The following is a 122,382-nucleotide window of genomic DNA, read 5'->3' on the forward strand; positions in this document are numbered from 1 at the left end:
GGCACAAAAGAGTTCATACTGTGTGATTCCACTTAGTAAAGTACAAAACAGGCACAACTGGTCTGTGCTGTTAGAAGTCAGGATAGGGAACCCCACCCCCAGGGTGGGGGGAACAGTGCTTGGAAGAGGCTATGGGCGGGACTCCTGGGGTTCACTCATGCTTCTTGACCTGTGAGTTTGTTTCAGATGTGTGTTCACTTTGGAAAAACTCACTGGGCTGGATGCATGTGATATATACACTTTTCTTTACGTTAATTATTCTTCATTAAAAAGTTTTTTAAAAATTATTAAAAAAAAGCCCTTCCCTCTATTCTGTGTATTATGTGGCCAAACTCCTTTTGGTGCCAGCAAAATGGGGAAGGATTATTATCTGAATTCAAAGAAAGAGGGAAAGGAAGCTGAATCGGGGGAAAGGAGGGGGTCTGGAAAAGCAGGGCCCAGGGGAGAAAGCTAAAGGGCACCCCTGGTTTGGGACCTGCTGCATTAAGGAGGGGTTTCCTTCAGCATGAGGCAGATAACGAGGTCCAGCATATTCCCATGAGAGGTGATCCTGGCTGGCCTTTGTGGAGCCAGTGCCCACCATGGCTCCTCCTCTCCTTCCTCCTCGTCCTTGCAGCCCCACTTTGGCAAGTGGGGCTGGGATCCAGTGTACCAGCCCAGGAGTTACAAAGGCCAGCCAGGCAGCACCCCCAAACCAGAAGCACCAGTGAGGAGCACAGCTAGCCCACACCGTGCTCCCGGGAGCCTCACGCTGGTTCTTCCTGGGGGATTGGAGGGAACATTTGTAGCTTCTGTAGGTGCTCCTGTTGTGACTTTCACTATGGGCTCTTGCGGCCTGGCAGCAATAAGCAGCCCAAGGGCCACTCTGAAGGAGGCAGCAGTGTGCTGATGGTGGAAGAAGTTGGGGGCTGGCTGGGCCAGGTGTGGTATTGGAAGGAGAGGTGTTTGGATTTCAGGAGGCAAGGAGTGCATGAGCTGCAGCCTGGAGGGGAGCAGGAATAGGGATCCCAGGGTGGGCCAGGGAAGAGCAGGGACGGAGGTCCTCTGGAGGGCTGATCTGGGGAGCAGGCTGAGGCCGGAATGATTGCCACCCCTAAGAATGAGCAGAGGGCTCAGTGGAGTACTGCTGGCTTACTATGGGCTCAGTGGAGTACTGCTGCCTGAAGTGTGTGGTGCTTTTATCCCCAAGTGCTTTTGTTTTTTTAAAATTTTGTTTAAATTATGAAATACATACATACTCACACGTAGTATTATAGCCAACCAGAGAGACCTTTCCTATTTGCCACATTGGATTTAAAACTCTTTGCCTCTCGCTTTGGAGAAATAAAACAGTATGGCTAAGTCAAAGCCCTACCACCCCCTTCCTCTCTCCCCAGGAGTGCCCACTCTCCAGAACTCAGTGCTCATCCTTTTTGTGCTTGGTTTCGGCCATTCCCTGCACCCTCTGCTGGGACTCTGATGGGTATGTCTGTAATCAGAGTCCTTGACGCTGCAGAGACTGTGATGGTTTGGATTCACGGGGACAGAGGCAGGAACTTCTGCGAAGGAGAGGTTGCTCAGGACCAGAAAGCTGTGGGAAGCTCCAAGTGCCTGGGGAAATGAGGAGGAAGCAAAGGGGTCCTAAGGGCAGGCGCTGGGTTGGGTGAGGGCTGCAGGAGAGCTGCAGGTGGTGGGTCTGCCAGGGCAGGTTTTCCCAGGGAAGTGCTGTGAGCTGTGTGGTTGACCATGCCTTGTGACCCCATAGCCGTCAGAAAAATGGCAAAGAGAGTGACATGCTGTGTGTGTTCAATTTCTCGTGGAACTCAGTGGGCTCTGCAGTGTGCATATGCTGGCTGGTGTGGTGGTGCAAGGGGAGGTGGGAAGGGTCACCGCTGGCTTCTGGTTACTTCCAAAATGCTGGTTTGAGCACAGGAATGTGTGCATCTGGCCGCTCTCCCTCCTTTTCTGTTTTTCAAAAATGCTGGGTCTGAAATATAGAGGGGCAGAGGCTTGCACGTGTCTGGAATCATTAGACAGTTAGCTAATTATTCCATTTCCTCCATCCAACTACACCCACCCAACTCTGTATCAGGCCCTGGGGGAAGTGTGCAGAGATTACCCGGGCCACGTTCCTCGCTCCTAGGGGCTCACAGGCCTGTGTAACAGGCAGTGAGAGGCCCGCTATGGGAAAAGGACCCTGGCCAGCACTGAAGGACTGCAAATTTGCAATGGGTTTCCGAGGATGGGGCAGGGAAGAGCTTTGCAAAGGAGAGGCACTGAGAGTGGAGAGGACATCTCCGGGAGTTGGCAGGAGTTGGGGCAGGAGGGGTGAGGTGCATGTGGAGGAAGGCGCAGGGAGAGGTGAGCTGGATGGGCAGAGAGCTTGAAGAGCATGTGAAGACCTGTGGATGTTCCCTGTGGGCAGCGGGAGACACAGCATTTCCGAAGCGATGTTTCAGTGCAGTTCAAGAAGAAAATCAAGACTGGATGGAGTGGAGTGAAGAAGGTCAACTGCATGAGCAATGGGACAAGACCACTGGTGGTTATCCAGAGCAGCACCTGGCCACTTTGCATGTTCACCGAGGGCTCCCCGTGTACCAGACATGGTGCTGAGTCCTTTACTCACACCCCCTCATTTGCTCCTCTGCAGAATGGGCTGCTATTCTAGCCATGTCTTAGATGAGGAAACAGACTTGCAGAGGTGTAGTGACCTGCCTGAGGAGCCAGATGGTAAGCAGCAGAACCAGAATTCAGTCAGGGCTGTCTGACCTCACATCCTGCTCTCAACCTCTCTGCCACTCTGATCAGATGTCCTGAGAGACAGCCCGGCCAAGACCAAAGGGGAGTATTCCCCAGTCTCCTAAATGGTTGACAGGGTCATACATGCCCAGCATTCAGGATCTCTTTGTGGAGTGTATGCTCCCTCAAATCACAAGGCCTTTGGTCACCGTCATGGGAAAATGCCATCCATGTGTCCAGGACAAGGTGGAGGCTGAGGCAGGGCTGGGAATGGCTTGGTGAGGGGTAGGAGGGTGGACGTTTGGGGAAACTGCTCTGTGAGTGTTCCTTGCTGACTCGCAAGGGGAGAGCCTGTACATGGGAAACACTGACAGGTGTGCCTTGTCACTGAAAAGCACCATGAGCAGGTGAGGGGACAGGGCTGGGGAGGCATCAGCCACCCCTGGGGGAGCCTGTCTGGTGTTAGGGCTGGGAGGGAGCAGCTTTGGTGACAGTGATGATGGCCTGCCTCTCCTCTGTGCCCCCCACTCAGAGGGGCCTCTCCAGGCTTTCTCATGGCAGCATGGTGGGGGGCAACTCCAGGCCTCAGTAGCCTGAGAAACCCATGGGGGCCCATGCATGGGAATGCCTGGATTTCATCACCTTATTAGCCTTCCCCAGCTAGCCCACAGGGTCATAGCAACTCTGTCATGGTTCCCTCTTCCCTTAAGGATTTCTGAGCATTTGGGGGTTATCTGATGTTGACTCCAGGCCTCTGCTGCTCCAAAAAGAGGATCCTTTTGCTATTTTCCTTCCCTTTTCACTGATCCCCAGTTTGCTCTATGAGCTGGAATGCCAATTGTGTACATTGTCAAAGTATTTTCTTGTAAAGCTCTTCAGTGCCATATATATTAGGGGATAAACTAGATGCTCAAGACATTTCACCTAACACTACACATGAGAGAGGTCCAAATCTGAGTGTTTTCCCAGCTGGAACTCCTGATTTAGGAAGGAAGGGAAGGAGGGTGGGCAGGATACAACATTTGTTGAGCGCCCGCTATAATGGCAGGACTCTCCTGGGCATCTTAGGCATCTCACCTCATTTCATTCCACTCTTGAGGTAAACATTCCTGTCCTCATTTTTTAGATGGGGAAACTGTGGCTCAGAGGTTTCTATGATGCAGCAAGGTTTGCAGAACTGGCCAGGTCTATCTGGCCTAGAAGCTCCTTTCATCACATCCCTTTTTTCTGTCCTCCTCCACATGTTGTAGAGAAGAAAGTACTGCCAGGAATGTGGTCACATGCAGTTTCTGAGCCAAGAACGTATTTGGGGGAACTCTCTACCAGGAGACCTTAGTTGTCACAACTCTCTGCATCCCATCTCTGGGGCTCAGGTCTCTCCTCTGTAAAGTGGGAGGGTTGCTATGCTCAACTCTGAGGTTCTCCTGGTGGTGACAGCTTGACATCCCAGCCCCACAAAAGGGGCAAGGACAAAGAAGCTTGCTGGACCTGTTCCTCCTTGGGACTGTGAGACCTGATTTGTGGGCTCTGAAGTCCCTTGCCCTCATCAGGGATGGTCAGAGACTCTAGAAAGATGCCATTCACACCCTGCAGTGCTGTGTGCCTTGCACAAGCAGCTGGACACTGGACGGGCTTCCCAGGTGGACCTGGGCTGCTTCCCTAGAAAGAGCACCTGGCAGCTGTGGCTGGAGAGTTTGGTCTTATTTTATGTTTAAAGGATAGGCATGTTTTCTTCTCTTCATTTTATACATATCCAGCCTTACAGTGGGAAGGAAACAAGCAAATAGCCGAGATAAATATATATGATGTAATTCCGGTTGGCTGCCGGAATTGGCTGCCCCTGACCTGCTGTGAGACTGTGGACAAGTTACTTCATCTGTCTGGGCCTCAACTTCCTTGTTTGTTCAGGAGGGGCCTGGATTAGGTAGTGTGAGGTCTGGCAGCCCTTGGCTCTATGAATGGAATTAGGTAAAGTTGAGTGAACAGCAGGGCCAGCTTCATGAGCATGTGACCTGTGTAGTCACACAGGGTCCTGTGCTTAGAAGGACCCATGCCTGGTTTAATACTCTGCTGTCACTCTCTTGAAAGTCATAATATTTTTGAGCAAAGGGCATCACATTTTAATTTTGTATCAGGCCCTGCAGATGATGTAGCCACTCCTGGTTGGCAGCGCCGGTCCTCGGCTCTTAGGGACTGGAGGCTGAGTGAATGCCAGCCCTCGGCCAAGCTGTGAGGTGGGGACATTTGCCCTTGACCCCTTCGTCCAGCCTTTCTGAGTCCTCTTCTGTTGTGTTGCAACTATGGCTTCCTGCAGACACTGGGTGCATCTCTGGGGCTTGCCACACGCCCTCCTGTGTATGCCTACGGCTCCGCCCACCTAGCACCAACACTTTTCCAGATCCTTTCAGTGAACCCAGCTCTCGGCTTGCCAGTGGTAGGACCTTCGTGAACATCTGTTGACTAAGTGGTTGACTAAATATGTGATTGACTCGTGCCTGAGTGAAAGCAGCTTAGCAGAATATCCCAGCGGGAGGGGCACTGGTCTAGGAATTAGATCTGGGCTCTGCTCACTTTGTTCTCTGAGCCTTCTTTTTCCAAGCAGCAGGAGATGGGCATGGGGAGATAATTGGGGCTCTCTCCTAGCCCTGCCACCCTGAGACAGGTCTTTCCGACACCTCTAAAGTAATGTCCACGTGGCACATGGACCTGTCCTGAAGGAATTTGTACCCTCAACTGGACAAGTAACCAGAGGCTACACGTGTTCTCCTTTGGTAGACTTCTGGGGACCCACACTTCAGAGGGGGAGCAGGGATATAATGTAGGGCCTGAGGAGGGGGATTAGGGAGGAGATAAAGGTGGTGTAGAGATGAAAGCAAGTCCCTAAATTCCATTTTGAGGTCAATTTGCGAAAGCAGAGACTTGGAGAATACCTACCCTCCCCCCCCCCAAAGAAACACCTAGCTTGTGAGAGACAGGAAATGTGTATCTAGAATTCCATTTTGCAAAAATGGGATCTGGAAGGTAATAGCCTGGCCGCTGGCCTCTACTTTCAGGGGCTGGAAGCTGAGTGGATGTTCCTCAGTGGCACCAAGCAGGCTGGGCAGGCACGATTTTGATTGGTTGTTTACTTTTAATATCAATCACTTTACTGTTGAGGTTTTAAAGTGAAGTCAGAAAGCAGTTACTAGCAAAACCATCTCCTTTATTCCGAAGGGATTTTTTTTATGGAAATTGTTGCTTTTAAGAATATTGACAATAATAGGACCTTAGCCATGGCTTGCCCCTGGCAGGGGTGGGGGGGCGGGGTATCAATTCCTTTAGTTTCCTTTGCTTGTGAAAAAGCCCTTCCAAACTTCCAGTCATCTCCCCTGACCTCTGGGGAAAACGTGGTCTGCTTCCTAGAGTTTGGATTGAGAAGTGGCTACACTGGGGGAAGCAGAACTGTTTCTGGGCTCCCTCTGGGTTAAGGCTATAGACATTTGAAAGTCAAGGCAGAGCTATCATAAGAAGGAGTGGACTGTCTACCACGAGACCCGCAGAAAGGCGTTGCCATGGTGAATTGACCATCATCCAAATTTTGATTTCTGCCTTGCAGGCTTGGACATACGTCCTCCTCGTTGTCTCAGCACCAACCAGTCCACTCGGGCTAACAGGGTTTGCAACAGATAGACTCCAAGCCTGAATGTCAGTGTGCTGATTGAAAATAAGAAATTGTAATTGCCAGATGGACTGCACATTCAGGCATTTTCTCTGTGTAATGAGGCACACAGAAAGGCAAATGAGAACCAAAATGTCTCTTGATGAGCATGAGCAGGGAGAAAGCAGAGTTAGTTATAGAATGTGGGTTTCATTTAATGGCACCAGATTCTAATAGCCCTACACACCCATTTCCCCAGGAGGGAAGAGTCCTGCCAAGGGAAACAGAGCTTGTGAGGCTCTGAGAGGCTCCTTCTCCCAGCATAGTGGGTGAGCTCTGCCAGTGATGACCTCTATGGGGCTTCCATGGCTGATCAGCTTCCCTCTGAGTGACAAGGTCTTTCTTAAAGTATGCTGATGCCTCCGATCTAGTTTGAATGGTTACCAGTTTCCCTGAGCTCTCTGTTGCAGATCAGGTTCTCTGGAAAGTAGACTCTGAGACAGAGATTTGTGTGCTGGAGAGTGCACTGGGGATCGACCTTATGGTGGAGGGAAGGATTTGACAGGAAGTTGGGTTGTGATGCAGATGTGACAAAGGTCTCAGCCAATCCCATTGGGGGCTCTGGAACTGGGATGATCTTTCCAAGTTGTTCTGTATCAAGCTAAGGGGCGCCGGCTTTGTTCCCCACCTCCATCATTGGGAAGAGGTCATGACTTTGGATGAGGCAGCTCTCTTCAGCGGAGAGAGAGAGTCATGGAGGAAAACTCCTCTGAGCCATCAGCTGCCAGCACTCCTGCAGCCATCAATAAGTAATCGATACGTCATTCCTTCCACTTACACCGGTTTGGTCCTCACTGTGACTTGTGAACATGAGCCTTGCTCCCAGAGCCTGATTAACAATGACTGCTATTCCCCATGCAGCTCCAGCCTTATCAGTGCAGTGGCATGTGAAATGAGAGTCAGAAGTGGCTGCCTGGGATTTCATTCATCTGAAATCTTATTATTAGTTTTATTGCCTTAGGAGACCTCAGGGACAATAAATCCACGTGGTGGGGATGAACATATGGCCATCACATCCAGTGATACATTTAGAATCTGGGTCATTGTCAGGCTAGCCAGGTACTTTCTCTCCGGCCATGCAGGACTGCCGTCCCTGACCCTTACACTTGTCCCTTCCTCTGTGCCTTTCCGCCTACAGCTCCCTTTGCCCGGGATGCTGTCTGCCTCACCTTCCCCCACCTCAAGTTGATAGACTGGATTCTTCAGGGAGCAGCGTGAATGTGACCTTCCCTTGGAAAACCTCCCCAGCCTGCTCCCCACTACCCAGCGGAATCGCTCACACCCTTTCTTGGCCCAGAGTGCCTCTTATCCCAACCCCCGGGCCGCTCTCTCCACACTTGTGCCTCTGTCTGTCTTCCTCCTGCTGAGATCCTAAAGGCCAGGACTGGACCTCACCCCACCTGTGTCTCTGAGTGCAGAGCCACACAGACTCTATGGATGAGCTGATGGGTGAAGAAGGGAACTCAGAAGACTTTTGGGTCAGGAGTGCAGGAGAGAAGTCAGGCTGAAGAGGAGGCGTGGTGGGCCGAACTGGAAAGAGTTGATGTCAGGAAGCCCATCAAGGAAGCTATTCATCCTTCTTGACCTGAACTACTCAGTTTTTACCTGAAACCTTCTGCAAATATGTTTTTTCCTGGGTCCAAGTGGAAGTGCTCACATCTCTTTACCTCATGCCCGGGCCCAGTGCTGCATGTACCGGCGGTCACTGCCCAGTCAAATGCACTCAATAAATAAAAGAATCCAGAATTCAGGGATAAAGGCCATGACTGGGTTGTGGAAATAGGAAGGAAAGGATTAATTTAAAAAATTTTTTGAAAGCAGGAATAATCGACCTGAATGATAAGCTGTCATACCTGGAGAAGGAGCATAGTATTCAGATGCTGGATACAAATATTTAAGTCCACAAAATAGCACTCTGGTTAAGAGAAGATGTGAAAATAATACTAGAAAGCAGAAGAGCATGGCACAGATCAGGTGAGAGCGTTTTAGTAGTGATGCTTCACTCCAAATACTCCCAGCAGTTTTTTAGGACCTTTCCAATATGACGTTTCTAATCAGAAACGACAATTGTGGGTCAGTCTGCCAGGGGCTGTCCCATGGAGTCAACATGTGGTTAGGGGCTTCGCACACCAACTCCTAGTCGTCTCTGCTGTGTCCCATTTAGAAATGTCCACCAGGTGGCGACAGAGACTCACTTGCCTCCCTCCAGAGGGCCTGCTTTTTGAGATGCAAAATGAGCTTCACAGTCTAGCTCTAGGAAAACAGATCAAAACTTCATTAAATGAGACGGTGGAAATTTTGCCAAAGATATATCTAAAGACATATCTAAAAACCACTGAGGAAAAAAATATACAAACAAATCTAAGGATCTTTTTTCTCTAGCCAGGCTATATCCAGCCTGACTTCCTTTATGAATTCATAACTCAAGGGCGCTTTTCAGAGTCCTGTGGGTCTCAGCTTCTCTCCTGTGATTTTGTGGAGTTTATTTCTGCTTTTTCCTGAGGTTTGAAAGAAACTGCACTATCTGTTTCTTTCCTCCTACATAGATTTTTACAAAAAGCAGGGCCAAAGCTTTGCTCTACGGGTTACTTAATGATTAATCATTTGAAGATGGACAGATAAGGCTTTTTAAGCAGCATGAACAGAAGCATTAACTCTGCAGAGCTTGGGCCAGCCATCAAAACTGTCTGATCTCAGCTTTCTCACCTAAAATGAGGGTTATCATAAAATCTCCTTCCTGGGGCTGTTTCAAGATTGGATGAGAAGAGGACATGAGACACTCTGAAAATTGCAAATCACTGTACCAGTGTTGTAGATCAATAGATCTCTTTTTAAAATACACAGCTCCTGAAGAGGAACCATTTGGTTAATTTTTAAAAGCATGCCAACTTTGGAGGATTCTTTCAATAGAGCTGACAGCGGTGGAACTGCAGTGTGGAGGATATACCCCTCTGCTTTTCTGGAGTCTAGAACCTGGGCTCAACTGCCATTCTGTGAGAAGCCAGGGCAGTGCCCCACGTGCAGCCTAGCCCAAATGATGTGGCCAATGACAGCTTCACTGGAAGGAGGCCATGAGGAAACCGGCGGTTTCCTGGAGCTGGTCATCACCGTGATTAACGTTAAGATTCAGAAGTAAATTTCCACTTCTGTGTCTGGTGCAAAGTAGGCTATTAATCATCCTCTCATCAAACTGGGGTGGTAACACTCCCCTCTAGAGTCCAGAGCTGGCCTTTGTCACTGCTGTGTCTGCCACCCAGCCTGGAGGTACAGGAGGAAGGGTCGGAGCAGGAAGGAACTCATGCTGGTTGGCCCAAGGGCCCAGGTTATGTCTGGCCTGCACTCTGTTTTTTTGTTTTGTTTTTAATTTTATTTAATATGTTATGTTAATCTGTTTTTTTTTTTTTTTTAATTTAAGACAGCATTTAACAATGGGGAACTTTCATATGTTACATATGGACTTCTGGCTTCTCTCAAAGATTGGAAGATATATACAGCAACATGGATCTTACTTACCACATGGAAGCCTCTCCTCGGTTCTGAGGGGCGGTGGGGCAGGAGGTAGGCAGTTTGCCCCAGTCCCCACCCTTCCCTATTTCCTTATCCTCAGGTCAGCTGCCCTCATTTATGTCACCTGCCTGACCTTTTTTGGCACATGAGTTTGTAACCTCTGAATTAGATGAATTAGATGATGAAACATTCTGGGAATGATGCATACTCATGTTAAATTTTTTTTTTCCTATAAGGGCAGTGTGGTGACTGCAAAGCCCACACCCTAAGTGGATGTGTGGTTATGACTTTTGAGAAACACTGCAAAATCTCCTGTATTTCACTCCTTAGTCCCTTTCTCACTATCTCTTCACTTGTATTAACTGGGGCTGATAGAGTTAAGGGAAGCTGAGCATTTTTTTGTTTTTTTGTTTGTAAAGGATTTATTTATTGAATGAGTATCCATCCACACACACATTCAATGTATATAAATTATAAATATATGTAAATGCCCTGCAATAAACAGGTAGTCCAAAAGCCAGTATGCTGAATGTTCTATTTCATTCTATCAAGACGAAAAGAAAGAACCGCCTAAAGTTGCCTTGGTATATAGCTCTAGTTTCATTTGCTACCATTATGGGTTGGTGATTGATATAGAATGCAATACAATCCTCTTCCTCCCATTAAGTTATATAAACTTAGAGACCTTATGAATTATTTAACTATTTGTAAACATTTAATTATTTGTAAGCAGCAATCAGAAGACATGTTGGGAAAAAAAGAATCCATTTGCAATAATGACAAAACAGATAAAATACCCCCCAAATAAATTTAACCATACGAATAGATTTATATGAAAAACACCTTTAAAATGCTATTTTAAGCCACATAAGAAAGGGGGACACAAAGAAGGCTAAAACAAGTTCTGCTATGTTTGAGTTTCCATACTTGTGAAGACTCAGGACTATAAGATGTCAGGTCTCCCTAATCAAGAAATATATTACTTTCCTGATAGAAACCAGGAAATGCATATAAGCTGAATCTAATGTTTACATGAAAAGTAGATTAGCGTATTCTTGGAGAGAAAAAATTGTGGGAAAAAAAGCAGTAATGAAGAGATACTAATCCTACCAGATGCTAAAACATTATAAACCTACAATAATTAAAACAACATCATAAAAACACATAACTAGATTGATATTATGAACTAGAAAGTCAAATGAAATAAACAGGGTTATTTAGCCTATGATAAAAGTTCCTTTGGTAAGGAAAAGGAAATTGTTCATTTAATGGTGTTGAGACAACTAGATCATTATATGAGAAAAAAAGTTGGATCTCTAACTCACTTCTTACACCAAATTAAATTCCAGATTATCAAATATACAAAGATAAAAAATTAAATCATAAAGTAGTACGTACAAATATGAGAGATTTAACTAATAATACCAGAATGGGGGAGGCTCTTCTAAGAAACACACACACACACAATCGGTAAATTCCACTACATAGAAAAAATAAAAAGTTAGGCACAAAAAAGAATACTCAAAAAAATTAAAAGAGAAAGGGCAAACATAAAACTGGGAAAGATGCCTCCAACTTGTATAACTATAAAGGGCTGTCTTCTATAATATTTTTTCCTCACAATTATTTTACAATATATAAAAACTGCAAGTAAATAGGAAATGGACAAATAATAAGAACAAAGTTATCAAAAAAGGAAATACAAATGATTCAAACATGAAAAGATGCTCAACTTCAGTCTGTAATAATAGAAATGCAATTAAAGGTATGATGAGTTACTTTTTTTTCCCTAACCTATCAGATTAGCAAAGATGATCAAGATAGGAAACAAGGCATACTTTCAAAGGTGAATGCTTGTGAGCCAAACGAATGGATTCTATACTTCCAAGACTTACTCTGTTTGGACTTCGGACTTTTTGAAGAAATGGAGATGTCTGTGAAGTCAACTGGCATTTTAAAAAAGAATTTGCAACATTACCACAATAGTAATTATTGCAAGCAAAAAAAAATCATCAGTGGATGTTAAAAGTTGTGGACAAAAGAAAGCATGATTGAGAGATAGGGTATTTATGAAGCCTCAAACTATGTCCCTATAAGTTACTTATTAATTACAAAGTGAGAAGAAGTAACTTCACAGCAGTGAGTTGGGGCAGCCACCATCCTGTAAGGAAGCCCAAGCTAGCCACATGGAGAGGATCCGAGGCTCCCGGGGACAGAACATCAGCTGCAGGTGTGTGAGTAAAGGAGCCTTTGGATGATTCCCTCCTTCAGCCTTCACGTTTCCCAGCTGAGGCCCCCAAAAGCATGGAGAGGAGACAAGCTGTCCCTGATGTTCCATGTCCAACTTCCTAACCCCCGAATCCATGAGCATAATACATGATGGTTTAACGGTGCTGAGTTTGGGGGTGATTTGTTATGTAGCCATAGTAACTGGAAAAATAGAGTCTGCCAAATTTCTGCACCATAAAGATACTATTTTCCCTTGGTAAGTAATAAAGTTACCACTCCCCCTTTGTTCATAGAGAAGTACCTTTGAGAAGATGTAAATATTCTGCTCCTTATCAAACTTTCACCCTTGTCAAACTCATTTTAGCATCCATTGACGATTTTCTAATTCCATCATTCCTTCTATATTTATTGGGTAGTATTTTTCTATAAGGAAGAGCTTTATCTTTCCCCCTACTTGTGTACGTATGCATGTATTTATAACAGTGTGGTCTCATGGATTTTTATTTTATTTAGTGGAATATAATGTGTGATGCTCAAATATCCCCAGATTTGGCCAGTGGAATTTCTTTCAAGGTGGTCCTGCGTACTTCTGGATTTTCCCACTACTGATTGAGTGTCTCCTTTGTTTCTGGTGTAATAAGATGTCCCAGGTTCATCTTGTACTTTTCATGCTCCAGTCCTGGCATACAAGACTTTTCTCCAGGGAGCCCTAGTTCATTTTAGTGGAGAATCAGAGAATTATTTAGAACCTAAGATGTGAGTGCTAGATGTGCTCACTGCTGTCAGGGTGTCATTGCTTTTAGGGGACAGAGCTAAGACATACATTTATCTATCTACTGAAAAGCATGAGTGCATACCAATACCTCCAATTCTAAAGCTTTTTTTTTTAAAGATTTTATGTATTTATCTGACAGAGAGAGATGCAGTGAGAGAGGGAACACAAGCAGGGGGAGTGAGAGAGAGAGAAACAGGCTTCGCACTGAGCAGGGAGTCCAATGCAGGGCTCGCTCCCAGGATCCTGGGATCATGATCTGGGCCAAAGGCAGACGCTTAACAACTGAGCCACCCAGGTGGCCCTCGATTCCTCCAATTCTAATCCATAACCTTAGAGAACATCTGATCTTCCCCCTTTTCCATATTTGTAACTCTTCTCTGACAGTGGAAACCTGGCTCTGATTCCCCTAAATATATTTACTCATTTAGGGGAATCATTTAGGATGCACAGAAAGCAGTTTCAAAATTGCTAACTCATGCTACTGAAAAAAAGCAAGCCTACTAATTATAGAGTTCAGCATTTGTTTTCAGTTATTTTTAAGGTAAAATTTATACAGAGTGAAATGCACAAATCGTAAGTGTACAGCTTGATATATTTTGACAAATGAACACTCGTCCCCCCCACACTCCTATGACAGCATAGAACCTTTCCATCACCCCAGAAAGTTCTCTCATGTCCCTTCTTAGTCAGTCCTCCCAGAGCCAAACATTTTTCTGATTTTTTTCACTATAGATAATTTTGTCTTTTGTAGAACTTCACATAAATAAATTCATACAATATCTACTCTTTCATGACTGGCTTCTTTTGCTTAGCATAATGCCTATGACATTCATCCAGCATATTATCAGTAGTTTGTTACTATTTGTTATTCTGTAGCATTCTGTCTTAGAAATATACCACAGTTCATTTACTGGAAGTGGAAATTTGGTTTGTCTTTTGTTTTTAACCGTTATGAATAATGGTTAAAAAGCTGCTATGAATATTTTTGTACAAGTCTTCCAGTGGATATACATTTTCCTTTCTCTTGGGTAAACACCTAGGTATAAAAGTGCAGTAGGTGCGTGTTCAACTGCATAAGGAACTAACCTTTCCAAAGTTGTACCATTATACACTACCACCAGCAATGTATGAGAGTTTTGGTTGCTTCACTTGCTCATCAACTTTTGGTGTTTTTAGTCTTTTCAATTTCAGCCATTCTAGGAGTTTTAATTTTTATTTCTTTGATTACCAATGACTTTGAGCACCCTTCCCCCATTTTTTTAAGCATTGATATCTTCAAGACTTGGGTTTGGGTTCATTCTCCACTCCTCTCTCTTGAGTTGGATTTAGTTCAGGGAGTGGGAGTAGTTGTATGGTTCTTAAGACTTCACAATCAAGCTTGAAGAAATGGATCAAAAAGTTCAAGGATGCTCTTTACATTCTTAATTCAGATTTACATAAGCTTTTGTTAATGAGACAAAAATTTTGTAATTAATCACGTGCATATAATTTACTTGGGTTTGTTCTGTTTTGTAAAGCTGATTTCAATTATAGATATTTATAAAGAAAATGAGTATCTGGCATTGTTTACATGCTAACACTTCCAGAGTTTTTATGAAAATTACACAAGTAGAAAGATGAATTCTCATAAAATTTTCTTAGCAGCCTTTTTTTTATTTTTAGAAAGTAATACAAACTGTTCAAGGCTAGCATCAACATATTGCCAGACTGATAATTGCACTGGGTGTTTTCATAATACTTTTCTTTGTGCATGCATTCAGTATGCCCACCACATCCCCATATGGTATTATCTGCATTTTACAGGTAAAGAAATGGGGGCCTCAGAGAGGTTAAGCAACTTGCCTAAGGTCTCCACAGTTGGTAACAGACCAGGAGTTAAAGTGAATGAGTCTGTGTTGTGGCTCATGCTGATTCCATTAGGAGCCGCTGGGCCTCCCAGTGAGCCCAATGTGTTCCTTGGCCCTAAAGCAACGTATTTGTTTGCTTCAGACAGCACCATGGAACAGCTCAGGGAGCCAGACTCAGCCAGGGAGAGGCAAAGTCTGTATTCAGTTGGGGGGAGAGTATAGTGGACTCCAGAACTTTCAGGAAGGATCATATGTCTCCTCTGGCTTCCCATAGAGAAGGACACATCTTCAGCTGAGCCTTGGTGGGAAACAGCACCTCTCTGGCCTTCCCTGCAGAAACAGTTGCAGGATGGGGGCCTGAAGGAGGTCCTTTTGTATTCCCATGTCTTGGGAATCTGTCAGGATGGCCAGCATCTGGGTTGGAATGTCCAAGTGCCTGAGCCCACCCTTTGCTCCTGGATTCAGCATCAGCAACGTCTCAACCTTCTCCTTCGTGGTTCTGTGGCCAGAGAATCTCAGTTTATATCAAGGCAGCCTCTACCCTATTTCCTCTTTGGGGACCCTTTGCCTGGGTCCACATCCCAATGCCAACATCCTTATCCAACTTTTTCATTCCTTGTTCTTTTTTTTTAAAGATTTTATTTACTTATTTGACAGAGAGAGACACAGTGAGAGAGGGAACACAAGCAGAGGGAATAGGAGAGGGAGAAGCAGGCTTCGCACTGAGCAGGGAGCCCAATGCAGGGCTCGATCCCAGGACCCTGGGACCATGACCTGAGCCAAAGGCAGACACCTAATAACTGAGCCACCCAGGTGCCCTCATTCCTTGTTCTTAATTAAGGGTTAGGGGCATGACAGCTCAGGCAATATCCTTCAGTAGCAATCTGCAAGATGTTTGCCCAAAGAAAAGTCTCAACGTAAATGTTGATGTGTTTAATGATATACCTGGCTGGTGCAGATGTTTCTCAGACTATGGAACAACTTTGACTGGGGTTATAGCACAAGGATACAAAATAATTTGTAAGGAAAAAAATCTAGAAAGTATTTCAAAGAGATGCGCCTGTATGCTGAGTCTTATGTCATTTTTTAATTATAGATTTTCATAAAACAGGAATATTTATAGTTAAATCTAAAGATAGGCTACTTGGGTGTCTATTAAAATACTGTATCATTTGATGATACAGATTACTCTGGACTTCTAGGCAGGAGGCCTAAGAGTATTTATGTTAAGATACCTAAGAAATTATTGTCAAATGAGAATTTGGCTACAAATTGAGGATAAAAACGAAAACACTTAAAACAAAATCGGTGTGTTAGCAATGGAATCTTACTTTGCACAGTCAAATCCCAACTGTATGACAGATATATCCCTGAAAAACATTATACTTGAAAAATATTGGCAGACACATGAAGTCTATGGAAAATCAGGAAATGGAAATATGATTTGATGACTTTTATGTGTTACAAGTCTGAAGAGTGGTTAATGGAGCCAATAGTCTTACTGACATCTCTGGTAAATGAGAAAGGGAGTCTCAGGCAGTGGGAGGTAATAGTCTTAGAGACCAGATAGAAATAAGGACCAAGGAATGAGGTTTGAACCTGAGAAGTCTAGGGGGATGGGGTGCAGCAGAATCTCAGACCAGGGGTTTTGCTGGGGAGAGGGAAGGAGTAGAGCTATGTGGATGGTGGTACTCTGGGGCAGACAGGCCCAGGGACAGCACTATAGCACAGCATGTGGGACCCTGGGGCTCAGGGGCCAGAGAAGGATGCTAGGAGACAGGAGCTGATATAGGAAGCAGAGAGGGCTCCTGAAGCCCCTTCCTTTTCCTTCCTTGTTTACTTGCTCCTCTGGTGCTGGTGGTTTAAGCATCTCAGGGAAGTTTGCACAGCCTGATGGGTTTTCCTTGCAAGGGCTACAGTGTACAGACACTGCTCCATTACCTGGAGGCTATTTCTTGTTACAGAACATGGCTTTGTACAAATGGCAATTATGATTTAAAGGGGAAGAGCTTTTTTTTAAAACTTTTTTAATTAACGTATTGTTTCAGGGTTACAGGTCTGTGATTCATCAGTCTTACACAATTCATAGCACTCACCTTAGTACATACCCTCCCCAATGTCCATCACCCAGCCACCCCATCCCTTCTACCCCCCTCCATTCCAGCAACCTCAGTTTGTTTCCTGAGATTAAGAGTCTCTTATGGTCTGTCTCCCTCTCTGGTTTTGTCTTGTTTCATTTTTTCCCTCCCTTTGCCTATGATCCTCTGTCTTGTTTCTCAAATTCCACATATCAGTAAGATCACGTGATACTTGTCTTTCTCTGATTGATTTATTTTGCTTAGCATAATACCCTCTAGTTCCATCCATGTTGTTGCAAATGCAAGATTTCATTTTTTGATGGCTGCATAATATTCCTTTGTATGTATATACCACATCTTCATTATCCATTCATCTGTTGGTGGACATCTTGGCTCTTTCCATAGTTTGGCTATTGTGGACATTGCTACTATAAACATTGGGGTGCCCCTTCTGATCCCTACATTTGTATCTTTGGGGTAAATACCAGTAGTGCAATTGCTGGGTCGTAGGGTAGCTCTATTTTCAACTTTTTGAGGAACCTCCGTACTGTTTTCCAGAGTGGCTTCGCCAGCTTGCATTCCCACCAACAGTGTAGGAAGGTTCCCCTTTCTCCACATCCTCACCAACACCTGTCATTTCCTGACTTGTTAATTTTAGCCATTCTGACTGGTGTGAGGTGGTATCTCATTGAGGTTTTGATTTTTATTTCCCTGATGCCAAGTGATGTTGAACACTTTTTCATGTGTCTGTTGGCCATTTGGATGTCTTCTTTGCAGAAGTGTTAGTTCATGTCTTCTGCCCATTTCTTGTTTGAATTGTTCTTTAGGTTTTGAGTTTGATAAGTTCTTTATAGATTTTTGATACTAGCCCTTTATCTGATATGTCATTTGCAAATATCTTCTCCCATTCTGTCGGTTGTCTTTTGGTTTTGTTGACTGTTTCTAAAGGGGAAGAGCTTTTAAAGGAAACCCATCACACAGGTTGTCCTCTTCTGGGCAGTATCTGGGTCGGATTTATCTCTATGACCCTAGAGTAAGTACTGGGAATGTGTCATCCGAAATGAATGGATCTGACCTACCTAGCAGGATTATAATGAATCCACTTGGGGTTGTTTGTTTCCCTCTTCTCTCCATGATAATCTGCTGAGGGTTCAGGAGGTCAGATTTACCAGAGGGTGTGGACCCTGGTGGGCAGAACTAATGGCTCTTATGATAGATAACTCTTATCCTGGTCTATTCAGAACACCACTACTCCCACCCATGGCTGTCACTCCACAATCATGTAGTACTCATGGGGCACCAACATAGGACCTGTCTCTCCCCTGTACCCCAGCCCAAGAGATTTGGTCTAGAATGCATACAGAGTCTTTGCTAAAGCCAGAGGAGATGAGCCTTGCAATAGACATCTTCTCAAATATGGCCCTAAACATTTGGTAAGATCCATAGATCACATTGGTAGTCAGAGATCTAATGGGGTTTACAAATTTTAATGTTCTTTTTTTCCCCTTAGTTTCTCAGCCACGACTGATAACCAGGGGAGGTCAAATTCTGCTAAAATAAGAAAATAGGTGGCAGAGAGGGAATTTTTAACTGCCTTAGAATACTGAAGATTTAGCAAAGTCCAGGAATTAAACAGCTGCGAGAAGGTCAGGTTTAGAATATAGTGAGAGTCGTTATACTCATCTGGCCTCTGAAGGGACAGGATTAGAGAGTGTTAGTGGAGGCAGTGGGTAAAGGCCAAGAGAGGTTTACAGAAAATACATGGAACATGGTTAACCTCCTTCAATCTCTATTCTTCCTTCCCTCCCACCTCCCTTTGGGGGAAGGGATTAAAAGTTGGCAGCAAGGCTGTATATATTTCTGTACTCAGTGAGTACTTTATTATACACACGTGCTGGTTTTCTTTTTTTATTATTGAATTTTAATTGATGTACAACACTACATGTGCTGGTTTTCTATAAATAAAAACATAATGCTATAACAGTAAGATTCAGTGTGCTGATAGCTTTTCTTAAATACTGGCCAAAACAATGCTGGAAAGTAATTTGGCAACATGTTTCAAGAGCCTTAAAACATGCATTCCCCCTTACTACAGTCTACTTTTAGGAATTTAAATAAGGATATAATCATTGCAGAATTTGTGGTTTTTTTAAAGATTTATTTATTTATTTGAGAGAGGGAGAGCACAGGGAGGGGCAGAGGGAGAGAGACTCTCAAGCAGACTCTGTGCTGAACATAGAACCCAACGTGGGGCTCAATCTCATGACCCTGAGATCACAACCTGAGCCGAAATCAAGAGTCAGACCCTTAACTGCCTGTGCCACACAGGCACCCCCAGAATTTTTAAAAAAGATTTTATTTATTTTTTTAGAGAGGGAGAGAGAGAGCAGGGGGAGGGGCAGAGGGAGAGAGAGAATCTCAAGGAGACTCCACTGAGCACAGAGTCTGACGTGGGGCTCAATCTCACGACCCCGAGATCATGATCGGAGCTGAAATCAAGAGTCAGAACCTTAACTGACTGAGCCACCCAGACACCCCAGATTTGGGTTTTTTTTAAGATTTTATTTATTTATTTGAGAGAGAGAGAATGAGAGATAGAAAGCACGAGAGGGAAGAGGGTCAGAGGGAGAAGCAGACTCCCTGCCGAGCAGGGAGCCCGATGTGGGACTTGATCCCGGGACTCCAGGATCATGACCTGAGCCGAAGGCAGTCACTCAACCAACTGAGCCACCCAGGTGCCCCCAGATTTGTTTTTTAATAGGGAAAATTGAAAACATCTTCCTATATCCAATAACAGGGGAATCTTTGAAATTAGATTAGATACCAAAATGTTAACATTGCTGTTCTCTGAGTGTGGTAAACGGCCACAACCCCTAATTTAAAACCTTTAAGGTCAGATGGTGTTATGGACTGAATTTCTATGTCCCCTCCAAAATTCTTATGTTGAAGCCCATATGGTATTTGGAGCTAAGGCCTTTGGGAGGTAATTCGGTTTCTATGAGGTGATGAGGGTGGAGCTCCATGATAGGATGGGTATCCTTATAGGAGGAGGAAGAGACCGCAGAGCTTCCTCTCTCCACCATGTGAGGACACAGTGAGAAGGCAGTCATCTGCAAGCCAGGAAGAAGGCCCTCACCAAGAACCAAATCTGCTGGCACCTTGTTCAGGGGCTTCCCAGTATCTAGAACTGTGAGAAAATGTCTGTTGTTTAAGCCACTCAGTGCAGGTCAAGTTTCATCACAAAATTTTTGGTTTCCTGAGTTCTTGCATTTCCCACTTCTGTGTGGAAAGTGCATGCAGGAAAGGCCTCTCCGTTCAAGAGGCAGGGTATCTGAGCCCCTGCCTGGCTCCTGGTCCCTGTGAGCCCCTGTAAGTGTGCTCTGACTCAGTGCTGCAGTCCTTGCCTCTTAGGTTTGGGGAAATGGTGTGGGGGAAGGGTAGACAGCTTCATTTTATTTCACACTTAGAATTTTCTCTTATGTAGACGGTTCTCCTAGCAGAGAATCCCAGAGGGGAGGATCTGGGCATACATCCTAAACTCTCAACAAACCCCCTCAGTTAATACTTTATCAAGGCACATTTTGGGTACTTGCCCAATATCCTTTGTTAGTCTTTTCATCAGATCACTATCTGAAAATGCCAGGTCTTTTTTGTTTCTTCTCTCTCTCTCTCTCTCTCTCTCTTTTTTTTTTTTTTTTTTTGCTTACATATTGGCACTATCATCCCTGTTATTATCTCTCTTTTTTGCCCTTTATTCGCCAGTTCACATTGCCTTGGACTGCTCCCCTGCCACTGTACACACATCGTGTCTAAAGCTAATTTAACGTACCTATGACATCATGGCTCCCCTCTTGCTGCTCTCCTCCCCCTACTTGGAGCCCAGTATACTGATTCAACTCCATAAGTTCAGTTAGCTGACTACGGTTTGGTTGTGACTTGGCAAGGAGATCACCCTTCAGAACCTTCCATGGCTTGGCTGCTAAACCTTAGAACCTGGGAGCCAGAACTTATGTCACTTAAACCTCATGACATCCCCATGTGGTGGGTACCATTATCCTCTTTCTCCAAATAAGGAAGGGGACCCACAGCTGGGTAAGCATGAGCCAAGGCTTGAACCTGGTCCTTTCCTGCTCCAGAACAAGTGTTCTTTCCACAATGGCAGGTCCACGGACTGGGAAGTTCATTTCAGGTGGGGTATGTGGCAGTAACAAGGAGGCAGTCATAAGCAGTCTGTAAAGGGTGTGGGTTTGCTTGGATGGAGTGGAACGAATGTGTTAACTAGACTTAAGATGGTTTATTCTCCCAGGATAGAATGGATTTATAAAGATTTTCTCTTGTGCTTTTTTAAAGGGAAATGTGCTAGTCAGACCTGATTGTGCCACAGATTCAAGATTTTATTTATTTACTTGACAGAGAGAGACACAGCGAGAGAGGGAACACAAGCAGGGGGAGTGGGAGAGGGAGAAGCAGGCTCTCTGCTGAGCAGGGAGCCCGATGCGGGGCTTGATCCCAGGACCCTGGGATCATGACCTGAGCCGAAGGCAGACACTTAACCGACTGAGCCAACCAGGCGCCCCTGTGCCATAGATTCATGGAACAAAGGCAGAGGCTCATGAAATGTACTGAAAACTCTCCATGATGATGTGCTCATGATGGGTGCAGTTATTAGATGCAGGATGCAGCCCTGCTCTTGTCTGACGGTGGCTTCTGGGCAGAAGCCAGCACTGCATTATGTAACAAGATGTGGGATTTGCTGTGTGTGTTGTGTGCCTGCAGGATGGAGGAGAAGGTGTTGGGGTTGGAGAGAAGTGAAGTTATATCTCTGGGAGAAATGAATGCAAAATTAATTTAAAAATTTTTTTATTTGACTAAGATAAATGAACTATATGTGGATTGGAAATGGTTCCTGGCCTCCAGTCATTCATGGCAGCATCTTTCCTACCTCCTGTCATTCTCTCTGGTAGCCTAGGTCCTTCTCTGGGTACTTCTCAACTCCCTGGGGGGTGGGGTATACATCGAAATATACTTGGGTGGGGGAGATTTTTCAAAAATTTTTTCACACTCCCCCCAATTTGATACTCTTCAGAGGTCACTGCCATTCACTGTGTTATGAAAAATTCCCCAGGCAGGATTCTGATACCTAGTAATTCTCTGACACCAGCTGGGTATCCTACAATTTAATTCAATTCTGACACTATCTACCTGGAGATAGCATCAGATCCCACAGGTTAAGGGCTCAGTCCTACAGGGTGCTCCCTGCCCCGGCAAGTCCAGGCTTTCACTTGTGCTTCTGACCGACTGGCTATCAAGAAACATTTTATTTACTGGATTATTGGTTTATTATAAAAGGATATAATTCAGGAACAGCCAGATGAAAGAGATACATAGGGTAAGGTATAGGGTAAGGGCACAGGCTCCCATGCCCTCTTCAAGAGTGCCATTTTCCCCAAATCTCCATGTGTTCACCAACCCGGCAGCTCTCTGAACCTTGTCCTTTTGGGTTTTTATGGAGGCTTCATTACATAGGCATGATTGACTAAATCATTGGCCATTGGCCATTGAACTCAATCTTCAGCCCTTTGCTCCTCCTCTGAGGTTGGGGGTAGGACTGAGGGTTCCAACCCTTTAATCACATGGTTGGTTCTCCTGACAACCAGCCCCAAACTTAGGTGCTTTCCAAAAGTCACCTCATTAACATAAACTCAGGTGTGGTTGAAAGGGGTTTGTTATAAATATCGAGACACCTGTATTCCTCTTATCATTTAGGAAATTTCAAGTGTCTTAGGAGCTCTGTATCAGAAATAGGATGATGAATAGGTATGTTTCTTATTATAAATCACAATATCACACCAGGGTATTCTGCTGTTCGTCTCTTCACACATCATGTACAGCCCCACCAACATCTCTATTTTACCCCTTTTCCTCAAATATCTACCCCATTTCTAGGATTTTTTCCCTGTTGGTATTTTTCTGCCATGCATGGTCATTCTGTGTGTCTGGAAATGTTGGAAAGGAAAGTGCTTGGTATTTCCCAGTAAGTTTCAGATTCATGCTTTAGAAACAGAAGTTGTGATGGAGGAGGACTTGAGATCAGTCTCCAGGGGGCATGCCACATGGCTGAGCTCAAGGAGACCTGGCTTGGCAGCGTGCACGTATGAAGCAGACGGCTTTGCCCATGGTCTTCAACTTCTTTTCTCCTCAGAGAGCCTGGGTCTCTATAAAGTCTCTTTCTCATGACTTCGTGCTTAGTGAAACCTGCATGTGCCTGTTCTGCTTTACGGCTCACAGAGTTCTATCTCTCTGAGCCTGCCTTTTCCTTCGGCTCCTTCGTCCTTGTCAGGCCAAATGAGCTGTTCCCTCGGGAGGCCCTCTTAATGGCAGCTGGACCTTCTGATAACTTTCCACACACTCTCCAGCTGTCCTAACCATCCACCCGGGGCCCACCATGCCATTCTTTCCATAATGTGATGGGTTTCTTAATGTGAAATCCCAGTCGGGTTCTCCAATAATCATCGCTGCTTGAAGATCCACAGTTGTAATCACGTTAACTGCCCCTAAAAATGACAATTGTGGAAACAGCTGTTATTAGCCTGTACTTGCTCACAGCATTAAAAACAACAGCCAGTTTCCCACAATAGTAACGGGAGCTGCCATTTATAGAGAGCTCATGATGCGTTAGTCACTAGTGTTTTTTATTCTTTTAATCTTCAAGTTAACTATCAGGTAGGAGCCACTATTTACAGATAGAGAAATCGAGGGTCAGAGAGGTTAAATAAATTACTGAGTGTCACACAGCTGATAAATGGTGTGGCGGGACTATCTAACTGCAAAGCCAATATATTCCCTCCCACTGCCGGAGCCACCATGCGCCATAGTCCTGGGCAGATGGAGGCATGCCCCAGACACATTGCATTCAGCATGGCTGTGCATGAGAGGGTGAGAGTCTAGTTAAGATCAGTCCAGGGAAAATTAATGTCAAGACTCTTCACAGGACCCAGAACACCAGTCCTGACTAGAGCATCTTTTCACACCACCATCTTTCCTCTCCTGTGTTGGCCATTGGGACAACGAAACGCAAGGAAGAAGCAATGACCCGGGCCTACTTGTGAACGAAAGTTGGCCTTTCTGCCACCCTTACATATTTGGTGCAGTTTTTCAACCCCTAGTGTAGGCAAAATTGTGTTGTGTTTGGTGGTGGGGTGAAAGAGGGATTTCTCAAAGAGGCAGGAGATAATGTGAGCCTTATCCTCAGAAGCAGCCACCATCTCTCTTGCTTTCCTATCAGTCTGGCTTTGCAGCCAGGCTGCAGCTAAAGGTGTTGCTCAGGCTCTTGAGAATAAGGCTTGTCCAAATAAGACATGGGCCAACTGCAAGGCATATTTCAAAAAAGAGTTGCCTGTACTTTGTAATTCAATAAATATGGTAATCCAGGTGACTGTTCTTCTGTCTTTACTAGAGGGAGGGAGAAGGAAGGTTTGTCAAACTTTCTCAAGAAGGGAATTGTAACATGGAATTCTATTGACCTGTGTTCCATTCTCTCTCAAAAATTCTAGGTTGTCAAAAGCAGATAGCTTTTCCAACACAGCTGCATTATCCACAACAGCAGGACACCAACTCCTACTGGCCTGTCTCTATTGCTTGGGGGATTTTTTTGTGTGTGAATGTTTTTTATTCCATTTTTCCATCTGGTGACTTTTGTTTTCTTCTAAATGGCGCTGTTTAAATGCTTTCCACAAACGCAATCTTGAAAATAAACACATTGAATGGATAAGAACAAAAGAGGATCCATTCTCGATGCTGATCACTGCTCAGAGGTTCCCTCAGCTGCAGGGAGTTGGGGGCCGAGTGGATGGGTGGATTGTCAGTGTAAAATGCCACCCAGGAGTGCTGCCAAGATTGGAAGCTAATCAGAACCACTTTAACAGTGTCCTGACACCTCCACATAGACTAGGCCTAACCAACGGGGCACTCACAATCAACCAGTGGGCGTCGAAAACTTAAGAGGCTCATCTCCCAGTTGACAATTCTCTAAAGCCTTGGTTTTATGTGTCCAGCACTTCCTAATAGAGAGGAGACTGTGGCTAAGATGGTTACTTCATCCCTCAGGGACTTCCCTGTGCAACTCCTTCCCCCCATTCCCTGAGCACTCCTCTGTGATCACTGCCTTACTTTGGGCTCTCCCCGCCCCAGAAGCAGATGCTGAGACAAAGATTTGGGCACAGGTAATTGTTTGGGAGGGACTGAGAACTCCAGTCAGAAAGTGATTCAGGGGAGGAAGGCAGTCAACAAGGGGTGCATTGACCAGAGCTCAGTCCTGTGGAAAGCAGTGTCCCACACACACTTCAGAATGCTTGCGCCCAGGGTGAGAGAGCTAGGGCATTTGGACACCAGTTTCCAGAGCATAGGTTGAAGACTGCTCCCTGGGTGTTGATTCTGGGCACTAACGGAACTTCCTTGCATGTGAACTGAGGGGCTTCCCACAGTTTTGAAAAAGACCCCAGGGCACAGGTGTACAAGACTGGCAGTTTGAAGTTGGCTGGAATGCACTGGAAGGTCCAAGGGATGTGTCTGGGGCACTTATAGCACCTGCTCTCATCACATATACAGCTTAAGGCAAGTAATTCTTTTAGAGTCAGTGGCAGAGACACATCTAAAGGGTTTTTAGGGTGTTTTTTGTTTGTCCCTTTCAAGTTACCCACGTCAGAACTACTCTGTATTCCCCCACCTGTCCCCGGGAGTAAGTTCTTAATAACTGTAAAGAATTGATTCCTTGCCTTTATGGATGAAGGTGCCAATCATGTGGCCCAGAGACTCATGGCCTAAATGGGTGCAGGACACCAGGCCCCAGCTGGTCTGGGAGGCAGCAGCTATTTGCTGGATGCAGAATTCCAGTTGTCATTGGCAATGACTGCAGCCCCTGCTCCCTTCCCAGGAGTGTGCAGAGGAGTGGCAGATTAGGAGATCTGTATCAGTGATGCTGTCTTTAGCAGCAACAACAGAGAACCTCAGTTCAAACTGGTTTAAGTAATACAGAAAATCAATTTTATTTCACTGAACAGAAAGTTTGAGATAGACCGTTCCAGATAAATTCAGTGATTCAGGTTCTTTCTGTCTCTGCTTTGCCATCTTCAGTGTGTTGACTTCATTCTGGGGTATGTCCCTTCCATACAAAGAGGCCGTGGTGGGTCTAGATCTCATGCACGCATATACACACTGTTGTAACCCACCACCACAATGTGGAAGCCTAAACCATGCCACTGCAGGGAGAGGCCATGGGTAGATGTTCTAGCCAACAGCCAGCTGAGGTCCCAACCAACAAGCAGGCAGAATGTGAGTGAGGACACTTGCAGATGATTCTCTTTCCCTCAGCTATTGAGTTTTCCCAGTCGAAGGCCCAAGCATAATGGGACAGAGATCAGCCATCGTCATGTTGTCCTGTCTGAGTTACTGATCCACATAATCCGAGAGCGTAATATTGTTTTGTATCATTAAGTTGTGTTTTTTTTTTTTTTTTTTTTTTTATACAGCAACAAGAACTGAAACAGTCTTCCTAGGGGCATTTGCCTTGATCCCGAGAGAAATCTGAGGGAAGTGGAGGGGCTTTGGAGGCTCATTACCTGCTGTTCTCCACATCGCAGAGAGGAGCCCAGAACCCACAGGGGGCAGAATTAAGCTGGAAGCTGGCACAATGCCCTGACACCTGGCAAAGGTCAGGGAAGCTTCTTTCTATGGCTGATGTGTTCTGTTATCTTGGAAGCACCAAGAGAGTGCTTTCCAAAAAGTTTACTGGGATTGGGGCCCACATTGGGATGTCCCTTAAAGGATAGTGCCAAAGGTTTCTGAAAGTCCCAAATCCTTTTGGCTTTACCCTCAAAATGTGTCCAGAACCTGACTATATTTTACCATATCCAGTTACCACCCTGTTCCAACCTACCATCATGTCTTTGAATTGCTGCAATTGGCTCCTAGGTGATCGCCCTGCTTCTCCCCTGCCTCATTACATTTCATGCCCACAAAGCAGGCAGAGTGGGTCTTACAAGAGAGAAGTCAAGTCATGTCATTGGTCTGCTCAGAACTACCTCCCTCAGTGTAGAAGGCCCTATTTGATCTGTACTTTCCAGCTTCATCTCTGACATGCTTGTCCTTCTCCACTCTTGTCTAGCCACAATGGCCTCCTGTTGTTTCCCAGGCTTGCCAAGTACCCTCTCACCTTACATTCTGAATGCTCTTCCCCAAGTTAGCTCCAGGTTTTACACAAATGCGCCCCAGCTGAGGCCTTCCCTGAGCACACTAAGGAAATCTCTAATAATAATAAGCTGTAAATAAGCTGTACCCACCACCCCACCCCTGGCTCTCCAAATTCTTTTTCTCTTTTTGAGTTTTCTCTACAGAACTTATTTCTATCTAACATACTATTATATGTTGCTTATGTTTAGCATCCAGTCACTCCCACTGGAATTTCAGCTCAATGAGAGCAGGGCTTTTTACCTGTTATATTCATCCTAGAACAGTGCCTGACATGGAACAGTCCTCAATAAATATTTGTTGAATGGATAAAATAGCTGACCTCTCCTTAGCATCCGTCTTCTGGCGCTGGACAGCGCCACCTGGAGATCTTGCCAGTACCTGAGAGTATTCATTTAGATGCACATCCTCACATCCTAGGATTTAGGATCAGGCCTTCCAGGGTGCTCTGTACACAGTAGGGCTGATTGTCTTAGTTGGGTTTAAATCCCAGTTCCACTTTACTTCCCAACCAGAAAGGGGGAGGTAACATTTCCCACTTCATGAGGTTGTCACAAAGAGTGAAAATGCTAAGTCCTAGGTATGTCTGGCAGAGAGCAAATATTCAATAAATGCCAGGCAATAGTATTCCCACCCCTAGCTACTTTTTCTCTTGGAAATCCTGTATTCACCTTCATTCATGTGGTTAAGAACTGTAGAGTATTTACTTCTCGCTTTGGTAAACTAACAAGAACTTGACTTGTTTTTAGATTGGGTTTTATTTCACCTAGTGTGGGTTACAATGCCTCTTTATGTCAAGGCAAAATAATTGTAATAATAGTGTTCCTTTGGTCCAAAAACCCAAAAGCTGTGAGCATTTCCTCACTGTATCCTCCACCAGGAGCTGCAGAGTCAATGGACAATGGACAATGACATTGAAAATAGTTGCCATTGGTCCCATGCTAAGGGCAGAGATGGTGCGAAAGTTTTAATATATATCACCTTGCTTCATTTGCATAATCCCTCTCGCCACAAGAAGGGTGGATACTGTGGTATTAGCCATATTTTAAGCAGGAAGAAATGAAACAGGGAATTTAAATAATTTGTCAAGGTCACAGATCTAGGAAACGGTCAGAGAAAGACTTAAACCCCTAATTCTTCAGGATTTATGCCTCCCAGTCAGACCCCTTTTTTCTTCTTTTTTGCAGGCCCCTGAGTCACTAGGCAGCTTGAGAGGGTGCCCTGGCTTTGCCAGAATCCATCCCCTCTCACTGTTAATTGCTTTCGGTTTGGCCAGAGTTCATTCCAAGGTACAGCCAGCCTTCCGCTCTCCTTGCCAGCCCTGTCCAGGAAGCAGAGCACAAGGCCAAACCTGGGGCCCTGGCCTCACACCTGCCCATTGAGGGTCACCTTGCCTCCTGCTGGCAAATTTCAGTAGAGCAAAGAGTGGATGGATCTTCCTCAGGAAATCCTGGGGCCACAAATCTGAACCTCTTTCCCACAGGTTAGAGAATGAAAAAAAAAAAAAAGGAAAATCATGATTCTCATGCAAACGTGAAGTGACCACATGTCAAAGATTTCATTTAAGTCATTAACTGAATGAGGGAACTGGTTAGATATTGTAATTGGTTCAAAGGAGAAGTCAAAAGAATGCTTGATTTGTAAGGGATTAAGGAATGTTGAAGTAACTTTATATGTGGACTTGAAACTTGCTTTATTATGTTTTGCGGAGAGGTTGCAGAGTTTATTTCCATGTCTTTAGACAAGAAATCTTTGCACTGCTATCCCCTGTATGCAATTTTCAGAGTTGTAAAATAACTCAATAGCATCAGATAATTTGCAAAGGCTCCAGCATCCCGCTGAAAGGCTCTCCAGTAATCTCCTTTGCTTATTCCAAAGTCTTACATTTTTCCTTGCATTTGAATGATTGTCCTTGGGTTATCTTCCCTATTTGTGGTTTCTGGGGGAGAGTTTTCCTTCTCTTTCTTGGGAAGCCTTACACTGTGGGCTTTGGAACCAGGCAGAACTCAGGTTCCAATCCCCGTTTTGCGTTTACGAGGCATGTGGCCCCATTGAAATCACTTAATCCTGGAGTTTCCCTCACATGGTAGGTGTGAGGGTCAAAGTGCTTGGCATGTTTCCAAATTTAACCTACTCAACTTATCATCACCTCTATGGTATAGATATGGAAACTGAGGCACTGGGTGTTTAAGGCACTGACCTAAGGTCAGACTATTGGGTGGTGCAGTGGAGCTGGCATTCAAACCCGGGCAGTTTGGCTCTGCTGGCACACTCAGGCAGCACTCATGGGATGGCAAGCGCCATGGCACTGCTTAGCTTCTCCAGGGCAACCAGGCCGGGATCTCTGGGTGAGTTGGGTGACGACCCTAAGAAGCCAGCTGCTGGGGTGGTGGCCACTCCTCACTCCCTGGTCACCTTCTACACCTGTTTGGCACCAAGATGGGGTGCCATTGGGGCTACTACTCTCCTTGGGACCTGCTGTGTCAAGACCCCAGGATCTGCTTGTGTTGTTGATTGTTTTGATATTTTATTGAGATCTAATATACTTATAGAAAAATGCACAGCTCCATGAATTTTCAGAGGGAACGCCTATGCGTGTAAGCATGTAAGGACATGGCCAGCCCCCCAGAAACGAACTCATGCCCCCTTCCAGTCACTGCCCTCAAGGGGAGGCACTGTCCTATCACCACAGTTTTACCTGTCTTGGATCTTTATGTAAAGATATTTGGGTCTGGCTTTTTCTGTTCAACATTCTGCTGATGAGGTTCATCCATTTTGTTGTATGTAGCTGTGGTTTATTCATTCTTGTTGCTCTGTGACAATACAACTCATTTTATCCATTCTATAATCGATAGACATTTTGATAGTTTCCAATTTATGGCTTCTGCACATACCTTTTGGCCCACAGAGATACAAATTTTTGTGGGGTCTGCTTAGTTTATAAAAGTCACATTGTGAGTTGGTTGGTCCTGACATTTCTTTAACAGATGGGCCAGTCTGCTTCTCCTTTGCCACAGTCATCGATTTGGCTTTTGTGCCTTTTCTTCCTTCAGGTCAAGTGTGCTGGCCCACCTGCAGGCCTCTTCGACATGTGCTGAGCAAGGCCAATGGCAGCCCTGCTGTATTTTGAACATATGGGACAGCTAGCTCCTCATATACATCCTGGTTCGTGGGAGGTGGGGAGGGAGGGGTGGATGGGTGGGGGGCTCCTGGGACATCAGTGATCTGAGGCCAGCTCACAATCACAAGGGGACCTGGTGACTCAGCCGTGGAACTGGCTGACCCCAGGAACTTCTCCCCTCAGGTGCCTAACTGTTTCTGCAGGGATGGTGATGTCTACTCCCCCCTTTTTATTTCTTGATGAGAAACCTATTGCTATTTGTCTTCCCTCCCCCTCACCCCTGAAATGCATACAAAGGAACTCCTCACCTAACCTGTGCTTTTTAGCACACGCACACCTCCAGTGGCCTTCTCTTCTTCCTGTTCTCTGACTCATTGGGAGGTGGCCCTGGGCCATGTGTATTTTCACCCACTTTTCTTTCTTCCTTCGGAGGAGCCCAGACCCTGTCTTTCTCAGCGGTGTTTTGACTATTGCTGTTTCTGCTTCCTCCCTTTTCCCTCACGCCTCATTAGCCACTTCCTTACCTGTAAATAAGGTTTTTTTGGGGGGGGTTGGCGCCCTCCTTTCCCCAAAGTGCTCTAATCTTTGACCAGTGCTTCCTGTCAGCAGTACAGCAAGCCCACACCCCTGGATGGAGCAGGCCAGGTCAAAGATTTATATGGTGACTCAGTAAAATATGAGTATAAATAGAATATGAGAAACAACCAAAAAGAAAAACACAAATCTGCTGGCCACTGTGGACAAAACAGCAGATTGACCATCAGATCTGGTACTGAGCTTCCTTATAACAAGAACAGTAAAAGAAATCAGAGATTATAGAATTACTGTTAAGATAATAGAAAAAAGATAACAATAGAAAAAAGACAGTAATTGTGATGTTTTTGAAGAAGTTTCTTATTCATTATTCTATTTCCTAAACACCTGGCCTAGGGCTTCATGCATAGTACATGCTCAGTAAGTATTTAAGACATAAGCTAATAAAGTAAAACCACTATTAAGTGCTGGCTGATACACCTGAGTCCTTACTATGTGGCAGGCAAATTCTCATCTGTGCTAGTCAACAACCTCAATAGGTGGGCACTGTGGTTCCCTTCATTTCCTTTTTTTTTTTTCTCCTTTCTTTCTTTTTCTTCCCCCTTCATTTTCTTTTTTTTTAATTTTTTATTGTTATGTTAATCACCATATATTACATCATTAGTTTTTGAACCCCCTTCATTTTCAAATGTGGAAGCCAAGTGTCCAGAGTTACTCCCCAAGGTCACAGCTCTTCTATGGTCTGGTGATGATTTAAAATCAAGTGCCCTGTCTGGAGCCAGCCAGCGTAAGCACTGAAGAATCTGAAATGACAGAGCAAATGAACATTTATGAATGTTTTCATTTTACTAGACAGTAAAACCAATCATACTGGTTTTTTACTGCCGGTCGCTGGCTGGGAGCCCAATTTGGTGAGAGACCCTGCTGGAAACCAAGGCAGGCCGCCCTCCCCTCTGCGGGAAGCTGCCAAACTTCAAAGCTGACAAATCTTTTCCATGTCTGCCCCCTGCTGGCAGATGTGAGGACCATAGGGCATTCCCCCAGCCGATTGCGGGAGGTCTTTTATCAAAGTGAGGCCCTGGGCCCTCTGAGTGGCCCTCCTGCCGGTTTGTTGGGGAGGGGGCGTACTACCCAAACCTCAAACTGGGACCTGTGTTCTGACAAATGAAATGTCTTTCTGTAGGCTGTTTAAAAATGGTTGCTGTCCTGGCAAGTCTAGTCAGCCTGGTCTCTTGACACAGGGTGGAGGTGGCATGGAGGAGATAAAGGTCAATTTTAAAAGTGTTAGATCAAGAGTCAGGAGACCTGAGTTCTAGTCCCAGGAGGGCCCACGCACCAGAGTGGCATGTGTCCTCTCTGGAGCTGTTCCCTCATTTGCAAAATGAGACATTATTTTATATGACTTGAATGGGCCTTCAGTCTAAACCTTGACCTTTAAACTAAGTCTTTTAAAGATCTCCCTCAGTTGGGTCTCCTTGGACTTCACCTCCTCACCCTAAATTCCTTCCCCAAACTGTATTCCCCCTCTCGGGCCTGCTGACCTACATCCCTCTGTGGCCGGCTAACTTGCTTCTCCCTAGATGCCCCACATTTCTCCCCACCCTAAGCTAGGTCTTGGCACCTTTGTTTGGGGTCTCCAGGCTCACACTAACTGAAAATGGGAATCTTACGGTTTAGAAAGTAAACTGGGCTGTACTTCTTGGCATTTGGGCCAGTTTGACTCCACCCATTGGCAAGACCAAACTCAGGATGTAGAGAGAGAAGCAGCTGAAACCAGCAGCTTATATGGGATTTTCTTGGGCACTAAAGATGGAGTCTGAGGTAATAACAAACCTTTGCACAGTGTGATAATGTACAAAGCATCCTGTGAGTCACAGAACAACTCTGTGAGGAAGGCATTTCTATCACCCACATATGTATGAGGGAATTGAGCCCAGAGATCCACAAGGTCCACAGTCACTTAGCCAGCATGTGGCTGGGCTGGGACCCAGGGTCAGGTCCACATCAGGGTCAGGACTTTTCCATCAGAAATGAGTTCCAGCACTGGTCATTCATTCCAGAAGAAGGTAGTGTCAGGCAAGACAAGCCCTCTCATCCCTTCTTTCTGATGGGAGCATCTCTTCTTCGGGAACAGTTCTGCCCCTGGATTTCTTACATATGGCTGGATGTCCCTTGCTCAGGCTTCTGGTATAGATCCTAGTCGAAGATAGCACTGGCTTGTTCTGCACTGACCAGACTGTACCCATGTGTGGTGTATTTGGACACTCTTATCTTCCCTGAACCCCAGTTTCCTTGACTATAAGATGGGGATGGTAATACCCACCACAGAGGTATAGCAAAGAATAAAAACAGGATGTGTGAGAATCGCCAAGCATTAGCACTTGTGGGGGAGGGAGGTAGAAGAATTTACCTGCCATCTCCCTTCTGTCTCCTGTTTGGCCCCTGTACTTCCAGGTTGGGTCACTGATCCTTTCCAGCAGCTTCTGGGGAAGCCAGACCCCAGACCTTAAGCACAGTGCTTCCAAGGATCCAGAAGCAGTGAAAGGGGCCAGAGCCCCCTGGGTCAGGTTGGATGGGACCTGGGTGCATGGCTGTTGAGGCTCCAGCTATGGCAGGCATGGTTTGGGGAGAAGCTAAGACAGCCAGGGGGTATCAAGAGATGAGGGGTTGATGACTGCTGGCACTTTCCGTTTGAGCAAATGGTTGAGGTTCTGGGAAAAGCTGGGGCCAAGGAAATCTAGAGAGACACATAAAGTTGTTGTGGTCCAGTGGTGGCTACCTTAGGAGCCCAGAGATCTGTGAGAGAAATGTGGGGGCTGGAGTTCCGTGGGGCAGGGCTAGGAGTTAGAACCAGGCAGATGTGGCTATTGCTATGAATATGACCTCATGTTCAACCCTGGTGGTATCTGGAGGGAAATAAGAGTTTCCAAAGGATTTTTGTTATTTACTTTGGAGCAGACATAATATACACATTTATTCAACCCCAGATAGGGTCTAAAGCAGAGCTTCTGTGGCGAAGGACAAATTATTTTTCTTGATTTTCAGCCCATCATGGACTGACACCTAAAATATTCAATAAAATAAAATACTAGAAAATGGGGGCACCTGGGTGGCTCAGTCAGTTGGGTGTCTGCCTTCGGCTCGGGTCATGATCCCAGGGTCCTGAGATCGAGCCCCGCATCGGGCTCCCTGCTCAGCTGGGAGCCTGCTTCTCCCTCTCCCACTCCCCCTGCTTCTGTTCTCTCTCTCTCTGTGTGTCAAATAAGTAAATAAGATCTTAAAAAAAAAAAGAAAATGAAATGAAAAATACCTAAACCAGCCCCTACTCTCTTCAGTGAGATGAGTCTTCTGATCACGTACTTGAATGATGTGACTGTGTCACATTGCTATGAAATTTCTAAATGCTGACTCTCCATATCTGCATTTATCTCACCATGAGCCCCAGTTTGTGAATTCTGATTTTTGGATTCTCTGGAGATGAAATCAATCTTCATAATTACAATAGAGATAGTACATTTTAATAAATGGACAGTTTCCACAAGGAGCCAAAAGGAAAATTCATAGCACTTAATTTGTCACCATCACATTTTTTACCCAAAGACAGTCACATTAAAGAGACATTTATGTATGCCAGTGGCCCTGTGCTCTGATTCCTGGTGTTGTTTCTCAGCATCACCAGAAGTATTGCTTTCCTACTTTAAACTTGAACATATTTACAATACCAGATACTAAGAAGTAGAGGAACAATAGCACATTACTACATTTTAATAAAACTCTACCACACTTAGCGTAAAACCAAATCCTTATTGTGGCATTGAGAAAAACATGTCCAGAAATGGGAACAAGCAGGGGCTGGCCCTCCTGGGACAGGACAGGACTGGACAGTGACAAACTCTGTGCCTATCTTTTCTGGTTTTCTGGTTATTTTCAGCTTTAGATCTTAGTAACTGAATTTAACGTGTTTCTATTTTGATTTCAGCTACTAAGCTAATGACACTTTGTTCGATTGAAAAATAAAAGTTAGGTACACTAGTAATCTGGTTTCAAAATTATCCTCTTGTTAGGAAATATCCTGAAAATATTAAAAAAATAGACAGTACTAAGCCCCTAAGGGAGATATAATTTACAGGAATGATGCTGTTTCTCAATAGACATTTGGAACTTCTATATTCAGCTTGGGGATCATACTGTTGTTCTAATGATGCTGTTACTGCTCAGAACATTTTTAGAATGACTTTTTTAGAACTGTGTTCAGAGGACAATACCCTTGGTATTGACTATACTTTAATAAATTTTTCATTATGATGTCTAATAACTTGAGATTTAGGAAATAATTCAAATGGAATCTTCTAGAAACATAAGCTAACAATAGAATTTTAGGGTCACCCTCAGCTTATGTCCATTCAGGTATAGATAAGAGAACCTGTGGAAAATTGTGTGGAACAAATAATTAGAAAAACATATAATTTTCAAAATCTATCCAAGACCTCTGAGGATAACCGTGTTTTCAAATAATGTAATTTTTACTCTTTTATGCTTGGGCAGCACTATTGTTTCGGGTGTAGCTTCCACATGCTTGTCTGTGTCTTGCAGACGGCTCAGAGATCTAGAAGTCCAAGCTCGCCTGCCAAGCCTGAGGTATACACTGCTTCCAAGGGTCCCAGGGTTAATCTATGTTTGCCAGCACTTTTTTTTTTTTAATCGCTCCTTTGCCCCATCACACAAACTACTTCCGTCCTCCCATCTGCTTCCCTGTATGCAGAGTGTCTTGTACGTTCTTCATCCCCTACCTTCCAGTTTCACTGAGCTAATTTCCCAACCATGGTCATGCCACATCTGATGCCGAGGCAAAGGTTCAAATCAGATAGGTAAACCTCTTGCTATTGAAGAAGAAGCTGATGTTTGTGTTTGTTTTACTGGAATTCCATAGACCAGATACCAACACCCATCAACAGATGAATGGATAAACAAGATGTGATATATATCCGTGCAATGGAGTATTGAATATTCAGCCTTAAAAAGGAAAGAAATTTTGACACATGCTACAGCATGGATGAATCTTGAGGTCCTTATGCTAGGTGAAAGAAGCCAGTCACAAAAGGACAAATACTGTAGGATTCCATTTATATGAGGTACCTAGAATAGTCCAATGCATAGAGACAGAAAGTAGAATGTTGGTTGCTGGGGGCTGTGGAGCTCAGGACATGGGAAGTTATTGTGAAATCTGTACAGGGTTTCAGTTTTGCAAGATGAAAGGGTTCTGGAGATGGATGGTGGTGATGGTTGCATAACAATGTGAATACACTTAATACCACTGAGCTCTACACTCAAAGATGATTCAGATGGTAAATCTTGTGTTATGTGTATTTTATGATGATAGTATTTTTTAAAAAGGAAAAAGAGAAAAAGAAAAGGAGGTTTTCAGTTCGTGTCTCCCCCATCTGTGCATCTCATGACTGTTTTTACTACAAGCTTGATGCCAGGCCCTTAGAAACGCAGAATGACTTGAAAACTTCGAGTGCCAATTCATTTCCTCCAATTTTCCCCATAATGAATAGAACTATAGTTCATGGCAAAAAGAAAAGCGACTTGAATATGGGCCAAGTAGACCAAGTCTGGCTCACATCCAGACCTTGGTGGAATGAAGTGTTGAAGCACTCAGCTGCATTCATCAATGGGAAAAAAATGTCTTTTGCCATTTCTGTGTCACTGTTCACAGCCAGGCGAAGGCACAGTCTCCTTTATGCTTCAGGGAGACAGGGCCAGGGCCAGGCTGGGAGCAGAGGACAGGCAGGCCCCTGCACCAGGAGGTGGACTTGAAAGCTGAATGAAATTTAGATCCCATCCTTGGATGGCAGTACCATTGCAGAGGTGATGAATAGCCTTCCCTGCTAGGCAGAGGGTAACCTGAGCCTTCTTGAAGGGACAATGAGAGTTTCATAAGCATGCAGTGGACCGAAAATTGGGAGACTGAGCTGCTTTCTCATCTTGCTGCCCAGGAGCTGTGAGGCCTTAGGCAGAGTTCGTCACCTCTAGGCCTTGAGGATTTATAGATGGTGGATTGTGTCTTCCCCAAAAATGACATTCCATGAATCTATGAAAACAGTAAAAATCATATAACGAATTTCTCCTGAAACCCCGAGATATGATTAATTCCTAAGAAAATATGCAAGTGTTTCATCCTAACGAACTTGTCACTTTTATTTCCATAATCTATAATTGCAAGATCTTTCGAAAGAAGTAGTAGATTAACTTGTGTGTGTGTGTGTGTGTGTGTGTGTGTGTGTGTTTATGTGTGATTAAAAGAGGGAAGCTGGGACGCCTGGGTGGCTCAGACAGTTGGGTGTCTGCCTTCGGCTCAGGTCATGATCCCAGGGTCCTGGGATCGAGCCCTGTATTGGGCTCCCTGCTTGGTGGGGAACCTGCTTCTCCCTCTCCCTCTGCCTGCTTCTTCCCCTGCTTGCACACTCTCTCTCCCTCAAAAATAAATAAAATCTTTAAAAAAAAATAAAAGAGGGAAGCTTCTTTGATTGCCCTTATGGCCCCTTTTAAATTATCTGTATTCGTGTCATAAATAACAAGAAGCTATGAGAAGTTATCAGCATTGAGTGTACATTTTCTTAAAGCTGAGTAAAAAGCAGGTTGTTCCCTGAGAACTGTTTTTTTTTTTTAAGATTTTATTTATTTATTTGAGAGAGAGAGAGAGCACAAGCAGGGGAGGAGGGGCACTCTGTGAAAGCTGTTTCTTGATCTGCTCTCCTTAAATGCTCCTAACCCAAGTGGCCTTACAGGGAACATGCTCATAAAGGTTGCAGAGGGTGCCGAGCAGGATGTGTGTCATCTGGAAACATGAATAGCAACCTAGAAAATTAAAAATATACTAACAGATTGTGGAGAGTGGAGTTTATGAGCTGAAGCAACATTGGACTTCAAAAAAATTAAGATGACCCTATTTGGAGATAAGTGGACCACCACTTCTCTTGGAAATGTCCCTTCTCTGCTCTTGTAGACTAAGTCACAGGTGATCAGCCATGGAGGCAAACCACACCAAGAGGATCAGGGCAGCCGAAGTTCAACCTTAGTGGACTCCACAGTAGACACAAGTCATAATAGTCCTAAGTTCTGATTGTTTAGTGATTTGCAGTTTGTAAAAATGTCCTGCCATTGCCATTTGTTCCTGGCCTCCACTGAAGTAAGAATGGCAGGACAGTCTTCTGTGTTCACTAGTGCTCAGCCTTTCCGTGTAGTAGACACAATACTGGACAAGGAGCCAGTGGCCATCTGTGCTCTTCCCCTGCCAACTCTCTGTACATCCATGAGCAAGCCATGAAGCTCCGGGCCTCAGTTTTCTACATTGAGCAGAGTGGGGTTGGAGCAAGGGCTCAGCCAGATGGTCTTACAGGTCCTTTAGCTCTGAGAGTCTTTGAGACTCTGATCCACTTTTGGGGGGTCTCAACTGTGAAGCCTGATACTGATGGTTATTTTGAGTGAAGAGGAGAGCTGGTTTGCTGATTGAAAGTTCAGGAAATCAGGCCTGGGAGCAAAAAGTTAAAAGGGCAGGGTGGTCTGGGTTGAGGGAGAAGAGCCTTGATTTATAGAATTAGCCAATTTCCATGGTGTAAATACTCCCAGTGAGGCCAATCTCAAGCCACCAACTTGGTGTTTACTGGCTCACACAATTTCTGAAAACTCAGCATTGACCTTTGTGAGCTGCAGTGAGCCAGACCCAGCATACCTCTGCTCAATCCCAGCTTTTTACTGTGGTCCCTGTGGTCTAGCTTGGTCTGCTGTCTTAGTCTGCTCAATCTGCCGTAACAAAATACTATAGACTGGATGACATAAGCAACATAAATCCATCTTCTCCCAGTTCTGGAGGCTAGCAGTCCCCGATCAAGGTCTGGTCAAGTCAGTCCCTGGTGAAGACTCTTTTCTTGGCTTGTGGATGGCTGTCTCCTCACTGTGGCCTCATGTGCTGGCAAGACTCTCACTCATCCTATTGTGTTAGAGCCCTAACCTGATGGCTTCATTTAACTTAATTACTTCTGTAAAGGTTCTACTTCCAAATACAGTTACATTGGGGTTAGGGCTTCAGTACACGGATTTGGGGCCATGGCATCTGCCTACCTCATCAACCCTGTTTCATGCTCTCTCTGATTATGACATTGCAGCAGCACTGCTTGTGAGCCCTCAAGTTCTCCAACCTTCATCCCACCCAAAGGCCTTCTCAATGGCTATTCCTTCTATCTAGAGCTTTCTTTTCCAAATCTTGACAAGTTACTCGTTGTCAATCTCGTCTTAACATCAGTATCTCAGAGAGGCCTCACCTGACCATCTAACACTAAAATAGAGCCCTTCCCCCATCCTATCTCATCACTCAGTTTATTTCCTTCACTGTCCTTACCATCATCTGAAATGATCTTTTTTTTTTAAAGATTTTATTTATGTATTTGACACAGAAAGCCACAACGAGAGAGGGAACATAAACAGGGGGAGTGGGGGAGGGGGAAGCAGGCTTCCCTCGGAGCAGAGAGCCCGACGTGGGGCTCTATCCCAGGACCCTGGGACCATGACCTACGCCGAAAGCAGACCATTAAAGACTGAACCACCCAGGCGCCCCCTGAAATGATCTTGCTTATTATCTGTCAACTTATTTATTTTCTCTTCCAACATATAAGCTGCAAGGGAACAGGCACTTAGGGCAGGGCCTGGCATTGAGCATGTTTGTTGAAGAAAGAAATTAAGAATAGGGCAAGAATAAATTGTTTTTGTTGCAAGATGAAGATGATAAGCATTAGGGAAAAACTTAACTCTGGAGGTTTCTAACATCAGTTTCAGAGTTGTGTTTGTTTTTTTTTTTTAAGTTGGCATTGTTTTATTTTGATGTGGAGACAAACGTAGATAGACCTCTTAGGACAAGATTGGGACCAGTCTTTTCTTCAAAATGATTTGAGGGGCGCCTAGGTGGCTCAGTTGGTTAAGTTTCTGACTCTTGATTTTGGCTCAGGTCAGACTCTCAGGCTTGTGAGATCAAGCCCCGGCACGGGCTCCGCGCTTAGTGGGGAGTCTGCTTGAGACTCTCTCCCTCTCCTTCTGCCCCTCGCCCCCACAATCTCTCTCTCTGTCAAATAATAAACAAATAAATCTTTAAAAAAATAAAGTGAACTATTTGAAAGACCACTGAGCCAGGAAGAGGGAGAAGGAGGAAGAAAAAGGAAAGACACAGTTGACCTGTTCATTTCCTAAGGGCTGTGGAAAGATGACCACCACAGGAAGAGTGAAGGAAGGAACCAACACTCTCTGAGCACCTTTGCTGAGCCTTATAGACGCGATTCTACTACTACGCAGGGTGTATCTAAGCGAAGGATCCCACGGGCATGTGTTATACCCACCTTTACCAACAGGTCACACTAGGCTCTGGGAAGTTAGGCAGCTGGTCCCAGGACACACAGCTCGTAAATTGCAGAGCCAGAACTTAATTCGAGTTTGGTGGAGTTCAGCCTTTGCCTGACTGGACACCTCCCGTGGAGGCATTAAGCTGAAGGGTGGATCTTTTTCAGGGAAAACTCCCTAACCAAAGAAACCACACAAGTGATGATGGCAGATGCCTAATACAAGATTTTGTTGTGTGTGACATATTTGCATAGTTTTACTCCTTGGAAGTAAGGAGTTTGCTGTGGGCATCAGAAGAGTGGAGAAAGCACATTTAACTGATCCCTGTATCAGGAACAAAGTTCCCTGGAGGAGTTTTGTAGTGATTTCTCTGGGCAGGGCAAGAGCCTGTTTGGTGGTTTCCGTGGGCATCACAACTGTGGTGGTGTATAGGAATCATATAGCATACATAGTCTTGGGACAGATGGCTGCCTGGCTTGGGGCTTAGGGTGGGGCACTTTGTGCAATAGAATTAAGTGCAAGGGAAGGCAGGGTTAATTTCCTTCCAGGGGCTTCCCCACAGGGGCTCAAGGGAGTTACAGCCAGGCAGCGAACTCCCGAAGACCTGCCCTTCCAGGGCTGAAGACTCCACAGGCACAGGTACGGAGTGGCAGGAGGGAGGTTGGGTGTAGTGCAGGAGGATAAAAACCTTGTGTGATTGGTGCTTCTCAAACTTCAACATGCAACCAGATCCCCAATATTGCAGCTTGGGGATCTAGCTATAATGCAGATTCGGACTCAGCAGGTCTGAGTGGGGCCTGAAGGGTCTCCCTCCTACCAGGCTCATGGGTGCTGTTGCTGCTGACGCTCCTACACGCTTTGCTCGTCTTGGACCACCTATCTGGGCATCAGAGTGACCTGGGAGAAATGTAGAATCTTAGGCCCTGCCCAGGCCGGTGTAGTCAGGATCCACAGTGTAACAAAATCCCCAGGTCACTCAGATGTAAATTCAAGTTTAGGAAACACTGCTCTAGAAAGTATAAACTGCCGGTCATGTCCTGAGAGACTATATGGATTGAATGATGACCACCCCCCCACAAAAAAAAAAAAAATGTTCACATCCAAATCCCTGGAACTTGTAAATGTGACCTTATTTGGGGGTGAGGAGAAGGGCGTTTGCAGGTGTAATTAAGGATCTTGAGATGAGATCATCCTGGACTACCTGGTGTGCTCTCATCACATGATGTGTCCTTACGAGAGAGGCAGAGGGAGACTTGAGACAGACTGAAGAGGACGAGGCAATGTGACCACAGAGACAGAGATTAGAGTGATGAGGCCACAAGCCAAAGAAGCCAAGAAGAAACTGGAGAGGCACAGAAGGAGTCTCTCTTAGAGCATCCAAAGGAGCATGGCCCAGCTGACACCTTAATTTCAGCCTCTGGCCTTCAGAAGCATGAGAGGATTTATTTCTGATGTTTTAAGCCACCCAGCTTTGGGTAGTTATGGCCCTCCTAGGAAACTGGCTCAGTGAGGATGGGCGGCCCCTCACCGAGGCAAGAGCCTGAGGTGTAAATGGGGAGTAGGCAACTCATCTTCCCCAGTGCTGAATAAAAGGGTCCATGAAGCTGCTGAACCTGTGACCTGTGCCCAGAGTAATTTGGGAAGGTGACGGGGGACTGTAAGAGAAAGAAAAGAGATAACAGAGGTTCGGAAAGCACAAAGGAGTGTGGAAGGAGGATCTGCAGAGGAAGAAGAAAGAGAAGGACGAAAAGCAAATACACACCAGATTCGCTGGAAGAGAACAGCAGGCCCGGTCCGGGGCGTCCCTGAGCACAGTCCTCGGTGCCGGGCCTGACACAGGTGGCGGGGCAGTGAAGGGACTACCAGGGGGATTTGTGTGGAAGGCCCTGCAAAAGATCTATGAGAAGCTGGGATGCCGGCTACTGAATTAGAGACTGGAATGAGACCTAAGAAGGAGAACAGGGAATAATCGTGTTGAAATATGATGAGATGTGCTTTTTTGGATTTATTTGGAAATGAGTTAGGCTTGTAAATATGCACAGTGCTAACTCTTCTGATAACCAGTGGGCATCACATGTGATGATTAAGCACAAAAATACCATATATTCATGATCCTTATGAATTTGGACTGATTATGGAGCTGAGAGGTTCTTCTGAAAGATCACCTCTTTGAGGCTGTGTGTTCCAGGGGGCCAGCTTTTTGGCTTCCATTAGAAAATGTTCAACTCTATACCAACTCACAGACTTGTGGAATCTCAAATTGCAAGAGGGATGTCAAGGTTCATCTAATCCAACTCCGTAATGAGCAGGAATTCTCTTCCCATAAGCCCTGACCAAGAAGTATACCACGCCCCCGTTTGGCCATGTTTTTCTTGTATTTTTTTTTTAATTAATTAATTAATTAATTAATTTATTTATTTATTTATTTATTTATTTGAGGGAGGGAGAGAGAGAGAGCACCAGCAGGGAGGAGGAGCAGAAAGAGAGAGAGAGGCAGACTCCCCGCTGAGCAGGAAGCCTGATGCGGGGCTGGATCCCAGGACCCTGGGATCATGACCTGAGCCAAAGGCAGAGGCTTAACTGACTGAGCCACCCAGGTGCACCGTTTTTCTTGTTTTAAATGTGTAGCCAGTTCATTCACTGTCTCAGGCTGGTTCAGTGGCCCATTTTAGATATGATACCAATTATTTTTATGAATCTAGTAGAACTTGATTCTCTTAGTGGCTCAAATGTTCTTCCACCAATGTTCTATCCACCAAAAATGTGTAGAGTTCATGCTATGTGCCAGACACTAAGATGATTAAAACATGGATGGCTAGAGAAAATATATTGGTCAATATACTTTGACGCCTTCATATAGCCAAATGAATATAACTGGTTTGACCCATCACTGGCCAGTGGTTGGAGAGACGGTACAGAGTGACTGTTTTTGGACTTATTCCCATGGTGATCTGGCTGGTCTGAGCTCAGGTAGGGGCAAAGATAGGGGCAAAGATTCATCAGTTTTCTAAGGACATGATTTTCTGTCACCCCATCCCCCAGTTTTAATACCTATACCAATGAAAACTTATAGGCATTATATTTATATTTATATTTGATTTTACAAAGGACCAAATCCCACTTTTAGTCAGTGTAGCATACAGGAAAAAAAATCATAGATTTTGGGATAAGTCGGATGGTTCAAATTTCTAGGTAAGAGAGCGTGGGTAAATTACTCTTTGAGAATCGGTTTTATCACCTGCAAAATGGGGAATAATTTCTTGCATGATTGTTGTGATGTTTAAATGAGACAAGCTGGACATGGCAGGCCCTATAATGTTTCTTTCCTCTTCACACTTGCCTCAAGAACCACACGCACAAATGTGTCAGGCACTCCTGTATTATCATGGGCAGAGAGTTCATTTCTCTTTGCATGTTTTTGATTGTTTCTAGAGCTATATGAACAGTGAAAGCAACAAGCTGCACTTGGGGAGGGTGGTAGGCATGCCAGAGAGAGCATTAATTTCAGGAGGGAAGAGAGGTACTATTGACCGTAGTGATCCATTAGTTTGAGTATGAAACCAAGGCCACGCAGAAAAAAGGATTTGTTTCATTAAATGTATTGGTTTGCCTGCAAGTTCAAATAGGGCATAAAGTGATTATTTGTGAGTGAAATTTGGTCCATGAACACATGTTTCATGCCCCTGCAGCAGTAAGTTAGGGCAACATACAGACATATTAGTGTTTGGGGGCTTGTATTCTGTAGTTGATGTGCGGTGAATGCCCGATGGTCCCTTCAGCAGCCAAATTGCAAGTGAAATTGCCTTATTCCCTCAGTTTATTAGAGCCTAGATATAAAGGGGGAGATGGTGTTCTGTTTATGAAGCAAAATAACAAGTTAGAATGAAAGCACTGAAAATGACTAGAAGTCCTCTGGTGTAATCCGCATTTACAGATGGTCCACCGAGGTTCAGATTGGTGAGAGGACACCACAGTCATCTTCAGAAGATGGCCAGCTATGAAGGGAAGTTGGGCTGGGTGAAGTCAGACTTGGAGCTGGGATTCTTGGGGGGAATCCTAGATGTGGTCTTTACTGTGTGACATTGGACAAACCCCTTGACCTCCCTGTGCTTCAGTTTCCTCATTAGTGAAATGAAGACTTCTTGTTTGCCTCACAGAGTGGTTAGATGGGAAGGGGGTACCAAAAAGTGAAAGGGATTGATGTTAGAGATCTTAAGCCATCGGCCCAAGCCAGCCCAAGGATGACTGGTCTGGCTGGCACTGTGTTTTAAGAACATTGAACTTGAATGCCTTTAGGTGAGAATGCTCCTTTTTTCACACAAGCTCTACTTAACAGCTGGCCTGATTGTCTGATTTATGTTACCTGCCTGGCTCCTTAAGACATTCTGATTTGAGGGCACCTGGGTGGCTCAGTTGGTTAAGCGACTGCCTTTGGCTCAGATCATGATCCTGGAGTCCCGGGATCGAGGCCTGCATCGGGCTCCCTGCTCAGCGGGGAGTCTGCTCCTCCCTCTGACCCTCTTCCCTCTCGTGCTCTCTGTCTCTCATTCTCTCTTTCTCAAATAAATAAATAAAATCTTAAAAAAAAAAAGAAAATTAAAAAAAAAAAGACATTCTGATTTGGGACCCCTAACAACCTAGACACTACTGTGTAGGTAGAACCAGCTTCCTGTGTGGGTGAAGTAGGTGCTATCATTTTAAGGGGTTCTCAAAGGCACTACCTCCTTTTCCCTCCTCTCTTTCCACAAGCCCAGCTTGCTGATGCCTATAAAGCTTTTGAGAAATCCTCTGGACAAAAAAAACCTATGTTGGAAGGGAGGATAACATTTCAAGCCTTAGCTTTGCTTTATCATTTATAACTTAGGTAGATCTAAAAAGCAGATTAGAGGGGTGCCTGGTTGGCTCAGGTGGGTGGGAGTATGCAACTTTTGATCTTGGGGTTGTGAGTTCAAATCCCACGTTAGGTGTAGTGATTACTTAAAAATAAAATCTTAAAAGAAAAGCAGATTGGATAAAAGCAGACTTAAAAATTTTTTTGAGAGCAGGTTTTGATAAGAGAACCTGAGACACTGACCATGTGTGTTGGGGTATGTGTGGGTATCAGAGAGAAACTCTAGCAAGCAGGTTGCAAAAGAATATAAATGGATGGATTGGGGAATTTTTCTGGAAATGGGGATAGTACCTGCTTCATAGTATTGTTGGGAGAATTAAATGAGAAAGTAAAGAACTTAATAGAATAAGAAAGTAAATGCAGGCATTATTGTTTTCTTGGTCTCAAAGAAGAAACACACTTTCACAATAACCTGGAGTGGAAAGGAGGCAAAAAGATGATGTGCTCAGCTTCTTACCCATCCAAGCTTAACTAGGCTAGCAGCGGAAGCCTGTATGCACTGTGTCTGTTTGCGTCTCCTCCAGGCCAAACCCCTGACTATTTGGAAATAATGAGATGAGGGACTGAATAGTCCATTCATATCTGGAATCCTTACCAAATGAAGAAATTGCTTAACAGCTGTTCATCATAGTGGGCTTCTTAGCATTTTCCAATTTGGCCAAAAGAGAGGTGATTTTATGGCCATCATAAGTTGCAGTTTGCCCACCGTGTGTTTATAGTAAATTACTATTTTTTCCTCCACTCTCCTTTTTTTCACAGTGCGCATCTGAAATGAAGTGAAATTGTGCAAAACTAGAAATGTTCCTAGTGGTTAGGGAATAGCCTAATGGCATCTGATAATTTCCTATTGAGGCAGATGTTGGCATCCACACGTTAGATCCCCCACCTTATACTAAGAGAATTTTTATAGCGCTTTCCCATGGACTATCTTTTTTTGTTTTGTTTTGAGAAAGATTCTCCAAATATACCTGTATGTGGGGTGGGTAAGGCAGAATCATCTAGATTTTATGGATGGAGAAACTCATCTATTTCCTGTGTCAGATTCCTTGGGTAAGGAAGCAAGGAATGACAAGTCTCTAAAGGGGTTTACCTAGCATCACAAGGTGGGAGAGCTGGGAAACCGGGACTGACCTCCTCAGTCTTCCAGCAGTGAGTCCTGTTGCAAAGAAGCAGCTTGATGAAGGGGCCAAGAGCTTTGGAAGGAGAGGTGGACTTGAGGGCAAGTGTCCCAAACTCCCTGGGTCTCAGTTCTCATGGATACAGTGTGGGGCTTCCTGGGGCAGTCATACTAATGTGAGAGTTGACATGAAGCTTAAAATGAGAAAATGGCTGTAGAAGTATCTGACACATCTTCTGCCCTCTCTACTGCATTGAGGGTGTCATGAGTCAATGTAACGACTGAGCATCATCATTATGCCTATGCCTTTTGAGAGGTTGCCCTGTACCAGACACTGTTCTAAGAGCTTCACATGAATCATCCCTTATAATCCTCACAACAACCTTCTGAAGTAATTATTATCCCCATTGGATTGATGAGAAAACTGAGGTATGGAAAGACTGAACAGTTTGCCCCAACTATGCATTTAAGAAAAGGCTGAGGCTAGATTTGGCCTCAGTGCCTCCTTATTTATGGAGTAATAGAGCTGAAAGGAACTTAAAAAAACCACTGGGCCACAGGCTCAACCTCCAAGTCTTGTAATTTCAGATCTTCGTCCCAAGAAATATTTTACTAATACAGTAGTCCAACTCATCTATGGGGGATACATTCCAAGACCCACAGTGGATGCCTGAAACCGCAGATAGTACTAAACCCTATACATACTGTTTTCTTCCTGTACAGACATCCCTATGCTAAAGTTTAATTTATAAATTAAGCACAGTAAGAGATTAACAACAACAGCTAGTAATAAAATAGAACAATTGTAACAATAGACTTTAATAAGTTATGTGAAAGTGGTCTCACTCTCAAAAGATCTTACTGTACTGAACTAACCCTTCTTCTTGTGATGATGTGAGATGATAAAATGTCTACATGGTGAGCAGAAGTGAGGTGAGTGATGCAGGCACTGTGACATGGTGTTAGGCTACTGCTGACCTTCTGATAGTACATCTGAAGGATCATCCTCTCCCTGACCATGGGTCACTGAAACTGCACGGAGTGAAACCTTGGATAAAGGGGGACTACTTTAAATTAAAATACTGAAGTTTGTGAAACATTTGCATTTGGTTATAATTAGAGTGGATTCAAGATTATTCTTATAATTTTTATAATTATATTCTTATACTGATTCCCATTTGTTTTATGCTTTAAAATGCTTTCTTGATAGAAGAGGAAGGGCAGAGTATACCTAATGGGCTGGGCTTGGTGACCAGGTTGACTTGTGTGAATGCATTATGTTTGTTTGGTTGACCTGGTGGAAACAAGGTATGGCCATTGGCTTCCTAGATATAGGCCAACATCTGCAAAAAGCTGCAGAAAAGAAATGAGGGAATTCACCAGGGCAGGCCCTATCTGTTGAGCCCTGGAGAGTTCAGCCTTTGACTTTGCTTTTTGTGAGCTAAGTCCAACTAAAGTACCACAAATTCCATGTCACTCATTACTTTGACAGAATTTAATTTAGCAAATCCTTCTTCGAGTATGGGTGAGAGATTCAGTCACAGAGCCCAGCTGATACAGGAGATTGAGGGTCCAGCTAGTAGTATTCTTTCTAGTGGGGCAATGCCACACACTTATGGGAATATTAGCATCATGAGTGACTAAAGGTGCTATTTAGAAATAAAAGTGACAACTTTCAACTGACATTTCTCAATATGTGGGACATTCTGCATGGGATTATTTTCTACTTGGAAGAAGAAAGAGTGGGATGTCAAAGAAGGCAGAGGGGGGTGTCCAGTAGGCCTAAAGATAGGAGGGCACAATTGTCCTCATGATTTCACAATAATAGAGCCCTTATAATGCATGCATTTCACTGACAATTTCTTTGAAAACTGGTGAAAACCGAATCCACTGGCACATTCAAGATGATAATTAAGTACATAACAGTGAGGCAAAATTCTGAAAACAGGATTTTCAAATATATGTTGATCAGCCTAATGAAAAGTCAATGATATTCCAAATTCTTTAGGCAAAGCCTGTACAAACCTATGGGGTTTGTCAGTACAGACCAAGCAAGGTGAAAAGTTGAATGACTGCCCAGATAATTTGATTCCAGGAGTTTGCTTGGATCATTCAAACCAGTATTTCCCCTCTTCCTATCCTTCCCTGCCTCCCACCCCCATCCCTAGCTTTTCCCCAGCATATTTTTATATCTACAATGTCTCTATATAACTATATAAACCTTCCATTTCACTTTGACTGTGTAGACATAGGCCTCAGCTACATATGTACATACAAAATACAGTAGAATTTCCAAGGGAACTGGTTGGGTGAAGTATACTGATCTGAAACTGTTTTCCTCTACTGTGCAGCTCCAGCCAGAGGCAAAGTAAAGTGTGTGAATTAACTTGGATACATTACATCTAAAATCCTGGCCCTTCTTTCCAGGGTCTGAATTATTTGGATGATTGTCCAGACCTGACTATGGATATCTAGGTACACAGGCATATTTCTGTGTATGTTTAGGCCATATAAATGATCTATATAGTGCCAAGTTCAAATATTTCCTTCTTTACTAATACTTATCCTTGAAATCTTAGAATACCTGCCTCCCTTTTACTTGGATTCTGGGATGAGTTAGATTATCTATGAGCAAGAGTGTTTGTTCAGAGCTATCCTTCCTCCAGAGTAAATATAGGGAGTCAGAATGGGGATTGGGATGGATTACAAAAGAAAGAAAAGAGCTCCTGCTCTCAAGGTGCTTACACTCTCATTTTATACTCAGCTGTTGTCCTATTACCAAACAGTAGGATGAAAAGAATATTCAAATGTTGAGATGGCAGTTGACTCAACAGCCAGCATTTACTTACTTGTAAATGAGTTTTTCAATTTTTAAATGGCATTCAGTAGATACAATCATATTGGCTATATAACACAAGTGGAGTGGTATTTGGAAAATTAACTCATCTACTTGATTCTCTTTTTTTAAAAATTTTTATTATTTATTTATTTATTTTAGAGAGAAAGCACACGAGAGTGGGGTGGGGGGCACAGGGAGAGGGAGGGAGAGAATCTTAAGCAGGCTCCACACCCAGCACAACGGAGCCCAACATGGGGCTCAATCTCACGACCCTGAGATCATGACCTGAGCCAAAACCGAGAGTCAGATGCTTAACTGACTGGGTCACCCAGGTGTCCCATACTTGATTCTCTTTAAAGAACTAATTTACAAGGTATGCATTTTATCCATGGCTATGTATAATGATTCAATAAACTCAATAGCTGTTAAATCTCTAAGGTAACTATTAAATCCGAGGTAGGATAAAAGATGATTGCAGAGCCTCTACCCTGACCATGTTCTCTACTGATCTGTTGCTGTTGACTTTGGCATCACGGAAAGAAAGAGAGGGAGAAACTGTTGAGAAAGAAGATGGAATGGGTTTGAACCTGCTGGGTTGTGGAATTAGATGTAGATGTAGAGGAGTTGTCCTCTCTCAAACCATTGGGGCCATTGTAAGAGTTAATAGATGTCATTATTTAAAGTTATCTCTTGGTTAGCACTAGTGGAGCTAAGCAATGATGCGAACATGAAGAAAAGAATTTTTATTTGAATTTGAAATGCATTGTGTGATTTTTTTTTTCCTACAGCAGATGTGTGGTCCTGATAATATTTTACTCAGGCTATTACTAAGTTACTTTATGTTACCCGAATCTATGTCTACTGTAGTGGAGGTGAGTGACTGAAGCATAAATTGAGAGACTGGGAAAGGAGAGTCCCCTATTTAACTTTTGCCACAGGCAAGTCACCTGTGGATAATCAAGAGTTAATTGCATAATTCATAGGAAAAGTCAATGTTGAATTTGTAAGCACTTCTCCAAAGAATATGAATGTTGGGGAGCCTACCACTGAAAACTAAATCAAAACACTTTTATTCACATTAGCAGGTATGTTTGGCCCTAAGTACCCAAGCATCAGGCTGACCTTTCCAAAGGACTTGAGTGCTTCTGCCCCAGACATTAAAATGCTCTTGGAGCAGGGCAGTGGAGATTTTGTGGGAAGGAGGACCTAAGTTTTGCTGGTGGCCTTTTTCAAAGCATGTTTTGTGGGATTGACCATTTCCCCCTGCAAACTCTTGGCCTCTGTTTTCTCTGGAAGTCCGGTTTGGACAAGAACAGATGACCCATGTCTCCTGACTTGCTGACAGTCCATACGAGTCGTGCCTATAAAATGGCACAGGCCACCGAATGTTCACCATGAGGGTGAACGGGTGATTTCCATGTGAACTCCTGATGAGAAATGCTCCAGAGTAGGTACTGATCAGCCTTCTTTAGTGTTCGAGGCACTTTTCTGAATTTCTTGGGATAAAAACCATTTCCAGCAAGTTGCTAGTCTCCTCTGGGTGTAAGGACAAGCCATATTTTTTCCGTAAACTTTCAACACACTCTCCTCGCAATGTCTGCACGTGGAATCGTCTCAGTAGTGTAACCAGGACGACTTTCATCATCACCATGGCGATGTACTTTCCTGCACAGCTGCGGGGCCCAAAACCGAAAGGCTGAAAATACCTGTAAGGAACCTATGAAAACGATCAGACAGTTAGCCAGAGTCATGCAGTCTCTGTTTGATTCACCCTGAAACCACTGATGGGTCAGAATGCTGTGACAGGGTCCAAACCATACTGTCCCCTCACTGAGATGAGTGACTGTAACTTCTTCATCCAATGTGATTCACCCCCTGTGATATATGCCCAGTTTGGACAGTCCCCACTTTTGCTTTTCACATAAATTTGCTGGGGTAAAGCAACGCACATCATCTTATTACAGCCAGTGTTAGCATACTCAACTAGGTCTGTGGGATGGGCCACAGCTTTACTACACTTCTGCATGTCACCAAGGCAAAAATTGTTTCTGTGCAAAGATGTTGACTCTTGGCCTATTAGCACCAAGCATCCAGATATTTTTAGTTCTGCAAAAAATTAATGGGGACCACATCTGTCTGTCTTGTTACCATTTGTGCTTACATAGTACCTGGCACATAGTAGATGCTCAATAAGTTTTTGTTGACCAGTTGTCAGTATAGCATGGGTTGCTCACACAGAAACGGAATGAATTAGAGAACTGGATTAATTAAGATTGTGTTTCTACATTAGATGCAAATGGAAAAAGAGGACAGTGAGGGAAATATCTGGAAAATTTTGGTTAATTAACATCATTGCCTAAAATTTGACATAATTGAAGCAGAATCTACGGTATATTTCAATGATAGAAAAAGCTAAAGCTCTTCTGATTACTGAATTCTATTTAGAATGGGAACTAGTGTTCATGGGGCCATTTGGTGAACCAAAGGCAGACTGCGAAAACAATCTTTTGGTCTCGTTTGATTTCCATCTGAAACACAACTGGATTTTCCTTTACTTAGATGGTGCTAGAGCTGAGTCTATGTGATTACAAAGTGACAAGTTGAAATGGAAAAGTAGGTTGGTTGGGTTAAACAACATTTGCCTCATGGTAGCCAAATTAAGGGCCTGGACTTTTCACATTTTGACCCATTGTGTGGCCACTATGTGGATAATTCTCAGAGCTGGAGACCCAGCATCCATGGCTTGAGGATGAATATGGTAGTCATGTTCTGAGCCAGAGGAAACATGTTCTTCTGGGGAGGCCATGGAGGGGAAGAAGTAAATAGAATGAAATGTACATGGTGCAAACACAGAACCAGAGAGGGTTTAACAGTTGACATTTTTAAGAGTGGTGCACTTGGTTTTAAGGAAGGGCTCTTACATTCTTTGCAAAGTTTTCAAGAGTAAATTCATTGGGCTTGGGGAAAAACTCTAGTCTATGCATTCTTCCAATATTTAGGATAATGTTAGTCCCCTTTTTCACTGGGTAGCCATCGATGACATCATCCTGTAAGGCTTTGCGCATGACCAAGTTCACAACAGGCTGGTACCGCATGCTCTCGTAGATAAAGTTTTCCACCACTTTTAATTTTTGCATATCATCAATTCTTACATCTCTTTCACCTGCAGGAACAGATAAACAGGACAAGGAGGTAATGACAGTTTCATTATGTGATGGGCATTAAAACTCCCATCATTTCCATAGAACAGCCTGCTCCTGGCTGGAAAAAAAAAATTTTTTTTCCCTAGAATTCTAATGCAAACCAGTAACCAAGGCCAAATATGTCATTTGGTTCACAGCGTGTTTTGTAAAAATTCAGATTTGAAGCCAATTACTATAAAACCTAGGAGATTTCATGGAAAAGCCTGGATTTCTGGAAAAGTCAGAAAACCTGGTGATATTGGACCCACATCCCTACATGGCAATGACAGGCTGAACTTGAGTGGCCGATGAGCCCTTTAGAGGGACATCCCCCTGCAGTTATATGTATACCTACACAGTCTGCTTCAAACATTTATCTGCCTGGCCTCTGAGGTCTTTGAGTTTTGTCTCCTCCTCTAAATTCTAGGGGACATTCATTCCTTCTCTAGTCAAAATGAAATGGTGAATTAAATCCCTTTCAATGACATTTTCTCCTCTGGTTGCCTGTGCAGTCATCTGTCTGGAACGCATCACTGATAGTCCCTCCTTCCATCTCATCAAGAACAACCTATTGCGGTAAAGTGGCAAGAACCTCTCTCCCTACCACAGCAAAATAGGTGCCTCAGCTAAACTTTGGGTGTCCTGGAGATTGACAGATACTCCCACTGTTTCAGATTGGCCTGACACTGGTCACAGAGGCTTGGATTACTCTCAGAATTGACAAAGTTTCAGAACATCCTTGAATGGGTTACCACTTTCGCAGAATCAAAATCAGCCCAGGGTCCTGAGGCAGCTCTGTCTCCTGTACAACTACACCATTCAGAAAGGATCTCATTTGGTCAGAGAACTCTAACAGCCCTGCCCCTTGCATACTGCTCTCTGTACACTCAGGGTCTAATGGGGTACATTTACCTGGGGTGAGGGGGTAGAAGGGAAGACGATAGAGAAGGTAACCAGAGGCATTCCCTAGGAAGTAATTAATATGTATGTGTATCTAGAGGGAGCACGAACACAAGTACAAATTGTTCAGCTGTTTTCCATCTTTGCAGAGGTTTATTTTTATTGTTATGTTAATCACCATACATTACATCATTAGTTTGTGATGTAGTGTTCCATGATTCATTGTTGGGGCACAAACACTTTTCATCTCTCAAGGAAATTGTATTAAAGGCTCATGGTTTCAAGAGCATTTTCCCATTGTTGCCTGAACTGCATCATTCTATGACTCTTCACTCCACTGGGTTTGCTTGTTAAGTTCTCTTTCTCCTGCCAGCCTGTGAGCCCCATAAGTATAGGAATAGCTCTGGCTTAGTCACTGATGTGCCCCTGCACCTGACCCAGAACCCATAACCTGACAGGGGGCACATGAGAAACCATTCTGGAATTTGGAGCTTGGATGTTATTCTGGCTTCCTGCTATCTATCTTCCCAGGCGATTTCCCATTTACAGCAACACATCTGTAGACCCTTTCTCTCACGTATTTAACTCTTCTGTGAAATTTCCCCTTACTATCAACTGTTTCAAGTAGCACTCAAATGGCTTTATTTTTTTTTTTTAAGATTTTATTTATTTATTTGAGAGAAAGACACAGAGAGAGAGGGAACACAAGCAGGGGGAGTGGGAGAGGGAGAAGAAGGCTTCCCGCGGAGCAGGGAGCCCAATGCGTAGCTCTATCCCAGGACCCTGGGATCATGACCTGAGCCGAAGACAGATGCTTAATGACTGAGCCACCCAGGTGCCCCTCAGATGGCTTTAAAAAATGGTGCCACTCTACAACCAAATAAGTCATTTCACAGGGATTTTGTATAAGGTCAAGAGAGAAAAGTCGATGTCATTACTGATATCTCTTCACATGTCAGAAATGTGTTCCTAAAAAGACTATCCATGTAGGGCCACCTGGGTGGCTCAGTCGGTTAAGCTTCTGACTCTTGATTTCCGCTCAGGTTGTGATCTCAGGGCTGTGAGATCAAGCCCTGCCTCAGGCTCCAGGCTGTCTCTCTCCCTCTCCCTCTGCCCCTTCCCAACAACCCCACCCACCCCATGTGCATGATACCTGCACGCACTCTCTCTTGCCCTCTCTCTCTCTCTTAAAAAAAAAAAAAAATTATCCATGTGAAGGACATTTCAAATAAGGAATTCTGTTTTTTCCCCCAGAATGCAATTGTGATTTCTTCCGAATGTGGCAGCATCAGGAGCAGTGAGCAGAATGATGCTCAGGGAAAGGCAGAGCAGGGAAAATGTAGTGTCGGGAAGAGCTGAGCAGGGATCTGGTGGAGGAGGAGAGGGCAGGGGGAAGAAGGGTCCAGCATCACTGGATTTGGGGGAGAGGGAAACTGATCACTCTCCTGCCTTTGCCATTTTCCTCCCCTTGTCCTTCTGCCACTGACTGGAAGTTCACTTGTGGACAGACAGCTTAAAACCCAGAAACACTGCTGGAGATGATAGTCAGTTCCCTGGGTGGACCCACAAAAGCATTTGGCCCTGGTAACGTAGGCAGAACATTTACATGCACATTAAGAAAGACCTTGAAGAATATACAGCAAAGTATTAACAGTGGTTCCCCCTGGGGAATGCAAATGAGGCTGGGGAGGAGAGTGGAAGGGGTAGGGAATGTCACTTTCTGCTTTATACATCTCTGTGTTATTTAATTTTTTTTAATGAGCATGCATTGTTTTTATAATAAAAAAAAAACACAGTAAGAATGGAACTAACTTTGCAACCTATTGGCATAACCAAGTGTGGCAAAGTGACTACCTTTATTGTTCTCTGGGTGGATTATAATAAAGATTTTGTTTGAAATCAGATTCTTAGGACATAAAAAGCTGATGTTCAGAGGGAATTGTTTTCTAAAGCTCTATTATTATTTGATCAGTTCTTACCAATAACAGTCTGGATCTCCTTCATTATTGCCTCTTCAACCTTAGGGTGCTTTGCAATGAGAAACAGCATAAAGAACACAGAGACAGACATGGTATCTGGTGCTGCAATCAGCATTTCCAGTATGCACTGGTTCACATTCTCTCTTGTCAAGTCACCACGTTTCTGAACAATTGGAAAAAGGGAGAAAAATTGGAAAAGTGAATCAAAGCTTCCAAAAAGAAGGGAAAGGGACAGTCAGGATCAAAAACATCAATGAAATGAAGTCATAAATATTAAATCTCTGTAATTGACTATGGACATTTTTCATAGTAGTCTTCGGCTGAAAGCGGAGAAATTTAACCAATTATCTATGCATTTACTGTCTCTGGGCTCTCTCATTTTCATATTTTGTATTGTCCAGACACAGTAGTTTCAATCTTAAAGGTTAGTTTTACCAGAATGTCTAATGAGTGTGCTCTTTGGGTTGTCATTATATAAGTACTAGAGCAGATACTTAAAAGCAGAAGTATGAAACAATTACAAGAGGGGATCTTTACATAACCTATACACAGTCAAGTACATATATTGTGTGGGAATTATGGTTAATCCAGGTCAGTACCTCAGCAAAAATCAACTCGGTGGCAAAATCCATATAGTCTTCCAGTTTCTCTGCTGTGGAAATTCTGTGTCTTTTTTCTTCTATCAGAATTTCCATGGCATCTTTCAAATCCTTGCTAAAAAAAAAAGTGAAAATATAATCTATCTGTAGTCAGTTAAGACATCTAGAAAAATGAATTCATTTGCCATTTGTTTAAATAAAATTATCTGCTTTAATTGAAGCCATTAGCACTCATGAATAACTGAATTTAAACTTAATTCTTCATAAAGATTAAAATAAAAATAAAAAATAAAAATAAAAAATAAAAAGATAAAAATTAAATTACATATTCATTATACTTCATGTTAAGGAACCAAATTTAGCTAAGATTTCTAGGTACTGGTAGCAAAATGAAGGCTGTAACCTCTAGTTAAAGGTTAAAAGCTGGTACCAAAACGGTAAATCCAGTCGTGTTTTCTGATTTTTGATGTGTCCAGTACAGTGTCTAAATTGAAAAACAAAACCAAAAACCAGTGGCAAGCACTCTCCAATTTGCCCCAGGCACCTTCACTTCTGTTGACTCCTAACCACCCAGCCCGTTTTCCTTTGCCCAGCTCTGGAAACAATTGAGTTTGAGATTTCCTACTCTAGAAAGTGAACACAAGGGATCAAGTATGATTCTTGATATTTATTCTTGTACCTTGCAGTTTCTGCCACATAGTAAACATGAAGTAGATATATACTGACTGACTAGCCGCATGAGTAGGTATAGTGTATGCATTTTGACAGTGTGGTAGAGGGAAGAGCACCTTGGAAAGAGAGTCAGGTTCTAGTTTGGATTGTTCTCTTCCTATGTAACCTACTTTACATCTCTGAAGGGCTCAGACTCCGTGAACAATAAGTTCATCTTAAGATCTAGGTTCTGCTATTCTTGCCTTTGTCTTAAAGTGTATGCCTCCATGTGTAAGTGTATTGTCCCCCAATCTCAGGGAATGGTATTCTGCATTACATTAAATGTACAATAAATCTTTCTTTGAAATTTTTGTTGACATGGTCACCTGTACACCCTGTTGATGATGTTGACATAAATAGCCTCTATGTTTACTCCAGTGCAGCTGGAAAAGTAAGGGAAGATTCTTTAAGATTCCTCCCACTTTTTAAAGTTTCTTTTGGGCATCTCAAAAAGGCATTTATTTTTTTTTAAGATTTTATTTATTCATTTCTCGTGGTGGGGGAGAGAGAACAAGCAGGGGGAGCGGCAGGCAGAGGGAGAAGCAGGGTCCCCACTGAGCAAGGAGCCTGACGCAGGACTTGATCCCAGGACACTGGGATCATGACCTGAGTTGCAGGCAGACGTTTAACTGACTGAGCCACCCAGGTGTCCCTCAAGGAAGGTGTTTAAACATTTGAAGAGGTATTCTTCAGGCTAGTATAGTAATTGTGTCACTCAAAATGAGGGTGCCATCTATTGTGTATCTCTGTAAGTGTGCCTACAGATACATACATACCTCCAGGAATACACCAAGGAATATTCACATTCATTCATTCATCTACCAGTCTATTTATTCAGCAAATATTTGTTGAAACTCTTACATAGAAGGGACAGATATTCACTCAGTTGGTGGGCTGTGTGTGAATGCTCATAGCATTCCTACCTGAGCAAGGGCCCCTAAATGGTCTAGGAGTTGTTGAAATGCCCTAAGACTATAAATTCATGGAGAATTCCTTGATGGAACTACAGCCACCTCTGAACATCTATTTCCTCCCTGAGCCAGACTTGGGGGCCTGTGAATGCCCATTGGGATCCTCCTTATTCAGGTTAATGTATGCATCTGAATTTATATGCCCTTAAAAACTGGGAGAATTGAGTTCAGTGACAGTCTTCAGGGAACAGGAAATCTCTGACTTACAAACATGTATTATAAGAATATATCTGTGAGTCTGTGTTTTGGAACTCTGAGCGTATTTTTCACCCAAACAGGGGTGGCTAGGTTATCAGTCCAGGCCATAAATACCTATTTAAGGTATTCTGCAGCTAAAAAGCCTTAAACTTGCCAGAATAAAAAGTAGAAAACAATACTGCTGTAATATTGGGAATTAAGACAGGCAGAAGTATAAAATCGAATAAATAGGGATGGGAGTAGATGTCCCAGAATCCTTTCCATCAGTATATTTCTAAAAAGTATTGGCACGACAGAGAAAGACAACTAGTATATGATCTCATTTATATGTGGAATCTTAAAACAAAACAAACTCTAGCTCATAGATACAGAGAACAGATTGGTGGCTGCCAGAGGTGGGGGTGGGGGGTAAGGCTGGGCAAAATGGCTGAAAGGAGTCAAAAGGTACAAACTTCTAGTTATAAAATAAATAACTCATAGAGACATGATGCACAACATGGTGACTATAGTTAACAATACTGTATTGCAGATTTGAAAATTGCTAAGAGAATAGATCTTAAAAGTTTTCACCATAAGAAAAAAGTTTTGTAACTAGATATAATGGTGATCATTTCACAATATATACAAATACTGAGTCATGATGTTGTTTGTATACCTGAAAGTAATATAACATTTTATGTCAATTATACCTCATTTAAAAAAAACAAAACAAAACATTGACATTATTGCAATGGGCATGGGATGGGAGAGGAGATTAAAAGATTTCTCGAAGTCTTTACTGCTCTAGGATATAGGAGATATAGATTAATGTACTGACCATTGGCAAATATTATATACAGAGGGAGAGTTGCGGAGCTAATTTCTATAGAAACCTAAGAGAAACCATTATACAATTTCATGCAATAAGTTTCAGTGGGCTGGCTGGCCAAAACCAAAGCCATACTAATGACCAGGAACTATAAAATGAGACAGACCACTGCCAAATTTGAACATAGGGAAGAGAGGAATCCTTTATCTCATTGATTCAAGTCACAATAAGCTCTGGTGGAAACTAGATGAAATGTATAAAGACCCAAGTGTCCAAATCACCCACCTAACACTCACCAACCACATGAGAATATATAAAGCAACATCAAGTTGGCTTCCTTCCTGGAGACTAATATTATTAAATTTCAAAATACACAAACAGGATAAAGTTGGGTCTTCAAACAAGTTGGGAACTTTTAGAGATGGAGAATTTAAGATCATCAGGGCCATCCAGGAAAAGATATGAACAGAGGGAAGGAGAAAACTAACATCTTTAGTGCCTTCTATGTGCCATCCTTTGTCTTAATTGCCCTATGTATAGGATCTCATTAATCTATATCTCTATTCTGGAATGTAGGTTATATTTTACTTTAAATAACTTCCCAAAGCCATTTAGTTACTATGCGGTAGAGACAGGATATAAACCAGGTCTGTCTGTCTCTAAATCCTATAGGCTTTTCACTAGTGGTTAGAGGGGGCAGTGTTTAGTGGCTGGCTACTTAAACTCTAGAAACCTATTTTTTAGCCTATAGGCCATTGGGCATTTGTCCAATTTTTGTCTAGACTCATCTGTAACCAAAGCAAAGTCATTAATGACAGTTTCAGGATTCCCCAAAGACTAATATCTATGACTAAAAAAAAGGATATCACACATTTTATTGAAGTCCATTATATTCATCGTGAAAAAATTCTTTTGAGACTGCTGTTAATTCCTACAAGTTGAATTATATTAAATTCATTCAGAAGCAACATGACTATAAAATGATTTTGTGTTTCCATTTTCCAGATATGAAAAGAGAATTTTTACAGATAATAATGATAGGTTCAGCCAACCCTTCTCTTCAACTCAAACTACACTGCGATGTCCTAATTCCAGACATGGGGCTCACAGACCACCCACTTGGCCCCCTTGCTGAAAAGTTGCCTGGGCCCAACGCCTCCCTTACTCTTGGGTCTGGCCACCGCGTGCAGCCAAATTGCTGTACAGTGTTTCATCAGCAACATAATCCACAGCTCCCCTGTGGGTTCTGAAGAGGAGAACACTAGCTGAAGAGGCCAACAACAGCAAAGAAACAACCCAAAGTCAATCCAATCTCACTGATAAGTTTTCCCAACTTGTGTTACTTACACAGACTTTTCATACTTTTTGTATAGCCAAGAAATCTTAAAGAAGATGTCTGGTTTGAGAAGGAGAGCTTGCCATGCATCAAAATAACCCTGGATTTTAACCACGATGGCACTTTCTGGAAAAACAAAACAAACAAAAGAGCAGAGTAGTTGAGCAAAAATGTGAGCCCGAGAAGGGTATTCTGAGAAGAGAAGATCCCCTGTATAGAGTTTCTTACCAGCCTGGGCTTCAGTGGGTGTTTCAGCCATATGAATGCCACTAGACAAACCAACATTAATTTATTCTGCTTGACATCTAAATTAACCAAGTTAACCAGACATGTGCCACTTTTCAAGTTTGTGTTAGAGACAAAGCTTAGAATCTCACATGCCCCTCTTGGATTGAGTGTCCAACTCCTTCCTGTTTTTTTGGACGATGGGAAATAAGAGGGACACCAGGAATTATGGCTCTTATTGGCCTCAATTCTGGCACCTGCTAGGGCAAAAAGCCATGCCACTTTTCTGGTTGCATTTTGGTCCAGAGTATAGAATTCATCTTAGTATCCCTAATATCTTGTCCTGAGCCTCATCACTGTTAGCTCCTAACGAACGTCCTTAAATTGCATGTTTGGGGAAACAAAACCCCTGCTTTTTTCAAACTGTACAAAAAGGAAGGGAACAGACATTTCTTTTCAACTGCTAAGTACCAGTCACCATGCAAAACGCTTTACAGAAGAGACCTCATTTAATCCTTACGGTCTTGCTAGGGGAGTGATATAGTGTCATCACTTTTTCAGATGAAGAAACTGCGGTTCATAGAAACTGGGAAGCTTGCCTAACACCATACAGACAGTGTGGTAGGTAGGCCCTTAGGCTGGAGCCCAGCCCTATCTGACCTCAGAGCAATGTTCTTTCCTCTTGTTGCACTGGCTCCCTTAGGCAAATTGAGAGTTTAACCAGGACAGGGTGTGGAGAAGAGGAATCAAGGTAACTCTGCATGGGTTATGCAGGTTCTTAGCATCACAGCCGGCATCCCTAAATTAACAGAGAGGTTTACAATTCTGTTTACTTCATCCTTCCTAAGAACTGAGGCGAGCCGGGGACCATGAAGCAAAGACTAATAAAATACGGACTTGCCTGACCTTCAGAGAGCTGCATGTAGGACAGGCCAGCTGGGATTAGAGTTCCTGTCTGAAGGGGATGAGGCAAGGGGTGTGACTAAAAATACTCAGAGTTGAATGGGGCTCCCATTCAAATGGCAGTCAGATGAGGTTTCTGTGACTCTTGTAAAAAGCCGGGGACATGAGGTAAGCAGAGCTAGAGGAGAAAAGGAGGGCTTATAGCTTGTCCGTTCTTCCAAATGTGGCCAATGAGGCCCTGTTCCCTCCCTCAAACCCGGATGTGGCTCCCGGTCTCATTTCATTTAGGCTGATGTCCAGGTGTCCTCCCTGTGCAGGCCTTTCCTGACAACCCTCTCTGGGATAGCCACCCACTCTCCCTCCTTCACTTCCTATCCCCTTGCCCTGCTTCGTTTATTCTTCAGGGCACTTAGTATTGCCTGATGTGTTATTAGCTATTTACTTGTTTGTTGTTTATATTGCCACTGGGATGTGACCTCCTTGAAGGCAAGGACTTTACCTGTCTTGTTCACTGCTCGATCCCCCGAACCTAGAACAGTGCCTAGCATAAAATAGGCAATTAGCAAATATTTTTTGAATGAATGCATGAGTCAGTGAACATGCTAGAATTCAGGGAAAATTGCATTAAGCTGGACAATAGCAGCATGGAATTAACCCAACTGATTATTTATTTTTTAATGGTGATAGAGTTGCATGTATATGTTTTAATATTTGTTTCTGGAGTATAGTGAAGGGAGTAGCTCTTTTGAGTGGGACATTCTTGCCAGAGTTGTGATAATGCTAAATGACAAACTCTATGTAAAGCTACTCTTTTATAGTAGATTCTAAATTAATGGTAGCTATTTTCATCATTGCCAACAGCACCAGCACCAGCACCATTATCATTGTATAGACAGAGTCCAAGTTTTCATGCTTAGTAGCTTTGAGGGAGGAGGGTACATGTATATTTATGTACATATGTATGTATATCTCTGCGTGTGCGTGTGTGTGTGTGTGCCTGTGCCCACAAGAATGGTTGGAATTGGTTAAATTTATCAGTTTGATTGGTAGTAGGGTATATTCATGGCCAAATGAACTGATCACATTTGTCAAGTTTTGACTGTGGATAGAATCATATTTCCCAGAGCAATGAGGAGAGATACAAAAGAGGAGATGGCCCCTACTTACAGAAACTTCTGTCTTATAAATGAACAAGGCAGACACACTAGGAAAAAAGAATCATAAGAATACTTAGAGATGTTTGAACAAGAGCAATGTACAAAAACAGCATTATCTTTCCTTGAGTCTCTTATCCCCTTCATCCCCTTGTTCAATAAAGGGCAGAATGTCAATTCTCAAGTACCGTCCAAGGGGATCCCCAGGAAGAGAATGTTAGAGGTGTCCAGCATGATGCGCCGCATGAGGGTCAACACATCGATGTAACCCAATTCGTTGCTGACCTCCTCCAACCTGTCCAGATGTGTGATGATGGATCCAACACAAATTGTCACCATGCGCACAAGGCCGGGGCCAGACAAAGCTGAGGGTAACACATCAGAGAGTGAGTCACATGAACTCAGGGGCATACACAATCAGGTTATTTTGGCCTTTTCTGTTTGGAGTTTAACTATACGTGATTTTTTATTCAGTAACTTGGCAGAAAATCATGTTCTTTTTTATACTCTTCTGCATTCTCCTAATTTTCTACAAACATGCACCACCTTTATGGGCAAAGGGAATGAATGAATGAATGAATGAATGAATAAAAATCTTATTTTAAACAAAATATTCAAAATTAAACTCTTCTTCATGTTATGGAAAATCATTTGTGAGCCTGCAAATGAAACATTTAGTACTTGTGGTCATGAATCACACATCAGTGGTTTTCCATATTTACTGTATATATATATATATATATATATATATATATATATATATATATATATTTCTCTAAAGAAGGTTTGGATTTGGCAAGGGAGATATTTATGTTTCAACCGGTGGCAGGGTATTGCTATTCAACTACTCAAACTGGACCTTAACTATTTGATCTAAAGTGCTTCCTGTTTAATTGTGGTTTATGTGGTTCAAAATGCTAGTCTTACAACTTATCAAAAGGGTTCTTAATTTTGGTTTCTCTTCACACTACTTCTAGATTTGTTTTACTCAACCAATGAGTAAAGGTCATGACAACTAAGCAATTTTTTTGTTTGTGTACTAGTCTTCCCAACTGGTTGGGAATTCTTGAAGGGCAGTGACAACCAACCTCCTATTAGCACTGTCCTTCAAGTCCACAGTACATGGTGGCCTTCAAATCATATTTGTCATAAGTAGAGACAGGTAGAGTGAATTGGCTCTGCTCTAGATCATCTGGGTAGCTAGTGGTTCGTGGTGGTAGGTGATCTATCTAGAGTTTAACTCTTAAAGCCCTCCTTTCTCTCTCTGTTCTATTTTATTTAAGCTTTCTTTAAGAGTTATCTCTCCTATTTATGTCTTTTATTATTCAGACTTACTGTTAAAGTCAGTTCTTGAAACGCAATGAAAAATCCTGGGGAAATTTGTAGTCATAATTCTTTCTTAAAAAAAAAAAAACAATTATCAGTTGCACAACAGAAGCCCATGAAGGCAGGCTTTGCAAATAAGAAAGGAAGCCTGGTGAGCGGTTCTAGATTCTTAAGATTTCTCCTTATATGTAAAAAGGAAGGTTGTGTTGGTAGCATACTTTCTGACTGTAGGAAATACCTGGCCGATATGAAAGGCCAGGCTGTTGTTTCCTGGGTGACTATCACATTCACAGGTGGGACACATGATTCCTTAATGACTCAGCACTTTTTGCGGAAGGGTTGGCTTCGAATATCACTGGTGGTTTCCTCCCAGACTGATGTATGACTTGCCTCTACGTCCTAGAACTGGAAGCCATGTTTCAAACGTATAAGCAAAATGTAGTATCATTGCTTATAGGCAGGGGCATGATGTGGATATAATTTTAATTTTTAAAATGTGTGAAAAAGTACCGAATCTTATCCAGGTTAAAAAAAGTGAGCAAGTAATCAGCATAATTCCTTCACTATGGACAACTCTCTTGGCAGTTTCAGAAACAGAGGCTATTTCTTGTCCCTCCACCTTCATTTCTCCAGGATGGGCCATTTGCCTAGGCTGCACATCACTATTTCTCCATAGATACACCCAGGCAATCAATGCTTTCATTAATGTTACTACTTTAGATACCAAAACATACCCTCAATTTTCTACTATATCAGGAAAACTAATGAGAAACATAACTCTAAAAGGAGATTCAAGAAATGCTTGGGGGGGCTCCTGGGTGGCTCAGTCAGTTAAGTGTCTGCCTTCAGCTCAGGTCATGATCTCAGGGTCCTGGGATCGAGCCCCGCATCGGGCTCCCTGCTCAGCGGGGAGTCTGCTTCTCCCTCTGCCTCCACCTCTCACTCATGTTCTCTCTCTCTCAAATAAATAAATAAAATTTAAAAAAAGAGAAATGCTTGGGACTCATTGATTACTAAAAATGTCAGACACAACAGGGAACTTTGAATAAGCAATCAGACTTCTATTATTTTTTTTAGACATCTATTTTTGGCATTTAATCTGGGTAGTTTTGTAATGTTTTTATTAGAAAATCTGATCTATATATATAGGGCTTATCTTAAAAAAGGATTTTTTAAATTGATTCCAAGTGCTGTAGATTCTACTCTTTTTTTTTAAAAAAAAGATTTATTTATTTATTTTAGAGAGAGGGAGTGAGGGGTAGCAGAGAGGGACAGAGGGAGAGGGAAAGAGAATCTTAAGCAGACTCCGTGCTGAGCGCTGAGCCTGACTCGGGGCTCAATATAATGACCTGAGATCATGACCCTGAGATCACAACCTGAGCCGAAACCAAGAGTCAGACACTTAACTGACTGCACCACCCAGGTGCCCCAGATTCTACTCTTTTAAGATCTCTTACACTGATGACTTCCCTTCCATCCACCCTGTATCACTGCAGTAGCTCCTAATTGTTCTCACTTCTTACAGTCGTGCCTTCTGTCAATGAATCATTCATTCTGCTACCAGAGGAATTTTTCTAAAACTCAAATATGTTCATGTCATTCTGCTTAAAATTTTGAATGATTTACTGTAGCTTTTGAGATAAACTCAGTTCAGTGCCTTCCCCTTGGCCTATGCCTACATGTATCCATGCCAGGCCTGAGAGCCTACTTACAGTTAGTTCCCTGGACATACAGTGCTGATCTACCCTTCTCTGTTTTGGAGTATCCTGTTCTTTCCTTCTGTGGAATGCATCCTTGTCAAACTCTCTTAATGTAGGTGGCTTTTACCTTCTTTCCAGACTTATCGTAAGCATCCACTCCTCAGAAAGCTTCCCATGACCCCTCAGGATACTTTAGATGGCCCATTTTTTCTGTGCCCTGTAGCACTCTGCACACACCTCTAGCATAACACATCACCTAGGATGATATTTGGTGATGTATTGATCTGCCACCCTGCCCCTCCCCCTATTATAAATTCCTTGAGGGCAGGGACCATGTCTTGACTATCATTGTATTTTAGGTACCTAGTTCAATGATAAGAACACAGTAGTTTGTTAAACAAATGGATGAGTTTAGAAAATTCTATTAATCTAAAAAGTTTAAAAATTCTATTAATTTTTACATGGCAAGGTAGAGGATGTTGGTATGTGAGAGTTAATTGCTCCTAAATACTAGTTCACATGTTCCTAATGTGCCTGGGCCAAACTGCAAAGAAAAAAAACTTACATTTCAAATCTTGTCATTTGCAACAATATGGATGAACCTAGAGGGTATGATGCTAAGTGAAATAAGTCAGACAGAAAAAGACAAATGCCACATGACTTCACTTATATGTGGAATCTAAAGAACGAAACAAATGAACAAACAAATGAAAAGAAATAGACTCAAATGCAAAGAACAAACTGGTCGTTGCTAGAAGGGAAAGGGTGTGGGGATGGGTGAAATAGGTAAAGGTGATAAAGAGCTACAAACTTCCAGTTATAAAATAAATAAGTCATGGGGATATAATGTACAACATAGGAAATATAGTCAATAATATTGTCACATTTTTGTATTGTGACAGATGGTGACTACACTTATCGTGGGGAGCATTTCATAACATGTATAATTGTTGAATCACTAAGTTGTACACCTAAAACTAATATAATACTGTATGTCAACTCTACTTCAACAAAAACAAACAAAAAACCACATTTCTTTAGGATCTTACAGCATTATTTCATTTATTCTTCATAATAACCCTAGAGTTAATGTTCTATTGTCTTTATCACCTTTTGTGGAGAAGGAAACTGAAGCTCGGAGAGGAGTGCCTTGTCCAAGGTCATATAGCCAGTGAAGTGACAGAACTAGGACTTGAACCCCAAACCTATAATCCTGAGGCCTGTACCCTTTTCGTTAACCCAGTCTGCAGTTTTCTAAGGCATGAGAGAGGATTGATCTGCCCCAACATGAGTGGTAGGCAGAATAATAGCCCCCAAACCTGTCCAGGTCCTAGTCCCTGGAACCTATTAATATGTTACTTTACATGGAAAAAAGGACTTGACACATATGATTCAAGTTAAGGGCCTTGAGATGGGGAGATTACTGTGGATTATCTGGGTGGGCCCAACCTAATTACATGAGTCCTCAAAAACAAAGAACCTTTCCCAGCTGACGTCAGAGTCAGAAAGTGATGTGACGACAGAAGGATGGTCTGAGAGACATGATAGAAAAATGACTCGACCCACTGTTGCTAGCTTTGAAGGCAGAGGAAGGGGCTGTAGGCCTAGGGATGCCGGTGGCTTCTGAGGCTGGAAAAGACAAAGAAACTGATTCTACTCTGGAGCCTCCAGCAAGAAACACAGCCCAGCCAACACCTTGGTGTCAGCCCATTGAGACCCATGTCAAATTTTTGACCTACAGAACGATAAGATAATCGATGTATTGTTTTAAGTCACTAAGTTTCTGGCAATTTGTTACAGCAGCAATAAGAGACAAATACAGTGGAGTCTACAATAGAGTTGTATGAATCTTGGTAATGGGCAACTCTGTAGAGAGAATCAGTGCTCAGCTGGGACAGACATAGCTTCTCAGTAGCCACGTGGGAGGCATCCAGGTTCACTACAGAGGCTGGCTTAGAGGGAAGAATATTGCACTGTCAGACCTAAGATCCATCTAGCCCCAGATTCTATCACTGACAGTGTTTCCAGGACATGATTATCTTCTTTGATGTTGATGTCAAAGACTGGTCATGTATATTCCCCAACTGCTTCATTTCCAACAAAATACAGTAAAGGGGGAAATCACTAGTCAAGGAGCCTTGGGATTGGATCTCTGCTCATCTATTATTTGTTATGTTGTCTGAGCAAAAATCACAACCTCTCTAGGTCTGCATTTCCCCAACTATAAAATTCAGAGACTGGACGAGATGACATATATAGTCCTTCCTAGTTCTAAAATCTCTAATTTTATTTGCAAACTGCTTTCTGTTAAAACACCTGTGATGTCAGTCAGTGATTCAGCAAACACATTGTTTGGCTATGTTTAAATCAAACATGTGACTGACACACTAAATTCTTAATTGAAATGATCCTAAGTACAGAGCTCTATCTCTTCTTCATGCCCATGGAATTGCTTTGTGCATCAACAGGAAGAACAGAGTTTGTGGTGATTAAAAATGTAGGCACTGGCGTTGTCTTCTGGGCCATAATTTACTAATTTGGGGACCTTGGGTAAGTTACTTAACCTATTTACTTAAGCTTCAGTTTTCTTATGTGTAAAATATAAGTGACAAGAATATTTACCACATGGGGTTGCTGTGGGATTAAAATATCAAGTACTTAGAACAGTGCCTACCATGTCTTATTATTTCAAAATAAGTGAAGCAGCAGAATCTAAATTCCAGAAAAGGGGGCACACATTTATTGACAAAAGAGCAGAATGTCACCAGCACCTGATTACCTTTTGTAAAGAAAGGTCGAATGGCTTTCCAGAGGGTTGGATTATTATTAAATATGATGCCGTTTTCATGCATGCCGATGCACTGCAGTCCAAGTTTGCTGCCGAATCGGGAGCTGTAGTGACTGTGCTTCATTATGTGGAACATACTTGAGGACCTGCAGAGATAGCAAACTTTGGTGTTAATTTTTTAAGGGTCAGGAGAACTCATGGTGATGATTTTGACTACCAGGTGGCTTTCTTAGCAAATGCATGTTGATCTAAATGCAAGGCATTCGAGGGGGTGCCAGTTGGTTAAGCGTCCAACTCTTGGCTTTGGCTCAGGTCATGATCTTGAGGTCCTGAGATTAAGCCCCATAGTGGGCTCCATGCTCAGTGGGGAGTCTGCTGGAGATTCTCTCGCCCTCTCCCCCTACCCCTCCCCCCAACTCACACTCTCTCTCCCTCTCTCTAAAAATAAATAAATCTTTAAAAAAAATAAATGCAAGGTATTCTAGTATTTATATTAAGTGTTTGTTAGCATAAAGAACATCCCTCTCCAGTTGAAATATTCCTACCTACTGACTCCCTGCTTGAGCATCACCAAAGATAGAACACACACACCATTCCTTATTTCCCTTTTTTGTTTCTAACTCTATGTCACCAAAATACTACCCACTACTGGGGTCAGAGCTGCAAGGCTTTGAGGAGCTGAGCCCTCCACACCACCAGAGGGTCCTGAAAGCCTCCAGCCCCACTCCAGACAGTGCCACCCCTGCTGGAGTGAGTCTCAGAATTCTGAGTTCCTGGAATTGCTGAAGTCTTCTTCTGTTTGGAACCAACAGTCCTGCCTCAGACCACCCAACCTCAGAATCTCTCATCAGGCCTGGCCCCTCCAGTGGGTATCATTCTGGGCTTGAAGGACATCTCCTGGGCACTACTGGCTCTGGGCTTAGCTGGCTGGGCTGGGCCTGGAAGGCTCTCTGTGGTGGTGACAGCAGCTATCTCGAGACTCTGCATTCCATCCTGACTCATCAGGGTCTCCTGGGTCACAGAGTTCTCTCAGGATATAGTAAGCATAAGCAGATTTACTTCTCTCCATATATATATTTTTAGCAACTTCAAAAAATTTCCACTCAAGTGTATCCAAATGGATCACCATTTTTCTTGGAGATAGGGAGAAAAAGGGAGCAGGGTTTGGGAATTAAAAAGAGGGGCAGAGTGGTTAGCAGAGGAGGTGTAGAGGTTTTTGGCATGCAACTGTGGGAGGTGTGAAGGAAGGGGAGACAGGGTAAACTCAGGAGTCTGACTTTTGGCTATGTTAACAGTGCCAGAGCCAGGCTGTGTATAAATGTTGCCTACCTATGTATGCTCTGAGGGGATTGTAGGCAGACCTCAAGTGACATAACCCTTGACCCTGGGGCTTGAGAACTAAACTGCTCAGGTCTGCCAGGTAAGTTAAAATAGATCCCCCCCTGAAAAACAAACTGAGGGTTCTAAGAGGGGAGGGGGGTGGGGGGATGGGTTAGCCTGGTGATGGGTATTAAAGAGGGCACGTTCTGCGTGGAGCACTGGGTTTTATGCACAAACAATGAATCATGGATCACTACATCAAAAACTAATGATGTAATGTATGGTGATTAACATAACAATAAAAAATAAAAAAAATAGATCCCCCAAAGCTTTTTTTCACCTGAGGATTATAAATTACTCCATGTCTCTGAGATCAGAGTGGAGTTCAGAAGCAGAGATCATAAAATTAGAAAGGAACTAAATATTTGAGCAGAGGAATAGGAAGAAAATAGGCACATTATTGCAAGAAAGCAAAGTATATTTATAAACATCTCTTTGATACTGCAAAGGAGGGAGAACCTGGGCATTTTTCTGGTTTGGGAGGGGTAGAAGGAAAAAAAAGTAACAGCATGGTGCCTTAAATGTGCAAATTCAAAAAAAATATCCGTGTTACATTTTAGATGCTGTTGTTATTTTTTTTTAATTTTGGTGAACTTAATATTTATACAAGTTTTCACATGTTCATTGTGACTTTGGTTCTTCCTCTCCACTTCTCCACTGAAATTTTGTTGCTTGGCTGCAAATTCTCCTACTATGGGGCGTTTCTGAACACATAACCCTTAGAGATGGGGAGTGGCCATTATATAGAATGGCCACCCACATATATAGGTCTATGCACCTGGTTCTTACATTGGTCTGGAGGGGCCATCTTACCACTTGCTCTTCCCTCTTAAAGTTGATACTTGGTACCTAAAAGGATGACTTTGCCTTAATGAGGTTGTTCAGTTAATGCCTGTGAAAACACATTCCCAAAGAAGACACTGGGCCAAAGGAGCTGTGCTCTAGCTGAGTAGATTAGGCAGTGGGCTAAGTATTAGCCAAACCCTCACATTTATGATGGTTCCATAGTCCCATTTAAATTTTAAAAGAAAGACCCTGGAATAATGGCAGTGTCAAGAAATGAAAGCAGAATTATTATATGAATAAATTATGTACTAGATCATTTCTTTCAGGAAAAAATATCTTATTTTCAAATCAAAACACTCTCTATTAAGTCAGATATTCTCTTGACTTGATTCCAAATGATACTCATCAAATGATCGCTGAGTTTTGGACAAGTTTTTTTCTCTCCCTAGCAACAAAAATAAAAACAAAAATCCAGATGCTTCTGTTTGTATTCCAGGGAATTAATTTGACTGACAAACAGCTGAAATTTTGCCCTGTATAGAAAAATCATGCTATAAGAGGACTGAAAAGCTTATTAATAGATTTCAGGACTTTAGCTTCTCTTACCTTCCCCTACTTTAGTCTGTAATGACAGCAGAAATTAAGTAATTTGTACATTCTTTATTCACAAATTCATGTCTAAAAATTTTAAGTGCTCGGAGGTAAAACAGAACACTAATTTTTTCTGTTCTGACCCCTAGAGCTTTTATATACTGCATTTAACCACATTAGCCTGTCCATTTAATTTGAAGAATTCCTAATCAATTTTAAAAAGAGAACAAGAGACCCCAGACTTTAACCCAACTAAACGTGTATTAGTTAAGAGCTAACTTCAAACATAAATGTGTTCTTTAGGGGGCGCCAACATCTCAGTGATTTTTGAGTCGGAGGCTCGGACTTGGCAAGGGACAAAGACGGAAGTGATACACCTTGCAGGAGAAGAGTGACCGGCTGCAGGTGAGCAATTTAAAACCAAGTCTTTGATCAAAAGGAGGCTGGCTTTATCTAACCAGAGTAAATCGAGAAAGTGAAAAAAGAAAGTTGGTGAAGAACTTTCTTCACCACGGACTCCAGCCCAGAGCTCTCAGGGCATTCAGGAAAACAGTAGAGACCTTGCTGCAGCCTTGGGGGCCAGCCTGTAACACCAGTTAAGGGAGATGTTATACTGACTGGGAGAGTAAAGATTTCTTACCACTCAAGAGAGACCAAGGCAGTCCCAAGCCCAGAAAGGATAGTGGGTAATGTAAATTGTATGGTAACTGGGGCCATTCTTTTTCTTTCTTCTCTTTCTTTCTTTCTTTCTTTCTCTTTCTTTCTTTCTTTCTTTCTTTCTTTCTTTCTTTCTTTCTTTCTTTCTTTCTTTCTTTCTTTCTTCCTTCCTTCCTTCCTTCCTTCCTTCCTTCCTTCCTTCCTTCCTTCCTTCCTTCCTTCCTTCCTTCCTTCCTTCCTTCCTTCCTTCCTTTCTTCCTTCCTTTCTTTCTTTCTTTCTTTCTTCTCTTCCTTCCTTCCTTCTTATTTGAATATAGTTGACACAGTGTTACATTAGTTTCAGGAATACAACATGGGCATTCAACCAGTTTATACATTATGCTGCGCTCACCACAAGTATAGCTGCCATCTGTCACTATACAGTGCTATTACAGTACCAGTCACTGTATTCCCTATCCTATACCTTTCATCCTTGTGACTTATTCACTTCATAACTGGAAGCCTGTATCCCCCATTACCCTTCATTATTCTTCTTTAAACGTGACTGAAGTCAAAAGACATTGCCAAAGATGGCAAACCTATTATCTATTCAAAATGAAAAGTAGCCAGAGTAAGTTCTTAAGTAGTGAGGAGGAAGCCACCTTCAGTTCTGAATTTAAAGGACTCACACAGGGGCACCTGGCTGGCTCAGTTGGTGGAATATAGGACTCCTGATCTTGGGGTTGTGAGTTTGAGATCCATGTTGGGTGTAGAGGTTACTTAAAAATAAAATCTTCAAAAGAATAAAAAATTAAAAAATACAATCTTCAAAAAAGAAAAAAAGGACTCACACATCTGTGGCTGGGTTCAAGAGTGATAAGTACTAGAAATATGGAGGAGAAACTAATGGAATAATTGGTACCAAACATTTAAAAGCACTTGCCTGTGTAGACCTATTTTGTGCCTGAGACTTATGGTCCATCGCTTCCATTGCCTTTCTCCTGTCCTTTGTCCCTAACAGCCTCACTTACCCAGCTTAAATACTGGAGTCACTGCAAAGAAAAACAATCTTTATAACAGATCTGCCTGTAACTACCTTACCCAATGATCACATTTAACATCCCTAATGGAGGGACAACTTTTCCTTGTCTCTTGATGTGATGCAATATGAAGTGCCCAGTACTACCAAGGAAGTATCATTACAAAAGTGTTTAACCTGAATGAAACTGAGCTTTAAGACATAATTTTCAGTTTATAAGAAATACAGGGAATAGAGTAATATGTTAACTAACACCATAATATAATGAGAGAAATTCGGAAATATGGAACATCCTATAAGACAATTGACCTGGTCTCTTCCAAAGATCAATGTCATGTGGGGTAGGGAATGGGAGGACTGCTCTTTCAACTTTCCTGTTCATTTGAACATTTTCTTAATAGAAAGTTGGAAGAAAACATTTTATTGTTAATCATTAAAATCACTCTCTTCCCATGCATTCTCAACTCCCTTGACTCTCTCCTTACTTTGTCATAGTTGCCTGGTAAAACCTCACCCCTGGCTAAATCCAACTTTTAGCTTACTCTGTGCTTGCCCCTGGCAGCTGAATGTGGCTGGGAAAAAAAACCACACATGCACATGTTCACACACACACACACACACACACACACACACACACACACACACACAGGTCCCAGTTAAATTCAAGGGGGTCCTTAGTGCAGCTGGCCATTCTACAGTTCCCCAAGTCTGTTCACTCTCACTGTTCTAGATGACTATTATATCCTGCCTTCTCTCTCCTCAAATATTCTACTTCCTCAGTCTCAGCTAAGGACTTTATTTCCTATTTTACTGAGGAAAAAGAAGTAACTAGAATCTCTGTAAGCTCCAACTATTAGGATACATGCTCATATATTCAAACTTCCCAAACTTACTGTGGATGAACTCCCATGTCCCTATTTCATGACCAACTCCACTTGTCACTTGGACCCCCTTTACATCATACCTAGCATACCCCTTTCTCTTCCATCAACAGTTTTGCTCTGTAATCCATCATTGTCATCTCAACACACATTTTGTAATTTCTCCTATCTTAACAGAGACTCCTTGGACCATACATCCCTTTCTATTTCGTTGTTCCATTTCTCTGCTGCCTTTATGACAAACTTCTTGCAACAGTTATTTACACCTGCTGCCTACAATTCTTTCCCCTCATTCTATACTATAATCAGACTTTTGCCCTCACCACTCCATTGAAACTGCTCTTTTCAAGGTCACCCATGACCTCCCTGTTGCTAAGTGCAACGCTCAAATCTCCCGTTCACCAGGCACTCTCTGGCATGGTTGACAATTCCATCCTCCCTGATATGCACTCATCACCTGGCTTTCAGACCACCACACTCTTCTGGTTTTCCCTTCTTTGGCTATCCTTCTCAGCCTCCTTTTCTAGTTTCTGACTATGGTGGTGGTGGGGGGGTGGTCTAAAGACTCAGACCGTCCTTCACAACATCCCACTCAGCTGTCTACTGGGCATGTCAAGTCAAAATATCCAAATGGAATCTTGATTTCTCCCCATCCCAAACTTGCTCCACTTATCTGAGGTAATGATACCTTCATTTTTCTAGGTACTCAAGGCAAAAACTATGCTATCACCTTGATTCTTACACCCAACATCCAATCTCCTAGCATCTTACTGGCTTTGCCCTCAAAATATGCCTAGAATTTCACCTCTCATCACCTCTACCACGCTCATGTGGACCAGCCATCATCTATTGCCTAACTGTTCTCTGGGCATTCATGCTTGTTCCTTGTTCCTTGCACCTATTCTCAAAGAATGTAGGTAGAATGGGGGTAGAATGTGGCTAGAGAAGCCAGTAATGTGCTGAAACATAAATGAGTCAGATATGTCACTCTTCTCAAACTCTTCAAAGGATTCCCATCTCATGCAGGGTAAAATTCAGAGTTGTTACAATGGCCAACAAGGCTCAACATGATTGGGTATCCTAATACCTCTCTAATGCCATCTCCACTATTCTTCCTGTAGCCACACTGGTATCCTTGGTGTTCCTTGAACCTTTCAGACGGGCTCCCACCTCAGTGCCTTTGCACTTGCTCTTCCTTTTGTCCAGAATGCTTTTCCTCTACATCTCTGCCTGACTCACTCCCTCACTTCCTTTAGGTCTTTATTCAAATGCTATCTTCTCAGTGAGGGCTGCCTCGACTGCCTATTTATAGTTGTACTTCCATCCCTGCAACTGGCCCTCCCCACTTTAGTTTCCTATACAGCTCATATCTACCTGATGATAGTGTGAGCAACCATCTTGGTTTGCTTGGGAATGTCCCAGTTTTAGCATTAAAAGTCCCACATCCTAGGAAACCCCCTAGTCCCAGGCATACCAAGATAGCTGTCACTCTACTCCTATACTATATGTTTTACTCGTCTTTTCTTGGTATATTAACAATACAACAATATATTTCTCCATGAGGGTAGGGATATTTAGCTGATTTGCTCATGATACCCAGTGTCCATAGGTAAGTCCTCAATAAATGTTTATTTAATGGATAAATGGGGAGCCAATAATGATTATATGTTAGGATCATCCAGTGCTTAGTATATATAGTAAATTCTCAACAAGTGTATGTTGTAAGAATACATGAATGCATTCCCTATAAATGTACACATGATTAAAACAGATATACAAATATAATCCTAATTAGTATGTTAATTACTAAGAGGTTTGCAAAAATAACCCTAATTAGCATGTTAATTGCTAACTTCCCTTAATGGATGCTACCCATATTCTTTTTTTTTTCTTGTATTCATTACAAAAACTAATATATACACACAACATGCACAACATCTGTAGACCCTCATTAACTTAGAGCTTACCCGCCTGGGGAACTGTGCCTACTTTATCTACCGATGATGAGATAAACTTTTCCCCAAAACTCCGAGCTGCTCAGGCAACACCCTGGCCGCACTGACTCTCCCCATGAAGTTCTGCAGCCCCCACCACTTCGGGACTATGCTGGTAGGAAAAGTTGGGCCATAATCTCTACTCAGCTGTAATGACTACAGATCTCAAACTTTTCAAAAGAAAAAAACCTGGCAAACTATTCAACTAAAAATAAAAAGCTTTCCGAGGTCCATTGGGGTATTTTCAAGAGGCACGGGTAGTTCTGGAAGGGACCTGAAGAGCAGGCAAGGGAAGGAGATGGGGACAAACATGTCCTATTCCCCGCAGGGAGCTCAGCCCTTAACAACAAAATTGAGAGGCTCGGAGGCAATTAAGGAGAACACAAAGACTCCAACCAGTGAAAAGCCTATGAGGACAGGATGAGGAGAGAACTGGGAGAGCTGGGGGAAGGGTGGGTTGGGTTGTGGGCTCATCTCGAGCATGAATCATCACCTGAATTGGTCAGAGTCGCTAAGGTCACTTTCTTAATGAAGACGGCAGAGCCCTCAAATGCTACCTTGCACTGTCACAAGGATCCTACTTTAGGAATGGCTTTGGGCTTCCAGGATTGGATCTGGTGATCCAAGTATGTAGTATCTAAGAGCGATTTCTGTTCTGGTCCTCGGGTCCTTTGTCACATTCTTCACTCCAGTTCTTGTCTTATACTACCACCACTTGAGCTAGACCGAAGGGTAAGATGATCAGACAAAAGCACTCCAACCCTGCTTAGCTGCTCCCCTGACCCCAAGACAAGGCCCCCTGGTGCCAGAAGCTGCTTACCTGCTCTTCTGTCTCAGGCTCTGCAGCACATTGGCATTATTTGGGGAGCTCTACGAACACCTGATGCCCAGGTTCCACCCCCAGAAATTCTGAAAGCTGGGGTGTGGGCTGGGCATTGGGGTTTTTAAAACCTCCCTGGGTGACTTTAATGTGCAGCCAGGGTGAGAAGGTCCTGAGCTGTAGACGGATATCCTTTTAGAAAAATACACTGCGGGTCACTTCACCTGTCTGTGAGGAGGGCTGGAAGGCAACTCACTATGCCAGTGGATGAAAGAGCAGGGGCAAACGTCTCAAGCCCCCAAGCCCTCATGTCATCAGTCCCAGGACATTTTGAGACTGTAGACCATTGCCAAAGAGAGTAAAGTATTGATGTTTAAAATAGGTACTTATCAAATTCACCTAAATTTGGCTGACCAAAGTAGCTCAAGAGAAATAAAATCCAAGGGCAATTATTGGTCCCCCACTCCCTTCTGTCAGTTATTTGGTTCAAAGAATTGGCCTTTGAGATTACCATGGTATTTTTATGAAATGATGTATGTAATCTTGGCTTGAAAGAAATCAATGTAGTTTCCATAAATGCTTCACTTACTTCTGGGCAATAGTCTGCATCTGGACAAAAAAATTCTAACATATCAGTAAAACCCTAGTTGGTCTTAGTTTGTGGGTAAAGCCCTGTCAGGGAATATAAAAACTCATTAATGAGACAGTGTTGGCATATAACATTGTTAAATATCCAGTAAAGACAGCTGAAAGTCTAGTGAAATGTGTTCTCTTTGAAATTCTCCATTTTCTATGATCAATAAATAAGAAAACTAGTATTTCACAAAGCTAGTTCTCTACAGTCGATGCCTATTTGATTAACCCTGGATGAATTCAATCTGCTAAACTTATCCAGAAGATATAACAAATCATTTTTTTAAATAGGCAATGTATTTAAGATCACTCAGCTGAGACACCGGCCCACAGTCATAAGTAGAATAGGAGCATATGAATGGCATCTTTTTCTACCGTTTACCCTTCTAGAGGCGCTCAGGAGCCTGCCATTAGAAGCACATTAGCAAGGGCGCCTGGGTGGCTCAGTTGGTTAAGCGACTGCCTTCGGCTCAGGTCATGATCCTGGAGTCCCGGGATCGAGCCCCACATCGGGCTTCCTGCTTGGCAGGGAGTCCGCTTCTCCCTCTGACCCTCTGACCCTCTGACCCTCTGACCCTCTGACCCTCTTCCCTCTCGTGCTTTCTATCTCTCATTCTCTCTCTCTCTCAAATAAATAAATAAAATCTTTAAAAGAAAAAAAAAAGAAGCACATTAGCAAATTGGTGCAGATTCCTTTCTCCCTGGTGTTTCGTTTTGTTTTAACTGCTTGCTTATAAAGGTAAGACCAAAATCTTAGGAAAGCAGAAAAGATAATGCCTTTCCCTAAAATATGTTTTGTCAAACCCAAATCCTTTGGATTCTAAGTTTCCATTCACTGCTCAGAGAAATTTCAAATAGTTTCCCAGCTTTCCAGAGTTCTTTACCTACGTACCTCTGGGTTTAGGCAAAACCCAATTATTCCACTTGTCTATAGGGTTAGATTTTTACCTGGGAAGTAAAAACACAGCCTTAGCAACAAAAGCATCAAGATATCAAAATAAGTTTGTTACTTAATAGGAAAAAAACACAGCCTTGGTTTTAAAAATCTGTCTCTGATTATTAACAGACTCACTTGCTAATAATGAGTGTTTCCTCTCCACATATCCAAACTCTCATGAATTCTCCATACATCTTGTTGTAGTAGTTGCAGGCACTGCCAATGCCCATCCACAGGAACCTGCAGTGGGAAATGAGGGGCCCAATCCCCATACAATAGCCAGGACCTAGGAGAGTTATCAGACCACAGTCAGCATTTTAGCAAACACCAAAAAAGAGCAACTGTTTTATGTTATTGCTGCTTGTGTTCTTTGATATCTAAAAGGTCTTTGATATCTTCTGATGTATATCTGTGAATCTCTAAAAAAAACAAACAAGCTTAACATGAAAAAACAGTAGTTCAGTGTCCATACCACTAGTTCTATTTGGTCTCGAACCTTTCAGTCTGAATGAGCCAGGGTAGGTGTCTGCTATCTTCTTGCCACATTAAACAGTGTCAGTGAGTTTTCAATATAAGTCAGTCAGTCCATCTTACAAAGCATGGAAACCAGGACATGTGACAAGCTGATCGATTTGTTTGGCTGCCTAGTTTTGTCTGAAAACTTTTGGTTTGAATACCCCAGCTGATGGAATGGGCAGGTTAAAAATAGGTTGTAGTTTTGGTGTAATCTTTTTAATTGAGAGACATGGTCTGCGAGGATAATGTTCAAACAAAGAATATCCATTTTTTTTTTTCCTTCAAAAAGGACTCAGTTTAAGAGAAGAATCCTAAGCTTAATCTCATTAGGCAAAACATACAGCTAAGCATTGAGGAATTAGGCAATGAGTCCAGTCAGTGTCTGGACTAGAATTTGGGTCCAGCAATGTGGTTTTACTCAAGAGCAGTGACCGCTCATGTCCTTGCTTACATAAAAAACGGAGGAATTTGCTGTTGCTTAGACCAGAGAACAAACTTGGTAGCTTGATTATACTGGTGGCCGTAAAAAGTTAGACAAAAACTTCTTGGAATGGTTTTAGGAGTTTTCCTGTGAAGTAGTAGCTTTTCTACATCAAATCTTTCTCCTTTCATTCCATTCCAGTAGTAAAATAGGAAGCCAACACACACAACTGTTTGAGACAGTGTTCTCACTCCAGGGGCAAGCACTATGTGAATAAATCTAGATAATCTAAGCTTTTGCTTAAATCATCTAAATTGGATGTTAAATCCCAAATTCGTCAAATAAGATTTAGTCTTTTGAAATAGCTGGATTAATGGGAATAAAACTGTCAGGTTTTTTTCTTTAAAGTGAAGGTCTTTTGGGATGCCTGGGTGGCTCAGTTGTTAAGCGTCTGCCTTCAGCTCAGGTCATGATCCCAGAGTCCTGGGATTGAGTTCAGCATTGGGCTTCTTGCTCCGTGGGGAGCCTGCTTCTTCCTCTGCCTGTCACTCCTCCTGCTTGTGCTCACTCTCTCTCTCTCTCTCTGACAAATAAATAAATAAAATATTTAAAGTGAAGGTCTTTGGTAATATCTATAAAACCAAAACATTTTCAGAGTGTTCTCCTGAATCTTCTGATTGTTCTGATAACACTGTATTGTAAGTAGATGACTGACTTTATACCTAATAATTTCATTAAGTTCTTTAAAAGATTAAAACAAGCAAATTTGAATATGTATTTCCTTAAAAGATCATCAGATATACAGATCTCTAATCAATTAAAATGTGCATAATAACAAACTACTTTGCTGGGTATTTACAGTTTGAAACATTGTAGATGCCTAATAAGTGTTTCCTGGTGAATTTTTTAAATTAATTAGAATGTGTGTGTAATATAAAGGATGAAGTTTTAAATATCATCCACATTTAGAGGGTTTTCAGGTTGTATTTACATTTTGATAAAATGGAAAAATACCATTGTAACGGGTACATTTAGTCCACGGGAGGTCAGACATCCGGCTATTTGGGAATAGACTCATTGAACAAACGTTTACTTACTTAATATGCTAGGCCCATGAGGAACAAAGACATGCAAATGAAAGGCTGCACTCTTCATTTTTTATCTAATAGTTTGGTGCCATGTAGAAAGTCTTAATATTAAGGAACCACCATTCAAGTTTAAAATATGACAGTGCAGATCTCTATCCACTGAAAAAGGGAGATGGTGATGAACTTTGCTCAGGTTGAAAACCTGAGTGTTCTGACCAGAAGAGAATCCAAGTCTTGGGTCCCTAGTGATCAATCATGTGTCAGCTTAATTCATCCAACAAACACTTACTGAGACCCTACTAGGTTTAGACACTAGCTACGAGTCAGAGACTGGAGATGGAGTGATAAGCATAACTAGGTTCCCAATCAGAGTCCTGGGCAGGAGAGGAGAGTATGGGGGGGAGAAAGTACAATATTGAATTATTATAACACAATGTGATCCTTCCATTTACATGTATACCTTACACTTTCCAGCTGAGAAAAGAATGTCCTAGGAGGGGAGAAACTTTGGTAGGATATTCGAGAAATATTCTGGTTGCGTCCGCATTAAGCTGCTCTCTGCCTCTCAGATTTGGGAATGCTGATTTAGGCCTACAGCAGTTGCAGGCACCTCTTTCACACCCTAAGAGGAGCGATAAATACTACACTGCATTTTTGTGCAGAAACAGCCTCCCAGAAGCCAACAGCTGGGACCTCTCACCCACTGTCCTAATCTAGAAGCTGTTGCATTCCATGCTAGGTGTACACCCTAGAGAAACCTGTGAACGGGAAGGCTCATAGCAGCACTGTTCACAATAGTCCCAAATTAGAGACACCCAAAGGTCCACCAACAGTAGCATCAGTAATTAAACCACGAGATGTTTGTGCTACTGCATACTATATGAGCTATAGCGGCATGTCACAACATGGATGAAGCTTGTAAGCACAATATTGAGCAAAAGAAGCAATATAGAAGAAGTAATGTAGGACTCGATGGCTAAAACATTTAAAACCAGGCAAAATTAATCTGTATTGCTCAGGGATATGAAAGTATGTGGCAAAACTATAAAAAGCAAGGGAGTGATTATCACAAATTAGAAGGATGTTTACCTCTGGAGGTGAGAGGGATATGATTGAAAAGGCACAAGAGAAGTTTCTGGGATCCTGCTAACATTCTGTTTCTTGTCCTGTACTGTGATGACATATTTACTTGTGCACTTTCCTGTGAAGTCGTTTTTTAGTGGGAGAAAGGGGAATGTGTTGCCATGTCCTTTTCCCAGTGACACCCTCTGGGGACATGGTGCCCAGGGCAGAGAGAGGCTCTGGGGGAGGGAATCCATGTGCAAGGTTGGGGATGGCTCAAGAGATTTAGCTCTGAGTCCCCATTTCATCACTTACTAGCTATACACCATCGACCCTCTTTAATCTCAGTTTCTTCATCTGCAAAATAGGCATAAACACACCTACCTCATCAGAGTGCTATGAGGATCACAAGAGAGAAAGAATGTGAAACTGCTTTGTAAATTGTAACTAACTTAAGGGCTTTTAAATCATTGCAACTTCTTAACTCCCCTTGACTTTCCCTGACCCTGAGCTTTCCCCAAACCTGTAAAACCAAGAATCCAGAGAACCAGTGATTCAAGGAAACTGGCGGAAGGAGTTCAGGAAGAACCACCCCAACAAAGCCAATTTTCTCACCTTTCCTTCCCCAGCTGGGCACCATGGGATCTTAGTCTGTGCCACGAGAGGATTCTGACCAGAGCTCACATTTTCAAAGGGAAAGCATGGAACTAGAAGCTCCCTGGCTAGCAAAATGATCACCAACCTGGGATTTAGCAATTCCTGGTTATTCCCCTCCCCCGCCTTTCCTTTCAAGGTGAGATGCCTACAAGCCATTTCCTTTCTCTGGGCTTTAACCCTCACCTGTAAAATGAAGGGTTTGAACTTCATGGTTTCTTATATTTGTCATAAGGGTTTGCTTGGGTAAGGCAGTTCACCTCTCTGGGGCTCAATTTCCACTTCCGTCAAGTGAAGGGGTTAGGCTCATATCTGTGGCTCTCAATCCTGACTGCTAATGAAAAATCACTTGGGAAGATTTTTTTATTTTATGTTTTTTTTAGTTGGGGGGAGCGGAGCAGAAGGAGAGGGAGAGAATCCTAAGCAGGCTCCAAACCTAGCACACTGGGAGGGCTCAATCTCACGACCCTGAGGTCATGAACTGAGCCAAAATCAAGAGTCAGATGCTCAACCAACTGAACCACCCAGGCGCCCCAGATTTTTTTTCTTTTTTTTAATATTAACATGCGGGCCTTGCTCCAGACATAGCTGAGAACCATAGAACTATTAGTGTATAGCAGCATGATGTCCCCAGTGCAGGATTGGGGAACAGAGTGAGCTGTCACCTAGGCTCCTGATCCAAAGCTTCAGAGATGCCAGTTCTTGTGCTTGCCCCCCATAGGCTGACCTCCTTTTTCAAAGGTCCAAAGGACTTCTTCTAACACATAAACATCTGGGGAGACTTGTTATAAAATACTCTCCACCTCACCCACCATTCGTGGATCCTGACCTGGGAGCCCACTGTGGGAGAAGAGATCCAGTGAGGAAGGAGCTGTAGTGGGAAGGAGCTCAAGTTAAAGGCCATGAAAGAGTCTTCCCCCAGATCCCTCAGGGAGCAGAGAACAACATTAACTGAGCTCTCTGTTTAAGTGGACATGAAAGCAACCTAAAATACCAGGCTGAATCAGATAGACAAGACAGATAGTTCTCTGGAAAATTTTGGAAGAATCCAGACACGGGGCACTTTGCACCAGCTTCACATTCCTACCCTAAATCACTCTATGATGAGGTTCACTGCACTTGGAAGTGCATAATGACTATGCTCTTGAAGTAAAGCCTTGTCAGATGGCTCATGGGACTGGGGATAGATGCTTGCCATGAAGAATTTTCACTGAAAACTAAAGAAATAGTTGGATATTTCTGATAATTCTGAATTAATCTGATAGTTGTGGAGTGGTAGGGGTTTCTATTGGAATTATCTGGATAATTATATGATACTCTACTTTTGATTAATCCACAGACCTTGTTGAAGATTCTATCAGGGTATGATGTTCCAAGGGAACCATAGTGGTCTCCATTTTTCTTCCAGTGCCCAGGTCCCAGCCAGCTCTTATGGTGGCATCACCATCACACCTACCCCCAAGAATAATAGAAAATGAAGAGTGGGATGAAGAGAGGAAATAAGTTCAAGAAAGGAAGAAGGCAGAACACATGGATGAGGCAAAGCAGGAGGGAGAAGGAGAGGAGTATAGAAGGCATTCCGGGTGTGCCTGGCTGGCTCAGTCAGTGGAGTGCATGACTCTTGATCTCGAGGTTCTGAGCTTAAGCCCCACACTGGATGTAGAGATTACTTAAAAATAAAATATTTTTAAAAAGAAGGCATTCCAGAGACATTTTTGCCTTCAGAGCAACATTGGAATGAATTTGAATAATAATTAAAAAAATGCCTGGTTTACCTTGGCTTCACCCCATCTCAAACTTACTTTTTTTTTTCAAACTTACTTTGGAGGATACTTGTGCCAAGTCTACTTTACCAAAGCAAAGCACAGACTGGACGGGATTATCTAAGATATTTTTTTGAAATGCTTTCATTTGAAATATGCAGCTAATTGGTATAAAGTTTTTCACCTGAGTTTTTATTTGCTAACATTGCCATGGGCTTCAGCCATTTCACCATGTTTTTGCTCTTTGTCCTTTGCAAAATTTTCTTTACCCTCATGGACCAAAAGCCCAAGTAAACAATCTCCTTAGTTACAGAACTAAATGACTGACTTACCGGGTATTGAGGATGTGTCTTCATAATTCCAAACCAAAAGAAGAAAGCCAGTGAGCAGCAGGATCGGCATGGTGGCCACAGGCATGACTTCGGGCATCATGCTGGTGATGTTATAATGCATTGGGTTCAGCATTTCCAAAACCATCTTTTGTTCCTTGATCTCAAGAGAAAAAACTTAAAGTCCTGTGGAAATCAGAGGAACAAAACAAAAATTAGAGAATCCCCCAAAGGGTACATCCAGGACTCCCGTTGCTTCAGAGGATGCTGTAGTGCAGAAATCAGCATTTGTTTTATAATGTGATTGGACACCTAGACAAGACAAACTTGTGGTTACAAGTCAAAACAAGCAAGCCAAAGAGAGATCTTTTGGCTTGAAGTGCAGCATTTCTGACCTTGGTAGAGTCTCAGGTTCGTTTAGACACTTGGTTTGATAGAACCTTATCATCTTGCCCTTGAGTGGGTAGAGTGGCTGAATTCCCAATTGAGAATCAAATTTCTTACCAAAATACAAGAAAATGAAGCTCATTCCAGAGGTGGAGCCATTCTGTGACTTCATCAGCAGATATTGCTTAGGCAATCTTTTTCTCTTGATGCCAAATCAGTTTTTTAAAAAGTAATCCCTAACCCTCTTCCTTGCTCAAAATGACTTCCCCCAAAGAGTAAGTTTCTCTAGGAAGGATAGTTGCTTGGGCATTGTCGCGGTATCCTCAGAGACTTCTATTGGGTTGTTTGTTGAATTCAGCGTGACTCACTCAGGACGATCTTTCTCTATTGGCTTTAATAAGGCTTAAAATCTTTTGCACCACAGGCTGGATGAAGCAGTGCCCATGGGGGCCAATGTCAGAAGTAGTAGGAGAGAAGAATGAGAGAGGGAGATTCCAGGGAGAGGAGAAAGAGAAGGAATGGGGGAGGAGGAAGAAAAGAAAGGACAGAAAGAGTAGAATGCCACCAGCAATAGGCTCAGGTACCACTCATGTTTTGCCACAGCAACTAACCTCCTGTGCAAGATAATTTTCAATTTGATTTGCTGGTTCTGTCATGTTTCTCAACAATGTAATGTTGAGTCTGTCTTTTCAGTAAGGTTTTCTAAGACAAATACTCACAGAGGAGAGTTTCAGGGATGGTGGTTTGTTGAAGAGACCTAGACTGAATAAACTTGCATAGCAAGGCAAGAGCGACCATTCAATGTGGTTCTGGTGCCAGATGACTGCTCTGAGGATTACCCTCCCTTGGAAAGTGACCTGAGTTCGCAGGACTTGTAATGGCTCTGAAACAGATTTTGGCAGGATTTTATCTAGGAATAGTTCTAGATTCTTAACCAGGGCTTCTAATTGGATTTTGGATGCTCTGTGAACTCCCTGAAATGCTGCATAAAGTATTGTATCTGCTCACCTGAACTTTTAGAGGGAAAGAACTTTTATCAGATTCTTAAAGAGTATGTAATTACATTTCTTATGATCTATATGAGATCTTATTTTATTTTATTTATTTTTTAATTTATTTGACACAGAGAGAGGGAGCATAAGCAGGGGGAGTAGCAGGCAGAGAGAGAGGGAGAAGCAGGCTTCCCGCCTAGCAGGGAGCCGGATGTGGGGCTCGATCCCAGGACTTTGGGATCATGACCTGAGCCGAAGGCAGAGGCTTAAACCACTGAACCACCATTACATCATTCTGAATAAACTCCCTGGAACTTTATGACAGCCAGGATCCTCAAGGTTTCTGTTGATATCGACGAAACCTGAAGCCAATCTAAAGGTGTAAGTGAAGAAGGTGGTTGAGACAAAAAGGAGGAAGATGCACCAGAGGAAGTGACCCTGGCAGAAAACTCCACATTAAGGAAACTCTCAGAAAAAAAATTTAGAAAAAAATAAAAAAACTCTCAGAAATATTTCGCAGCATTGAAGTCACAAAGATAACATGTTGGAAGCTGACACAAATTTATAAAGGAGTATGACGATTCGCCAAGGCATAGAAAAGATGCTCCGTCCATATCATAAGTTATACAAGGAAGAGATGGCAGCAAGAGATATTCAAATACTCTCATTTTTTTTTTTTACAAACAAAATACTTTTAAGAATTGCAGTGTTTCTGATGTTTACAGTGTATTATGAAATAGGTCTATTTTTTTCGTTTCCATATACACTTAAAACCTGTAGTATGAGAGTTTTTAATGTTTCAACAAAAATTTTAAAGGTCATGGAACACTTGTATTTTTTCTCTCGATTTTTTTTAAGATTTTACTTTATTTGAGAGAGAGAGCAAGAGAGCATAAGCAGGGGGAGGGGCGGAAGGAGAGAGAGAGAAGCAGACTCCCCTCTGAGCAGGGAGCCCGATGTGGGGGCTCAATCCCAGGACCCTGGGATCAGGACCTGAGCCGAAGGCAGACTCTTAGCCAACTGAGCCACCCAGGAGCCCTTTTCTCTCGATTTTTTACACAGTTTCAATTCTTAGGGTCATTGTTATGGTCTTGCACTACTGTGTAAAGCAAAGACTGCCTGTATATCTAAATGTTTAATAGGGCTTAGAAGCCTGCTTCCTCATCTTTCTCAAAAGTATGTCCTAAAGATGTCCCAAAGAGTGTGAGAATTTTTTTTTTTAATGCTTACAGAGCATTTACTATGTGTCAGACATTGTTCCAATTGCTTTACAAATACTAAGTCATTCATCTTCACAACCACCCTGAGCTAAGTAAGAGGATCCCCATTTTACAGATGAGGAAACGGAAGTGTGATAAGTAGGGCACCCAGCTTGTTTGTTGCAGAGCTGGGATTAGAGTCCATGTAGTCTGTCTCTGGAACCCATGCTCTTTTGGTTTTCAAATTTTTATTTAATTTCCAGTTAGATTAACATACAATGTAACATTAGTTGTAGGTGTAGAATCTAGTGATTCATCACTTACAACACCCAGTACAGAGCTGATGCTCTCAATCATGCCATTTTGATGCCTATTATGGGATTTATTTGGTCTCTACATTCAGGGACTTTTCAATCCTAAGCTATTTATGTTCATTCCTAAGCTATTCAGAATGACTTCCTTTAAAGGAGTTAAGCTTTTCAGACCTCTGAATATCACAGCTGGAAAAGTCCTTTCAAATTCTTTCCTCCTTGCACATTGGGTTTTCCTGTTCAGTAGAACATTCTAATGGGCCGCACAGACAGGTTGGTTGAACAGAGGTCTTTGATTGGTGGTATAGGAATGAGGAAGGTCCTAGAACTTCATAGGGGATGCTTATATGTCCTCTGTGCCAGGAATACCTCCCACACACCCCCAAACACACATACACATACGCATAGCCCTCAAGTGCTGTGTTCCTTCAAATGCCATCTCAAATGCTTGGGGCTCCAGGCATTTGTTTGCCGAGCATTCTCTACTCCTCACTCACTGGGCATCCCACATGGGTCCTGGTACCAACAGGAACCAGATCTGTGTTTCTGTGCTGTGTGGAACCACGGGAATCCTAACACCTTCACTTACTACCCCACGACCTCAGGATGAGGAAATGCCAGTCCTACACCCAGAGTCCCCAGTGCAAGGCAAAGGCTGCTGGGGACACTGCAGAGTGGTGACCCCTGTGTCACCAGGACACTGGTGACACCAGTGTCCTGGTGCTCTGGGTTCAGGATACACTCTGGGCCCAGCAGTGCCAGGAGGGTCTCCCAGATGTCCTGGTACAGCCTTGACCCTCTGCAGGATGGTGAAGCAGGCCTCAGCCTTGCAGGAGTGCCACCTGGCCTGGACAGATCCTACGAAATCCTACCTTGCAGTATGGGGGAGACCTGTCCAGAGGACCCAGCCACCCTGGGTCTGAGGGCCAGGTGCCAAGTCTGCCCTTCCTTTTCTTCTCTTCACTACACCTGGTCTGTCCCTCCTTCACGTCCCCACTCACAGAGAAACATGACCCAGCTACCTTGGTTCTCCCTGTAAGTCCCTTACAGAATAAAATGAGGCATTCATTCTTAAAAGTTCTCTCTCTCCTTTTGTTACCTCTCCTTCTAGAAGGTGAGTTCTCCAAGGCCAAAGATCTGTGTCTTTCTCCTTCACGACTATATCCCACTCCCAGAACAGGGTCCTGGACTTTACTTTGTATAGGCTCACTACAAGCCTGTTGCCTGGGTTTGCAGTTTCCACATTCATTCAGATTTTACTCCCTGTTGCAACCTCCCCGAGACCCTTCTCAGACCTTCCCTTTCAATCCGTCCTGCTCACTGTTGCCGGGCTGTTTTTCAATTCAGTTTTCATGACATCAGTTCCTTGCTAAGCCTTTCCTTGCTTCTAGTTGATTGCAAGCGTTCCAAATTCATCTTCATTCACACTTATTTCTTGGCTCTCTGCACCAACATTCTGACTCCTCACTGACCCACAGACATCCTATCTGGGAGCTCTCCCTTATGCCTCCCCCGTATCTCCCCAGCTTGGCTGGTTCTGCCCCACAGGCCTCACAGGAATGGTTTGCTTCCTCCTCTCCCATCTCTGAGCCTTCTCTTACCTGATATAAATGCCCTTCTTCCTTTCTTTGACATGAGTTCTGGGACCCTGTTACTTTTGACTGCCAAGTCACTCTGTAACTCAAGAGTCTTGGATAGTTTCATTAAACAAACATTTATTAAGGCTCTTGTCTGAGCAAGGTGCTACATTCAGACATGAAAGGCATAAGGCAAGTTCCAAGGAAGGTGCTGTTAAGCCAGGGCCTGGAGTGAGGACCATAGGTCTCTAGGATGACAGGCAGAGCTGCCCATGAACTGCCGCATCAAGGAAACAGAGCTGGAAAGAAACTCTGAGATATTCCAATAGTACAGTTCTCTCCCTTGAAAAATGAACCAACCACCTGAGGTCCAGGGAAGTAAAGATCCACTTGTCAGTGGTCCCTTAAAAGTGGGAAAGGTTTACCCACGTGCATATTCTACAATCTGATTTCCATGATGCCCTCCTTCTGGGGTCATGACACTGCAGGTTCTAGTTGTTCTTCCCAGCAAGCGTCCAAGTGAGTCTCTGGGAAATTCTTGTTCTGGAGCAGGAGAGATAATAAGAACCAACAAGCGACACCTGGAGGGAGAAATATTGTGTGGTCGTCCTGGACTCCCCATTAGGGACCACTGGCAAGACCTCAGCCACTAGCACTCCAACCACCAAAGGAAGACTATTGACAGTGCCTGCAAGGCAAGTTGCCCTCTCTAGTGAATGCACAGCTGCCAAAACCCACATTTCACATGAGCCTGCAAATCCAAAGCTCTTGGGTATCAGGTGGGACTGGGGCTTTCTTCCTCATCTTTGAGGTCCCATGACTTCAGTGCATGTTTGTGGAAATGCTCCTTTCTTTACGATAGCTTACTAGTCAACTACCAGTAGGCCTGGCTGCTCTGTTACCTTAGCTTTCATCTTTGCCCCTCTGAGGGTGCCCTCTTGTCCCTCAGATACTTAATCCATTGTCTTCCCAATGGGCTATATCTGATATCCTCTTCCAAGACAATTTGTTTTAAAGCACGGTCAGCAGAGACCCCCGGCAAAGTCTTCTACATCTTGATCATTAAAAGCCTTTCAGGCCACTAGACAAGGTGTGGGTATTGTGGGACCAGAGGCCCACCATGGAGCCCTCAGACCCTCTTGTACAGGGGTTGCCTCACATCAACCCATACTTTTCTTCTCACTAGGACCTGTCTCATGGAGGGGGTCAAAAGGGCTGGGCTGGGTATCATTCCCACAGCAGCAGCCATTTCTCTAAGAGGTTTCCTCCCCCTTTACTTTTCAGTTCAGTTTTATGAGACCTAACACGTCGTCCGGCCTCTGAGGGAACAGGTAGCAGAATTTTTCAGCCTAATTTTGGCTTTTAACCTGAAGAGGGAAAAAGCAGAGGTGACAGTATCACAAGATCAGGATTTGGGGCGGGGGCCTGAGTTCAAGTCTCAATGGCTAACCAGTCCTGTGAGCTCATTTGCTTCCCAAGCATCCCTGAGCCCTGGCTGAGGAAGCCAATTCTCTCTACCTTACGACATGGAGACAAGAGTTAAAGAGAAACCCCCAGAGCCAGCACCAGTGGTGTTGGCTTGTGTTCCTCAGGCTCAAACTCTCCGTGGCACATGGAGTTGTGGGACTCCAGGACTCTGGGAGCAACTATGCCAGGTCCCCAAGTGGGACTGCCTAGGGTAGCCCTGATGCCACCAGCTGGAGAGGGCCAGAAAGAGAACCTTGTTTTTGTGGCAAGATCCAGAGCCCTACCTGAGCCTTGGTGTCCAAGATTTACTACACTGAGGTCCCAAGTGGCCTTGCTTTAGTTCACCTACCTGGATGTGATAAGCTCTTGTAAGGGCAATAACAAAGCTGCCTCCTGTATAGAACACCCAGCTGATTCTGCAGTGGGATGGCTTTTGTCATTACCACAGCATAAGTTCCTCCAGGGCTAACAGTCACATCTTTCTCCTCTCTGTGGATCCCATGGAGGCTACATGAGTGCCTTGTACCTAGTAAGTGCCCAGTAAATGTCAGTGACGTGAATGGTTAGGAGGTTAAAGTTTTGGGGCCTGGGGTTGTCAAAGCATGATGTTCTCACACATCCCCAAGGGAATGTTTTCCATATCATATCTGTGATTGCACATGCCAAGTTTCAGCAATGCAGTGGCCCACAGCCACCACCCAAACAGTCAGATAACAGCGGCTGGCCTTTCCTTGTGAGCTTATCTGTTGTTGAGTGAGCAAACTGTGAAGCCACAGAGATGGCCTAGAGCAGGGCCAGTCTCTGACAAGGGAGCCACTGGCTGACCCCAAGTGCTCGCGTTACTTAACCCCTCTGAACCTCCTTTCCTTATCTCTAAAACACAGGGATTGGGCCATATGACCTTTTTTAGTTCTGTGTCTGATGCCCAGCATTCTTACCCTTTGTCTTAGCTTCCCGTCCTGCCCCTCTCTTCATCTTCCTTGATTCTTTTTCCTTGTGTATCATTGCCTTAGCCCAGCCAGTGGTGCCTCTAGGCCCAGGTGTCCAGAGCAAAACTGGGATGTCAGGGAAGCTGGGGTGCTCTAGCTCTTCTTGTTCTCCTTAGAGCCCCAGGCCCATTCTGAGAACCTAATGAGAGAACTTCTGGAACTGCACTCCGGGAAACACACTGAGGAATCGACGTGCAGTGCTTTTGAATACAGTTCTGGGTTCTGGACCCCCTGAGGCCCATCCACAGACTTCAGATTAGTAACCTCTGGGATCAGTTCCTTTCTCCACCTTCCACCTCAGTTTTTCCAATATCCCAGAGGCTCTTTCCACATCAAAACCACCTTCACTGACCAGTAGAGTGTGATGTTCAGGTAAGTGAATGAAATTTCCTTTGGGAATTTTACATTTCCCCTGGACCCTAAATCAACAGGTGAAGCCTTGATGATAAGGTGGTTGACTAAGCAGCCAATGGAATTGGTGAGAAAAATTTAACGGGAGAACGTCTGAGAACCTGAAATCCCGTCCATGGCCTACCTCCTCCCTGACACTGTCTATGGCTGTACTTTAAGCCTTGGTAAGCATCAACGCTCATAGGATCTCTGCACTTCTGCCACGGGAGGTCCCATCTCATGCGAGAACACATGTGCATGAAGACTACTGTGTTCACTCCCCAAACTTAGTATCTACAACATCCTAGGCACTGTTCTAGGCTCTAGGAATATAGCAGTGAACAAAATGAGGTCCTGGTCCTCAAGGAGTTAATTTGGAGAAGACAGAGCCTGTATTACTATTCATATAAGTCAAATTACAAGTTTAACCAGGGGCATCCTTGGGAAGACAAGAGAAACTGATTATAATGGGAAGGTTGGCTATGGTTTAATGAGCAGGCCTTGGAGGAGGAGCATTATTTTCAAGGTATCAAATTGAAAGAAATGCATTGCAGCTTAAGAGAATGAGAAAAAGAATTGACAGGGGAAACTCAGAGCTGTTCCTGCATCCTTCCCCATGCCATTAGTTTTCCTGTGTTCTGATGGATCCCCATCACTGTGTATGTTCACTGCTACAGCTCTGCCTCCATTCCTTCATCAGAAAAAAGGAGAGAAATAGTGTTCCTTTGTACGGTAACTATAAGGAAGTAAAGAGATAAAGCATGTTGGGGCCTTATCAGCATATCTACCACATAGTAAGAGTTCAACAAATGTTATTATTAGTCTTCAGTGTTCCAGCAAGAGCATAGCTCATAAGGGACAGTCCTGGGAATAGCTGGAAGGAGCAATCTCTGGACTGGAGTAGTGTCCTGGGGGTCACCGAAGAAATCTGTGCTTTGGGGCAGGTCACTACATCTCCCTTGGAAACTGTAGGCCCCATTGGTGGGTGGTCTGGAGATCAGTGATTCTGTGACCCTTTTGTCATGGAGTAATTGGGGATCATGTGAGAGAGGCTGAGGGGGCCTGAACAGAATTGCAGAGTTGCAGAATAATTGATGTTTGCCTCCAATATCCCTCCTCACCCAGACTTCCTTTTCTGTGTCATTTGCCCACATTTTGTATCCACCTACTTTCTTCTCCCCAGTCATAAGAAATCATCTCACCAAAATAATTGGTCTCCAGGGGCTAATCTTTCAACTTGTTCTCCCTCCTAGGGATATTTTCATTTTAACAGGTGCCTGGAGCAGTTTTTTGGAGAACACTAAAGAAATGTTTGGCATTCTCTCAGCTCTATGGGAGCTTGCAATCTAGTAGGAGAAGAAAACTAATAAGCATGACACTGTTAACAAGTACAAAGAGATGTTAGCACAGAGATGTGGCCAAAGAAGGCTTTGCGTGAATGGTGAGACTTGTTCTGGGCCTTGAAATGTGGTTGGAGTTTTAACGGTAAGAAGAGGACAGGGTTTTCTAAGTGTTGGAGGGAGCAATGAGTAAGGTGGTTAGGGACAATGAGACTGAAGAAGCTGGATCCATGTTGGGAAGCATTAATATCTACTGGTGGAGCTCTATGCAGGACAGGCAGGATTCTCTTAGTCGACCCCCTGGCTTCTAGTTTGTTCATGTACCCCTATGCTAGGAAACTAGAGGAAGGTTTGAAGAAACAGAAAATGCCACTAGCTAAACTGCCTGTGTGGGTGCAGGCATCCTCAGAACTAGTTTGTGAGCCTTGCAAAAATATTTTAAATTCACATCTAATTTAACTTACAACTCATTGTCAACAAGCACTGTCATTTGTTCCACCACGCATGGCTTCAAATGACCTTTTACTGTTTCCCAAATCTAGTCTATCATTGGTGAATGAAGAATTGGCCCATTGAGATATCTGTATGTGACTTTATCCTACTGCTGAGAATTCAGGCAGTCCCCCCCTCAGTTATGGGGAATTCTTGGCTCATATTTCTTTGGATGTTGTCTCTCCTCCATTCTCAGTATTTTTGCTTCCTAGAACACCAATTAGACAGAATATTGAGTCTTATGGATCCATTCTTCATGTTTCTTACCTGCTCTTTTCATATTTCCCATCTCTTTTATCTCTTTGTGCTACATTCTGAGATAATTCCTTGATTGAATCTCGCAGCTCTTCAACTGTTATTTGGCTTTCAGTCCATCCATTCAGATTTTCATTTCAAAAATCAAACTATTAATGTCCATTATATGTTCATTTCTTTTTGGATGGCAATATCTGCTGATGTTGTTATTATCTGCTGAGGTTGTTATTAATTCAGTGTATTATAGGGCCCTGTTTTGATTGATCAGTAAGTCTGTTTCCTTAGGTGCAAACTCTTCTGTTTACAGTTTGTGACTTCCTCATATAGTGTTGGCATTCATCAGATTTTGGTCTTAATTATGTGCTCATTTTTGTGGCTGAAATTTCCCATTAGTCATCCGGCTACCTCTCTTTGTCCACCTTTTTGGGGAGGAAGAGAAGAGACAGGACATTCTGGTGCAGTTTGTATTCCAAAATGTTTACAGGAAGAGTGAGAAAGGGGTGGAACATGCCACTAGTCAGAATATCTTAGAGCTAGGCTTCTGGGCTTGGGTGTACCCTGCATCTCCAGCCCCAGCCCTCTGTGCCAATAGCTTTTTTGGAAAGAGTCCCTACCTCAGCTGCTGTTTGATAGTGGGGGGGAGGAGATATACAGGAACTTCTGAAGCCAGTTCCTCAATCTGCTTGTTGCCCCTAGTTTCCTCCTGCTCTCATAAACCTACTCTCTCCACATATGAGACCAAAACCATTTGGTTTTGTCTTGCCTTTGTAGGGATACTTTTCTGTGTATATTTTGATTTGTTTCCTCCATCGGGTCGATCCCATCAGTTTTTATACTTTCAGAATTTCTGGCCCAAGGAGGGCTCCCTTCTTGTTTTAGGGTTCAGTTGTAGATTTTAAAAATATCTTTTCTATCAATTCCAGAGATTTGGGGTGACAAAGAAAGGCTGTAACATGTGCTTCATCCACCATCTTGAACCAGAAGTTTACTGAGGATATTAAAAGTGCCACAGACTTCTGAAAGCAATTCCAAAGAAGGGGCTCTGGTGATGTTTTGGCTTCTATCATTGAAATGAGTGAGTAGGCTGCATAGGAGTGTCATCTGTTTGGTCCTGTAATGTCTGATGTAATAGTTACTCATCAGTCCCATGGCTCTGAGGCCAGACCCTGTGACAATAAAGCAGCATTGTTGATGTCAGAGGTGCTCTAGACTTCACCCACGGAGGGTCCAGAGTTGGATATGATAAACAGAGGAGGCAGCAGGGGATAAAGAACATAGAGAGATATACTCGGAAGACCCAGAAGAGCAAATATAGGTTAGACATGGAGGTCAGTGACCCAGCTGGAAGGAAAAGAAGCAAGCAGAGATGCACACACATAAAAATGGCTTCTCTGAGAGTGGGTGGAATAGAGAACATGGAAGATTTTGGCCAGGCATGAGAATTCCAATAAAATAATCAACATTTCTATAAGGCAGGGTAAACTTGGAAAAAGGCAATGGTGAATCCTCCATAAGTGATAGAAGCAGTTTGCACAAGGCTGAATGATCTGTGACCAGTTGGAACTTGGAAGTAAGACATAATCAGCATTGTTTAGTTTTTATGACATTATATGTAGTTTGTCATAGTGGGGAATAATTTACTTTACAGCCCCATACTGTGTGACTTGAGGCAAGTTACTAAACCCATCTGAGCCTTCAGTTTCCTTCCCAGTAAAATGGAGATAATAGAGCCTTCTTTGCCTTGAGATAACTTAGATGAAATATCTACATAAACTGTGATAAAGTACAAATGGCAGGCATGATTTTGCCTGAGCCTCCTTCTAACTCTCTTGGAGTTTCAGAGCAAAGCAGAAATGAACAATCTAGTGTCCCTTGAAAGAGAGAAAAAGCCTCAGGTAAGCATTCCAGGGTTCACTGCAAGGCTCTGAAATGCCACAGCCAGTGAACCAGACACATTCTCCCAAGGAGTCTACTCCTTCACCAAAGGCCTTCTATTCTAGGTACCATGCCAGGTGATGGGCACCTGAGGAACGTGGTTGACAGGACCCATCCCTAGAGCTCATGACCTAGTAGTGAAGGCAGGCCTTGAACTAGTAAGCATAAAATTGAGACGAGTTTTATCGGAGGGAGCATGTGAGGTCCTACAGGAATATGTAACAGAAAACTCCTTCCAAATTTCCCAGGTGAGGTCAGGTACCCACTCAAGCTCAATCTGAAAGATAGTATTTTCCAGGGGAAGGAATGGCAAAGGGGTGACTTATTCCAGAGAGTGGGAACAGTGTGTACAACAGCTCTGATGGTTAGGAAGACAATGATCTCACCAAAAGTAGGAAAACTTCTTTCCAAATTATGCAGGCACTATTCCATTAATTGGGGGCAGACATTATTTGTGCAGAGGGTCTCTGAAACAGCTGGGCTGTAAGTTCTTACATGGTTTCCTGACTTGTCGGAGGAGTGAAGTGGGGGACTGGCCATGTGTGCAGGTGTGCTCGCCTGAATTGATTTCCACCATTTCTCATTAAAGTCACTAATGACCTGGGGCACAATGAGGGATCCCTGTCTCCCATAAAAACCCAGTTAAAGTAACTCAAAGGAAGCTTTACTCAACAGAATATTTTGAGAAGAAATCTCATTTTCAGTTTGTTACACTTACAAGTGAATAGGGAAGGAGGCTTTCTGGTGTTTCCAGTCCTCAGGAAAGTTTGGAAGCCTTTAGCCCCATGGATGGAAACAGTCCCTGAGCCCCAAGTTTAGCTGAGACAAAAGTTGTGACTTGCCTGCTATTGATCCCAAGTTCTACATGGAAGCTGCTAATGGGGTCCTAAGAAACCAGCCAAGGGGTACAGAGGAAAACCCCCCCTTGCTGGGACATGATGTAGGTAGAGAGTACTTCTGGAAAAGCACCCTGAAGGTGACAGGCTCTGTAATGATGGATGAGTAGGTGTTTGCTAAAGAGCTCTTTCCACACTCCTGCCAGTGCTATAGGAAGCAGTCCTTTCCTCACATGGTAGGAACAATCCTCCTGAAAATTATTGCCCCAGAAATGATAAAGTGGCCCAAATAGTTCAGCTGAATCCTGAGTATTATTCCCTCGATTCATGGGAGCCCTAACTTTGCTCACATGGAACCAGATGTTCAGAGTTAATATTTTCTGCCAACACAGACTTACTGGGTAAGGCAGTATATCTATATCACCGTGGTGGAATCCAAAGTAGGCATTCCTGAAAGAAGTGTTTCTGTACAGCTTATCAATAAAAGCAGTGGGCCTAGAGATACTGCCCTCCATCCCCTGCCCCCACCCTAGGAATCTTAAAATGGGAAAAATAAAGATAAAATCTGTTGCCATCTTAGCTGTACAATCTTTAGGTCTTAGGAAAACTACACAAGATTCCATTTACAATGAATCCAGGAGCAGGTTCAATAACCGATATTTATGAAGCTCCCATTTCTGTGAAAATCAAGACAGTGGCCACTGGTTATTTTGCCCAGTTCTCTGACCTGAGGATTTGGAAATTAGCATTTATAGGGGAGGAAGATATTCACCTTGGCATTCACCCCATAAGTCCAACAGGTGAGGGGTGGACATGACGGTCCCGCATAAATCATTCTGGGCTCACCTCTAAAAATTCTGATCCAGTAAAGGCCTGGCTTTGGCCTATATGGTAAATCCCCAATATGCCATTTAATAGACCTGTAACCTTGGTTGGGCAAGTTACTTAACCTCCCTGAGCCTCGGATTCCATAGCTTTGTAATGGAGGTAGCACCTACCTTCTATAGTGGTTGGTGAGGATTTTATAGCTCATTTACTTAAAGCAACTAGTACAATTCATTCCCCAATAAGTGGTAGCCAACCTTAATGGTAAAGTAAATACCCGTCAAAAGACAAAGATGTCAAGAAGAAGAAAAATATTTAACTAAGAACTATGTTTTGAGAAAAGATGTATAGTCAGATAGCTTGGCATTGGAGGTGAGGGGTAGACAGTAGATAGAGACTCACAGACTGGTTTGCCCAGAACAGTCCCAGTGATGCCTATTGTCCCTGCACCATTATTAATAGTATTCCCTTTACTCTCAAAAGTGCTCCAGTTTAGATAATAAATTTTATGATTCTCCAGTGTGCTTCCAGAAGCAGCCACCCCCTTCTCTCTGCCTACAGCATCACACTACAGTGACTACAGCTATTAATTATTATAATGGCTACCTTTTATTGAACACCAAGCTTTACCTTACTACATCTAAGCCGCACAACCAGTCCCATAAAGATTTTACCTTTATATCCATTTTACATATGTGGCTTAGAGAGGTGAAGTAACTTGCCCAAGAGTCCAGATTTCACGAAGTATAGAACTCGGGGATGGATGGAATAGCAGGCTTCTGTGTGGCCTTCAGTTCAGGGAAGGGCAGAGCAGGTGGTGATTCTGCGAGGGTGAGGAGAGCCATTCTGGAAATTTCCCTTGTCAATGGAGCTGGTGTCCCACAACCTCCAGGGTCTGAACCACAAACGCCTCTGGGAAGGGGACAGGGCTCAAAGGAATGTTGGCTCTTTGGTGGCCAACAGGAGCTTTGCCTCCATGCCAGAGCATGAGGAAATCTGAACAGGCCCTAGCTTCTTAGACATTGTGCTCTAGTGCCTGAGCCCAGGGCACTGAGGTCAGTCTCAAACAGCACCATTTTCATTGCAATATTTCCTTCCAAGTACTATCCCAAAGCGCTAAACCATATAAAAACAGCAGCAACACAAGGATCAAGCCCTCTTTACCTTTTGTGGTATCTTTTAGACACTAATAACTCTCAATCTGTGGGTCCTAATCCTACTTGTGGATCACAATAGGCCTTTTGTGCCTGCATATGTATATATATAGCAGTAAATGTAAATAATAATAGCTAACACTTATTGAGCACTTACTGTGCGCCAGGCACTGTTCGAAGCACTTTGTAGGTAGTATTCTCACTGAATCCTTATACCAACTCTAGGAGGTAGGCACTGATACTGAAGTCCAGAAACTAGCAGCAGCTTGCCCAAGGTCACTGAGCCACTGAGTGGTAGAATGGGACTCAGATCCAGGCAGTGTGGCTCAGAAGCATACATTGATCCTCTCTACTGCTTCTTGCTTTCTTCTCTCTCCTCTGCTCTGTACTGGTAGCTAACATTACATATCCTACCTACTTCCAAAGGACCAGAGGCTCCTTGAGCAGGCACTAGGTAGGATTCTAGAGCCCTGCCAGGGGATGGGACTATGCTCTCCTCCTTTTAGCTAGGATTGTGTGCTTTCCAAATCATTGCCTCTTCTCCACAAAGCTTTCCAGATCTTCCCAGTCACCTCTCCCACCTGTGTCCTCCTGTATTGCCCACGACCAGGGTCAGCACTTGGTGGACTTCTTCGGTGACATTTCTAACATGTCTTTATTCCAGTGTAACCCAGGTGCTTTTAAACATGTGGCTCGACTCTCAGGTTAGATTGTAAGCTATCGTGCCTCTCTCCCCAGTCACCTCCCAGCAGGACCCCTATCAGCCTATACAGCACACTTGTATGATTTAGAAAAATCCACATCTGGGAGGACAACTTTGGAAAAGGCTCCCCTTCAGTCAAGCTTGGACTGGATTCCAGTTCCTCCTGCCTCTGCATTTCTTCCCCACCCTATTTCCCACCCTGTCCCACCCCACGCCATCCTCTGTGTCTAGCAGGAGGGCTAAGAAAGAGGTGCTCAGTACGTTTCTATGTGTTGGCTGCCTGGAATTCTAAGGTAGGGCCTGTTGAAATTGTTATAAAAATTTACAAAAACTAAGAGGATTATAAGAGTGGTTTTCTCTTTAAAATGTAAATCTGATTTATCCAATTAGAAGAGTTCAAATCCAAAAAACTAGGGGGGTCATCCAGCTGAAGTAGATGACTGAATGTCCAAGGAACCAAAATGGGCCGCAGCAAATGCCGCTCACGACAAATTTGACAAAAGCTTGAGAAAGTGGGAAAGTCTTAGGAAGCTGTGAGTTTAAGTAACCCCCACCCCCAACCCCTACCATGATTTACAAGCTGCGTTTAGGAAAATCACAAAATCTCTCTCCTGGCCCCAGATTGTACATCTGTAAAATGGAGCTAATGATCTCTGCCCTCTCACCATCCAGAGGATGATGTGATCACTAGAGGAGATAATGAGTCAGTAGTAAAAGCACCCAGAGAATCGTGCTAGGCAGAGTTAAGATTTAGCATTAATAATACCCCCATAACATCTGTCAAATAATCAAGTAATCACCAAAGCAAAAAGAAGAAAAGAAATTATATGAAAAATAATGGAGAATTCATTGCACAAGGATCAGATTCTGGCAAATGCTTAAGTTTAGGAATAACTGGAGATAGCTGGAAACATTTTGGCTATGCACAAGAAAAGGTGGTATAAGGAAATTACCCAGAGACCACATGGTGTTCTTCAGTTTCAAGGGAGATTTTAGGGGTGAATTGTACACTACACATAGCTTCTTTTGGTTCTAAGACAACCAGCTACTTTGCCAAGGGAGACTTCATAAGGCTTTCTTGTAGAGTTGCCATGGGTAGGGAGGTGGGGGGGGGCAGCTTCTTAGGGCTGGAGAAACCAGGAGTGGTAGGACAGTTCTCCAAATGGAAGAATGCTAAACCCTAGAACTAGCCCTATTAAAAAGTTTTAAAAATGAGTCAAAAGTGGGAGCAGATTGGAAAGCTCTCTAGAGGTAGAGGGAAATGCCAGGCAGATGGGGAGAAACTATAGGAAGCCAGTAGGAGTGGGCAGAGAAGAGGCTGAGGACTTTCAATGTGGGCAAAGAGAGGTGATGCATTTTGCGGAAAAAAATGACCCAAGTTATGTTTGTGACCCATTCGTTGACTTTTCTATAACCCTGAGCAACTAAGTACAAGGCATGGTATTAAGCAAGGCAGGGGTAGGTATGGGGTGGCAGGCAGGACAGGACAGGACACTAAATGGGTACCGTCTATGCTGTTAAGGAGGTTTTGATACAGCTAGAGAGAGAGAGACGTGAATACCAAAAAAAAAAAAAAAAAAAAAAATAGCAAGGCTTTCTGTGATAAACTCCACAGGAAAGGAGTATGCAAATTATGACAGTGGAACAGCAAAGAGATTGACTGATCAGAGGAAGGAGATGGGAATCAGGAACCGTCTCTCAAGGAGGCAGTCTTTCTGGTCTTGTGGAATCAATAGGATTCTGCTGGAACTAGATGGCAGAGTGCTCTTGGCAATGGTGTAGGACACGAACTCAGGTGTATTTTGAGCATTTTCATGGAAGACATTGGTCCTAAAGGGCTGCTGAAGCCTTGGTGAATGTTGGGAAATTTTAGGAGAAGAGTTAACTATGAGGAAGTCTGTGTAATTCAACCCAGAGCATATATGAGTTAAACCATGTGATAATATGCATCCAGGGTGACTGAAAACGTCTGGTGCCTTTGCTACATTGCTAAAGTATGCACACACAGATAGCTCCCAAAGAGGTTAATTTGAACCAGCTGAGCTGAAGAGCAGTTACCATGGGTTTTCAGAATCCAATCATCACTTAGAAGCTCAGAGATGGTGTCTTGGGCTATTCTGGAGTTAAGAGGTTGTTGACTCTGAAACCAAAGTAAGGAGCAGGACAGGATCAGCCAAGACCTTTGTATCAATCTTGTCAAAGAAATGAATAATTAGCATTATTAACATACCCCTCCAGAACTTTGTTTAAGAAAAGAGATATTTTTAGTTAATTATAGGTCAAGGAAATAAAGATAGTATGTTTCTCTTATTTGTTTTTTTGGCAAGTGTTCTAGTTTGAACTAGCCAGTTCATCACAGATGGCACAATGCCTTCATACGGTCAACTACAAGAGCACTTGTGTTATATACAACCAGCAATAACATTGACTATTTGAACAAAGCGCCTTGGTAATGAGAGGGAGTCATTCTCCCTGAGGTAACCAAGGAGCACTTCATAGAGATCATGATGGAGCAATAGGTTTCCAAGGAGGGAAGTGTGGGGCAGGTCCTTCCAGGGAGAGAGAACTGCATGGCTGTGAGGGCCCACTGAAGTGGATGATGGGCAAAATACTAGAGTCCTCTGATTCTGGGCAATCTCTCACTGCCCACCATCCCACCCCTGTATTTAATTGCCATTTTATCTCTGCAAGTCTCACCTCTCCCCTTCCTCTCTATTCTCAATGCCGCCTGTGAGCTAAGGCTCTTGCCAGCCCTCCCTTGGAACAGAGTCACACAAATGCCCCTGCCCCTCTTCTCTCCTTTCACCAATTCTTCCTCCTTCCTGCTGACAGCTTTTCAAAATGTAGAGCTCACCATGTCACTCCTCTGCTTAAAAGCTTGAAGACCTTCCCTACTCCTCAGTGTTAGGTTTACTTTTATTAATACAAGATTTCCCCATGTTTGGCAAAAGAACGCATCTGGACTTCCTGCTCTGCAGTAAAGAGGAGATAGTTGTATGGTGAATCTGGAGAACAGACTGTGGTGACAGGTTCTAACTGGTAGACCATCCCAGGAAGGCAAATGTGTGATTTCTCCTTTGGCAGGCCGAGCCTGGGGTGGGGGTGGGGAGTATTGAGTAGCAGGGAAGGTCAGTCACTGAGCTGGCCCCCCAGTGGATAATAGAAGTGGTGAGCAAAGAAGACATTGCCCACCCTCAGGGAGCTTACAGTTCTAGTTAGGGAAACCAACCAACAATATACAGGTAATCACTCAACTAAGTACTTAATTACAGTTCTGTGATAGAAAAGGTGAGGATTCAGGAAAGATTAAACCAGGTTAGAGATGGTATTTTAAGGCCTTGGGAGAAGCCGAAATTGCCTAGGGACACTGTGCTGTGAATGAGAAAAGCTCCCAAAGAACTCAGGAATCCGGAATTTGGAGGGAGAAAGAACAGGCAAGAGATCCTAAGAAAGAATAATCAGAAGGTGTAAGGAAGAAATAGCATTTTATCACCAAAGACAAGAGGAGAGAGTGTTTCAAGAAGGAGGATATGGTTAACTGTATGGAATGCTGCTGGGCGATCAAGTCAGATCAAGTCAGATGAAGACAGAAAGTTTATATTCATAAAGCAAGGAAGCTACTAGGACCCTGGCAAGAGCACTTTCCACCAAGGTGAGGTAAGAAGCCAGACTGGAAAGGAGAAGAGAAGATAGAGTGGAGGCAATGCCTGTGCATAACTCTTAAAATGCTTGGCTATGGTTGGAGAGTAGACAGATTAGGTGAGAGCTTGAGGGATGTGTTCAGTTAAGGGAAGTTTTGTTTGCTTGGCTTTGCTTGTAATGGAAGATTCTAGCATGTATTTAAGTGAAATCTAGGTGTGAGACAGAGGTTGAAGATTTGGGCGGGAGAAGGGCCTGAAGATCATGATGGAGGAGGACCTTCTCTTAGGCAAGAGGGGATGAGATCAGGACACCTGTGGAGGGACTGGCTTTGGCTGAAGGGGAGACTTATGCTCTGCTGTCATATAGGTATGAAGAGAGGACAGGTGAAAACACAACTGACCAGTGTTCTCTGCCAGGCCTCTTCTCTGGAAATAAATGGGTTGGAAGCATGAAACTCTGAGAAGAGGAAATGAAATCGTGACTGTGAATGTGGCTTGAGAGCTTCTAGAAAAGCACAGTAATACTGCTGGCCAGTGCTGAGGGCCCAAACAAGGCTGGAGAACATGAAGCAAGAACCATGCCAAAATGTCCAGGCAGGTCATTTTCTTCAGTAAGGCTTGTTTGCTCAGCACAAACATGGATAATTCTCCAGGTCTTTGCCAGGCAAGGACTTTTGGAAGGAACACGATGCATTCAGTAATCTGTTTAGGGCACTCTGAGAAGAACTATTACCTCTAAGGCAAATATGAAGGAAGTAAAGACAGAAGGAGGCTCACAGACAGAGAAAGTGGAGGGACCACTGACATGGAGATCTTGCAGTGAGGACACTTGAGCAAATGAGCTGGAAGAGTTGGCAAGGGAACGAGATTTCAGAGGAGGTGAAGATTGGGAGGACACCAAGATCCTGGCTGTGCCCATGGGAGCATGCTGAGGCAGAGGGAGACGGTCACAGAAAGTGCAAGTGTTACGCAGTGCTGCAACCAGGGCGTTCTTGCTTCTATCAGCCACAAGGACATTTAGCTGCTTCGGATGATGGGGTAGAGAGGAAGACGTGGAGAAAGAGACTAAAGGTTTCCGTGACTAGGGAGACAGGGTGAGTGGGCAGACGCTGTGAAACCTCAAGCAGTTTTCAGCTCTTTAGAAAGAAAAAGGGAATAATGGTCCAGAGGCAGCACTCTGGAAGACACCAAGCCCACCTCCCAACAGGGACATTGGGAGATTGATGATTGAAAACACATCCTTTACATGAGCAGACAGACGGGAAAACGGGGTTCTCAGGGGTAAGCCCGGTATGGTGCAGAGACAGAGCTGAAAAGATCGCTGGGAAAGAAGAGGAGTTGATGGAGCCTGGAGAACTGGGGAATGGGAGCTGGAGTGGGAGGAGGGCAGGCAGAAAACTGGTAGCAGTTCCAGGAATAGCAAAGTTTAGTGAGGGCTGTGGCACATGGCTCAGTCAAGTCTGACATTACCTAATACCCTCAGTGCAACCTGTAGCAGCTTTGGCTACCTTGTAGAGGTCAAGACCACCCAAATTATGATGGGCGTGGTTCCAGATCATGGTTTCGGAAGCCGTTTATGTCACTTCAGAGTGCATTGATGATAAATTACACCCAACAGGATGAAGGATTAGTCACCAACTTTACAAAATAACTCTACAAAAATAACAGAAGTAATCAGACACCTGAAATTGAACAACTTTTTTTTTTATATTAGGTGCCTATTTTCATCTGCCTTTCCAGTCTCCTCCCCTGCCATGTGCCCTACACTCCACCCAGCTATACCAAACTAGTCCTAACTTCCCAAGCACACCATCCCCATTTGGGCCTCTTGAGATTGTGTGTATGATGTTCCTCCATCCGGTCTAGCCCCTGGGGTGGGGGCAGGTTAGCTAGTGTTAACTTGATCACTCTTTATGCCCTCTCCTTATTAAGTCAGCTGAGGATTTTTCATTGCTTCAGGGAAGCAGGACGCAGAGGAAAAAAACCATTTTCCTGGTTTTTGAGTTTCAAAATCCAGGCCCTGTAGGGGTAGGCAAGGGACTGGCCACACTCATGGCTTTGGGGAAAGGCATGGCTTTTGGAGCAAGGCTTCTCACCACCGCCGCCCCCCCCCACTCCCCGCTGCCTTCCAAAGAGAGATGAAATCTCAGGCGGGAGGGAGGAGTGACAGTAAGGGAGAGGCTGAGGCAGGAGCCAGGCAGCCTGGGCAAGGAGGCTCTCTGTAGGAAGCAGGGCACAAGACGGCCTTCTGTCGTGTTTCCCTGCCTTAACTCAAGTTTCCATCTTTAACCCACTCACCCTGCTAACCTGTCTCATTTTGGCTTACACTGTGCTTTAAATTTGCTTTGGCTGCCATCATTTAATATTTTGAATATCTCAAACTTTAAAAGTCCAGGTTTCAGGCCTCTCTTGAGAACAACTCAGAGGATCTGGCCACACTAGACTCACATTCCCTTGTGGCCACAGTCTGTTGACCCTTTTGATGGGGCAGGCACCCTCCATCCCCCGATTATTATACCCTCATCATTACCTGCCTGACTTTTGTAGCTCTCTGAACTTCAGATACCCTGATGCCCAACAGGCCAAGTGCCAGGCTACAGGTTAGTGACTATGACGGGACTTGACAAACCTAGTTATAGCCTCAGAGACAAAGCAAATCTTAGTTTCCCCCGACACTAAGAAAAAGAGTTGGTTTCCTTTGTGCCAAGGTGCACTAAGCCTCTGTTCACTCTGTAAATCTGACCCAGTGTGCAGCCCAGACTCAGCTGAGGAAGACTTAGCTTTCTTCCCGGGCAAAAACCTGCCAGATCCAACCCTACCCTGCCAGGCTCAGAGAAGGGCAAAGAGGAATATGTGATAATGCTCTCACACGTCACATTTCGTGCACAATGTTTTCCTCTCTCTAAAAGGCACTTGCATAAATGTCAACAGAGCCACGAATTTTAGCATATCCTAAGAGGTGAATCTATGTACCCAAGGTATCCCAGCTCATCAGTGACTGGGGTAAAGACCCAGGCCTCCTCTCTTCCCAGCCAGCACCCTTGCAGATTATACTGCTTCATCCTGCCTCCAAGAAGGGCTGGGTGCGAGGCCCTCCCCGCCAAGCCAAAGGAAAAGCACTTCCCTCCATAGATGGGAGGCGGATAAGCTTCTGCCGGTTCCTTCTCCAACCCACGGAGTCAAGGACTAGTCCAAAGTTTCTATCATGCCTTGACTCATTTAATGGAACTTTCCAAGTTTATTTTTACTTCTAAATCCATGAGTTTAACAGATTTGTAGGGCCTGTTTCCTAAAAAGAGCTCATATCTGCTCTTGCCCTTTTAGAATAAGCTTTCTAAACCTGACCAGGACTACGTGGAAAAAGCTGGAGGCAAAGAACTGGCAAATCAAAGAGGTCCAGCCACTAATCTAGGCACACGAAATTTCTCTAAGGTCTGGTCTTTTGTTGCAGCTGGATCATTGTCTGACTAGGAACATTCATTCTGGAAGGAAAGGCAAGGTATTGAAAGTGAGCCTGATGCATTTTACTACTCTCTCTGTGGACTTGGATGTTGTCATGGTTACTTTTTTCAAAACAACAAATTGGGACTTTCACCCTTATTCCATACTGGAGAGGAAATCAAAGGACAGGGAGGACTGTAACCAGAAGACTCTAATGAGAGCAGGACTTGCCTTGCTTCTACCCTGATATATTTCCTACTCTGGAGAGCAAGTCTGCCCTACACTCCAGACTCTCCACCATGGGTTTTGGTCTCTGTCACTCATGATGGAGGAGGACCTTCTCTTAGGCAAAAGGGGATGAGATCAGGACACCTGTGGAGGGACTGGCTTTGGCTGAAGGGAACCTGGAGTAGCTGGAGCCCCTTGGCAGGCAAGGTGGGGAAGGAGTGCAGTGATCCCGAACAGGCTGCTCTGCCACCAGGACTGACCACAGAATTTGCAGGGCCCAATGCAAAATGAAAATGCAGAGCCCCTTCCTTGTTCAGAAAGCAGGCAAAAGGACTTTTCCTTTCTTTTGGAGTCTTTCTTTCCACCTGTCATGGTGTCTTTCATTTGCCATTTAATGTTGTGCTACTTCGGGCACGAGGATACTCGATGGGCAAATGTAGACCCTTACAGCTGCCCAGGGGCCCCCACCCTGTGACTCAGTCCCCTGGCTATGCACCCAGCCCCGTCTGTCCCATGCCTGGGCCACTGACGGGCAGAGGGCAGCAGTGTCAGCTGGGCAGGGAGGAGAAGGATCAGGCAGCAGAGAACTTGTCTCCGTTCCCAGGGAAGCCACAGAAGAGGTGACCCTGCATGAGCTAAGGGTCCAGGTTCCTAGGACATCCACTATCCCATTGGACTTCCGCTTACAAGTTCAAAGATAAAATGATTAAGAATTTCTGTCCTGGGACCGCAGAGCATTAAACCTGCTAGGGAGTGCCCCTCCTGAATGCTGAGCCCTATGTGACTACTTTGGCTGATTGGCCGCCCAAGCAGCTGGCCTGCATTCTCCTCCTCGTGCTCAAGGGAACTTGAACACCATGGCTGGTCCTGGTGGGCTCTAGGCATTGCTCCTCCCTGCACTCCCTCCCCCAGCCTGAGGGAGATGTCCATACTAAAACAGACAAAGGGGAAAGCAAAGTAGCAGACTCCTCCCTACGTTTCTTCTAGGACACCGTTCAAACCTTTTTAGTGTATAGGTGGGGTTGCATCTGTTACATCAGACCCTACCTCCCTTTTAAAACCACTTTACTGAGGCATAATTGCCATACAACAAGCCTCACATACTTAAAGTGTAGTCTTATGAGTTTTAACATATGTGTACACACTTGTGAAATCATCGCCAGAATCAAGATAACATTTCCATCACGCTTTTGTAACCCATCCCTTCCTCCACCCCATCCCCCAAGCAACTACTGATCTGCTTCCTGTCACTATTAATTAGCTTGTGTGTCCTAGATTTTTATAGCAGTGTAATCCTACAGTCTGTGCTCTTTTCTGTCTGGCTTCTTTCACTCAGTATACTGATTTTGAGAGTCATTCATGTGGCTGTGCATATCAACGGTTTGTTCCCTAATGTAGCTCAGTAGGATTCTATTGCATAGTCAAGCCACAGTTTATCCATTCACTTGTTAATGAACGTTTGGGTTGTTTCCCAGTCTGGGCCATGTCACATAAGGCTACTATGAACATTAGTATACAAGAGCATTGTATGGTAAATATAGGTTTAACTTTTTAAGAAACTGCCAAATTATCTTCCAAGTACCCCTACTTTCCCACCAGTAGTATATGAGAGTTCCAGTTGCTCCACATTCTCACCAACTGTTTGGTATGTACCAGTCTTTTTTTTTAATTGTAGCCATTCTGGAGGTATCTGATTGGGGTCTTAATTTGCATTTGCCTGATTACTAATCATTTTGAACATTTTTTAGTAGTTTACTGGCTATTCATATATCTTCTTTTGTGAAGTGTCTGGTCAAATACATTCCCCGTTTTTAAAAATTGGTTTGTCTTGGGGCGCCTGGGTGGCTCAGTTGATTGAGTGTCCTGACTCTTGATTTCGGCTCAGCTCATGATCTCAGGCTTGTGGGATCAAGCCCCACACCAAGTCTGCTTAGGATTCTCTCTCTTCCCCTCCTTCTGCCCCTCCCCACATCCCTCTCTAAAAAATAAACAAATAAAAATTGGTTTGTCTTACTGAATTTTAAGAGATTTTTAAAAACTTTATTTTCAGTTCAAGTTCTTTGTCTGATATGTGTTTCAAATATTTTCTCCTAGTTTGTGGTCTACTTTGTTTTCGTACTGTCTATTAAAGATTAAAAGTTTTCAATTTTTGATAGGCCCAATTATCAAGCTTTTCTTTTACTAATGGTTCATGCTTTTTTGTGTGTGTTCTAAGAAAACTTTGCCACTCCACGGTCACAAAGATTTTTCTCTTGTTTTCTTAAAGAAGTTTAATAGTTTTAGAACTTACTTTTAGGTCCCTGATCCATGCTGAGTTATTTTTTCTGAATGGTGTGAGGTAAGGGTTGATGGGGATCTTCCCTTATGGATATCCAGTTGATCTGGTGCCATTTGTTGAAAAGACTTTCCTGTTGAACTACCTTGGTATCTTTGTTAAAAATTGGCAATATAGGGCACCTGGGTGGCGCTCCGTCAGTTAAGCATCTGCCTTCGGCTCAGGTCATGATCCTAGCATCCTGGGATCAAGCCCTGCATTGGGCTCTGTGCTCAGTGGGGAGTCTGCTTCTCCCTCTCTCTCTCCCTCTGTGCTCTCTCTCTCTCTTAAATAAATCTAAAACAATTTTCTTTTCAATTGGCAATATATGTGTGGGACTCTTTCTGGACTCTCTATTCTGTTCCATTGATCTATGTTTATTTTTTCCCAATACCAAATTGTTTTGACTACTGTAGCTTTATAGTAAGTCTTAAAATATAAAAGGTAAGATTAGCAAGTTGGAAGATAGGTTCTCCAACTCTGTTCTCTTTAAAAATTGTGTTGCATCGTAGCCATTAGAGGTGTACTGCTCAGATTTCCTTCAAACGAACCTGCTGTTAGAAGTGTGGTTGACAGCCCTACCCTATGGATTCCCTGACTAAGTTCACAGAAAGGCCCACTTTCTGGTAGCTCCTAACCAGTGACTAGGTATAGTGGGGGTGCTAGTGCTAGCCCATCCCAGGCAGGGCAGGACTCTTCCACCAGGAAATCTTTGCTTGGGGACTCCCCATTTCTGGCTAAAACTCTTGCTCAGAACTACAATGTAGTCTGAAGCCTTCTCCATACAATTCTTCCTTCCCTCTCTCCCTTCACATGTGTCAGACTGGCACTGTGTTCTGACTGCTTCCATACCTGTTCCTGCTTCCTCCTGTTTTATTCTTCCCAGTCTTTTCCCCTATAAATCTCTTGCATATCTAATCTAGTCCTGTTGCGTGCTTCTCAAAGATCCTTAAATGACATACTTTGGTTATTCTAGCTCTTCATATTTCTATATAAATTTTAGAAATAAGCTTATGAAATTCTACCAAAAAAAAAAAAAGGAAAAAAGAAGAAAGCCTGCCAGAATTTTAATTGACAGTTCATTGACTCTACAATCAATCTGAGAAGAATTGTTACCTTAACAGTATTGAGGCTTATGTCATATATATGTATCTTGTCATTTATTAGGTATTCTTCAATTTCATCCAGCAATGTTTTGTACATTTCAGTGTAGAGGTCTTAGACATCTTTTGCTGGACTTGCTAAGTATTTTTATGTTTTTTGGGACTACTGTATTGGAATTTAAAAAAAATTATTTTCCAATTGATTGCTATTAGTGCATAAGAATACCATTGAATTTTATGTATTAACCTTGCATCCTGAAACCTTGCTACTATACTAGTGATAGTAGTTTTGTCTTTGCTCCCCTTACCTTTTGAAATAAAATTTTCTTGGGACCCCAGTGCTATAGTAAGAGTCGAGTGTGGGTAGCTGGAGCTCCTCCTTCTACCAGCTTCTGTCTCCCTCCCCAGAACCCACCCCCACCTTCAAAACTGATTTGGGGAATTTCTGAAGAGCTCCAAGACTCCGAGTAACATAGCTAAACAATCCACTGTTCCAGAGAAGTGGGTTTTTCCTGAGCATCTCCCCCAATATTTTATAGGTATTTTAATCCCATTTTAGTCTTTAAAAGAAAACAAAAACACCTTGTAAGAGAAGTGGTTCCCTTTTAAAGGTGAAGAAATGAGAGATTAAATCTCCTTGAAATGGTCTCAGAATTGGCTTCTGTCTACAGAAGGATTAAAAAGCATCTGTCTGACTCCAAAGTTCATGCTCTTTCCTCCTGTCCAAACCTGGCTATTTCCCAGGCTGACTGAGTCAGACAGCTAGGTTCCAAACTGGATTTCTGTGAGGGCCAGGTCTTTAGACTGGCTCATCTTGGCATTCATTTAGCACATGAGCTTGCAGGTCAGGAGGCCTGACTAGGCTCTGGTATTCCACCCCCACAGCGCCTACGCCCCAGTCTGGTTTCCCAGCTTCCTCTTCCACCCACATTGCTTTTGGAGGGTATCCGTGACCTCTCTCTCACCCGTCTGATGGACTGTTTGCAAGTCTAAGCACTATTTACTTCTCTGCTGCCTTAGCACAGAAAATCTTGGACCTGGGTGATCCAGTTTGCTTCTGGTTCTCTTCTAAAGTCTCTAGTAACCTTCCATCTGTCTTCTGATTTGTACTTTGGGGGACATAGTTAACATTTCTAAGGAAATGTCCCCCCCTTGGATGGGCACATTTAGAGTATCTAAAAACAAGCTCATCATAATTCTACCTAAATGGGTAACTAATTCCTAATTTCTCCTACTCTAGGGATTCCACCATCCTTTTGTTTCCTTGCTGCCTTCACTTCTCCCATTAAACCACCAAGCCTAGCCCCTCATTCACTTCGAACCTGTTTTGGGTTGGGCTCTATCTTTTGCAGCTATTGCCCAGGCCAGGGCCACATCAGTTCACTTTTGATTGAGTCAAGGATATCAAAAGACTGATCTTCTAGCCTGTAGAATCCCTCGGCCAAGGTCAATAATACATGGACAAGAATCTTTTACTCTGGCAATTTTTGTCACGGGTATCCACAACCGAGTGACATTCAAAAGCCAGGAGGCTGCACCAGCAGATTTTGTATTGGCTCCCCATTTTCTATTCACTAAATCTGAACCCCTTTGTCAGATGTTTCAGGTCATCCATCTATCAGTGTCCTGTATCACCACTGTCATTGTTCACAATATTGCTCCATATGGAACTCTTTCAGCCAAGAGCTGAAACCCAAGCTTTGCTGGTCCTCTTACATGACCTGATTATTCTCTCGTGCTTGCTTTTGCCTGCTTTATTCTACATGCCATGAATGCCAACATTCTGCCAATCTTCCATTTTCTCCCTCATTATAAACCCAAGGTCTCTAGTTTCCTATCCTAGGATTTCTTCTTTAACCCTTTCCAACCTTTAAGATGTGTGTTCTAGGATAAATCTTTTAAGATATGCTTGTAAATATCTTATTTGTTATTAAACTAGCTCTGGTGAATAGAAGTTCCCACATTAACTGGAAATGAATAACATGAGGCTATGAGCTTCTTCAAGACAAGGACCATGTCTTATTTAACTTTATATCACCAGCATCTAGTCTAGTACCAGGCACATAATTTAAGTACAGTAAACATATGTTGGATAGATAAACACCACTTTATGGCGCTACCCCCTTGAGCAAGTTCTTTAAATACAAAAAGAGTTTCAGGTGCCTTATCTGGAAAACTGTGCTTAGAATACTGACATCAGAAGTCATGAACGCTAAATAAGAAAACCTATGTATAGGTCCTAGCACAGAACTTGGCACAGAGAGCTCCATCCATGCGAGTTCACACATTCCCACTAAGTTTTTAAAAATATTGTCAGAATTGTGGAGTTCTCACAATTGCTTTTGCATGTCAAATGTATTTTTGCTAGATTTTTTTTTGAGGCAGTATCAAACGCAAGCATGGGAGTTGTAATAATCTCTAAGAAAATAAAATCTTTGTCTAACCGGACTACTGTTATTTTGGTGTGGGGCTTGGCTGTGACAATCCTGATATGCAGATACATGCTGGTTTATCTTTTTAAGGGATTACATAAATGCATAATCTGTTTGGATGCCAGGCTTCATTAACAGTGAAGACTATTTTCGTCTCCCCTTCTTTACTTTTCACATGAGGGAGAAATTATATCATCAACAGGATGAACAACCTTTAAACACTCCACTGTGTTCACTGTAACACTGAACTCTGCATATTTGTATCTAGCAGGGAGAATGAGAATTATTAATCCTGAAGATGTGTTAAATGAACTTCATGGATTTAATAATTTTCCTACTTTGAGTGGCAATTGTCCCTAAACTGAAATATGCCCTCAGTTTTTCTATCTGTAAACTAGGGGTCATAGTTTGTATTCTCACCCCCTTAGGATTAGCATCTATAATGATACAGAGGAAAGAGCCCTGGACTGGGAGTCAAGAGAACAGAGCTCTAGCCTTCATTATGACTAGCTGCATAGACCTTGGGCATATCATTCAACTCAGTCCCCTTACCTTCAAAATGATAAGTGCAAATTAAGCAATTTTTAAGTCAGCTCCCAAATTAAAAATGATTTTTTTTTAAGAAAGGAAATGATTTAAGTGGCCCCCTTCTTCTACCCAAGGATGCCAGATGAGAAGAGACTTTCTGTGCATGCTACAGAGAGGGGGATTTGGCCTGTGCTGGCCATAGTAGGTATGTGGCGTCTATATATCAACCATAAGGCAGGAACTCAAAGAAGGTGTATGCATGTCTTATTGGGGATAAGAACTCAGGGAAGCAGAGGCATGTGGATTACTTGGGATGCTTTTGTGCAAAGAATATCATTACTTTTTTGTGCAAAAATCGAACCTATCCCCTATGCATTCTTTTCAGACTTCCTAAGCTGTGCACCAGCCCTCTGACTTATGGTTGGAGGGAATACCCTTAAGCATACCCCAGCAGAGAGGGATTGGAAAAAGAAGTGGGAGGTTGCCTCTTATACCTATTGGTGTGTTAGTCCCTTCTCCAGGGATGGACTCCAGTGTAGCCGGTAAAGAGCTGCCCCTGGTGTTCACTTGATGATCATGCAAAGTTCAAGGCAGGTCATGTCACCATCAGCACCAAACCTTTCTGGATCCTTATAACATCTTAGACTCTACATTGCCTATATATACCATCATATTTTCCAGTTTTAGGAAAGAGCCAAAGGGTTTCTAATCAAAAGACCCAAGTTCGAGTCCCATCTACACAAGATGTCTGGCTTTGGGCAAGATAGTTTAGGTCTCTGAGGCGATTGATGTAAGGATCAACAGGAATGGAGATGTGTAGGGTGCTTTGTTTCAGGGCTAGTCATGGCTGAACTCTTTTACAAATCTTCTCCTACCCAAAAACTGACTGAGGGAAGTTTTTAAAATTATCTAAGACTGATCCCTTTGCTAGGGAAACCTGAAGAGTGGGCAACGACATAAGCCAGAGGCTTTAGAACCAGAGGGGACAGGGCGCTGCAAGTCTTGCAACTCTGAAGCAAGGTCCTCAGGGCAAAGCTCTGCGTTCTATAGCGTCGTTTCACCCTCCGCCTGCTCTGGCCACACCTGGGTCCTCTTCCCCACCATTTTAACTTGGTGGCAGGTTGCTTGATCCATTCAGGATCTTGGTTTGGCTTCCTCTCTACCTGTGCTGTCCCTGACTGTTGTGGTGTGGAGATGCCCCCACCCCGAGCCCCTCACAGAAAGCATCCCTCAAAGAGTCCTACACCCCACTTCATTTGGGTTGTGCATCATGGCAAGGAATGGTGACACGCCCGGTTGCCACCACTGCCACAGCCCAGCTGAGTGCCCACATCCAGTTCATAGCCTGTGGCAGACATTGAAAATGCAGGATCAGAGTCACCCCCCAGCCAACAGAACCAGGGGGTAAGGAGTCTCTTCTGTGAAAAGTTACCTGCCAGCCCAACTACTCAGAGCTTTTGCTTCACTAAGACTGCAGAGACTATTTAAATGTCTGCTTAAAATAATTGTTGGTGCCATTGTGGCACAAGAAAGCACATAGGCTGGGGAGCGGGGCCAGGGAGGGGTGTCAGACAGACCCTGGGTTTCAAGCCCAGTGTGTTTAGGTAACATTGGCAAACGGCTGAACCTGGTTTACACATGTGTAAAATGGAGATGCTGATGCCTTTGCCCGGCCGTTGTGAGGATTAAACAGAACTGCACGTTGCAATGTCTAGCCCCCAGTGGCTGCTCCAGAGGTATTCTTTTTTTTTTTTTCCCCTTGCTTCCCTCTCACTAGAGAAAGACCAGATCATTCCAAGTATGATTCCTTTAGGAGGGTTAAAATTTTTCTGTTAAAAGTAGTAATTGATCAAGTTCCTGCCTAATCATTTCAATTCAGGTGTTAAGGTGTCCAAAGTAAACAGATTCATTTGCAGCACCCATCTCCCATGCCGCAGGAATGTTGGGGAATGGGTCTGCCAGCTGTTACCCCCTTCCCCCCAACATGCCCTCACCCCCACCGACCCAATCCCAGCCAAAGTGTGAAGGAAAAGAGCCATCAAGTTTTGTCTAGGATTTTTAAACACCAAATAAAGATTATGATGGAAATTCTCATTCACGAAACTGAAACTGCCCTTTTTCCTAGGAAGCCTTCGCTAATGGAGAGGCTTGTTTTGATTTTCTGGTTTATGATTTGTATTGAGACCACTCATGTGTACGTGTGTGTATCTCAAAAGTAACTAATCCCAACACTGCATTGGCTTAGTTTATAATGGCCAGTCTAGTCAGAGTATTTCATTGCAGATTTTAAATCTTACCATTGTTTGTCCATCTTATTATTAGTCAGATGGCTCATTAAGACAGCCCAAACGACAAGCTCTACAGTGCTGCTGGCCCTCTTTGTTTCCTTATACGTAGACAAAACATAGATGACACGAACCTCAAAGGACAGAGTTTGAAAAATCTTCAAGAACCACTGCAACAACTTAGCTGCCACTTGCAATATGTTACCATATCTTTGCTTATTTTTTCCCCATCATATTTAGGAGACCATGATATACCTAAAACTGGAAATGTATCCAGGCACAGCCTACAAAAGCAATATCTTACCGTTATTTACCCAAGTTCCTTAACTTAAAGCTATAGACATGTTTCTACAATAATGCTCACACTACAATATAAGTACATAAAATCATTAGCTCTAAGTGACAAAGCTATACGTTTCTCTGTACTTTCATATTACATTGCAAGAGTTTCCTCAATTCAACTTAAAATACCCAAGTTGCTAACTTCTGAGCAAAAACAATCACAAGAAGAAATCCTTTCTGCCTCAGGTTGTTAGCAGTAACAGAAATACAAGTCATAAGCAGCCTTTAAATCAAGTGTAATCATATCATGCTGATAAGGAGCCTTTTCTCGGCAGAACATTAATAAGTCCCAGATTTTTCTGGGATTGTCCCAATTCTGGATACCCTGACCCATTGCCAAGCTCTGTATTTGAGACAAGTATCCCATTTTCCAATTCTCAGAAGATGACAGTAGTCCCCTCTGGTTCTAAAGATTTATTTCAGCTAGCCTCTCAATGTAAGGATAAGTGGCACATGCAATTCTCATAAAAAACAAAGTATCACCATCCTAACTTGGGTTTATCAAAACTGCAATTTTCTAAAGTCTTTTTGCTTAGATTTGTGATGTCTCTGTGTAATGTTGCTAAGCTCAATCCGGGAGATTTTTATTTTTATTTTTTATTTCACTCCCACAAAACGTCCCCTTTTTATGCCCCATAAGTACCCCAAGTGGGTTTGTAATTACACAGTCTTAATCATCTCCAGCTCCAATTTTCTAGAAAGACATTTATTTAAGTCTTTAATTCCTGGGTACCTGAAAAAGCAAACAAGGTATAGACAGCTGGAATTTCTCCTCTTTTTAGTTTTAGAATGAAACTTTTCCCAACGGCAATGAAAACAAATAGAAAAATGCTTGCTTTTGTGCTATGATGGAAAGAAAAACCAGTCCTTGAATATTTGCAACAAAAGACTGTCACTTGCTACTGGAATTGACAACTGGATTAAAAGGCTGCAATTTGGATGTAAAATAATTTTGCTATTCTTTAAATATTTTAACAGTTTAAAAATGCCCTGGGGGGATATATGTAATCCCCCAGCAGTGCACACCACTCAGGGTGACATTCTGCATACTCCTATTTTGCCACTGTGTGGATTTTTTCCCCTTCAAATGAAAACCTACAGAAATAAACTCTGAAAAGGATAGATTCCTCCCCCCTTCCATCCTCATGTCAATGAAATATTTTGAGTGAACTGTTTTCTGATCACAAAATTTATGTCCAAGTTGTATTAACAAAATCAAGAAGCAGTTATTTAATAGAACATTCTATTAAAAGTTAGTCAAAACCAACTAATAAGATCTCAAAAAAAATGCACATATTTCAAAGAATCTTGTTCTCTTCAATAGTTGCATGAGTTTTTTTTTTTCTTTTTCAGGAAAATGTGTAAATATCAAGGTTACCTGGGTCTGCTGGTCACTTCTAGTTTTTGGACTCTTGAAGATGGTGAGTTTTGCTAATGATGCGCGGCTGTTTAAGCACCGGGTGGCTTTTCTGGCAATCACTCTTTGTGTGCCATCTTTTATAAAGGTGCTTCTTGTTGCTAAGAGATCAGTTGCTTAGAGACCAAATCATTAAAAAAAATATATATGTCAGGGGCCAACATAAATTATAACCAAATTTTGTCATTTCAGCTGGCCCTCTGAATGTTTGGCTTTCGTAATAGATCGTAACATACCAAGAGAAGCCAATTACTAATCACAAATAGAAAACTGACCATGAGGAGAAGAAAAGATCTGTGCGTACGCTCGCATGGGCAGAGAGTAATGCCACGGATTCCCCGTGAAGGAGATGCATCGTCGTGAGGCTCTCGGAAACTTTTCCCTGTGGGGGTCCTGGGCGCACCCTGGGAATATAGAGTCACACATTCACACAAACACGCACACACACACACTAACACACACACACACACACCCGTCCCAGGCAAACTTGAGCGCAGTTTGGAGTCTGAAAACATGTGGGAATTGTGGAACCACTTGAGTCATTTCCAGAGGGAAATTAGGAAAATGTAGGGGGGGAATCTGAAAGGATCTTAGCCTTCAGCCAGATGTTTTCATGTTTGAACAACTGTCAGTGCTTCTGGTGTGTATGTGCTGCGGGGAGGGGGCTCCGCTACGAGTCTGCCTCTTATCTCCTCCCCTGTACTCAGATACAGCAATGACCAGGAGACAGGAGTACGTACAACTGGTTAAGTCTGTAAGGTTTGGCTTTGGTGCTCTTCCTCTCCCCCTTCAGGGTGACTCTGCCCACAAAGCCCCTGTCCCCTCAAACCGTCACCCAAGTGTTACCCCTCCCAAGGACATTGGCATTTTAGGACTCTGTTTTTAAATGAAAGACTCTTAGATTTCTTTAAATTCTATTCTAAAGGAATGGTGGCATTCCAAACTTCGTAGTAGGTAGGACGGAAGATGTTTGGGAGCCAGATAAAGCTGGACACAACCCTTTACTGTAGGACTCCATAAGCCCCTTGTCCATTTTCCCCCTCTCCCCCTGCCATTCTTCACAGCTCTCTGCGGTCTCATCTTAGGTGAGAAGCAAGCAAGCAAATTAAAAAAACAAGAGAAGAGGTGAAAAGAGTACCTAGGATCCTAGAGATATTTTTTTCCCTTTACTAGCCTCCAAAATGTTTGTCATCATAGAAGACTTCATGCCTTTAGCTTGACTGAGACACAAATGCTGTCCAGGAGGAGGAGGGGTGACGGCTGTGGGCTGGGGTGGACGCAGCCAGCCGGAGGGTAGGGAGCTCAGGCTCTTTCTCTCTTTAGATCTGGTCACTGTCAGATGAGCATGATCCCATCTCTCATTTATAGACTAGATGTAAGACCCACAGCCAGCTTGAATTTATTTAGCAATAGATAGCAGTTGTAAAAAAAAAAAATTACAGCCTGTGCAAATGGAAAGGGGCTAACACTCAGCAGAAATTCATTACAGGAGGAAATGAAGTGCTGATTCCCCAACCCAAGCTGTAAGTGACGTGGACACAGAGCCCTTGAGTGTTACAGAATCAACTCAGGTGTACTAATAACTAAGCGTACATTTTCCCTTAAAGTCTTTTCTTTCTAGGTCCCCCGATTTCTCTTTATTGCCCTTTTTTTTTTTGAGAGAGAGGGAGAAATGGAAGCAGAAAGAGAAGGGATGCAAGAGAGAGGAATTATGGGTGGAAAAAGGCAAGAGAAATAAAAATGTCCGAACATATAGTCAGTCCTCAGGAAATGCTAGTTGAAAGAATAAGAAAGAGAAAGAGGAGGCTAAAGGGGAAAGAGGCCCTGAACTCCACTGTATGTTCCCAGAGGCAGAAGCCACCTTATGCTTTTCTTTCCCCCATTCCAAGTACTTTGTACAGGACTTTTGCATTTAGAACACAATCACATGTTTTTGTTAAATTCTTTTTTTTAATCAAAATCTTTTTAAAAATTTTTTATTGTTATGTTAATCACCATACATACATCATTAGTTCTTGATGTAGTGTTCCATGATTCACTGTTTGTGCATAAGACCCAGTGTGTTTTTGTTAAATTCTAAGTCAAAGGACAAAAAGAGCAGAAGGGATGGGCCTGAGGGGGTTGAAATATTACTTGGCCCTATATTCCATGTGCCTGGTTCCCTCCAAAGGAGCATATTCTATAGACATTTGTATTTTGCACCTCAATCCAACAATAAAAGCCCACCCTTCTTCTTATCCATCCATTCTAGTCTTTCTACTCCTTTGTCTCTGATTTGGCTCTCCCCTGCCTCGTGGCCATTTGCTTTGGATTCTTAGCTTCTACCTCTGAGACATACGGCTCTGCACCTTCCCTATCAGGAGGCACCATTCTGGATCCCAGTCCTTGCAGGCTCCAAGTTTTCACCTACCTGGGTGGAGGTGGGGAAACACAGTTGTCTATGAAGGATCCACGCAGTTGTCAACACTGTGTGGCTGAAGGAAATAGGCTTGGATCCATTAAGGGCTTTGCCTGCAAATGTCCCAACTTTGAAGCTTTGAAAGGCATTTTTTTTTTTTTTTTTTTGCATGCATGTAACTGTTTGTACCAAAGAATGTGGTCTGGTGTCATTTTGGGTCCTGCAGTATGGCAGACTACCTATTCACAGGTACATGGAACCACAAAGTCTCCACACCCTGACCCCACCTCGGCTGGGAAGCTGCCCAGCCATGCAAGCTCCATCTCCCAATCTCAGGAATTGGGGGGAACAGCTGGGAACTCAGAAGAGTGGGCTCCTGCCTCGAGATCAAGAGATGATACACTGAGAGACATCAAGTCCTAAGGCATTCTCTGCAGAAGTAGCTGCCACTGCTGGTGCCTTTTGTTAGGGAAAGCAGTGTCCCAAACCCACTCCTAACTGAGCACTCAAAGATCCTGACACCATCAATTGCCTACTGCCCAATGGTCAATATTTCCTCCAGGACTTGCCTCTCCTGGAGGAAAAGCCAAGACCCCATTTCTAGAAAGGCTTACACAGGACCCTCTTTAGCTAGGAGGTAGGAAGTTTCCAGTCCTATCCTGGGAAGTTCCAGTGTAGTGGCCTGCAACTCTGTTCATATTTCTCCAGGAAATTCCCAGAAGAGGGCTATAGAGGAGCATGACCTGCTAGATAGGGATGGAGGCTGCTTCAAGGGCATGGTGTCCTCTCAAGGAGGACCTCTGCATGCAACCTAGTAGAAGCTTGACCAGCACTAAACAAGGTTGTTTTTTTCAAGCAACGTTAACTTGCCAGATGCCCTATGTGAGTGTGTTAGGCAGAAAGCTACTCTTAGAAGCCAGGGCACCAGGGGGCAGCAGAGGAAGGCCTGCCCTGGAAAAGTCACCTCTAGCCACCCAGCCCAGATGTTACTATTAAAAAGTAACATTTAGGCAGCGAGGGCAGCAAAGCACAACTACCTCCGTCTGAACTCTAGTACCTTTGGGAGGCATGAGGGGAAGGGGCAGAAGGTCTGCTGTGTCCCAGGAGACAGCTGTGCAACCCTGCCAGAGGTATGGCAACCAAGCTTGTGCTTGTACAATCATGATTGCCTCTCTGGACTCACAAATCTCCATCATAGTCCACAGGGACTTCTAGCATGCTAAGACCTTGAGACACAGAGACCTGGGTCAATGGCAAACAGACCTCAAGACACATGGTTATAGTTGCCTTCCCTGATCATAACCCCTGTACACCCCCCCCCCCTTATGGTCTTGCCTCCTCTTTGCAGTGATGGAGGCCTTAAGACATCACATTTCATCCTCCCTTTTTGGCACATTGTAACAGCCCTACTCAGCAAACTCTCTAAACATCTTGCTCCCCCATCCAGATTGCATACCAGCCTTGTGGGGTATATACCTGTCCAAGTGCACACCCACCAGTTCTCCAGTAATTGCCTAAAGAGCAAGGCCAGACACAGTGTATCACTTGGGTACTCAGGAAAGATTTGTTCTTGCACCTGTCACCAGCAATAGACCTGATCCAACTATCCAGGAAAATTTACCTGTAACAACTCTGTCCCTTCCCTCGTGTTGGAACACCCCTTTCTCTCCCTACCCTCTCTTTCTCCACCCCTACCACAGAAAATATGGCTTCCACCCACACCAAATTCCCAATGCTGTGGTCATACCAACGCTCTGGCAGCTAGCTTGCCATTCGGGGAGCTACAGCAGCCCTCTAGCAGGAAGGCCTTGGAGATGCCTTGCTCTAACATGTTGAAGACCACAACGAAGAGTCCACCAACCACTCCTCACTCCAGAGCGAGCACATATATCCAGCTCATTTTGTTACCAGAGATTCATTCAAGGCAGGGAGCTCTTGGACTGTAATTTGTGTGATAATGTAACAAAAGAGTACAGCCTAATAAGCACCACCACACATTCCAATCTTACTGTTTGCTTGAACAAAGAACCATGATGTTCTTCTCATACCTTGTCTGACTCTGGTTGACCCTAAATTCATAATTCACCTTTAGTCACTGCCTTTGATAGCTAACAGGTATATTAATTATACCCATCTGTTAGGTAGTTTACAGAGTGAGAAAAGACTGGGGAGAGGGATGGGAAACAAGAATATGATGTGGTGGGGGAAACGTGGAAGCAAACAGAAGGCCTCTTGAACTTCACAAAGTGATGTGTCCCCCACAAGGTGCATACGCTAATATCTACACTGAACAAATTCCACGGTAACCTACTGACTCTGAAATCTAATCCTCCAGAGAAAAAATTGCGGAGAATTATTAATTGAAACACAATTATAAGCCAACAATATTGTTTCAGCAAAGTGCAGTTAAACTGAGCAAAATTCTCATAAACTAGTCTTCATCTAGTCTCTTCTCTGACCCACCTCAGAGTCTATCTCTCCCTGTCTCCTGTCTCTTCTCTGACCCACTTCAGAGTCTATCTCTCCCTGTTTCCTTCCTCTCTCTACCTGTACGTCCCCCACCAGCTGCCTCTCATCTGCAGGGAGGCACCCTCCCTACCACCCCTCTGGACACCATTGCTCAAGCCTAGGACAGACACACATCTTTAAGTGAGGTGGGCTAAGATAAAGGCCAAGAAGCACTGAACTAACTGCTCTGTCTTGAGGCACTTGTTTTGTTGGATTTTTTTTCCTTCAAAGGTTGATTCTTGTCTGAACCACAACCTTTAACCAGCAGGGTACAAAGTGCTTCTTATTTCACTCAACACATCACATTTTGAGGCCAAGTGTGTCCTGATTATAGTGGGTATGTCCAAAGCCCACGGTATAAGGGCCCCAGTCCTTTGATAACTTAAGGGAATCTTCCTCAAGAAGAGCATGTTTTCTTTCTATAGCCCCCAGTCCTTTGATAGCTTAAGGGACTCCTCCCAAGCAAAGCAAATGTTTTCATGCTGTGCGCTCCAAACATCATTGTCTCCTCCCCATTCAGGGTTTCCCAACTGTTTTCATTCTGCAGGGGATTTGTTGATTTGTAAGCATGGAACAGGCAACCAGTGGAAGGTTGATGAAAATCACCCAGAAGAAAATAAAAGGCAAGGATATGTGCATAGGAGATACATTGGCTGATGCACAAGCAAGAAGTTGACACCTCATGCCCATGACATCTTGAGAGAGGTAAGCTGTGGCAGATTCAGAATACACCTCTAGGAGGCCTCTGGAGGGGACAGGAGGTGCTGTTCCAGTCTTGCTGAGGATGATGCCAGCAGGAAAAGCTTTCAATTCATCCTACCCATCATTTCCATCCATGGGGTGCCATTGATAGAGGGCAGGATGGACAAGAGTGTGGCTTGCCACCATGTTCCTCCCACCCATAACTCATCCAAGTGACACCCACTCCAAACAAAACTTAGACCTTTGGGGATGAGCTAGAAAATTTATCAGTCTTTCTTTACCCATCCTGTCCTTCCCAGTCCCCTAGTCTAATCCCGATCAAAGTAATGGAAAATATGTTCTTTCAAGATTAAAGAAAAAACAACCAAGACTTCGGCCAAGAGAGAAAGTGGCATGCCACCAATTAGCATGACTGTTTCCAAGAGGCACTTTAAAGAAAGGTGAACCCTGATGTGGCATGTTCTTTGGCAAATCAGGGCAGGTTTGTTTTGAGTCAACCAGGAAAAACTGAGCCCACGTGAAATGGGGGCTTCTTCCAGTGCTGGTTCCTTGAGGATGTTGTGAGCCTCCTCTCAGGTTCTCAGGCAGCTGTAGCTTAGTCTTTAGTATCATGGTTCGGCAGAAGGGGTCTGTTCCCACACAGAGCCCCCTGCCCCTGACCTCTTCTTCTTCTCTTGGGCCCAAATACCTCTGCCCTGAGTCTCCCCTGGCCAGGTCTCCACCCTACTCTCAAATGGCTCCCTTCCCCTAGTCGTTAGTTAAAACTACCAAAGTAATATTAAACCAACTCCTGATTCTCTTCAGTGATTCAGGGCTAAAGCTATATTAAAGTAAACAGAAGCACCACCTTCTTGATGTCCAACCCAAAGCAGGTCCTGGTCACCAGGCAATTT

General features: G+C 43.4%; 1 protein-coding gene across 7 annotated transcripts; it reads right to left on the reverse strand.

Moving 5' to 3' along the window:
- Positions 1-49,284: 49,284 nt before the first annotated feature.
- LOC113910201 (aromatase) lies at positions 49,285-97,271 on the reverse strand. Of its 7 annotated transcripts, XM_027572140.2 has the most exons (12): positions 93,712-93,807; positions 92,710-93,116; positions 88,194-89,131; positions 83,302-83,484; positions 77,601-77,751; positions 67,760-67,914; positions 62,143-62,319; positions 59,684-59,798; positions 55,649-55,763; positions 55,050-55,212; positions 51,910-52,151; positions 50,410-50,705 (listed from the first exon to the last, which is right to left on the reverse strand). In XM_027572140.2, the coding sequence occupies exons 4-12, from the start codon at positions 83,444-83,446 to the stop codon at positions 50,457-50,459; spliced, it is 1,512 nt and encodes a 503-aa protein (XP_027427941.2). In that variant the 5' UTR covers positions 83,447-83,484; positions 88,194-89,131; positions 92,710-93,116; positions 93,712-93,807; the 3' UTR covers positions 50,410-50,456. The 7 variants fall into 7 exon arrangements, with proteins under 7 accessions (XP_027427939.2, XP_027427941.2, XP_027427942.2 ...); XM_027572138.2 differs by having other exon boundaries at positions 49,285-50,705; positions 92,710-93,795; XM_027572141.2 differs by lacking the exons at positions 92,710-93,116; positions 93,712-93,807 and adding an exon at positions 90,170-91,762 and having other exon boundaries at positions 88,194-88,345.
- Between the last annotated feature and the right edge of the window lie 25,111 nt (positions 97,272-122,382).

The sequence above is a fragment of the Zalophus californianus genome, chromosome 6 (genome assembly GCF_009762305.2).
Source record: "Zalophus californianus isolate mZalCal1 chromosome 6, mZalCal1.pri.v2, whole genome shotgun sequence".
Lineage (NCBI taxonomy): Eukaryota > Metazoa > Chordata > Mammalia > Carnivora > Otariidae > Zalophus > Zalophus californianus.

Excerpts from the sequence above, each read along its gene's own strand:
- LOC113910201 (XM_027572138.2), bottom strand. The coding sequence starts at position 83,446 with ATGGTTTTGGAAATGCTGAACCCAATGCATTATAACATCACCAGCATG. Across the intron at positions 59,799-62,142 it reads CCTGGGGATCCCCTTGGACG|AAAGTGCCATCGTGGTTAAA; the intron begins GTACTTGAGAAT and ends TTGTTTTTCCAG. Across the intron at positions 55,213-55,648 it reads CCGAGTTGATTTTTGCTGAG|AAACGTGGTGACTTGACAAG; the intron begins GTACTGACCTGG and ends CCAATTGTTCAG.